This window comes from Mugil cephalus, chromosome 1 (assembly GCF_022458985.1).
Source record: "Mugil cephalus isolate CIBA_MC_2020 chromosome 1, CIBA_Mcephalus_1.1, whole genome shotgun sequence".
Classification (NCBI taxonomy): Eukaryota; Metazoa; Chordata; class Actinopteri; order Mugiliformes; family Mugilidae; genus Mugil; species Mugil cephalus.
In genome coordinates, this window is record NC_061770.1 from 7,851,836 (window position 1) to 7,973,731 (window position 121,896).

The 121,896-nt window shown below is 42.4% G+C and overlaps 5 protein-coding genes and 1 long non-coding RNA gene across 8 annotated transcripts; 2 read left to right on the plus strand and 4 right to left on the minus strand.

Annotated features, from left to right (window-relative positions):
* The first annotated feature begins 39,394 nt into the window (after positions 1-39,394).
* On the plus strand, positions 39,395-46,817 carry LOC125003759 (transmembrane and death domain protein 1-like). Its single transcript, XM_047577914.1, has 6 exons — positions 39,395-39,505; positions 42,664-43,237; positions 43,628-43,819; positions 44,437-44,556; positions 45,415-45,561; positions 46,013-46,817. The coding sequence occupies exons 2-6, from the start codon at positions 43,168-43,170 to the stop codon at positions 46,285-46,287; spliced, it is 804 nt and encodes a 267-aa protein (XP_047433870.1). The 5' UTR covers positions 39,395-39,505; positions 42,664-43,167; the 3' UTR covers positions 46,288-46,817.
* Positions 46,168-54,907, minus strand: LOC125003764. Its single transcript, XR_007112272.1, has 3 exons — positions 54,692-54,907; positions 52,753-52,871; positions 46,168-46,275 (listed from the first exon to the last, which is right to left on the minus strand). It is a non-coding gene; the product is annotated as an uncharacterized LOC125003764 (long non-coding RNA).
* Positions 54,908-58,386: 3,479 nt separating this feature from the next.
* Positions 58,387-64,020, minus strand: LOC125019392 (solute carrier family 26 member 9-like). The gene is made up of 20 exons (XM_047604140.1): positions 63,896-64,020; positions 63,546-63,685; positions 63,306-63,416; positions 62,982-63,157; positions 62,725-62,889; positions 62,486-62,638; positions 62,310-62,392; positions 61,930-62,077; positions 61,738-61,851; positions 61,533-61,610; positions 61,331-61,426; positions 61,133-61,239; positions 60,973-61,042; positions 60,795-60,887; positions 60,557-60,697; positions 60,170-60,415; positions 59,777-59,831; positions 59,294-59,430; positions 58,614-58,673; positions 58,387-58,507 (listed from the first exon to the last, which is right to left on the minus strand). Exons 1-20 carry the CDS (start codon positions 64,018-64,020, stop codon positions 58,496-58,498), a joined length of 2,310 nt encoding a protein of 769 aa, XP_047460096.1. The 3' UTR covers positions 58,387-58,495.
* A 1,281-nt stretch (positions 64,021-65,301) lies between these two features.
* On the minus strand, positions 65,302-68,613 carry slc48a1a (solute carrier family 48 member 1a). Its single transcript, XM_047611869.1, has 3 exons — positions 67,942-68,613; positions 66,765-66,932; positions 65,302-66,633 (listed from the first exon to the last, which is right to left on the minus strand). The coding sequence occupies exons 1-3, from the start codon at positions 68,069-68,071 to the stop codon at positions 66,497-66,499; spliced, it is 435 nt and encodes a 144-aa protein (XP_047467825.1). The 5' UTR covers positions 68,072-68,613; the 3' UTR covers positions 65,302-66,496.
* Positions 68,614-69,630: 1,017 nt separating this feature from the next.
* rapgef3 (Rap guanine nucleotide exchange factor (GEF) 3) lies at positions 69,631-89,648 on the plus strand. 3 transcript variants are annotated; one of them, XM_047580795.1, is made up of 28 exons: positions 69,631-69,721; positions 72,032-72,117; positions 76,956-77,000; positions 80,555-80,661; positions 80,750-80,871; positions 81,406-81,580; positions 81,695-81,779; positions 82,121-82,181; positions 82,507-82,583; positions 82,692-82,838; positions 83,394-83,500; positions 84,381-84,469; positions 84,562-84,640; positions 84,777-84,927; positions 85,057-85,139; positions 85,219-85,249; positions 85,353-85,428; positions 85,608-85,745; positions 85,933-86,030; positions 86,252-86,377; positions 86,708-86,889; positions 87,503-87,593; positions 87,702-87,752; positions 87,880-87,967; positions 88,064-88,128; positions 88,222-88,276; positions 88,428-88,499; positions 88,655-89,648. In XM_047580795.1, the coding sequence occupies exons 2-28, from the start codon at positions 72,055-72,057 to the stop codon at positions 88,771-88,773; spliced, it is 2,583 nt and encodes an 860-aa protein (XP_047436751.1). In that variant the 5' UTR covers positions 69,631-69,721; positions 72,032-72,054; the 3' UTR covers positions 88,774-89,648. The 3 variants fall into 3 exon arrangements, 2 of the variants coding, with proteins under 2 accessions (XP_047436751.1, XP_047436744.1); XM_047580788.1 differs by lacking the exons at positions 69,631-69,721; positions 72,032-72,117 and adding an exon at positions 72,545-73,333; XR_007112446.1 differs by lacking the exons at positions 69,631-69,721; positions 72,032-72,117; positions 88,064-88,128; positions 88,655-89,648 and adding an exon at positions 72,541-73,333 and having other exon boundaries at positions 88,181-88,276; positions 88,428-88,458.
* Positions 89,422-120,678, minus strand: itga5 (integrin, alpha 5 (fibronectin receptor, alpha polypeptide)). Its single transcript, XM_047580780.1, has 30 exons — positions 120,215-120,678; positions 111,896-112,026; positions 108,325-108,425; positions 107,722-107,845; positions 107,466-107,527; positions 107,326-107,371; positions 107,116-107,241; positions 106,989-107,033; positions 106,708-106,751; positions 106,429-106,485; positions 105,859-105,911; positions 105,497-105,705; positions 104,855-105,046; positions 104,733-104,778; positions 104,432-104,545; positions 103,050-103,105; positions 102,519-102,676; positions 102,248-102,385; positions 99,832-99,899; positions 98,274-98,424; positions 98,047-98,139; positions 96,895-96,974; positions 96,690-96,770; positions 96,492-96,597; positions 96,050-96,208; positions 95,342-95,449; positions 93,120-93,233; positions 92,413-92,514; positions 92,179-92,301; positions 89,422-92,080 (listed from the first exon to the last, which is right to left on the minus strand). Exons 1-30 carry the CDS (start codon positions 120,421-120,423, stop codon positions 91,997-91,999), a joined length of 3,180 nt encoding a protein of 1,059 aa, XP_047436736.1. The 5' UTR covers positions 120,424-120,678; the 3' UTR covers positions 89,422-91,996.
* Positions 120,679-121,896: the final 1,218 nt, after the last annotated feature.

The window sequence follows — 121,896 nt, forward strand, 5'->3', positions numbered from 1 at the left end:
CTCTCTCGAAGCTCCACAGCAGGGCACTTGCCGTGCCAGGCAGTGGTAAGGTCAAACTCCTCCAAAACAAGCGAGTTTATCTGTGCACTTTGCGGAGTAGGCTGCGCCCCGAAAGGCAGCAGAAGTAATTTCAGCTGCAAGTCTAATAACATTTCCGCTCCTCCAAGTCATTTTTCATCCGCCCCCCCCATTCTGATAAATATTAACAAATGAATCAGAGTTAATGCTTTAAATTAAGTGTCTGTGACCAGCCATCATTAATAAATTCTATGGGGCTCCTCTCTTGCAAGCTCATTACAGTATTGTTCATAATTTATTACTGTTGACTCCCTAATGGCTTCTTAAAGGACTATTACGCCTGCTATTTTTTATAATAGCCACAAGTCAATCTACTTAACAGGCTGGAGAGTCAAATATTAAGTATTCTAAGAAGTTCATTCATTCAGTTCCTATAAAGACGCAGGTGAAACACTTGCAAAAATCACAACAAATAACAATATGAAGCCACCATAACAGCCATACTCAGATTCATGCATCCGTAGAGAGGAAAAGAATACTAAAACTGTGGATTTATCTTTAAAATACGATAGCTTTTATGTCCTGTGGCACTGATTTTATTGTACTCTCCACATTTGCTATTGCTGCAGTGGCACTGACTTACAAGGCCTGATGCTGTAACGTGTAACACTTGAAACATTTCTTTTCCAAATTACAGACAGTCTAACTACATTTGAAGACCGAGTCCTAATTGCAGGAAAGTATGCCCGCAATCAAAAGCTGAATTTAAAGTTTAATACGCAACCAAGAAGTCGCTGAAATCAGAAGAAAGTCAGGTCCTGTAGCGCTGCTTTCTAAGAAAAAGAAGAAGAAAAAAAAAACAGACCAACCAGGATGTTTCAAAGTGGGATTATAAAGAAGTGCTGCAAAGAAAATCCAGTTTGTCCTGCTTCAGCAGTCTCAGCCAACCTAAGAGATGAACTAGATCAAGCAGAGAAACAAAGGTGAACATTTGCCCTTGCCTTCCTTGTCCGTGAAAAGGGATGCCTTAGATAATGAGAGAGGATAAATGGCTAAGCAGAGCCAAACCCAAACTGAACAAATGACTGTAGAGTTTGTTTGTTTACTGCTCTTTACATAAGCAAGTACAGCGCATCAAAACAGTCTAAAAATCCACAGACAGTCCATTGCCATACTAGTGGGAGTGTACTTGAACGTGTCTTGAGCTAACTAACCAACCTACCTAAAAGTAGGGGTGTTGAAATGAACTGTTTTTACAATGAGTCACAACGACATTAGCCATTTTCATGCTGAAGTGCTAGGGACTGCCAAAACAGCAGCAGATGCCGCTCACCCAAAAATAGATGTGATGCTCTCAACTCTGAGAATGGAATAGAACAACCCAACTTTTGGCAGCTTTCATAGCTAAGGATCTGCAGCCTTATTCTTCCGTTGAAAATCCGGGTTCTTTGCCTCTTGAAATTCACAGAATTCACTTCACAGAAAAGGTCGTACCCACTCTCTACCACGAAACCAAAAGCCAGGGAATTAGCCGAGTAGTGTGATAATCTGTGATTCCTAAACTTCAGAGGAGTCCTACATAACAGTAACAACACATTACGGTACAAGAGCCATTTATGGGTCTCACACATCTGGCAGAGCTACTATCACAGCTCGAAGAGGAACGGCAGCATCTGTTAACATTTGGTTGTCTAAGACAAGTAAAGACTATACAGGTTACAGCAAAAGTGTAATTCACTACACTGCATAAGGTGCAATAAATCTCAATGCGACCGGTGTGAGCCATTTATACTTGTGCGCTCGTCAGTCTGCCTCACTCTGCAAAAACGCCACCCAAAGTCAAGCTCATTTTTTAGCCATGCGCAATAATATAAAAGAATTGAGGATGATCAATCAAAACTTTAAAATACTTGAAGTAAAGATTCACACCTCTAACCACAGGTCACTGAGCCTAAAGTGAGTAGTATTCATTCTCTGTAAACCACAGATGACTACTAGTCCATGTGCTGTAGTGTATGTACCTCATGTATGGTCATGAACATTTTGCAATAAGAAAGAACTGAGACTATGGATATAAATGGCCACATTAGGGTTCTTCTGTGACGAGCGCAGGCATCGGGAGGGAACTCAAGACTAAAGCCTCTGCTCCTTCACATTGAAGGCAGTCAGATGCATTGGTTGGGGCATTTGAGTAGGATCCCTATTAAGCACTTTGCCTTTGAAGTTTACTGGCCAAGGCCAGCAGAGGGGAGATCTAGGTGTATATCCTGAATTCTCTGGAAGGATCAGGCCTAAAAAATTATGTATGTCCAGGAGGAATAAGCAAACTAAGCTAAGTAGAAGACTACTGGAATGATTTACAAAATCCCAACCAACGGATCACTCCACAACCACAGAATAACTTAAATAATTGTCCAACCTCATTCACCATTTAACCATTTTAATGTGTCAAAAATGCAATGTTGTCAGGTTAATACAAGGTGGTATTTCTCTTGAGAAGCTACAAAGCAGTACAAAGTTTTCCACCAACAATAAGAACATTTATATTAATATATACAAAGGTATCTTAAAGACAATGCATTGTTGTGTAGCAAGTCTGGGTTTGATAAGTTGCTTTGCTCTCCATCTATTCAGATACACACACAACCCTCAATCAGTCATCTTCATGGCTCTCTGGTCGTTGCCAAGAGGCAGGACAAATGGTCGGGGCAGAAAAAAAAAAAAATGCTGCAGTCAGCACTACCCATGAAATCCCATAACATATTATGTTAAAATACACAACAAAGCAGAGGCAGAATGGCATAGCTTATAGTCAACGCAGTTTTCATTTTTCACACAGCTGTTTGTCAAAGAACCCCCACCGCGAAGCCGCACACCGTTGTTGTACTTTCATGCATCAGAACCGGGACATGCCAATACATTATCAGACCATGCCCTAGGCGGTTGTTACTTATAATTAACCAGCTTCGCCCATATCTTTCCATGGGGTCGACTAACTGTGGGGTAAACAATGATATAAATGAAAGCAACAGTGTTGGTATGGTGCAACAGATTTAGCTACCTCTGCAACAGACAGCTACCTCTGTATCTGACAGCATAACAGATGAGCAGCAAGTCTGTGCACAGAGGCTAGTTTGTCATGAGTGACATCTTCATTTTGCCATCAATTCCTTAAAGAATGATGATATGTCCCTAACATCTGGGCACTGTTCAAGCATGCCGGTGAATAGCAGAGTCCTGTCCCTACTCTATGCTGTAAGCTTGAGGCTTAAATTAGACAATAACCCCATATGGGTTTCTCAAGGGAGGGGCAGATACATCGGTCTGTCTTTGTTTAGAGACTTCCCATCCACGTAACGACTTCACATTATTATTTTTATCTTTCTCACTGCAAGAGAGGACTGTGATTGAATCCAAATCAATCTGTCAGATGTCTGCGCTAGAAAAGCTCATTGTGTTTTAGCAACACACAGACGAGCGCCGCATTCACTTACCAGGCAAATCAGAACCTTGACGAGATTAGAAATTGGAGAGAGCAATTGAGTCTGGAGTGAGATTTCCATTCAATTCCAGTTTAATTAGATCTCTAGCCTCAAATTGACTTTCTAATTTTTCAATTAGCAATCAACATTGGATTTTTCTTTTCTTTCTTTCTTTTTTTTTTTTTTGCTGGGGCCACATCACATTTAGACTTGCTAATCTGTTTGAGTGAGAGAGGAGACAGCCTTAACTGTAATGAGTAAAAGAGGAAAACATTTGAGAATCCTTTAGAAATGTCTCAGTGAGCAAACTTTTGTTTAATTATCAGTCACTCTGACAGGACGACGTGATTTATAAGATGTACATTTTAGAGAGCAACGGGCCATGCAGCACTAGCCAACCATACATCCGTCATGAATTCACTCTGACTGCCTGAACGCATTGCTTATTGTGGTGTCAACACTGGCTCTCAATTAGTATCGCAGAAGTCATTAACACATGTTAATTAACTCATGATTATGGAGGAGAAAGATTTCAATCATGGGCTTTACTATACGCCTATAAATACAGGCAATTCTAGAGCATCTGCTGAGAACCCACTTAATTTTATAATCCGTAGAATCCAGCGATACCAGTAAGAATCTGATGGAGTTTCCAACACAGAGATAAATGGAAGAGCTGCTGGGATGAAGTCAGACCTCAACTATACAAAAGCCTCCGCCTGGGCCAGAAGAGCCTCCTCCAGTTGGACCATCTGGAGCAGGGCACCTCCTGTGGGACTGGAGGGCCAATTACACCACATAATAATTCATAGCAAGCCGGTAATGAAGTCCCCGTCCTCATCAGCTCCAATTAGAAAGAATGGATCTCTTAAAAGGGGGGAAATGAAGAGGGAGGGGCATAGTAAGGCAGGAAATGGGAGTGGATAAAGAATAAAAAGAGTACAATGATTGCGGAGAGAATTCTTCATCCCCTCTCAGGATGCTCATATGGGTTCTTTCATTAAAAAATCGTAATTGATGTTTTGTTAAAAAAACAAAAAACGCTAATTTCTTTGGGGTGGTGACAAAACACTGGTAATTTGTGTGTCTACGTCCAAGCAAAAATATTATATTATATAGTGTTTCAGAGTGGGAGAATCGTCCAGAGCGTAACGTAGGCATGGTATAATATTTCTTCTGATGGGGTATTGCTGTCTCTTTGTGGCCAACCACCCACAGTGAGTAATACATGCTTAACAACCCCCCACACTGCTGATCGGGTGGCAGTACTAGGGAAAAGGAGAGTCATTTTAATTGGATTACTGAACACTGAGGTGATTCCAGCACTGTTGACAGAAAAGACTTTACAGTTATCCTGTGCTACATTCAAGGACGTACAAATGGATTATGATCTCACTGTGGACAAAAACTATGCTAATATGGGGCAGAAGTGGAGCTGGGATGTAAGAGTCAAAAGGAGGGAAGTAGATAAAACCCTCATTAGTCTGTTTGCATTTTGTTGGCCTGTGTTTGGAGAAGGCTTTGGGGGGACTGAGGCAATGAGGAACCCATACAGGTGGTGTGAGCTCCTCAGGGAGCAGCAAATTGTAATATAATACGATTTAAATATTTGGGCTATTTTGGAACCTGGGGATACTGTGTCTGTACTCAAAACATATCATATGCATCTTAAACTAACTTAAGATGAGTGACCTTTGCGGATTGTTAATATATATGTATATACACCGATCAGGCATAACATTATGACCCCTGACAAGGGGTGAAGTGAATTACAATGATTATCTCTTCATCAGGACACTTGTTAGTGAGAGGGAATTGACAGGCAGTAAGTGAACATTTTGTTTGACGAGTGTGATGGTGATGGGGTCAGTGCATCTTCCTGGTCTGCAGTTGTTAGTATCTATCAAAAGAGGTCCAAGGAGGAACATTGGTGAATTAGCAACAGGGCCATAGGCGGCCAAGTCTCATTGATCCACGCAGGGAACGAAGGATGGCAAACGTGGTCAGATCCAACAGATGAACTGCTGTCGCTCAAATTGTTGAAGCAGTTAATGCTTGTACCACCAACCTAAGCCTTGATCCAAACGAACTACACCCTTTAATGGAAACGGTATTCCCTGATGGCAGTGGTCTCTTTGAGGAGGGATGCCGTTGGGTCCATGCCATGACAGGTCAGAACTGTTTTGGCAGAAATGGGGGACCAGCACAATATTACGGTAGTCATAATGTTATGCCTGATTGGTGTAATATAGGGACAAATTATTGTGGCTCTTCATCAAACGCTTGACTTAGGCCATGTTCACATGTAACAAAACAACCTTCTTTCTTGGCGTCGTTTTCGAGATGTGGAACATATCTCAGGCCTATGTGTGGCACAGTTTCTACTACAGAACAAACAAAGAAGAAGAGTTGGAGCATGCACATCAACCCGCTGCGCCACATACAAACATACAGTCCGGATTACTGTCCGCAATCTTTTTTAGCTCACTGTAGTGGTGAAGCAACAGTAAATACTGCCCTAGCCACCCAACAAGGGTCAATATCTGATGCAGCACCGTTACAAGCCTTTAGTCCACCACTCATGTTGTGCAGAACTATACTGAAATTTCGATACTTTCTATACCAGACCTTTATGCTCTAAAATCGAATCTCAAATCAAAATATAAATACTTCCAATACTTCAGTCAGTGGAGGTAAGGTAGGAACACAGTAGAAAGTAAGTGAAGTATTGAGTTGTGGCAACACAACAAACACTGTGAAACAACTCAGATTAAACCACAACACAGAATACGAGGCATTTATGATGAGGTGGACAGAAGAGAAGATGCAAGCTTTCATTTTATAGTAGTTAATAGTTAAACAATAATTTATTTTAATGGTCTTATTATTCTACTTCTTTCTTTTTTTAGTGTTTGAAACAGCATTTTCACACATTTTCTATGATTGTGTCTCTGTTTGTTTTTTTCTGTTTGCATTAGCTTGGCTACATAGTAAATGAGGCCACTACCTCAATATACTTCCGAGTTTAAAATAAATAAATTACTCTGATGTCTTGTATTCTTTATGAGGCTATGATTTGAAATACACTACGTTTTTTTTAGATTTACCGGACACATTAGGGCGTATTTGCACAATGTATCGGTATTGCCAATACCAGCCTGAATTTTACTGAGTATCGGATTGGAAAGAAAATCGGTGGTATCGAACATCACTAATGTCGGGGGCTAGAGGCGCTATAGGGGTGAGACGATGGCATAACTGTGTTCATATTAAGGCGTTCACACGGTTGAAAAAAAGAATCCACACAGGCTCTGTATGGTCTGTTTCACCTAGGGACCTGGATTCAGAAAAGTTTGGTTCCTGGAAAATCTGGATCTGTCATGACGGTCGGCACAAACCTGCACGATTTATGTGGTTTCACTCAATAATCTGATTTGTGTAAATGTGGCCCTAGTATCTTTTCCCTACAGCCAAGTGCAAAGTTACAGGAAAATAAATACGATGCCTCTGCTATCATTCAGAGTAATAGGTACAAATCAATAAAATGAAAAATAAAAAACAGTTTCCTAAAGTTTGAGAAATTTTGATATTAAAAGCTCAGGCATCAATGCAGCAATTATTTTTAATCACATTCGCAATCTGCTGCATCTGCTGTAGAGCACAATACCATGGTCTGGGCTGAACTATTGTTAAAGAGCAACTACACAGAGAAACTGAATTTGCAAGTAGAAACAGTATAAAACTTAGACCAGTTCATCAAATACTTTCTCAATTTTAACAACTTAGAACTCCTTCAGGGGCCAATTTAAGGTCTACTTCGTTTAGACAGAGATATTGCGCAGCATTACTCATATACAGTAATTATATTGGCGCACTATAACATGACAGTAATTTGGGGAGGAGTGATGGGGATGTGTCTCAGTCATATCATTCTCAACAAACAAATTCCCAGTTGGCCTAGTTAGATGCAGGAAAATTGCCTTGAAATTGTATACCTCATTGGAAATAACAGTAATAAGGTGGTGGAGATGAATAACTGTAGTGGCACTAAGGGTTCTAACTGTAAACAAAGCTATATATTACAGTAATGTTCCTATGTGGGATTGCTACAAAAAGCCTTGAGAATGCCCCAAGCTGAGGTTATTATAGGGTGAATGTTGCCTCTGCATCTAAAACCTTGCTGGTAGTGGGTGAACAACTAATTGCAGCATGTGGTTTACATATTGTATACTAATGGTTCGTTAAAACTGATGTGCGTTTTTAAATGAATAAATGCATTTTAATTTCTGGACCAGAGCGAAGTGGCAGGAAAAGATTTGGATAATCACATAAATCAAATTGACTTTCTGTCATAATGTCTGCTAAATGTACTATTGAGGAGTTTATGTAGTAAAGCTGAGGGAGACAACATAAACATATAACTGACTACAATGTGCAGCCTTTCCGTTCATTTCTAGGAAACACTTAGAAATGGTTACATGCGGGAGGCTATAATCCTGATACAGAGACCTGCATGGCCAATTTGCAAAATTCATGGTTTCAGTGACATTTACAGTCACTGTTACTTTAACTGCCAGATACACCTCGGGTGAAAGTGAAAGCTGAGGAAGTCCAATGAACATAACGACTTCCACAATGTCACACCTAAGTCCTTTGTCGCTGTGTGTGGCAAACTGCAAATACCAAAATCACGAAGCAGCAGTATGAAGCAGTAAACGGGAACCATTACAAGGTTGTAATGAGCATCCTCTCTTCCTCTCATGAACATAAAATTACAATTATATAAATTAATACTCATTTAGATATTACTTTAATGAGATCAGAAAAAGAGAATGTAATGTATTTTCAGGGGAAAACAAGCCAAATTAAGGATGATGAGATTTGTTGTGTAATAAGGGCATCCCTGGAATAACAGAGGGACTATATTATTGATTATAAGTTCTAAAACCAAAAATGACAGGAATTTAGACCTCAAGTTTGACAGACACATGTTTGGCCTAAGAAAAGATCTTTTTATCTCAAGCTGGCAAATTCAAGAGAGAAAGCTGCTGCTGATTGGATTGGATTGGATTTCAAGGCAGAGGTGAGGAACACAGTAAGTGCTGTGTTCGCTCAGACAATATTATGTTATGAGATTTAAATGAGCCCTAGAAAGGAGGAAATAACTGTTCTTTCCTCCAACAGAGCTGCATGATTTTTTTTAAATAATTAAATGGAGAATATACAGCCTATCTAATCATAGTTCTGCATGTTTTAATAAATATACGGTAGATAAACAAACATGTGATTTTTTAAAGTCAACTGTTATGTGGTGGAAGTCGCTAAAAACCTAATAACCAATAAAAAAAACAACACAAATAAAAACCTGCTTCTTGACCTGAATGCATATGCTGAGAACATGCTACATACTGTGTGCTGCAGATATGTATAGCCTGTATAAAAACAGGCTGCAGCTCAACACCAGGATTTATTGTCATGTGATCATTGACTGGTCGACACGATGCTTAAAGCGTCATAGCACAGCCATGAATAATCTGATTTTGCTTAAGAAGAAAAGTGCAACTTCAGCAGATTGCTGCCATCTGCTGTTTAGTTCTGGGGCTCGGTGTTGTGTTATGAACCCTAATGGAAAAATAAGGAATAGCAATTAATTTTATTTAAAAAAAATTGCAGTTAATGTGTTATATGTAATCTTCACACTTTGCAAATTCATTCAGTGGGCCAGACCGGACCATCTGGCGGGATGTTATGGCCTGTGTCCGTATGTGGGACACCCTCGATCTAGATGCTCTGGAGACCAAAATCAAAAGCAAAGCCTCTTTGTGTGTTTGTAATAGGGCTCGGAGAAACAAAAACAGAATCAAATGTTATCAAGACGAAACGGACAATTACGGTTTCATTTATTTTGACATTTTTATTCATTTATTCATTCAAGTGGTATGTCTGTAATGTCAAAAGCAGCACGACCGGTTACCTTATTAATTGTAGTCTGCGCAACATTTTTTTTTTGTCATTCATAAAAAGCTAAAATTGGGGACATTTTCAGGGACAGCTTTAGCCAGGGGACAAGTCCTCTAAAACGGGACTGTCTCAGAAATCGGGGACATCTTGTCACCCTAAAAAAAAAAAAAAAAACTACTGACACAGCCCTTTTTCTTTGGTCTTCTCTTTCTGCCGCTTCAATGTTTGGGCCGTTCTATCTTAACCACACCTTGCAGTGACGCACCATGTACATTAAGAAGCGCTATATTGAAAAGGGTCCAGTCTGAAACAGTGTCCTGCAGCACCGCGTTTCGAATACTGAATAATGAATTACCTTAGTATGCCGGGGTATTAAAAATTCATATTAAAACGTAAAAAAATACCGGTATTCAGTATGAACCGGTTTACCATTTGTGACCTTGACACACTTCTCAGCTACAGTTGAGGTAATACAGATCATCTATACATCCTTTTAATTGCTACACTTGACAAATACGAGAGGAGCTCGTCCATCAGCTAAACTGAACAACACACTGCCAAGTAGAAACGTTCACAGTTGTTGCTCGGCTGGTTTCGTCATAAAGTATTTGACATGACTGACACAACGGTCTGAAGTTTACCAGTCCAACATTCGAGGTCTAAAATGTTTCCACAGACAGTGAAAACCCCAGGTCACAACAAACCCAAGAAGGATCTGCGCAGTAAAAGGTTACAGAGAGATGCTGCAGTTTCTGCCCACAGCTTTAAATAGATCACACCTCGGCCTCTGTCACCTGACCTTTAAGTACACGGGGAAGTTTCAGGCACGCACCAGATTCCCAAATCTGCTTTGTGATTTTCAGAAAATGTATCACTATTTCCAGCGTTGTCAAAGCTCTCGTCAGTGCATGTTTCTAATTTGGATGCTGAACAGGAAACATCTGCCTGGAGTCAGGAAGATTCATCTCTCTGTCATTTTCTATCCCGCGCAGCATCCAATCTACCCTTCATCCTCACAGAATGGGAGGGAGGTGGAGAGAGAAAAAATTAAAAAACAACAAATATTAATGAGGTGTTACACTGAGAAATAACGATGTGTGCACTCCCTGATAGCATCTGTACTTCCTTAATGGCATGCGCAATTATGTGGGCTTCCATTAATATCAAGGCTGGGACTGTCACCACTAAGGGCTTCACTTCAATCACTGCTGTGCCTCTATAAGTACACAGGAAGGAAATATATGTGAAATATAGCCACGGCGCCTGGCTATTAAGCTGCATAAAGAGCTGCTGAGGGGAACCTAGCCAACAGGGGACCCAACAGATATTTGTAATGTAAAAAATAAAAATGATTTAAATATACTGTAATGTTCGGAAACATCTTGGGGCACATCTTTTATTTTCTACACAGACAAAAACAAGACATCCACAAAAATTCCAGCAGTAATGAGGACCTATGGGACCATGCAGCTTTAGGTTTTAAATATTACAATTTCATTTAAACCTTTTTCGGTATTAGAGAAATAAAAGTGGGAAAATGAAATAGAGATGATAAGTAGTTTTTGTTTTTGTTTTTAAGAAAAAATTCAAACAGGCCACATGTGACAGTGATCATAATAGCCTTTTGTGTTAATTGAAGTATGTATTTTTGTAAATTTGAAAACTCAAGCAAGCCCTGCTTTTTAGTTTTTGAAGAAAATGAGCTGTATACTATCAAGCTTACATCATCCATTCATTTCTGTTGGCATTATTTCATCACATGACGGCTTCCTACTGTCAACATTTCAACACGACACAGGCACAGGCACATGTTTGGTAGCCTTTGTGTGGTGGAACCTGGTTATAAATCAGTATGTCAAAGTTCTTCTCTTCCAGTCAGGAAGACTGCCTCCATGTGCAGACCTTTTTAAGAATATTTCCATGCTATCTATAAGGTACAAACAGTTCTGTATGGCTTTAGCCCATCTCTGATAAGATGTGCATCAGACTATGTTAACTTTCTCTATCTGTCAGAGAAAACAGTCCCGATCAAACAATATGACCGGCCTGACCAATCTTTGCCTGAACATATTCAGTATCAACACAGAGTGACTCCAGAGAAACTTTCTCCCACAAGTAAATGGAAAGTAGAGGCTGGTTTCCAGGCTAGAACCACTCCTCCTAGGTTCTGAAGCACCCAAGGTTTATTCCTCATGTTCACAGTAAATCCAATCTTGTGCAAGGTATTAGCCCCCTGGAGTGGAGCCTTACTATCAAGCAGGTTTGAACATTTTAAATTACTGCATAATCATGGTCAAAAGACTGTTCCTTTTTTTAATTACAATTTTATGTTTTGTCCTTGCCAACTTCTGTTGGTTTATTCAATTTCAATTTCAATTCAATTTTATTCATACAGTGCCAAAATCAATACAAATTGTCTCAATACGCTTTACAAAAACCGTCCTGAAAACTCCAGAGCAAGCCTGAGGGTGAAGGTGCCAGGTTAAAACTTACTGTTTATCTAAGTAAAACATGTCAATCATCTTACAGATACTTTAAACCTGCCCCAGAGTCATGCTTACGTTATTGTTGGTCATACTGACTGTACTGCACCTTTACGTGTTAAGGCAGGTGTCTTCAATGTTTATCCGGCCAAGGACCCTCAAACTGATGGAGAGATTAAGTAGAGACCCCTATATGTGTTCTATATTAAAATCAGCTAGTGATAAATATACATATTAACATCATTTTGCATCCAGTATTAAGCTATTCAGATAATACACAGGTTCAAATATGCATTTCTTTTTATTTCAAACATGTGCAACAGTCGGGTGGCAGTGCAACTACCATAAAAATAAACATACCTGCCATAAACATACCTATATACCATGCACGTAGCTTCTCTTCTGCTAACATTGCAGCATGCTTCTGGGATTTCACCTGGGGACTGAATAGGCTCTCGGCCAACTGCGGGGAACCTGACAGAGTCAGCATGTAATATGCAGCCTTGTGATTGGCTCAGCAGCGATAGGGGCGGGGCCTACTGTGCACAGGAGGCTTTGATTGACAGGTCTCAGCTAGTGTGGCGCTCTGTGCGAAACAGCGCTGAGACAGCTCCCCGCTGAGTGAAGTGCTGACTGAAAGATAACGTCTCATCCCTTTACTAAAATATGTTGGATTCATGTCAATGTCTTTAAGAAATTAAAAATTAGTGGGGGGAACTAAAATATAAAATGTCTAATCAACCAAAGATTTGGCGACTCCCCTGCAGTACCTCGACCACAGACCCCCTAGGAGTCGCCGACCCCCTGTTGAAGACCTATGTGTTAAGAGAATTAACAGGACTGATATAACAGGCTTCTCTTGATGGTGCATTCAAGTGCTTCAAGTGCTTATTATTGTGCAATCTACTCAAAAACGACAGTAACTGCTTGTTTGCTCTTTGTAATATTGCTGTTAATGCCTTTGGGAAGTATTTAAATTAAACATTAAGTGTCTTTATTAAATGGCAAAAATAGATTTATAATCTCTGCACTTAAATGACTCATTTCTAGAATGTATTTTTTTTTCTTAATTGACATTCTTCTTATCATTAAGCAGAACAAATGTTAACTGAGAAGTGAACATTAAATGTTAGCAAGCAGAAAGATTTTTCTTTCACTTCTTCAATGATTTAAAAGATTAAAAAAAACACACACACACACACAAAAGCAGTTTTCTTGCGTGTCTTGGTGAGACAAATGCTTTGGAGAGTTTATTAATTTGGTAAAAACTCACTTTAGCTGTCTAGCAATAACAGAAAAAGTAAGTTTGTCCACTCGTAGATCAGATATGACTGATTACATTGCTGTAGTGTTAATATTCACACTATACACAGATGTTATTAATTCAATTAATTTCAAATCGCCATTATCTTCAAAAAGGGAGAAAATCTTTTGATAACAGAACTGTGTGCGGCGCAGACAATCCAGGGATTGCCACTCCAGTCGAGCACAACATCTCTATGAGCAGCTAGACAGCACCGCATCCCTCGCTATGATCTTAATTAACTTCTACTCTCCTGTGAGGGCACCAACTGAATAAATCTCAAGGACAGTAGACGGGATTAATTCATTTATTTACCAAGCAAGTGCAGCTCATCACAATCTAATACGGGCACATCTCCTTCATGCAAATGGCTCTTTACCGGAACGGTAACTCACTTTACCCCCCTGCACCACGATCCCTCTTAGGCCTGATGTTTATTTAAAAGAACTAATTGACCTGGAAGTGTGTGTGGAGAGGATTTTCCCACTGTTTCAAGCCCGACATGCGCGAGCCACATTTGCAGGTGTGGTGGAAAGGTTGGTGGAGTAAACACATCTCGTGAAATCCTTTCTTTATTGAAGTTAATGCCCGGGGTACATCTTGCGCTTTCACTTAATAAAAACACAAATCTTGTCTTATATGTGAGCATCATCTGTACTATGAGGGTTACATCTTACATTTTTCTCTTTTTTTTCCCTAAAACCAGAATCATAAGCCGCAATAAAGTAACAAAGATGCCTCTATGCGCACTTCTTTTTGTGCTTCCTCATTCTTTTCTATCTTCACATGCTGTATGTGACTGTGCTGTAATCAAACCGGCTAAAAACGCCTATCAAGGACAAGCGCAAAGTTTTGTGTGAACAAATAACTCTGGATATATGAATATGCTAATAAGCCAATCCAAGGATTTGCTGTGGCTATGATTACATACCCCAGGGGTGTAAACCAAATAAAGAGTTTAAAAAATGTCAGCCTCCTCAGTAATTTAATACTCCCCCAATCTGTTCTACCCTCTCTGTAAGCCTCAGCAGAAGTAGAGTCACTGCTGCTCTGTGTGCAGGAACATCAGAGAAATGTGTTATTTTCCTCTACATAGGAAATAGACATGGGCATGATGGAAATTGCCTCCTTCACAGACCCCTGTGAAGAGCATTTTCATATTTTCATGCCTTCATCATTTCCTTTGAAAACCGCAAAGGGAGGGGGGTATGGATCCTGCATGGCACGCAGCATTCGATGCGCCCACCACCGTGTGTTAAAATGGATCAATGGAAGACAAGAAAGCTGTTGGCTGAGCTGTTCTGTACCCCGGAGTGTGATGACAGTTGGGTGGGCCAATGGGACAGGAGGTGGGTGGGGGTTAAAAGCTAGAAAGAGCTGGTGTTAGTCCCCTTTATCTACTCCCCTCTCTTCTTCTCTTTCCTCTTTGATTTTTGTTGACCAAAATTGACTTGGGGAGGTTTCCCCCATTGATGGATCTTTTTATTTCCACTTTGCGATAAAGTATAATATGAGAAGTCGCCTCACAGCTATGGATTGGCTTTGATTATGTGACAGAAGTTATCGCTGCCCACACACCTGGGGGCCGTCCCATAGTGTCCAGACTCTGTACGTGGGAAATGGAGACGCACCGCTTGGAATACTAATGTTATCAGCTCTGAAGTCACTGATTGGGAAATAAACAAAACAAAAATCACATGCTTTAAAGACCAATTTGATTGATATGCAGATATGCTGTGGATATATGCCGATCAGGCATAACTTTATGACCACCTGCCTAACATTGTGTCCCGGCTGTCATCGGGCGAAAAAGGTGGGCTGATTTCTCAACTCTTAGAATTTCACTTACACAACTAAGGTGGTACTGCCAAGGAACAAAAAAGAAATATCTCACAAACCCCTCAAATGAAACAACACTAGTTACCGGCATCAGCAAGAGGCACCGAGTGACCACGTCAGGCAGGGGGAGAGACGTACGGAGAGGGACAGCGAGCCTCGAAAGTCTCCGAGGGTGTGAATGTGATTTAGAGATGGTGTGCACTGTTTACACAGGCTGCCTGGAGGGATGCGCTTCTGCTGGCAGGAGAACATTGTTAGCATGGGAGGCACGTCGCCTCGACCCCACTTCCCCCTCTGTGTCTCACTCTGCCTCTTTTTCCAGCTGCTCAGGGGCATGCGATGGTCTAGGAAAGATTAATGCATCTTCAACGGCATGCCGTGAAATCAAATTAGTGTACTCTGATCCAGAGACGTGGAGGTCTTAGGCCAGGGCTGCAGCAGGGACAATTCTTCAATAACCTACAGCTTTTCAATCCCCTCCCCCACGAAAGCTCCAGTACGCTGATTATTCAAATAGCCGACACATATTTGTTTTGACTTTGTGTTTTTTTCCCACAATAATATCAGAGGACATTGATTTGCACATTTGTCCACATAATTATCACAACCTGTTAGTGTTTTTTCTTAAACACATTGATTTCTAACTCAGCTGTGGGTCATTAAATTATATCAGGAGAGGAATGTGGAAAACAAAGCCACTCATCGCAGTGTCACTTTGCATTATCTCAGGCACGCACGCTCACATTGCTGGTTTCCACCGAATTCGGTCAAGGATGAACACCCACCCCGACACAATATGCTGTTAGAATTGGATTTGCTGGGGAAAATAAGGGGATTATTACTACTTCACCGCCCTATTTCTGTACACAGTTGTTTTGTCTCTCTTGTATTTGATCATGTAATCAGGCAAGGAGAGATGGAGTAATTCAGAGGGCTTACAGAGTAATAACCTGAAGATGCTTCCTTTGGTTTGGCTTGTGAGCGGAGGACGTGCAGCGTGGAAGTGTGAGAAAGTCTGTCCTTGGATATGGAAATTCACAATTATCCCATGTGAGCTGCTAAAGCAAGCTAGGTCACGTCGTCCACCTTTAACCCATAAGCTCTGCGTGGAATACTTTGCATCAGTTGGCCCTCGTTGCCTCATCGGCACTGGTCATTGCCATTCCGTGTAGCTCCCGCTTACAACTGTATCCAACATTATTAGCCTTGTGATTAGCACTGTGTGACCTGTACTCTCCCACTGAGAAGCAGGTGAAACGATGCCATTATTTAGCAAATTATGTTTAGTCCCGAGCACCTCAAAAAATATATAAAAAGAAAATGAAAAAAAAAAATACCTGCAGCTCGTTAGAAGGTACGAAATGCACGGAGGAGTCACACTGATGTACGTATGTTGACATGATACAGTGAAGCTTCACATAGGATGAACGTTTCACCTGCAGAATGGGATTGGATTATGCCTAATTGATTTTACAGCTTGGAGGATAATCAAGACAAGCTAAGCGATAATGACTATTGACATCCTGATAAAGTTAACAACAAGTCAATACAGAGGTGCTTTATGTTTAAACAATGAGGGGCAGGTGGCGTATGATCCATCCAGATGTAACTAATTCATTCGATTCATATGCTTGTTAGAACTTTTAAGTTATATGACACTCTTGCTATGGAGAAACCTTGTAACTACAGGAAATTTAGTTTTGAAACTTTTCCGTTTGAGAAAACGTAAACAACATGCTAAAAACATGCTTTGATAGCTAGTTTAATTTTTCCCCATTATTTGGACAGAATGAAAGCAATAACAATGATAATTTTAATGTTTCAATAGTTTCAAAAAAATCCTAAAAGAGGTGACCGAAAATACTATTATTATTACGTTAAGTACAGATAAGTCATGTGTCAATAAAAATAATAAAAACAGTGAACGCACATCACATCCAAGTCCTTTGTTGTTAAATAAGCTGATGCGTACCAGGTAAATCTATGTGTATTTTGGGTGTACCAAAGTTTGAAATCTGCCGTCTATATCATCAGCAAGCTGAAGAGTGAGCAACCGTATGAAAGGAAACAGACCAGACTGCAGCTGGGAATATGGCCCTTGGCAGATAAACAAAAGTTATGAATGTACCTTTGGTCTTATGAAGTGCAGTCTGCAGTGATGAGGAGGAGAAAAATACAACTTCCTCATTCGAACGTCCAACAAAAAAAGTTTCTGATGTTTCAGTTAAAAGACAAATTACATTCGCTGCCTTCAAAGAATATATTACAGTCTAAAAGGGAAAGTGTGAGGAGTACCTGAGAAAATCCAGCAGTCTTGGTGGTTTTTAATGAGGTCTAACAAGTCACAAAATTCTGGGGGCAGCGAAAGAAAAACAACTGTTGTTTTGATAAAGAAGTCCGACAGTAATTGGCCTTTTTTCATTATTCTGTGAACAACCGTGATCTTGGGTTATGCTGCAGATGGCATGAGTCTTTGAACAGTAGGGCACGACAAAAAGAGCTCAGGTTGTCTGGCTGAGAAGTTTTTGGGAGTTGCTCAGCCTTCAGTTCTTCATCTAACAGGTCGCTGTGACTGACTGCTACCTCTTCTTCCATTACTCGCTGTCAAATGATCCGTTCATAAAAAAAAAAGTGAACTTTGTTTTGTGTTGTTTAAATGCTCATATTGTGGAGCTGCAGCAGCAGAAAATGCTACAGACACTCGTTCTTAACAATGGGATTATGTAAATACTGCAGTACTTTCATCAATAGCAAATACGCTCAGTCACTGTTGTGTTTCCTTCATTAAATGAAAATCTAAAAGACTGCCACTTTAAATACCTCTTCCTTTAACACACGCTATATAATGACATCTCAACAGTGCTTCAGTAATTTGGTTTAAGCATATTTTGTGAACGGAGAGACACAAGGGATAGTGTTAATGCGCCACTTGTGACAATTACAAAGCGCATAAGAACTGTTGTATTAGCTGCGACTGCACATGCCGGCGAAGACGGTGGTGATCAGTCTTAGCCGAGGCAGGTGCGATAGGACACGCAGCGGGCCTAACAAAGACAGATTGGGACCTGCAGGGCACACAGGAGCTATAACCGGCAGATCTTCTCCTACACTTCAGTTTAAAGCTCTGGAATGCGACTGTACATGGATCACTGCAGACAGGACGGAGATACCACACACATAAGACACAGGGGACACGCGGGAGCCAATGTACGTTTCCAGCACTCATATGGCAAGGTTGGAGTGGACAAAGTTGAAGACAGTAAATCTAGAGCACGGTGCACTCTAATGAATCACATAGACTGTTTATGTGAAATAAAAAGCCCAATTTAATTTTTGTTAACACTAGGTTAGGCTATCATTTTTAGTAGAGATCGACATATCAGGCCCATATTTGCATTTTTCTTTACTGGTATCAGTAGCATTAGTATCAGTATCGGGTGCATTCGCCGATACATATATATATATCGTTTTTTCTCTGGCTAGCTAAAAGTGCAGGCTGTCAATCAACCACAATAAATGTTTATGTTTTTGGTTAAACTGAGACTTATAACATTTTCAACATGTAAATGGAGCCAGAAAAAGTATCAGCTTCAAATACCGGCACGTATCGGCCATCGACCAATATTGATGTAAAAAAAAATCAGTATTGGTATCGGCCCTAAAAAAAAAAATAAAAAAACAAGCCATATCAGTCGATTGAATTTTTAGTCTGACATTCAGGTAAATGAAGCTGCACAGAACCGATAAAAAGTCTGGGTTTATTCACAAAATATGTTTCAATCCCTCATCCAATACCCTTCATCTGAGGTGAGCTCCAGTTTAGCATTCGGAGCATGTCCACTTGAACCGGCCTTTGGACAAACGCACACATCCCTCCTATGAGCGTCTCTTTACCCTATTGACTGAGGATGAGTCTGTCACTGGATCCGGATTAAAGTCTTAAGACTATCTATAAATGGGGGGGGGGGACTTGTCAAAGATTTGTTTGCTGTCAGGCCCTTGTTAGCGCCAGGAGAAGGTATGGGTGCAGAATAGCAAAAACTTCCAATTTCTCTTCTTGCTCCAAAGTCACTTCAAGATCAAACCACTCTCTTGTCACAGTAATAATGAAAATCAGGCTCTTAATTAATCATTACCATCCTGTCATTATATTACCAAGTCAGAAACCTAGGGCCACCAGAGGCTCTTCATCAAATCTATGAACCCGTGAGTTCCAATTTGGGCACCTCCCCAGATGCTCGCCAGCTTGCTCCGTGTGCCAGTCTTACTCTTATGCTACTCACAAGACGGAGTCCAGTGAACACTTGAACATTCTAACCAAATGAGACATTTATGTTGTTTGGTAAACAAGAGCAAAAACTGAGCTACACACGGTAACTGCGTATATGCATCCTACCGATAAGGCACTCACTGTTTGTCCCTTATTTAAACTCAAATATGCCTCAAACCTGTGTGGGTGCAGTTTATTCAGCAGTATGTGTGATAAATAAACCACCACCGCACATAAAATGTCTAGTCAAAAATCAGGGATGCTCAAAAGTCATGGAATCTATTTGCCAGCCATTCTCCTCTTTATTTAAGGTCTAATCTCTTCTAAAAGCAATTAGAAATTACATCTACTCTGTTTGCCTTGATAAGAGATCAAACGTTACCTGCGTCTTTGTGCAAACAAAATGCTAATGAAAGGCCACCCAGTTGGCTGCACACTGGGCAAGCACGCCTCTGGAACCCACATGCAGATTACCTGCCTGTCGACCTGTTCCTAATTATTATTCATGTTTACAAACTTTCATCTCTTGGGACGGGCCGCAGAACCAGCTGCATACGAGATGAGCAAACAGAGGCTGCAGCAGCACACAGGAGTGGACATGAATTTATTCATGGTGAAAAGAGCCCATCCGCGCGAGGGCCCCTGCGTCTCCTCTCCGGCTCCCCGGAGAGCAGACATTTATGAAGACATTCCCTCAAAATCATAATAATGGCATTACCATTCCAAGCAGCCACTACCTGCGTCACGACTGCATTTGTTGCTCTACCAACCCTGCACTCGACAACCCGGGCCCACCTCGCCGCCGCACCCTCTTCCTATATCCACTATCCTATCCGCCGATGAAGCGAGGTGAGGGAGAGTTCAGCGTCTGCATTTCCACTGGGATGTGTAGAGAGGCGCTTAGCAGCAGCACATTTTGCACCTGTTCCTCAGTCAGAGTGCCTCCATCCACCACCTACGGGGGGGTAGGTGTGGGGTGGGGTGGGATGGGGATGGTAGCGAGCTGAGTTGCAGCTAATGCACAGAAATATACTTAGAAAAAGTGTGAATTGTTGAAAAATACAGAGAGTAAAGCATACAGCCCCAGTGGGCCGCACACCTTAAGAGGTGCAAAGACAAATAATGGATGTATACAGTCTCACAGCAACACGTGCACGGACCTAGGTTGGTTATTCAACATTCAAAATGAGGCTTTCAGGTTACTTGAATGCATCGCAAACATCTCTAGCCGTCGTTTTATTCGTGCCGCTCGCTCCAGCGTGAGTTTCGTACGTCTTTTGTGCACCCATATTTAAAGACGCGTGCTTTCTAAAGCACCTCAGGTGTCTTTGAAATCAGCCCGGCCCACTGAGCGCGCAGACAATGTCCGTGGCTTCGTAACTGATGGCAGCTGTGTGCGCCTTCAGCTTTGCGTCAGTCACTTCGATCAAAACAAGAAGCTCGGTCCACAATAACAGCCGGCTGTCAGTGCTTGATGAGGCATTAAGACAACAGAACAAGTTGTCAGATTGAAGCTCACGCCGCTCGGATATTGTCTACATGACACAAAATACATGACGCCTGCCTTTGTTTCCCCCATAAATTGCCATACAGACCACACATCCTGATAAAACAATGAGAGAATGGAACATTTTGCGTGACAAATAATCAACAATGATGTTGCTCCGTATTAAATAAATGCTGCTGCTGCTGCTGGACCGTGTGATCTGGTTCATCCAAAAGTTGAACTGCACGGTCTCATCGCTGGATGGTCCAACAAACCAAGGGCGAATGATCTTTGTTTGTTGGAGCTTTTAGCTAAATGGGTGATTTAATGTCCTAATGAATCATTAGAAGAGATTATTCCGGGTTAGCGTATGCCAACTCATGAAGTAATTGAGCTAAATTAAGCCTCTCTCTGTACGGCTTGCCTTGTTTCTTGCGGTGTCTGACCACTCTCTTGCCTTCCAGCCAGGAGCCGAAGCTGCTGTCCTGTCAGGCAGGACCACGGGGCCAGGAAGCGCAAATGAAACCCCCAAGAGATTGGGGGGAAATGAAGGAAAGAAGGAGAGCCTGTGAAAATAATCCTATGCTCCCAAAACAAATTGGCTCTCGCCTCCAGTCTAAGTGCTGCAAGGAAGTACCACTGGGAAAAGAATCAATTCCACCTGACCTTCCAACTTAATCACCAATCGCTCCACTGCCACTCTGCTGAGACCTCCAGCATCGGGAGATGATGCAGAGGGCACGGTCTGTGTTGGACCAAATGTCACCGTCAGCACTTTTGATTTATTTAATAGCAATGATGTTTGATACTTTCCAGTCAGAATTACAACCACTGCTCTATAACAAAGTGAAATGCTCTCAAACAGAGGATTTCTGTGCTGCATGCAACATGGCTGATCACACCATAACGCTATTTAAAGTTGAAAACTGAGTGGGACTTTCTGGATCAGTCCACTGTAGGGATGGGCAACGATAAGATATCATTGACACTGATGCCATTATTGATTCTGCTTATCAATCCGATTCTTTATCATTTTCCCTATCAATTCGTCCTGTGAATGTTTGGTTTAGAAAAAGTAGCGTTTGGAATGGTATGGAATTTCTAAAGAAGAGATAAGAGCTAGTTAAGTAAGTAAACAAACAGGAAACTGGATTGTAACTAGCACTGCTGTGCTGAGACTTGTTGCCCGGGGATTGTTAAACAAATGGCACTCTCTGTATTTAATGCTGTGCGTCATCAACAAATTATTCAGCATGTCGGTGGTGTTGCCGCCCTTGCTTGAAATTACGGTGCTGCATAAATTGCCTGTTGTGCCGTTACAGGCCCTTCTGGTCAAGTGAAGCCACACTTTCAACCGCTTCAGTCTCTGCGCCATCGCATCTTCCGTGTCGTCACATGAGCGTCACGTGATGTTCTGTTTCTTCTTCTATTTCTTCCGTCATTTTACTGTGGTTGGCAAACAACATTTAGGTGAATTATCGCCACCTTCTGGATGGGACTTAAAGATTCTCGATGCTGATCCCTAGTCCTCTGTGATGAAGGAAGTACTCTGATTAAGTTTGGAAAATCTTGAGCCATTCTCGAGCCTCTTCTCTTCACCATCTGAATGGTTTCATTGCAAGGTTTAGCAGGACTTGGCATGTGTTAATCTTTAGTAGCTTTCACTACTTTAAGATAATAAAGCATAATACAAAGACACCATCTTTAAAATGTCAAGTTGACAAGTGAAATCAATTCTATACACTGATCCCAGAGTTGTCCCAACTAAGACTATAAAGGCATTTTACATTCCTCCAGTTACACCAACGCCCTGTGTGTGAAAGACTTGTGTTGAAATGTTACAATTGGAATATAAAGCACCGGATGGTTTAGGGCCGTACATTTCTGACCTGCTGGCATATATCCATATTTTGTTTTATTAATAACAATAACATAAAACTCTTGTCTTCAGTTGCCGTATCTTACCTCAGGAAGACGTCCATCAATCAGACCAGATTTCCAATCATTCTACAGTGTTTAAGGAAAACCGTTCACTTTAGTCTTGTTAGCCTTTAATGGACAGCTTTCATGAAGTACATGCTCGTAATAATGGTTCGTCCTTTGAATTTCATTTCAGGTAGTTGTAAAAACGTTTTACACAACAAGACTCTTGTTTGCATCCGAACAGCTCAGTGTAATATGATGATGCTCTTTAACAAGCATGTTCCGCTGTTAATTAAAACAAAGAAATCCTCAACATACTTTGACTATGTATCGAGTTTGCTGATTACGGAACTGATTTCTTTGTAATGAGTTGTAAAAATATGATAAATTATTCTGTTTCTTGATCATCCTGCATATTCATTTATTTTAATTTATTCTTTCTGTCTGTAATCTGGAAGCCGCACGGAGTTAGTCCTACTCGTACGGCAGCTTCTTCAGGTGCCCTTCATTGAAGGATACTGGAAAATAGCTTCTCACTTCCACTTGCTGATAAGCACACCCAAGCGCAGGTAGGCCTCCCGAGACCTCGCTGCTTTTCTCCACAACACGCGAGCAATAGTCCGCCCCGCGGAAGGTCACTGGGAGAGAAAGCTGCCTCTGCCTGCATGCCTGGGGACCTGGATGCTGGAGACTCCATGACCTGACACCACAGACCACTGGGCCGCACGAGTTAAAGAAGTAAATAATGTATGATCTAGTTTGCAGACAGCAAATTTATCCTTGTTTAGCTTCATACACTCGAGAGCGCGAGGCGCATAAAGAAAGGACAGTGCACTTGTTAAGTCAAACATATGGCGAAAGAAATGGAGCAATGCTGCAGATTGCCTCAGGAGTTTGTAGGCTCCACGGCTTCCCACTACATTTCACAAGTCAATATTTGCTGGACGTATTGGCTTCAGTAAATACTGCAGTCCACACACGCTGCTTATTCCAGCACATTCTGGGAGTTCTCAACCAGCTGTACAGTATGAAATTTGTTGTGTCCCAGTAATGACAAAACACGAAACCAGGCAGGTGGTAATAAAGATTCTCCTTCTGCAGAGGCGCCTCACTCTCCCTCACCCTTAATTTATTCCCGGAGGAGCTATGAGTGATTTTGTCTCTTCTTTCCCTGATATTAAACATCGCACACTATTAGCTCTCAATAATCATTTGCTGCAGCCCAGGACACAATGATTTCCCATGACACATAAAATTGCAATAACGTCAACTCAGTTTCAGAAAATAATATTGCCAACATTCTTTTTTTCGTGCGTCTCCTCCGGCTGGAGAAAATTCCTTCGCATCCCTCGCCCACTCTCAGATGGAGGAAAGAGGCCACGCAAACCGTTTGAGCATTTCAAAAGTTACAAGAAATCTGGTTTCTGCACATTTTTCCAGTAATTCTTATTTCAAGTTACAAAAGCAAAGGGAATATTTCCAGAGTGAATACAAGCCACATGCTGTTCCAGAGAGGTGACAGTAAACAGTATACAACTAAGATGCAGTTGAAGAGCAGACTTTCAGGTTCAATTCAAGGGGTTGAACAAAGATACCCTATAAAACACCATTTTTATACAAAGTCTTTTCAAAAGTCAATTACTGTCCAATCACTGCTCAAAAGTAACTGGACAAATTAAAGTTACCAGAAACAGTTACCTCAGGATGAACCAAACTGATGATTGGACCACTCCTAACATTTCCACTCTACCTCTGATGGATTTCATCTTTTTTTTTCTTTTTTTTTGTCAGCCCAGGGATGGTCTGTTATACTTTCATTGAGATGTCCTTTGACTGCCTGTTGTGGGTTCACAGCAAAAGCTTCCAAATGCAAATGCCACACCTGGAATCAACGCTTTTGAGTAAATTGTCCAATTACTTTTGGTCCCCTGAAAAAGAGGTGGCTATATATTGAAGGGCTACAATTCCTAAACCCTTCCTCCAATTTGGATGTGAATACCCTCAAGTTACAGCAGAGAGTCTGGACTTTTAGCAAATGTTGAGTATGCAAATGTATGAACATGTGTCACTGTCCAAATATATATGGACCTAACTGTGTATTGTAACTTCCAACAGAGCCTATAGAAGAAAAATATAAAAAGACATTTCTGACTATCTACTGTACAGCAGTGTGTTAAATCTGTAATATAAATCCAGCACATAATATTTCTAATTGTCATATTGACTGTGTTTTTGGCTTATTCAAGAAATTTTCCCTGAATGGAAAGACAGAAGTCTGTAAAATCCCTTTGTCCAAAAACAATGAAATAATGAGGAACCTCTGTGAAGCTCTGGTGTGAAGTCACAGGTTTGTTTCACACTGTATTCACATATTGTGTCAAGTGTGTATTGGGGTGAGTTAAAGAGCAAAATTAAATTAGATGTCAGAAAAGGAAGAAGTAGTTGGGACCTATTAAATACGGCTCTACTTAATTCACATTTCTCCAGGACCACTGTGGACCCAAGTATGAACTGTAATCAAATGGAAGTTCTAGTGAGAACTCAGACAGTGGAGGTTAGAAAGGTCCAATAGAGTTACCGACATTAAATTAGGCAGAGCAGAAAGACAAATTCCACAGAATGTCAAGTTCCAGATAAGTTGTTAATCCTGTGACCTATGAAGTTATGGAAAGTAAATTTACTCAAGCAGCCTGATCTACTTGAACTGGACTAAAGAAATGTAATTTTATACAGCATTCAAAATTCTCTGATGGAACACGCAATTATAATGTAATGAGAGTGTTTGGAAATGTCCGGAGTGCACGGTACAATTCTATATTTGTGCATCAGTGCTCTCATTCATTTAATAATTATCCCCTATTCCTCCAGCGCTACACTGACAACACTTGTGTCTACCTTTAAAAAAAAAAGAGAATTAAGGGTTTACTCTGCCTATAAGACACTCTCTGCATGTAAGGTTCTGTAAATCGCCTGAAAACACAACGTCCTATTTAATATTTAAGCTCCCATTTAAATTCTCTCTTTTTTTCAGTAGGTGGCACACAAGAGCATTTGAAGCCTTGTTTGGCCAGGAAAAACAACTGCTTGATGATCATTATGCAGGTCATCAGTGCCGCTCTGCAGTGAGATTGTTATTGCTCTTCTTCAAGTTACTTTGTTTCATTATCCCGTGGAACACGTTGTGCATCTCCAGGATGACACTTCACTAAGTATTTTTCTTGTTAAAGGACACTGTGGCCATGTTTGTCTAATTTGAGGATCTCTCCTAATCTTTATGAGCATCCAAGCAGATAATGGTCAAGCGATGCCGGCGTTACAGCTTAACTACCTCACCAAAACGAGATTTCAAATTGTGCACCATTATCAGGGAGTCGGATCCCATTACCCCCACGGAGCCGTGTTGCACTCATGCATTTTGATGGCAGCCTTACTCCCACATAATAGAGTCAAGGAACGCCAAACTGTTATCTACGCTCGAGGCAGGCGAACTGTATTACCTTTCCATTTCAAAGAAAATCTCACTACTGGATCAGGTTTCACCAGCAGGCAGGTCCAGTGACTTAACCAGAGCTGATCACAGAGGACAAGAAGCTTTACAAAGCTGCAGCTCATGTTGCCCTGTGTCAGCATCGTTCAGGAAGAAAATAAAGGCTTCCTCCATTCTGTCAAATTCCTGCAGTAACCTCAGTAGGATACTTCAGCTCGTGAGGAATGAAGGCGGAGGAGGAGGTGAAAGCAAAACATTCATTTGTGAGTCAGCCTAAAGCACATGTAGAGCTTTGTCAGTTCTTTGGTAAAACCACAGTCTATAACTCTTTTCTCTTCCCTTTTCACGGCGGCAAGGAACAAAACATGCCTGTCACTTATCTTCAAAAATCCAATCTCTTCCGCTAGAAGAGAACCACAGTAGTTTTCTTTCCTTTTTTGTACTGTACATGCACAAGCATTCACTATAAATTGTTATAAGGTTTTACTTTCAAATAAAGCATTTCTTTGTAAATCCCTAATCTTCATTGTTTGGCCTAACACCCACTACAACCTGCCAAATCTTAACTGTAACGCATTTTCACTTTGTTTTTTAGCAGACATTGGGGCACATGTTCCACAGAACTCAAACATGCTGCGTCCTGTCAGCATTCCACAGTTGTGCAGAAACGCTTCTGGAAAATTCCAACTTGAGAGATGACAGATGGGGGTGGAGGATTTTAAAGGACGGCGAGAGACAGCGCGTGCACCCACCGAAAAACACTCGACTAACTAAAATAAATCTTTCATTGCCAAATAATTCCGCACGGACTTCGTTCTGAGAGCAATCAGCGTAGACGTGCTGCAGGTCACAAAAGAATGCGAGGCCCTCCCTGAATGAGAAGAAGGCTTCGCCGCACAGAAGACATCCAAATGTCATGAATCTACAGTGCATCTCAGAGCTGATGAATTCCCATCATTTCTGGGGCTCCACAACAATTGAATAAAGAAGGCCATGGGATGAATATTTATCACAGATTGGACGGCAGTGCCTTCTATCAAATCCCAAAGCTCTATGCACATCCACATGTAAAATAGGACGTATTTATTCTGCTTAGGCGTACTTCAGCGGGATAAATGTGCGCTTGCCGAGTTATACATCTGCCCCCCTTGTTGCCCTCTCCACATTTGAAGAGCTTGGCCTATGAAGAGGAATCGGCAGTAGAGGTTGATACATAATTTTGTTTTCCAGCTGCATTATCTAACCTTTGCTACCAAATAAATATGTAAAGCCGGCCGCCTCTTATTTTCAAAAGTCAGAAATTCATTTCGCTCGCTGTGCTCTATTCAGAAAGGCCGAGGCCAGAAAATGACCAATGTCAGATTACAAACTCTCAATTTGCTCCCAATGACTTCTAGAAATAGAGCGACGCAGGAAGTGACCCTGGGCTAAATAAATATCAGCCACCCTCTGCGTTTGTTATCAGGATGCTGGTGATGTGTGGTCGGGATATTTTAATACCAGATATGTTTGAAAAGCTCCTTTATTTTACTTTCGAATAAATGTTTTTTTGTGTGTTCCTTTCAAAGTTGAATCATATTCACATTCATAATCACCACTTTGGTCAAATATGCGCAAATACTGGCGTGTAAAGGGAAATATCAGCAGGTACAGACTGCACCTGCAACGTGGGGCACTATCCTCCTCCTTTACTACACTTTGCATCCAACAGGGACCATAATTTCCCAGGAAAACAATATGAATGAAAACCTCGTGTGACACACTCACAACAATTCACGCCTCTCTCCATGGGAACCAAACATTACACCTGTTAGTCAGGCAACAAACACATTATTATCGCTGATCAGTTCTCAGAGCGTTGACATGTCATTCTGAGGGTGAGAAAACACTGAGCAAGTGAGGAATATGCAATTCAGTCTCATGTCACGGATTACAGCGCTCTAAAAATATCAAACCTGAAAAAGCGTTGGTGGAGGGAGCCCTGCTGAGAGCTCACTGACCATGAACCTGTTGTAGAGGCAACAATGGCTTGAATTCCACTTTGTGTTCTCCATTTACGACCTATCCAAATGTCTTGTCATAGTCCATTTTCAGCGTCGCATCCACTGGTAAGGATAACAGCTTTCACATCCTTCCAGTTGCTCAGAAGTCAATCTTGTGTCTACCTGACAAATGTAATCAGAATATTTGTTCCGGTTTTAGCTTTGCACTACTGCTAACTTTGTCTGTGTGCTGAAAATCACTGAAAACGTTGCTGAAGAAAACAGTAAGGGCTGTAAAATCAGTGAGCTGAAAGAGTACAATGTACATTAACAAATTCTAATTTGTGATAGGTCCAACTGGGTTTATAGTAGAGATGGACCGATATGGATTTTTTTAGGGCCGATACCGTTTTTTTTTGTTTTTGATTTTTTTTTACATCAGCATTGGCGGATGGCCGATACGAGCTGCCGATGTTTCTACCATTTACATGATAAAAATGGCACAATGATAACAAATGTCACAAGTCTCAATTTAACCAATAACACAAACATTTATTGAACTCAAAGAATAGAGGGGGAGGGGCAATGTATGGGCTGCACAGGTCCACAGCGCATCCAGCAGCACAGGGCTGCCTGCGGATGCACCTGTCTGTAAATCTTTCCGGGGAAAAAAATATATATGCAAATATCAGCCCATCGCTCTCTAATTTACAGTTCCTCGATCCATTGTTATTGTTGGTTAAAATATTTATCTTCATTACATGGTCCCTGGCATGTACAGTTTTAAATGAATTTGTGTTGTTTTGGTACTGTGTTGTATTATGCTTTCACTGTGCGGATAAATACAGACTTGGCTTTAATAAAGGTAAGAGTTTCCATCTCTGTGATAACAGCACCCTCCCACACAAACAAGCCACAGCTGCCCATATTAGACATGTAGACGTGTATAATAAAAAATAAAAAATAAAATAAAATAAATAAATCATGTTCTTTCATTTTATAGTTGTATGAAATTGCCAGTCATACAAATACATATAATATGCTAATATGTGGATATAAATAACAGTTGATGGTCTGAGTCTCCATGTCTTTTAATCGTGAAGCATAATAATCTCCTCTTAACTGGTTCACTACTAAATAAATAAATAAAACACAACCGTAAAAACTAATGCGCTCCAACTGGCTCACCTCACATAATCCTGTGACTCTTTGACTTTGAGGAAAACAACTCCATAAGGGCTGGTTTAAGCTTTGACATCCTAAAAGCTCCAGCTCCTCCAAACCCTTAAGGGATTATGAGCTTCAGAGTGACAGCAGGGATGGCTTTTTTTTTTTGTTTGTTTCGTTTATAACTGCTCCTGACCTTTACCAAACATCCTTTTGAGTTAGTCCACCTCAGTTCATATCAGTAACTATTCACTAAACTCACACAGCTCCAATCTTATCCAATCTTAATCCAGTTACCACAACTGGACATAGTGGATTTGAAAGTATGTACTTCACTACTATGTGTAAGTATGATAAAGCAAATCTGAAGAGTGTTAATTTCCACACATGTTCACACACAAAAGGAATTTGTCATGGTATTTGGGGCAACTAACATAAGTCTGAGTGAGAAATAGCATAAAATATTTTGCATATAAATTGCATGGATATGTTTATTTTATTTAGCTTTTACTACCTGTAACCAAAGGAGGCAGGGCTGATCTGAACTAACGTGTGTTAGTGCAAAACTATGACATTTCTTTCAAAAATCAACACGCAACTACAATTTAGTTATACGTGAATATTGTGATTTTTTTTTGGAGTACTACAGCATTCACTGTCATTTTCATTTTCACACATATGCATAATAACCCATGAAAACAACTGCTCACGTATCTTCTTGCTCTCTTTGCTTCACGAGGAAGCTTTAAATAGCTTCAGGTGAGACGGTACAGAACAGTCTGTCACTGTGTTTTTGCCAGGCCGAATATGAAATACAGAGTTGATGCGCAAATGTTGTTTTGTACGGTTTCACAATCACACCTCCTCCGTACTTTACAGAAACGTTTTTGTGTTGATTTCATTAAGATACTGGTAGCTACGACGCTATCTATCACTTGTGGTTATTTCTATTTAACACAGAGGAATATTGTAGTCTCTGTAGCTAGCATTCCACGCATCAAAATCTGCCAACATGATCACAGCAAGGTGATTGCCAGTTATGGTGGCAGAGTTTCACCACTGGCTCACAATCCATGATCAGTTTACAATCTCTTTATCCTTTAAAAAAATATATTAGTGATGCGGCATGGAGCATGATGATAAGGTACTGTATTTTTTTAAGAGCTACAAGTAGTGTTAAAACAGAAGTTCAATGGAAATATGTTTAAACGCTTTCTTCCCTAGAGCTATGGGGTAAAATATAATCAGATTCAGCAAGTTGCAGCAATGACAGGGAAAAAACCTTGGTGACGCAAAGTGGGCAGAAACCAAGCTGAAGTCATCTCAAGTTAGAAGCAGCAGCGAGTGGGAGTGAATAAGTTTCCCAAACATTTGGAAACCCGATCCACAGCTTTGGTTCCTACCGGCAAATTCATCATGCTGCTAGCAGGCTTAGAGTGATCCCAGGGAGAGCACCGTCATTGTTGGTGACATTTTCTGAGCAAACACAAACGGGTGACGGCAAGAACAGCTAGGTCTTGGAGAGCTGTGATGCATACCTTACAAGTAAAAAACTACACAGGCCGAGAGCTTAGAACAAAAAAAATAAAGGGTTACAAGCAAATCACATTACATGTCTCATGTCAGTATGATAAATACAAGTCTACAGCAGCTGGTTAGCACAGTTTAGAAAATGTAATGTAAACCAGTGAGCTTTATATGTGTTGACTTTGTTACCTTTGTTACTGCCATGTATATAATGATAAAAAAAACTGGTATTCAACTCTTGCCAAGAAAGCAAAAGGGCATTTTTCCAAAATGTCCAAGTATGTCTTTGCATCGTTTCAGTTTAGCCACTTCTCAGAGTAAAAAAAAAAAAAGCAGGAACAAACCACTGATAGTTCTTAGTGCAATTGTTACCTGTTCCTCGAGAACATGACCAAGTAACCTTTACAGAGAGAAAATGGGTGCAGTGTGCACCCAGTCACACCTTGTTCGCTTTTTCCTCTGCATCTTTTGTCTCTGGATTAACTTTTCACTTTAGAGGCCGAGGGATCCAAATTGGCTCGCAGTGACCCCTTTCCGTTCCTTTAGACAGAATATTGACTTTCTGCATCAAGGCACCCAAACCCTCTGCCCCGAGGTGAGCAGGAAAAGAAAACCAAATCGATCTATTGGTGAATCTGTGCATTTGAAAACAAGCATTTGAGAAGTACACAGAGTAGTACACAGAGAAGTACACAGAGAATAACCTTTGCTTTATTATACAAGTTGGGAGTTGAACTGAAGTGAAGCAAACCAACATTACAAAATGTGAAACAGTTTTACGAAGCTTGAGACAAATTGAGACAACGCGCAGAGGGCCTCTCAAAAGCCAGATAATGTTAAACACCATTAAGTGCAGCATAGCGCCGCTATCTGAAGTATGTCAATGAACGTGAATAGTGCTATTGGCTACTGGTCCATTATGACTTCCACCACTACAGTTGGTACGTTCTCTTGGTTGATGGTGACATTTGTAAATTTGTTTCGGGACTTGTAAATTTGTTCCACCATTATGGCAATGTAATTTTGTTTTATGATATGTAAAAATATTTTCTAAAATGTAAACTCGTTTGGTTTGCACCTCCCAGCCACCATACTCTTCAGCTCCACTTCAATTCAACTCCCAATTTGTATAATAAAGCAAAGGTCATCAGAGAGACGCTGTGCATGAATGTTATTTACCGCACTGGCTCAGATGTTCATATAGTACGTGATCATGTGCGTGACACTAACACAGCCGTGCACGCTCACAAACAGAAAGCAGCATCAGACCCTTTTTGCAAGACAAAATTCCAGCAGTGTGATATTTGACCCTGGTGCTCCATGTCTCTTCTGTTGTGTGAAGTGAACTAATGGAAGAGGTAATCAAGGGGTGTTGGTCATGTCTGTCCCACCTTTGTCAATTGATGAGTCTTGACCTCTTAACTATGCCTGCCCTCAATCCCCTCCCACAACACAGACACAGAAGCTCCACAGACACTCGTTCAAAACAAAGAAGCACTAATCGGCACCTCCATCCAGCTGGAATGTCCCCAGTTTCTATAGACGTAGAGGCTTTGTGAAAAACCAGACAGGTATTCTGAACAGAAAACAAGTCCAGACTCATACGCTGACAGGGCTGCAGTGCGCCCTTATAAAAAGTGGGAGTGCTTGGGAAGCTTTCGTGTTTGTGATCTCACTGAAAGGAGAGACATTTAGCAGAAAGAAATGCTGCAATGTGTGGCCGCGCGAAATGAAAAAAATGTCTCTTATTACAACCTAATGGTAACTGAGGTGATGAGTTTTCCAGAAAAAAAAACAAAAAAAAGAAAGAAAAAGAAGAAAGTGGCGATCCGGCGTCTGCGGTGCTGTGCTCATGTGCTGCCGTAATGGCAACTACTGGCCATTCACGCTCCAGTAATATTCGGATAAGGCGCGATGTTGCAGCAAAAGAGAGGCATTTTCAGTGATTCCCGCTGAGATGCAATCCCTCCACTGTTATTATGGCTCGTTCCATGTCAATGAGAGAAGTGCATAAACACAGGGTAGTGACAGACCCCCTGTCTCACCCATGAATGGGAGAATTATCCAGCTCCCTCCTGCCCCTACGCCTTCATTTTGGGCCGCAAGTTTTTGCATGTCGCACACAGTGCTTCGTCTAAGAATTATTTTCCAGGAATCTCAGATGTTTACTACATGGTAGTCACTCAGCAGTGGGTACTAGACCACTTCCTTAATTTGTGTTTAGGGCATTAAAAGGGTTTATTCCATTTCTGCAAACTCAATATTCCTGATATTCTTAACATTCTTGGCAAAATGTTTAGACGTTTTGTCACTATGGCAGAGAACCATTGAAATATCCCTTATGTCCACCTCACAGTCTTAGCCCAGTCCTCCAATGACAGTGGTTACTGTGCTAGTTTTTGTCTAGCTAACAGAATACAATAGTGTATGAAGCTGAAAAAATAGGATTTTATGTTAGGAGTAGCCTCCAAGGTTTGACATCACATATGCCACTCATACTGCCAAGAAAACTGTAACTATTTTCAGTCACACACATAAAGTACCTTCCATACATCAGAGTAAAAAGAAAATTCAGAATTAACAAGGAAAAACATATGTAGCCTACAATGCTGTAAATAAAGCAAAGGACGCAACTAACTAACACTAACTGGGCACTGGCCGTCCACTCGCTGCTGCCCGTCCGGCCACAGATTCCCGGCCACATCACAGCGTATATTCTCCCTCGAGATGCAACGAGGGAAGAAAGGGCGTGCATGTCACAACGACACCCCACACTGATCTCCTGTAATATCATTACATGCAGCGTCCATTGCATGGAGCAGGGACTCTGAATTCATTGGTCAAGGTCTAGTTTAACCTGACTGTCAATTAGACTTAGACAGACTTTAATGATCTACAAGGGGAATTTATTGATCATAGTAGCTTAATTGTCAGAAAAAGATGAGCTGGTATACAGCTGGACAGAATATGGAATAAAATAAGTACTGTAGCGTAACGACTCCAATCTCCTACTGGTTGCATGTCCTGCCTCTTGGATCAATTTGTTGATCCTACTGATGTCTTTTTTGCTGGTCCTACTCCCCCAACAAGGCACAGCAAAGAACAGGGCGCTCGCTACAACAGACTGGTAGAAAGACTCTAGTAATTCACTGCGCACACTGAAAGACCTGAGCATCCTGAGAAAGTAGAGTCTACTCAGGTCCTTCTAATCCACAGCGTCACTGTTGTCCCTCCAGTCCAGCCTGTGGTTCATGTGGACTCCCAGGTACTTGTAGCAGTCCAGTACTTCCACCTCAATGCCCTGGATGGCTATGGGCTCCACTGGAGTCCTCTTCCTCCTGAAGTCAAGTGCCAGCTCCTTGGTCCTGTCCACGTAATGGACAATGTTCCAAGAGATTCATATTGGCATTCATGGTATTATGTTTGACAATTGAACAGACTATTGTGCATGTGATGACTTATATAGATCATCAAGATCAACTGACTTGGAAATTGTGCTAACGGTAGGCTGCCTGTTCTTAATCATTTGCAAAGATGTAACCAAGACATTTGCAATTTGATGAAACAAATGAGAAGTTAAATTCTGTTGTGAACAATTGCCAAGTGGTTTGGAGGTTTGTCTATGTTATTTAGAGAATTCTGTTTGAAGAAATGAGCCAAACCAATGAAGGAAAACTGTAAGTCACATAAAATGAAAACACTCCAGCAAAGTAAGAGTCCATCAAAATGGTGCTTCATTCAGTACAATGAATGAATTTATTCATTTTTGCTCAGTAACATGGATGGCATCTATCTAGTTGAAATTCATTCACATTATAAGTATTTGCTTTGAAACACTGTAACCCGGGAACGTCTCAAAATTGCAATTACATGGCTACCCAGACAGGAATAAAAGACTTCAGCCCTTCACATGTGATTAGTTTTAGCTGGGGACGTCACATGATTTATTTTCCTAGGTCTGTGTTTCCTGTGACGCATTTGCGTGGGACAAGCAAACTCTGTTGCACTCAAATTTACAATCCGTGGTTATGATGTCACTTTTTGGCAGCTTCAGTTACTTTGCAAATTCAGATTACAAATAAAAACTAAGAATTTTTAAAAACAAAACATTTTTAAAAACATCACATGTGATGTGACTACGGATCCTGGGGGAGAATCCACGCCAATCAGCTCAACCTTGATGAACAATGAACATGTCAATCATCATTAAATAAAATCCTATACATCTAGATTTGCTGCCACTCGTGTTGTCGAACTCATAATCCTCTGCGACTTCATTCAACTGATGGCCTTCTGTGGAAGGATTGGCAACATCTCGACTTCGCACCGTGACAGCAGTCCAAACTTTGATTACACATCCTTTCTTTAGGATTCTAAAATGAGATGAGGTGGAAGAAAAGCCACAAATCGAACAAAACTCTGGAAAAAAAAAAAAAAAACACACACTAACTCACAGGGATGTGCGATTTGCACTGGATCGCTTTTATCACAGGGCCGCTGTGAGACGAGAAACATAGGAGGTAATTTGCGGTGTTACTTTTACTTTGCAAATTACAGACATGGTCGATTCGCGCAGGATTAAGATCACAGACGATCCAAATAGAGGTCCCCAGGTAAAACTAATCCAACGCAAATAGGGCTTTAGAGCTGCCTTATAGGGGGTGGAGGACTTCTGTGACTTTATGTGAGACTTCTTTCTTTCCATGTCTCCTCACTATTGTGTTGAATGAATAGAGAAAATAAATTAAGCATTTTTTAATTGCTAGATTGCTGCAAATTCAGACCAACAGCTGAATAGTTCTGAAGCTTAATTATGTTCTGACGTCCTTCATTTATATAGATGTTTCACAGCGACAGTGACTCTCAGTAAGACCTAGTAACGCCACACCGTATTTGTCTAGAGCTCACACAAATCATATTCGCACAGAGCCTTCGTTCCTCCCAGCCCCTTTCAGACAGCCCATTTGTATTCTGGGCGTGACATGCCGAATCTGCATCCAAATGGGGAATGAAATATTTATGCTGCGAAATGATGGCACTCCTCATTGTCAATTTGCTTGAACATAAAAGTGCATTAAAAGGTAGCGCATTCCTGCCCAGGCAAATCAGGGCAGAATCAGCCAATGAGGCGTCGTCAGGAAAGAAGGAGAGGGGCAGAGAGAGAGAGAGAGGGAGTATCAAGGCAGAGAGTCAAACTCTGGCCGGCCTCCAGCTACAGAGCCCCCAGTCACGGCCAACACCCATGACTCTTGCACAAACAGACGTTCAAATAGCTTTAAATGTCAGAGCACGGGAAGCAAATAGCATCGTTTAAAAATGGTTCAAACATCATGTACATTAGTTCTGAGGGGTGTCTTATTTTGCTGTATCAGCGACAGGCCATACAATTATGTAGTTGCAGAATACAGCATGTTTCATCATATATAACAATAAGCATCTATAGCTGTTGCCAAATGTGTATATCACCATGTCATGCTTGAATTAATGTTGTACCCCAATCACTGAAAAGAATCTAACGGTCACACCCTGCCGTGTGAAGCAACGCATGGGTTAGATGCACAGAAATTATTTCTCTGCAAGCTAAAACAGCCCCTTCAGACTGGTCTTGACAGAACTTTCTGGAAAAATCCCGTAACGCAAACACTGATCAGGCAAAACCTTCTTAATCACCTCCCTAATACTGTGTAGTTCTTCCTTGCTTCTCCGAAACAGTTGTGACTCATCAGAGAATGGACATGTGTCTTCTGGGGGGTGTCCTGGAGGCCAGGTCAGCACCTTGTCGTTGTTCATGAGGTGTTTTTTTGAGCGTGTGCCTGTGTCGGGCCGCATCCTGTCAGCACATTTAATCTGTGCTGCATCTACTGTACTGTGCAAGTAAATGGTCCGTCACTGTGGTGACATTAAAAATTCACAAGCTATGTGCAGCAGGAGAAAACAAGAACATTATTTTTTTTTTATCTCTAACAAATTCAGTCAGGTATTAAATTAGCTATTAACATTACGCAACATCACGTTTTATACCAGATGTATAAGACGAGTTAGCTCGCTGTTGTCATTTCCTAATGGCATTCTAGCTAACCTGCAGACTAGTTGTGTTTAAGCATATTTGGTCACACAACCCAAACTACTTTCATCCATCCACACTATGTGGTAGATGTGCATGTTGTGGTCCAACATAGAGACATTTCACTGTATATGCAGCACTCTGACATTTATTTTCTTGTTCTGATTTAATTTAATTGTCTCATTTGTTAAACACACATATTTTATCAATCCATCTGGACGGGACGAATACGAAACAGTGGAGATTAGCAAGAAAACCCACAGAGAGAACATCCATAATCCTAAACCAAAATAACCACGTGGGACCAGTTGTCTGACAAACTAAAGAACTGAGTTTTCTTTTGCACCTGGACAATAAATCATTGTTACTGCGAAAATCGTTTAATATCACAGTCTTCTGCGGAGGATCGCAGTCAAGACATTCATCACCAGCGTGCGCATGTGGCGTCCCAGAGGTGCTGCTGCAAATCTGAATGCCGCGTTGAAGCCCACATTCCTCACAGTGACGTGTTCCAACGCGGCCGCCGCTGCCTGCGCGCTGCCTTCAGGGAGTGCAGCGCTGAAATACAGCACCTCTTCATTCAGCAAATCCCTCCGTCTAAAGGGTCAGCGCTCATCCTCAAACTCTCTGAACGACTGCGTTTGGTAACCTTCCTCGTTCGGTGGAGATGCTGGCTTTCAGAGGCCTCGAGACTGAATGCACCGTTGACCAACCTGCCAACTTTGAGTTTTGCCTCCCACTGGGACAAAAATACAAGTTTAAGGCCAAGAGAAGAGCGTTTGGAAGTTGTGTTGTTTGGAAGAATACACTGTACCCTTTGGGATATAGGCTAAAGACACTGACACAGTGAGAAAACTGAGAGATAATGCGAGAGATCTGGAAACACTGATGGAAAAAATAAAACGTGGTAATGGTTTTTGTTATGGATAGGAGCTGCTGTTAAAACTGTGGATCTAAGACAGCGCTCACTTTTGCTAGAGACGTCATGCTCAGTTCATTTTAAGCACATTGATGCAAACATTGACGGTAAAATCTGGCTTTTAAAAAAGACTAAATTAGATTTTCCTATCTATTTGAAAATCTAAACGTTTTATGCGAACCCTGCAATTACTCCAGACAGTCCACGTCCAACCAAAAGAGCTTAAAAAAAAAAAAGTCTTTCGCAGCGTGGTTATTAAGGCAGACACAGGGCTGCCTTCAAGCGCTATGTTTTTAGAGGCTCGTTTTTCAGCTGTCACCTTCCAGTGGTCCAAAAGATTACCCCAAACAAGTCACAGCGTCCAGGGCTATCTGCCCCACACCGAACACAGAGGTAAAGCACAACCTGCCTCTAGAGAACAACAGCTCATAACTCAAAGATATTGGTGTCCTTGTCAATAAAATCACGCATAAAGAAGATTGGGCTCAAATGAATGTGCTCTCGAGAGGAATATCTCGTCAGGTGAGGCTCGGTGCAGCTCAGGAATGTGTCTGCGCTCTTCTTCTTCTTCTTCTTCACCCATCCCCCACTCCACCTCCTCCTCCCCAGAACCCTGCTATTGTGAGGGGAAGGAATTCTTTTCAAAAAGTCGCTCCTTTCACGGTGAGGGATGTCGGGTGTTGCCCCATTTTTCATTCAAGGCTGAATGTAGGATATACACTTGAATAGCTGCTGTATATTTCTTCAAAAGAAGCAAGGGTTTTAATAAAAAATAAATAAATAAATAAAAACGCACTCTATTTTGCACATGACCCCACTTATCTGTTATTAGCGAGCCTGACAGTGAAGGATGCTCACAGTCAGATGTAGAGATTCACATGTTTAACTAGCTGCAATAAGTCAATTTTCTTGTCACACGTTATATATCGAATACTTTAATGAGATCTTGTTTTAGGGGTTTCTGAAACGCTTCAGAGATGCCCTGGCCTAATGAAGAATGCGTTTTTACTCTAGGGGGCGAGATGAAAACGAGCAAATTACAGCAGAGACTCATCAAATAATGAACACAAGGCCCTTATTAGATGAATATTACATGAAACTGCTTTATTTCATTTGTAAGTTTTTGCTTCCCTTGGAGTCCTCCTCCGAAGCCTTTGAAGTAGATAAGATGTTACGTCTGCTATGTTAATAAGAGTTCTAAATTTTGATGATTTAACTAATATTGTTGAACTGTTGATCACAGTGGTTCGGGGAATATAATTTTTATATATATATATATATGTACACCAGTTTCTGTGGTAATAGTCCGTGTTCTTTTCTCTAAATCTTTGGTAATGAAGCAGTGCCACATGGCAGGGTGTGGCAAGTTTTACGACCGGGTGTAATGGGTGGTCCTACTCAGGTGCTTGCACGTCATTGGTCACTGCACCCCTCTAAAAACATCAATACCTGAAGCAGGTAGAGAAAAACGTCAGAGGGAAGCCTGACAGCGACGTGTCAGCCGGACCTTCAGCCCCTTGTGAAGACAGTTTCCAGCGTCTCTGCTGTTTGACTGCATTCTCTGAGTCGCTGAGGAAATAAAGGAGCAAATGAGGTGAGTGATGCATTTTAAGCAGGGAAGGTAAGGTATTCTTATAATCACACAAAAAAAAATAGATCTGTCTGAAGCTGTATCGTAAATAAAAGTTAGCTGAAAAGAAGAGAATTTATTAAAATGACTAGACCACTTGGAGAAATTGTAGTGCTGGTAAATAAAATGCCTATTAAGATTCAGCAGATTCAACAAAAGGTGTGGGAGGGTTCGCAGTTGTTTACAAGAAGGGTGCATGAAAGTATATCTGAAAGCTTCAGGTGTAGGAAGTGAGCAAAGTGCCGTGTCTCCCCAAGAGTGGGGCTCTGAGAGGGACAGATAGCAAGGCTGCCCACCATGTCTGGTAGCAGTGGAGTGGGCTGGAGGAGGGCTGTGGTGGGGTTGCATCACCGACGACTAAACAGTCATTCAGCTCAGGCCTGTGATAACGTGCCAGAGCGCAGGATTTCATCAGGAGCCTGAAAGCCTGGAGCCACAGAGCAGGGGCAGGCCTGGTCTCGCTCGGGCTCAGGCTCAAACTTAAAACTCAAGAAAAGGGAGAGGCCGACATCCAATTCCTGCTGCACCCATCGCCACCCCCTCAACCTCCGAGGCTTTCTCATGAACCGCGCAGCCCCAACTGCCTCTGCTCTTCACCAGGTTTCCGAAGCTTAACGTCGAATGTGAGGCTCAGGGCTTTCCTTAATGTAACCCAATCAGCGCATTCCTGCAAAAACACGCTGATTGCGCTGTGTTACTTCAGGGACATGAATCAGAGACGGAGTGAAAATCTGAGATTGGAGCTGAGGACGTCTGCTCCTTTAGTTTTGACACTGTTCTACACTTGTGCCTTTAATTTCAGACATTGCAAGAATATTCCATGTGTTCTATCCTTCATTCCACCGGAGTCTGTATCTGAGTTTAACCAGATTTCAGTGGTGTGAAGTGTACGAGACATGGGGATACGACTTCACGAGATAACGGGAGGCGGTCAAGCTGGGAGTCAAAGAAGTAGGCCAGTTCGTTCCTGTTCTGTACTTTCAACTCCATCTTGAATGTTTGGAAGTTTTCCTCAAGATGCTACAGTTTATGCTGTATTGTACCATCTGTATGTGTTTTCTGTGTTCGTGTGCACATGTTCCACGTGTATTTTCATCAATACAGACTCCAAATGAAAAACCGAGTTATATGAATAAATTTCCTGACCCCGTGCCCCGTGTCTTTATTTTTTTAATTTTTTTTTCAAAAAGTGCAACATCTCAAATCATTACAGAGCCATTATACCACCCACACCAGAGCTTCTGTGGCTCCGAGCCCCTGAGCGTGATTTTTTATTTTATTTTTTTATTTATTTTTCCATTAGCCAACACAGAGAATTTAAGGCTCAGCCCACACAAACAACCTTTACTGTTTGGCAAATGAAGCTTATTAACAATTTAAAACATGCCCTCAGTGTAGCCCACACAATAACGCCATTAAACATGTTTCTCGCTGCCAGAGAATGATGCATCTCTCCTTCTACCAGCACACTTCTCTCCAGCAGGGCACATCAAAGGCACAGACACACACAATAGTCTGCTGCTTTACTTTCCCATACTGCGAAGTCGCCGCCGTTTTTGGCATTGGTATAAAACCTGTAATACAGATTCCATATGTAGGTTTGGCTTTGTACTTTTTAATTCTACACCTGCGGGGTTTTTTTTCAACCAGAACTGGTCCTGACAGAGCTTTTCAGTTCAACAGAATTTTAAATAAAACACTGCCATGTGATCACGCTCCTTCACTGCCGGGGCCTGTTTGGTTCCTTACGATCAATCGCCTTCCGAGACTTTTTTTTTTTTTTTTTTTTTAAATGTGAAACAAAAATAACAATGCAACACAACAAAGCAACACATTTGTGGCCCCCGGTTATCCATCCAGCAACACTCATATGAATATAAATGCACCCTCTTGTTCTCAATGGCTTCAAAATGATTCTCCACAATGGCCTCCAAAAGTATTTTAGCCACTTAACACCGTCAGGCTTTTAAGTGCATTATTGCCACAAGCAACGCGAGTTAATGTTAATGTCAAGCCCAGATAAAATCCACTATATGATTTGTGGTCTAGTTAATCTGCAGCAAATGTGTTTGCTGCACCTGCATTAACCCGAGATAACCGTCGGAGACAACGCTACAACAAGTCTGAGCAGAACACATCAACTGCTATTTACACGGCAGATGTTTGAAAGGGCCGTGCGCAGGAGCAGCGAAGTGGTGACCCGAGACCATGGAAGGTTAATGAAATTCAGCAGGTTGCAGCGATAAAGAGCAATAACCAATGGCGGCCACTCATAAGGTTGAGTGACGTGCTGAGCAAACACGTTCCACAAATGTCCCATGACCAAATTCCCCCATGCTAGCAAGCGGGCAAACCCAGAGGGAGCGGTAGCATTTGGGGTATTTTCTTTTCAAACTGAGCAGTGGCGACAAGATAGATAGATCTGTCCATTCAATAGCATCAGCTTTTTTATATTCTGCTTGTTTTGCCTGAAGGAACAGGTTGAAATAAAATTCAAAAGTGTTACCTTGAGTCCGTAAAACCCCACTGACAGCCGGGTGATGGGTGATGACTGAATTTACACGCTACTAGGACAGGGTTTGAGAATGATTAGATCACCACAGGGCTGGGCGGTAGTATTTGTTTCCATTATCATATGAATTTTTAATATACCTACATACCGGTGCATTTCATTACACAGCGTTCGGAACGTTGCACCACGGAAAACTGTTTCAGACCGAACCACTTTCAATGCAGCGCTTCTAAACACGCACGGTGCAACTGGGTCACGAGTGGTGAAGATGGAAATGAAGCGGCAGAACAAGAAGACTTGTGCCAAAAAAAAAAAGGCGCTATGTCGGGTTTTTTTTAGGGTGACCAGACGTCCCCGACCTCTGGGGACAGCCCCACATTTGGATGACCTGTCCCTCGGCTAAATCTGTCCCCAATTGTTCCTTTTTATGAATGAGATTTTTTTTTTTTTTTTAAAAGTACAATTTTCAAGGTAGCCAGTCATGCTTCTATTGACATTACAGACATAGCAGTTTAAATATGAATAAATATGTAAAACTAAATGAAACTGTAATTGTCCTTGTTTCTTCATTCTTGGTAACATTTAATTCTTTTTTTTTTCTTTAACCTAGATTTCCACATCAGCAAGCAGTGCTAACACGGGACCACGCAAACCTATTTTACTACTGGTGTGGGATTATTCTACCATATTTACTCATCATCACAGCAAAATAGTCCATCCTTAGTCAATCTACTGCATTAATTCCTCTCTCAAGCAGTAGAAAATACACACAAAAAAAAAATACAGTGATACCGTCAGAATTTTGAAAAATACCGTCATATACATCTTTGGATCTTTGGTCATACCGCCTAGCCCTAGATCAGCACATTATTTGTAAGATCGTAATGTGATGCTTGGCCACTTCTGACATCTGGAAAATTAAACCAAAAACAGTCCAAAACAATGTTGATTAATGAAAAACAAAACTGTTTCCTACCTCCCCTATCAAACCCACTGGGGAAACAACATTATAACGCATCCATGGCGACGGTCCAAAAACAGATGCGTTTAAAGAAATTCTAGATTTGCAGATTTTAAAAATAAACTGACAAAATTCTGAGTCTGGACCGCTGACATGAAGACCTGGAAACTCTGCGTCTTCTCGGTCTGTCTGCTGCTGAGTTCAACACTTGGAGAGGACACAGGTGAGAGCAAATGTTCCTACACCAGGTGCAGGTTCATCAGCTTCCAGCAACAACAGGGAAAAAAAAAACTGACTAACAGTGATTCTAATTTGCTGATTGCCTTGTTCTCTGTTGTGAAATTTGGATTACTCAGTTTCTATTCCGTGCAGCTGAGGAAGGTAATGTGACAGTTTCACGCCACGCAGCCGGCACTTGGTAATTGAAAGCACAAACATGCAAAATGTTTTGTTGTGTCGGCACCACGCTTCATTAAGTGGAATTTACTGTGCACTGTACGGCTTCATGTAACAGCGGAGCGTCAGCTAAGGTTCTCCTGCCCATTTGCCAGGCTGACGTTCTCTCCTGAGAGGCGTGCACTGTGTTTATTAGCTCTCATCCTGACACGTTTAGTGGCAGAGGACATCGGCGACCATCAGCTGGAGCGTTTAGTGGAGCTGCTGACGTCCAAGGAGTGCGAGGACCTCCTGTTTGCCCTGTCTCACCCGGAGGAGAACATCTTTCGGCACCTCGAGCGGCTCTCGCCGGAAAAAAATCAACTAGACGTGAAGGCTCGAGCCAAGAGAGACGCCTCGTCCGCTGAGGGTTAGCGATTTCCCCTCACCTGAGAGCCGCGGCTCTTAAAAGCACATAAATCACAGATGTCATAGGTTACTTTTTCACACTTTTCTGCAAACATAACAGTCCCTCAAAAGGAAATATTTAGATCTAAACTCACTCTTTGTGTGACAATCCTTCACAGCACCTCAGAAAGAAAAAATGTGTCTCGACAAAAGGGCCAAATTTTAATAAAAAAAAGACTCATTTTGGAAGAAAATTTGATTTCCAACTCCTCAGAGTGCTGATTGCTCACTTTGCACATATTGGAAAGCATTTTTCACAGGAGGACTGGAGATTTTGTCCCAACCGTCAAGAGTGGAAGCGCTTAAACCAGAAGGAAAGATTCCATTCGACGCACATATAGACATCTGTGCATTGTTTTAAGACAGATGTGGGAAAATATGAACCCGAACTTTAAGAGTGACAAGCCAGACAACGTTAAAAAAAAAAAAAAAAAAACATAATAGGGAAGAAATGAAGAAAAGGCCCACCCTGGGACCTGTCTTTTTCTCACGCGTCCAGCTCAGCTCGGAGAGTTCCTGGCAGCGAGCTGACTGTCAGAGACCTGTCTTTCTGAGAGCCATATGTTTTGTGTTTACTAGATAGCGAGGCTCAGTGCCGAGCGGCCCTGACAGACTGGCTGCTGAGGTACGGCGAGGAGACCTACTACGACAGGCTTTCTCGTGCCTTGCAGCACATCGGAAGAACAGACATCGCCATCGGTGAGAAGGAAATGGAGCCAGAAAGAACACAAGCCTCCTGTAGCAGCACTGAATAATTTCCCTTTCAATACAATGCATTTGTGTGATTGTTTTCAAATCAAAATAGCTCAGTTTTTTTTTTTTTTTTTTATGTACAGTGTTTCTGATAGAAGCAATTCCCTGAGAGCAGACATCACAGCATGTCCCTTGACAAAAAGAAAATTGGAACAAAGTCTCATTTGGGTACATGGCAGTGTATTTTCAAAATTGGTTTATTTCGGTCAAGAGGGCCTCCTCGAGACTTTTAACAACAGTGCATAATTGCTTCATTACTTTGAGATTCGTTTTAATTGGAACTTCAAAAGTGGCATATTTTGCACACTGCCAGTCTCTGGCATGTGTTGCAGTCCAGTGTGCACACAACTCCGCAGCCGAGTGGCTTTGGATAGAAGGAGGTGTAAATGATCTGACAGAGGACTCAGTGGAGCTGACACCAGCCACAGAACAAACCATCTGCTCCCTTCATCAGCAGCGTGGGAGTCAAAAAAAAAAAAGAAAAAAGAAAAAAGACAAGGAAAGGATGGGAAGAGACGCGTTGTAAGACAAGAGGGAGGTTGCAGAACGCAGCAATTATCGTACACTTCATTGCGGTTCTGAAGAGATCTACGTGTGCGTTCGGAAACTTGATAGGTTCGCTTTGTTCTACTCCAAACTGAGAGACAGTAGTTGCTCTTCTGCTAGAATTAATTATGTTCAAGGCAAGAAAACAAATGTTAAACTCAAACGTACAACCTTTTATCAGGTGGAACAAAGACGCATTTGGCACTTTAGGTAACAAGGCATTAAAGTGAGATTTAATCTGTGCTTTTGTTTTCGCAGAGGTGGGGAAGAACATCAACCAGGATAAATCCTTGAGCCTGAAACGCTACGTTGAAGGCTACCACAAATATGTCAAGTCTTTAAACGCCGCGCCGGTGGAATCGGACGCAAAGGAGCACGCCCACCAGAGGGTCAGAAAAAGACAGGGTACGATCATCGATACTAAAGCTTGGCAAACCACAGATTAGAAACAGCGACGGAGAACTGAGGCTTGGCGTGTGGGTCCACGTACGAGCCCAAATATCAATTGATGTCAAGAGGAGATTCTCGGGTAATACCTCTGGAGACTGTCTGGATGACAAATGATAGAATGTTTCGCTGAACCCTGAATCTATTAAGTGTTTAGATGAGATGCTGGATTAGATTTGGTGGCCGTGGGCATGCTTCCAACTCATTACTCCTCAACATCAACACTCTCACTATACGGGGGAATATTTCCCAGGACAGTTGGAAATTCAAAAATGTAATTATCACCTGTCCATTTTTTCTCGTCTCCTGGGTGCTTTATTCAAGTTAAAACTTGAAAAATGCCCCCCAAGTCTTTTGAGATGATAAGTGTGTCTGTCCTGTCTGGCGTGTTTGTGTGTGTGTGTGTTAGTGAAGGATCTGACGTGGCGTGACCTGGATCTGATTGTAGAGCGGGCTCCCGTGCCTCTGTACCAGAAGGGGCCGCTGGACGTGGTCCTTCCGCTCTTGTACGGCATGCTGCTGGGCTTCGGAGGCACCTTGCTCGCGGGCTTGTCTTTGCTCCTTGTCGTTGTCCACATCTCGCGTGGAGGCCCGCGGAGCCGTCGCCCGGAGTGTCCAGCGGTCCCCGCAGCGAGGTCGCGGGCGGAGGCGGGACGATCCGAGATGCGGCCTCTGCAAGATTAGCAGTTTAAATGAAGGAGGACGCCATTAAAAATAAAGCAGGCACCCCGAAACAGAAAGTCCTCGTTTTTTGTCCACGACGACCACTTAAACCTCCACACCGCCGCTAATCATGACAAATGCGACGAGTATAACGGCGTTTCTGATAAAATAATTATCCACGCTGCGTACTGCTCGACCGGTAGCCATTCTTGCCAGGCCAGTGGGTAGATGACTAGTTGTGTGACAGATGCGTTGGAACCCAGCCCTCGCACCAAAGGTTGTTCCGGTGTTACTGTGATAGTGATGCCACTTTCCATTTCCCCTCCAAGTGACGGCAATGTGCCCGTCTGGCATCGAAGAACAACTAATTATCCAGCCTGGCGCCCGCTTCCCCCGGAGCCTGCCGATACCTCCACAGGCAATCCAAAAGACTAATAACAATGACAATGCTTGCAGACAATGGAGCACTCGTGGTTGTGATGGCAGCTTCTGGTGGGCGACACAAGCCAAACAGAAAACACGCAGCTCTGTTGTTGGTGAAAAGTCGACAAAGACTCTTAGCAACTGAAAACGACTCGAAGTACGAGGCCCAAGAACTGGCACGGCTCGGAAACCAACGAAGGCGCACGTGACGGAAATTTCTGATCGACTCTGCTGACGAGTGCAAGCTTTAATTAAGAAAACCATTTCGGCGCATCCTCTGCTGAGACGGGCGGTTTGAAAGTATAAAGGGAGAACGCACGCTGGAGGACTTCGGAGCTCCTCGTTCCCCGTTTCTTAAACCGACCCCACTTTCTCCGTCATAATTGAACTAATTACTTCATTACACAAATCTGGCCTAATGTGCTTCAGGAGGCAGGCAGCTTGGATTAACAGTGGCACTAAGCAGCAATTAGCGACTATTAGTTCATAAATCAACATTTAAACAAATTATAGCGCCAACCAGAAACGTATGAGCAAAGCTGCACGAGACCAAAATGTCTTGGATCTGGTTTTGACTCATCACCGAAGCAATGAGCTAAATAATCAAACAGCAATGAGAGTTTTCCCTTCTTTATTACCTTTATTAACAATTTTCTCAATGATTAATTGCACGACCCCATCCGCACTACTCTTTGACATTGCTTGCGTGTTAAATAAATACAGCAATGACATTATGCGACGGCTCGTCTCGCTCGCCATGTGTCTTTAGACAACTCTGCTGTTTCACCTTTAAGCTTCCCAGGTGGCACAACACAACTCCTCACGACTAAACTTCCTCTGTCCTTCAGTTTTCCCCTGCTGGCTGTTAGGATCCTGCAGGTGCTGACTATGACAGGTTCACCTGCTGTGGGCTCAACTGTATTTCTGTAACCAGTCGAGAGGAAAGCCAAGAGTTCTGTATGCCTGAATGACTCACAGAAACAACATGCCACATGGGGGCCGCATCATGGTTGTGACACTCCTTAGCATAACCAAGGTCCCTCCAAGAAGCTTCTCTCGGCAGATAAAGAAAAGTGCAGAAGCGCCTCGAGCTTGTTGAGGCGTGGCTATAGAAATGCACAGGCCCGGCGCCGCGACTTTATATCACGCGAAGCGGAGTCTGATCATGCAATCGTCTTCGGCCTCGTCCTTTAAGATTCCTTCCATTGACTGCAATCTGGAGAATAGGCCACCGTTCATTTCAAGCCATTCTCATGCAAAGGGATGAAGCAATCACAGACGGCATGGATGAATAGAGAGAGAATCTGACATGAAATTGACATTTACAACCAAGGCGAAGCCAATGTGTGAGGGTACGGTTTCCAGGCATATCTATTCTTATGTAAAATTGAGTTTTCCCCCTTTTTTTTTTTTTATCCCTGTGGTTTCTTTGGATTATTTAATAGTATGTGGAGCAGCGGCTTATCAAAGTGGATTCTCTGAGGAGGACACATCTGTCTCTTGTTATTGGCTCAGCTCGGCATAAGGAGTCAAGTGTTTGTCTGGTGCAAAATGTAGATGGCCTGGATGTAATGCGTGCCAAGGGGGCGCTCAGACGGAGGGGCCGCGTCCTTGATGTGCTGAGGCTGAGCGTTCTGCACCAGGGCCCCTGGGGTGTGCTTAGTGTCACTGAAGGCTTTAACTTCCCCCCCTCCTTCCATTTGCATCTACATTCATCTGCAGGGCCACTGAGGTGCAGCAGTCCCCACTCAACCATCACTCTCCCTTTGCTCAATATATATGGATCACCGACAACAAGATCACAACACCAGCTCTTTTAAAGTCATACTTTCTTTCTTTTTTTTTTTTTTTTTTAAATCACCTCGGCTCCAGATTTCACAACTTTGTCTTCATGGTTTCCTTGGGGAAATCTGAGACTTCTTCAAAGTTTTGACTGCTGATCGGAAACGCGACGTGGGTTATAAGATAAAACCACAGTGCCATCCTGTGGCCATGAAGGGCCATTACAGCAAACAATGTGATTAATTACATTTTGGTGAAGAATGTTTGGATTTTACTCTATTTGACTCTACTTATAAGTTATTTTAAATCTAGGTAATACATTTATTTTATTCAATTGCACAATGCAACATACCAATAAAACCACAAATATCCAAAAGAGGCAGATTGTGTAGGTGAGATCAGAAAACCCATTAGGGTTTATAGAAATATTCTCACCTACTTATTCTGCATCATATAATAATAAAATAATAATAATAATAATTAAAATAATAATAACAAACTACATAACCAGCAGCCCTTAAATAGTTTCCAACATACATTTTTTTTAATTTCCAGAAAAATATGCAAAATACATATGTAAAAAAAAAAAATAAAAATCTAAAGTTATTTTTGGTGATACTGTACATGGTGTGTTAGCTTTAAAGGCAACTGTGAAGAAGATAAGAATAGGAATAGACTTTGTCATTGTACATCTCAGCATACAATGAAATTGGAGAGAGCTTCCCCTCCAGTGCAAGAATAAAGTAGAAATAAAAAGACTAAATAAATAAATAACAGTACTGGTATTGCAAAAATGGGCAAATGCTGTAAATGGCCAAAAATGTGACGCCCTGGGTAAGAAAACAAAGATGAAAAATTTCAACTCTTAATTTTATAAAATATTAATAATAACCCACTCACATATAAGGAGATAAGACTTCAAGTCAATAAGTCAATAAATGTTCAAATAGTTTTGACGCTTTCGAAACAGAAGCCAAACATTAAAGACTGACCAACGCCGTGTTTTATATCCGTTGTGTTTTCTGCCACTCGTCCCGAACAGAACAGGTGAATTCAACTTTTAAAAGTCTATGCTGCAATTAATGAGGTGTGAGGTTGCTCATAACAGAGAAGAAAGCAAAATAAGAACAGGGCTGCACGGCTAGATGAAAGCAGGAGAATTCTCCTCTGAGCATCACACAGGTGTGTTTCCTCCACACCAGAGACTGGCAAATTTACCCGTGGGACATCAGACGAGGCAGCGCGAAAAGCAAACTCATCTCCATTCTTCTCCCTTATTGTCAGCTGTGTTTGTGGAGAGCTGCGAGGAGCGCTCTCCTGGAGAACTCGCTGGAATGCTAATATGCAAATGTTTGCGTTAATGATTCTGATGTTTTATGCAGCTGGAGCTGTGGGGGCAATTTCGCCGGCGCTCATGTGGTTAATGGCCGCGGCCTGCTCTCGTGTGGCAGACTTTTGAAGACACTCAGACACGGACGGTCTTTGTCTCAAGTGTCGGCTGAGCCGCATTCGTGACAGATTTAGTTCTTTCGCTGTGACGTTAATACACTGTGCCAGTGTGTAATTAGGCAACTAAATGGTAGCTAATGGCTATTCTAGACTTTTCAAGTAGCTCTTTACTCTCACTGTTAATTAGCTAACCAAACATCCAAGAAAAAAAAAACAAAAACAAAAAAAAAACATGCTCAATTAAAGGGTTGCTATGGTTTTCATATTATATTCACAGCCGCAATCACAGCTTGTCAAAGTAGATAGAGATCTTGACAGTTGGCTTGTGAGTTTATCATGCAGTCTTTAAAATGAATGAAGTAATTGTGCACAAGCTATCAAATTATGATTGTGTAATAACACTGCGAACACCCCCGATGACATGTTGCAAAGCATCACGCGGCTTCTTCCCATGCCGCAGCGTTCTAATGAGTTCCCCTAGCATTGCACCACACTGCGTTGTTTTGCATTGTCTCGTCTAATTTCCCCGCTGATACTGAACGGCTCAGTGAGGAGCTACTATCTAAAGTCATCACTCCGCGTTTCCCATCTAATCAGAAGGCAGGAGCGCAAACAGCACCTGCCGCTCCGTTTAATGAGCTGATGGGATGATAAAACACGTCACTTGTGCATCGTGTCCGACGCAATCGCTGCGAAATCTGTCTTCGTCTTGGCGGCGTGTTCAGAAGGACGCTCAGATGTGTTCATCTCTTTAAAGCTTCATCCATTACAGAATTCACCAGCAAATATGATTAAAAACGCGAACACAGCAACATCTCTGCGGTCCTCTGTTTGTTTCACTCCCTAAAGGTTAATGTCTTTTGAAATAATGAACGCTGATTAATTTGAACGCGGTAATGCTCGCGTCTAATGAATGAATTCATTACATATACCAGTTGCTAAGAAGAAAAACAAAAATGGCAAGCAGGCCGAGCAGAATTTTCCATCAGACATGGGGTTGTGGCTTAATTCAGCTACAAATAATTAACCATCCTCCAGTCAGGGACGCAGACTCAATAATTTTATGCCTTAATTAATCATGAGAGAATGTTCCATTGTTAGTCCTTTTAATTGCTGCTGAACTACTGGAATGAGACAATGTGCGGCATTAATTAACGCTGGCTATCGGTGGTCAGATTTGCTCTCAGCAAACTCGGCAAACAAACCCTGTCTGAGGACAATTTGCTGACGTTTCGCATTCAAGATTTATGATTCCCTGGCCGAAAACCGGTTTGGTAATGGAGCAGAACGGATCCCCGAACATTCTGTAAATATGCAAAGCGTCAACTGCTACCACTTGATCAATGTCAAACGGCCATTATTTAAATTTCCAGAGGTGGTTAAGTTACTGCGCTGTCATCGTTGCTCCCCTGGATGAGCCTCACAACCCCCCCAGCCCATCGGAGAAAAAGTATATTAATAAAATTTGGCTTACAGGCTCTTTATTAAAGCGATTTTAAAGCTTGTTCCTCAAAGGTCAGAGCTAAATGTTTTCTCAGGGAAGTGTCTTCATAAAAGCAGGCGAGCGCTAAATGACAAGGTCCCATGACTCGAGGAGGAGATACCCTCCGACACCGTGCAATTAGTCTCAATAGTATGAAACCACCGAGCGTGTAAACAAATTTAATACATAAATCTCTCCGTCTCAAATTTCTAAAAGGGACCCTGTTAATTAAAACATTGTGGTCAATGAATGTGCAAGGGGTGTAAAATTAATTTTTATGTGAACTTGCAATTACAGGATTGAGAAGCGAACTCATTATACGAGTGTCTCGTTTGAAAGGGGATTTAGCTGGAAGTATTTCACGAGTCAATGTAATCATCGTTTGACCTCCGGAGAGGTTAGGTGTTTCTTTTTACCTACAGCTTAAGTGATAAATGTAATTATTCAGCCCAATATCAAAGGGGTCATATCAAAAAACGGCTAAGGCCCGTAGTGAGTTTAAATAGTTTTAAAGTACAATACACCGTTGAAATGTATTCTCGGTTTAAATATAATAAAGGTAAGGCAAGGTAAAAACTCCAAGAAGCAATAAAGTGGTGGTTGTGTCCTGCATGTGACTGCAGCCAGGAAGGTGTTGAATCTGTGTTAAATCCCTAAATGTCTGAAAACTGGCAAAGATTAAAGCTAAAAAAAAAAACTTTCAGGTGATTTGTTTTAAGGCAAAGTAACCCCTTACATACACATGTGCCATGTTGCCTTCAGGGTTCTCATAGTGACATAAGGCTGGTTATCGTGGACGGGAATCACAACCAAGACAACAGCTCTCCTCCCCCAGGCCGTCTCATCCCGGGCTCACTAGCCTTATCGTTTAATTGATACTACGCTCGGCTCTACCTCCACCAGCTGCAAGCAAATGTTGGACTATACATTGAACTTACTTTTAAAAATCGTTTTTACAAGTCACATGGTCCCATCGGAACCGCTTTATGGAGCGGTTGGCATGGCAACTGGTGGTCACCATGATGTCACATCCTGTTTCTGCAGCGTCACATATCTAACTAAACTTATACAAAAAATGACAGTTGAACACGCATCAAAATTATATTAACTACCTGAAATGATGGAAACCATCCTTGAAACTATTTTTTTTTCAAACCAGATGTTTGTGCCATGATTTTTAGGTCATGGTGATTCACATTTATTTAAACCCTTAGGAAATGACTCCAAGCATAATATTAACTGGCTAAACTTTACAAGCACTAGCTAGAAAAGACACTTACTATTAATACAGTATAGTATAGTTTACTATAAATTAGATTTATTGACTGATACTTTATGATCTTACATACCATAGACTTCTCCTTCAAGCAGCTGTGCCAACATGCTTTAAAGCTACATCCATCGTGCCAGTGCCACAACGCTGTGTTGACCTCTTATCTTTACTTCCTCTTCACCCACAGCTGAAGACCTGTGCATGGATCAAACACCATCAAGTTCAGAGATGACACCACATCAGCAACAACGATGAGACAGCATACAGCGACAAGATACAGCACCTGGCCACATGGGGGACTGAAAAAAACCTGCTCCTTAACCAGCAAAACCAACAAGCTCATTGTGGACTTCAGGAAGGAGAGATGAAGCATGCATGACACCATTCACATCAATGGGATGGTCGTCGAGCTTCAAGTTCTTGGGGAGGCACATCTCAGAAGATCTGTCCTGGAGCACCAACACCTCAGTTTTTTCCCTCCAGAGCTTTGGCCTTACTGAACCTTGCCCTCCGTTGACCCCTCCACTCCTCATTCCATCACTGACCAAAGACTGCTATACCACCATCACAGCTGCACTAATGGACACTTTAAACTACCTGTTTGCACAGCACTATGTACCGAATGTTGCACTAGCTTAGCAACTTTAGCTAGCTACTGCTTATTATTTATGCACTGTTTAATGCTCACTTAATCTGTATTTGTATCGCCTAATATATCACCTGCCTATTTCCTTTATTGTAAATTATGCTATATTTCATGTTTATAGTCTACCTACACTTAACGCACAACTCATCTGTATAATATATTCATAGCCCCTCAAATCAATCATTGTGTATATCTTGCTCACTCAACTGTGTCATATATTCTCACCTGTACGTAGGTTTCCATCCGTAAATACGCCCATACGCTATAAAAACAATTACTTATTACTTCTGGTTAGATGCTAAACTGTATTTCGTTGCTCTTTACCTGTACATGTGATGGCAATAAAGTTCAATCTAAAAATCTAAAGATACATTTGCCCGTTGAATGCCACGCGTCAATAGCATTTTGATTAGTATTCATGTACATGAACTGCACAGACTGCAGCTATTTGTCACCATTTGAAGGCTAAAAGATACAAAACTCATAATAATTGTATTCTATGTGATATATAGTAGGAAAACCCTACCAGCAAAAGAAATTTGAAAAAAAAGTGCTGTTTTAAAGACAAAGGCTGATTCACAACCTTCTTGCTTTACTTCTCTAGGCTAAACAACATTAGAGGACAACAAGAACAGATGGACCCCCCTTTTTAAAATAAATAAATAACAAATCATGACTCGTTATGAATATCATTTTATAACTAACAACAGTTGAACACGTAAATGATAATTCTAACAAGGCTAGAGGGACAGCTTCAGATTTGATTTGATTCATGGTGAAGATTTCACCTCTTGTCAAAAGTAGACTTGTTTATCAAGTAGGCTACACTTCTCAGAATCACAATCTGATTTACTGCCACGTATGCTCACACATCCAATGAATTTGTCATGGTGTTTGGTGCATAAATCTGAAGTGTTTGTTCCATCTGTGAAAGTAGGTCATTTCCACTTATTTTCCGTTTTGTTCATCCACGCATCATCAGACCGGGTCTGGATGAAAAACCAAACCAAAAAAAAAAAGAAACTCTAAGTAAACTATTTAAACCTGTATGATCAGAGAGAACTTACAATGTAAATGTGGACCAATATCTTGATTTAAAATAAAAATCTGACCCTCAGTGTTCTCCTTCAGAAATTCCAGTTGTTAATTTCCATGCATAGTTAGAGATTAAATTTCTTACTTAGATTTATACATAATACCACACAAGTCACATTCACTGACTCCAACTGTGATGAACGCGATAAATGTTAGCTAGCTAGCCGACTTAACTTCATCACGTTTTTGTTTATTGAGCTAATCGCATCGCTGACTGGTGGAAACCGCTAATAATAAATTAATGTCAGCATCTGAGAGATAGCAGATTACTTACAGTTCTTGGCTGTCCGGCAACATTTGGTGATTTTATCCGAGGTATTGCTTTATTCAGAGGGAACGCTGTATTCACGGCCTTGGCTTGAATCATGGTGCATTCAAAGGCCACAGGTGAGTGTGGCGTTCAGAGGATCGGCCATTTACCTAACTTCAAACAACAAATCTTCCTTGAACGTAACACCCCGGGTCACCTGGTAACGCAATTCCCATAATATAGTCCAATCAGCGTAAAGGTGTGATCGTGAAGCAGTGCTGCTGGCCCGCCATTTGGGTTTCATTCATTCTGGCCTGGTCTGTGTGGTATTAGGACGTTTTTTCGAATTGCAGATGCAGTTTGATCCGAAGTGTTCAGGGAGGTCTTGCATGCATATGATTATGATTATGATTATGATTAATACCGACCCCTACAGGGTTTATAAACAATGGGGCGGGGCTTAATTGGATGCAACATATCTCAAACATTACAGCCTGTAAATGGTGGTTAGCATATTTCAGACAGACTGTTGAATGGACTAGGAAAACACATACTTTAGAGAATGCACTGATACACTCACTACCCGAGACCGTGTAAAAGCACAGGGACGAAGTCTGTTCTATCTTTATCAAGTGAAGCCTCTCCAACAAAGATATTACAAGAAGTAACTGGAAACACCGTGGAGGGTAATGTAGTAAATGCAACTTCTGCTTGGGCACGCCTGAAACATACAGCTAATGTTGTGTTATGTAGCAGTTAGCATTAGCATTGACATGTAACAAACTCCCCTAAATAAGGATCATTTTCGCATAATTTCAGTCACGTTTTAGTCTAACCCATAACGTTTTCCAGGTTGAAACTGATGATGCATTACATATTAGTCTGACCTGGTATGAAGTTGCCCATTGTTGATTGTTTGACTCCAATCCGTTTTTTTAATTGCCAAAGCCAAATCAAAGTTGTCTACGTCTGGCAGTGGCTGGTATGTGATAAAAAAAATAACATAATAATAAAAATTAAAAAAAGTTAGTGTTTTTGATTTTTCAGTTTTAGCAGCCAAAAATACAGCAAGATGACTTTTTCATGGTTGAAAGTGACAGTGCCTCAAGCTTCCTTCTGTTCTGCCTCCAGCTTACGTGACATCACAATGACGCAGACGCACATAAGCAAGTCTGTGGGATGTAGCTGTCCACAAATACTGCGTAGTTCGTCATTTAAGGGGAATTCTTTGGGTTATGATGTCATCTAGTGGTAACTGATGATATTGCTACCTGAGTTGATCAGCAAAAATTAGCTATTTAAACCTCACTGTTATCTCACCCACTGAATCACTCACCTCTGCCTTTATTGCTACAGTTGCACCACCATGAGAGATTTGTCTGCAAACACCACTGTAAAGTACCAATAACTTATGTAAGCACAAGATGTTAAGTTAGGGAATAAATCTTAGAACCTAAAATTAAGTTATCTTAACAAAGTGAACCTCTTTGAACTTTTGTTTATCCTAAAACATAAATGCAGTCTTTAGTTTTAAGGAACAAATGCAGTTTGCTTACTGCCATTTTAGAGAAGCAACTTTGGGCTCATAATGTCTCACTATGTCTATGGCTGGGCGTGGATGTACTCCATGTGTGTACAAATGGATGGGCCAAATACAGAGATCAAATTCCTCGTATATGTACACATATGTAGATGTAGCAAATTAATTTATTTTTGCTATAATCTGTACTCATCCACTGTTGGTAAGTAATACATGATCATTTTGAAATAACTCACATCTCGTTCAAAATATGCTACACAACTTTATAATATGTAATTTTCACCAGAAATCCATCTTCGTTGCCCAGTAGTGATCATATATTCTCATACATTTATTTACCAGTTCATTAAGTACTCTAGGGAAAACTAATAATTGTAATGTTGCTTCAAATAAATGAGAGATGTTGTTTCCACTGTGTTTTCATTTAGGATGCTGTAGTACTATTGAATTTTAATGTATTGTGCCAAAACATTTCTATTATTAGTGAGTGGACTGAGCTAGATAGCAGAAACATGTTCAGGTTTAATCAATCCAATTTAACAGTACCACCAACTACCTCATACAGCTGAATTACCACCTTTCTTACGCTGTAGCAACATAAACTGAACATTAGAACATTGTTTTGACTAATGTACCAAATGAATGTATGTTAGGACAAATAATGTACCGCAGTGAAGGTAACTGTCCATTGTGGAGTTTTAGTGTGCATTTGCTAATATAGTATACAATGAAGATGGAAAATGTAAAAAGCACAGTGAAATTGTTTTTTCTTTGACTCTGAAACATCCTAAGACAACACAGATCGGAAAGACTGCCATAATAATTAGTAACCAAATGCCAAACTGTGGTCACTCTAATTCTTTCAATCAGAATGTATCTCTAATTCAAATTAAACAAATTCAAGCCGGAACAATGAGGCAGAGAAGAAAAGGAAGGATAAGCTGCAGGTGGTGAAATTAAACACAAACACACAGAGACACTCACACGCATTAAGCGATGAGAGACTTTCCCAGGGCTCCAAATTAAAGCTGATGGCCATAGAAACCTTGTAATCACTTGTGGTGCCAATTTGCTGCAGAGACGAGGGGGAGCAACGGAGCAGATGTGTGCCGGAATACCTTAGGATGATTTCTTAATAGCTTCATAAATCCATTCATGCATCTCAGGCATACCAACACAACACCACTGATAGCCTGCTGCTAGGCTAGGCGCCACAGGGCCTTTAAGCACCTGCTACACAAACAAAAGCAAGTAGGTCCACATATTTCTTCTTCTTACAGCTTCTACTGGTGCAAGTGGCAACAATTAGGTGTGTTATTTTAGTAGCTGCAGCTTTATTCTACCTTACGGAAAATTATGGAGGCTGTGGTCCTTTATAGAGTTTGCAAGGAAAAAAAGCCACAAAACTGCTGATGCATTGTAATCCTCTTTTCATTTATGTTTAGCCTTTCGCAGTGTCTTGCCTCCACGGGGACTCGGCCAGACTCCTCAGCTGGTTGTACCTCACAGCTGTGGCCATACAAACTCTCAGTTAATTACAGGAGCATTTCTGTATGGCTGCGCAGTCAGCAGGTTCGCCGCACAGTTCTAGTGAAAGGTAGGCAAACTGAGACTCAGAGCTTCCCTCATTATCTGCTCAGCACTTTCTTGTTGTTCAGGGTCTCTCGAGCTGCCCTGTACCACCCTCTGTCAGTGGAGTGGAGTACTGTGCCAACCACAAACTAAAAGGTATCTCTTAGATCACAGGTCTTCAACAGGGGGTCCACGACCCCTAGGGGGTACGTAGAGGTACTGCAGGGAGTTCGCAAAATCTTTGGTTTTTCACACAAATTTCCAGCAAAAATCCAACATTGTTTAGTGTGTTAGTATTTAGCTAAAGAAAATAAAGAAAAGAAGATAAAGAAAATAATCAACAGATTGACAGTTTTAACTTTAAAAATGAGGCTTCGACTGAAATTTTAAAAAAAATTATATTTGTATTGTATTATGTTGAATAGCTTGTATTATTTGAATAGCTTACTACTGAATGCAAAATGATGATAATAATGTATATTTATAAATAGCACTAGTTTAATATAGAACACTTATAGTAGGTAGGGGGTCCCTATTTAATCAGTTTGGGGTCCTTTGCCTGAAAAACGTTGAAGATCCCGGACTTAGATCATTATTAAACAACAAAAAAGATGTAAGAATATATTATGCCAGTAGACTTTCGTAAATTACAGCAAACTTCAGGATCAATGTCATTATGTTCAGTGTCTTTCATCCGCTCCTTTTCACTGCAGCAATCAAAACATTTCCTGTAAAATTAAAATGAGACTGGGTTTCAATTTTCATCATGAAAAAAAAAGTTAAATAGGTGAAGCTAACATCTTGCATCTGCTTGTAGAGAAAACTCATGCATACCTGTTCCAGATCCTTCTCCTCATTAATGTTAAAGGCAAGTCCCTGTTTTGCTCCTTCTGCCTGCAGCCAAACAAAGTCATTTCACATATTTAAGGTCAAACCAGCGTGTACACAATGTGATGCTATTAGTGCTGACACAACATGCAGCAAAGACAGCGGCAGAAGGAAGCCACAAGTCCTGGGTACTTTACTTGTGCTTTAATGATATTTGCCAACCATGCTGAGAAACATAAAACCTAGCCTGTTTTCCTGAATATTATAAAATAAAGATGAACAATTTTGCCCAAATTAACTGCCAAATCCTCCTGAAGGCGCTGCCTTGCCTGTCAGATGCTGGAAAAGGAAGCCCATGCTCATGAGGCAGCAAAAGACGGAATAAAAGAGACTAAATCAGACGCACGGCGTGACCTTGCTGTAACTTACAACTTCGTTTGTTGTGGCACTTACTGTGTCACAAAACCCAGTGTGCTATTTCTGTTTACCCTTGTTGAACCAGATAGTATGACAAAAGCTGAGAAAAAAAGGAGGAATTTTTTCACTTGGAAAATAAATCTGGTCTTTCTCCTCGTCTTAATCTCCCCCCGTATCCCTGGCCCCGGAGAGTTTAAACAGCACGTGTCTGTGTGTGATGTTATGAAAAGGATTTGTATGATAAGGTTATTTCGTGCAGCAGGGCCTACCTTTGAGGAGCCTCGCCTCTCTCCAGAGGTCTGCAGAGCAAACAGAATGGCGTCGTGGACAGAAAGGAAGAGATTACCACGGGAAATATTGCCGTCATCAAACGCTCCTCCAGCCTCCAGTTCGTCACATACCTGGGCTGCAGGCGGCAAGACAACAAATATTACACAAGGCCTTGCACACAGTCAGTCACTCTGTGATTTTGCCAAACAGTCATGTAGTAGTACAATGATGATACAGTATAGCGACAGAAAAATTGAGGCTTTAATGTGCTCAGGTACAATAAATTACACTTATTGATGATCAGTCTTTTTGTCTCAGTGGAAAATAGAGGACATATGTCTAACTTACAGTTGTAGTCCAGATAGTGTCCTTCACTGACCTAATGGACTCAGTGTTGTATGAATGACTAGGTCTGCGTTGCCATGCCAACTGCTCAGTAGGGCCAGCAAGTGTGAATGCACCTGAACCATTTAAGAATTTACCTTGAACATTAGCCAGGTAGAGTTTAATGCCCAGCATCGTGTAGCTCGCATTCATCTGTGACAGGGAATTAAAAGAAAGAGGGCGGTTCATGGACACGTCGGATCGACAGGATAAATAAATGCTATTGATGCTCAAAATGAAAAGGCTCGGTAAGAAATGCCAGGGTTCAATTCCCACATCAAAGAAAATGTAGTAGCACTGTGAAGCGTGGTTTATACCTCTGTGGACATACACAGTGTGAGCTACACACGTGGGTGCAAGTCATTTATACTATTACACTCTGTAAAAACGTCAGTAACCATTAGAAAACCTTCACTAGCTAACATTAACATGTCAACTTCCATCTACTGTCAAATAAAATAAACACTACTTTTTTTTTTTTTTTAACAAACCTTAATCAATACTTTTATGCCCACTAGGTCTATGAAGCAGACCCCCGCCAAGTCGAGGATGAGGGTGTGGAAGGGCATGGGCTGAGTCTCCAGTGTGACAGCAGAGGGACTGGCTGGCTCTTGTTCAGGCGACTGCCCGCCCTGCTCAGCGTCGCTGCAGTGGAAGTTCACATAACTCGTGGGAGGTTCAGCTGAGCCGGCGCTGTTCATATCAAAGTCGTTTTGCAGCTCAAGCCGAGATATGGTCTGGGTTTGGAGGAAACACTTTCAGAACGGTGTTCAGAAAAGGTCACAGGTTCTTATTTCCAGTAAATCACATGTAACTCAACAAGAAATATTGACAGTGGAATGACCCGTGAATGACTTGTTTCATGTCCTTGATCTGACCTGGGTCTTCATGTTAACCAAGGAGCAGGGTGTCCTCCTCCTCACTTCCTTGTCCTTCTTCTCCTCTTTCGCCTTTTCCCTCTGCTCTTTTTCTAAGAACTTCTGTCTGGCCAGGAGAAGCTTCCCCGGGTCCAGCTCAGTCTAGATACAAACATACCTGTGTAAACACTCTTAGGACACACAACACCTGGCTATTTATGCCGGGAAGCAAAAGCAATCTTTTTTTTTTTCAGTTTACCTTTTTGATGACTCTCAGGCGAAATATTTCAGCGTTTGCGAAATAGATTGGAGAGCAATAGTTCACTATTTTCACACCTGTTATTGACTTGCCCTGTGGAGAAAAAAAAAATTATATGCAATTTCTTCTTAAATTATCAGTCATGACAAAAATGGGCCAAGACATGTAGTTTTAGTACCTTACTGTATATCTTTGGGTTTTTGTAGATATCTGTATCTATGATCTGAACCATTGCTGAACCATTCCGACTGCAAGGAGTACATTATTAGCACAATACATCACAGTCCTTTTTTGGTTCCGGTCAAACGATAGTAGATATCGTATGGGCTGATACTCACAATTGCGTTTTAAATATCACCACCAGGATAGAAAATCCCACTCCGATAGCAACTCCATAAGGCAAGCTAAGAAAGAATGTGGCCAAGAATGACACAACCCACACGCACTAGAAGAGAAGCAACAATAATATATAGTGATGAGAAAAAATATGTTCACATTGTATGTGCTTCACTACTGCGTCCAAGACTTTGACCTACACAGTCCAGTTTGCTCTTCTTCCATAAGTAATAGGGATCAGAGAGCTGCAGGAGTGTGTTCTTCAGGTTGACTGCAATCAGCGCTCCGAGCACTGACTTGGAAGACAAGGAATACAAGGGTTACTAAACAGACCTTTTCCTCTGATTAAATCTTTTGTATCATTTTTCAAGACCCTAGCATCGCGCCATTATCCCCACTTACTTTTGGAAGTGGTTCCAGGAAGGCTCCCAAAGCGAGCATGGTGACCATTACAACCAACATCACACACAGGCTGGCAAACTGCAAGAGGTCAGCGAGAGAGGTGGAGAGGTTTGATGGACTGCTTTCATCCTATCTAATGTTATTTTTTTGTCATGAAATTTCAAGAAAGACTTGACATTAGTCGTTAGGGCTTTAAAGCCATCACCTGTGATGTTCCTCCAGCACTGTCTACAGCCAGGGTTACAGACAGAGCACAGCAGATCACATGGATCTTAAAGAAGCCCCCGAGGAAATTGCTGCAGCCGAGGGCCAACATTTCCTAGACAGGAGCATTCGTTCAGTGTCGGGTGAGGAAAAAAACACGTATTTGAGTTTAGAAAGAGACACAGTTTACTACCTGGTTGGGATCCACGTCATAACCATGCTTGGCTGCGAGTGTCCTGCCCATAGCCAAGTTGATGACATACCCCACTATTGCCAGGGAGAAAGCTGTGCTCAACATCTCTTCCCACTGGCTCACGGTTGGAATGATTGGTGCTGGGAATCTGGATAAGAGAGGCAAAAAAACAAAAACAAAAAAATAAAAAAACAAATGTAAATTAACTCTTTGGCTTCCACACTAAGAAATATGATTAATCATGATTAAATATTATTATTTTCTAATCTATATTAATAGTGTGTTCTGCATTTATTATTGAGTATTTTGACACATCGTCATTAAAAATGCATGTTTTTAATGACTATTGTACTCATTGTGAGTAAACGTGTGTATTTTACCCCAGAGGGATTTCTCCCACTATGTCCATGTGATAGAGCTCAGGGAGATGCAGAGGCCCCGAGATGGCTGTGGCCACAACCACCTTTGTGAAACAGGAATAGAAATGAAACGCTATCAGGAAAGAGCACACTTTTTTTTTTTTTTCATTTTGTTCAGGGAGAGATGAAGTACTTACGATGATGATCTCCATGGGAATGGGGAAGGGAAGCTTGTGACGGTAGCGGGCACTCAGCTCCTTCACAACTATCAAAACTACGCTGCTGACCAGAGCAAACACTAACGAGGCAACGTTGGTCTCAGGTAAGCCGCGCATAATATCTACGAGAGTCTGCGTCAAAAGAGTGAGATTACGAACAATTTTACAAAAGAATATTGCTGTTTTTATCTTAATCACTATATGACGGATGTACTTACGTATATAACAGCCAGTGGACCGCTATAAGGCGGCACTTTGATGCCAAAGATGTACTTGAGCACAGAGATGAGGATCTGCAGCCCTGCGGCCGTCATGAAGCCTCTGACGAAGGATTCTGACAAATAGATGGCTACAAACCCAAACTGCATGAAGCCGAGACCAATCTGTACGGACATGAAATTGTCACTTTTAAACTTCACCTTAAATCGGTTTCAGATTTCACCTTAAAAGACTGAGCTGTTAGTGGTCCAGATACCTGTATGACTGCAGTGAGACAGGCCAGAGTTCCAGATATCACCAGTCGAGCCTCATTCATCCTGTCCGTGTCCACTACTGTAGCGTTAACAGTGGCATTGAAGTGACTGAAGTCCGACTCCGGGGCCAGCCTGAGACACTCGATTCCCACCATAATGCTGAGGACAGCAAAAGTGCCTGGATACAGAAAGTAGGGTGTCACATCTATTTTCCTCACCGCGCTGCAAAGTGCGGGCAAAGTCAGACGAAGTGCAGCGCTGTGCAGCTCCAGTAACTTATCACTGTCATCAGACAAAACGGCTGAGGATAAATCACTCTGATTTACCTGGGACCATCTGGTGAGCAGTGCCCATGAAGAAATATGGGATGAGGGGGAAGAAAGAGGAATATAGACCGTTGACTGGGGGGAGATTAGCCAGGAGGGCGAAAGCCATGCCTGAAAAGGAGGGAAACTGTCAAATAAATCAAGGAAAGGTAATCCAAAAACTATGCTGTACTCTGCAGCAACTAGCGTCTGTCAGAGGATATTATACAGAGACATTTGGAGAGGAGAAAATTGACTGACCCTGGGGAACCTGAATGGTGCCAGCGCTGACCCCACTGACGACATCGCACAGCAGATTTTCTTTCACTTTGTACTTGGGAAGCCAGCTCAGCACAGGCAGATGTCTGAATAACAAGCCCCTTAGTCTTGGCACGGAGCATCTGACAGGAACAAACAAGAGAATATCTGTGAAGAACTCTGGTTCTTTTGTTCAAGTCCACAGCGCTTGTCTAAGCTTTCTGTTGAGTCGTAGCTCTGGCGCTGCAAACTTGATCTTTGATCAAGTTTGATCAGAACACAAAGGTTGTTGGAGGTAGAACTCGGGTGGTGAATGTGCATGTTGACTGCGCAGAAAGATAGCGACGCTGTACCTGAAGAGCTTCTTGACTTTTTCTCCAACAGGGAACTGTCGACTCTTCTTTTCAAATTGTCTGTCGAAGTCTGGGAGGTTGTACGCCGGCCTGTCGATCACATAACGTGGGCGTTCTGGGTGCATGGCTACAACGTATTGAAACATGTTAAGGACATAATAAATTCTCCCTGTGTTCTCAGTGTGCAACGTAAGGATTTATATAAACTGTCTTCACATATTAATCTGTATTAAACCTCACCAACAAGCAGCCACGCACGCTTAGATTTTTACATTAACAACATACTTCAAACATCATTGCACATTTGAATTTTCGGCTTTCAACAAAACCGAGATTTAACCTGACCTGAACTTATTTGAACATTATGTTTATACAGTCATGGAAACCAGAGGATCTCACACTTGTGATGTTTGGCATTCAAGTGGCAAACTAATCTAACCTTGAAGGAAGAGGGATCAGCCAACAAGTCCATGGAGTGCCAGAATATTTGATCAACACCAGGTGAATAAAAAGCACCTGCACAAATTCACTCTCTCCTCTGTAACCTTATCCTGCACCGCATCACCTTGGACACCGTTTTGCCAACTACTTTTGTACATTTGTTCATAATGCTAATTCTGTAAAAAATAAAACAAATTGATTACAGTTTATTTTACTAAGTAATAGTTATTTTTATTTTAATCAAATTTTATCTTTCGTGTGGTTTTTAAGAGTGTGTACTTTATTTGCAAAGAAGCTACTGTGACCAAGAATATATATCAGCGCTTAAACATACGACTATTTTATAGTTTGGAGTGAACAGATGGTTAAAGAACTGTCACATTGCTGCCATTACCATTTTATCAACTCTTATCAAACCCGTGTAGGGCATGGGGGTTATTAGGGGTAAAGCACAAGAAGAAAATGGAAATAAAGGCAGATATAAAAGAGATTTAACTATTTAACAAAAGAGCACCTTTTGATAGTACACTGCTTATATAAAGAGGAAGGCTTTTTTAATAAGTTTAGATAAAGCGCATCCGAAAAAAAGCACCTATTTCACATGATCAGACAATTAAAAACTATAGTAATTCCTATGACATGTTTCTTATAATTAATGACATTAACTCAAATTAATAATGAATTAATAATTAGACACAACAACCATCCTGTTAAAAGAATACCAGAGAAGTTTGTGAAGAAAGTACTGTACCTTACTGTGTAAGTGCAACGTCTGCAGGCATTAGGCTCAGGTGTGTGTGTTACCCACTTGTTTGATTCCTTATCAAGCTATGCTAAAGACGCTCTACACCAACTGGGTGGAGCTTAAGATGTCAAAACCTTGGTACACTTGCAAGGAAATAGTTCAGTAGGTCACGTAGGTCAGCTGTATCTGTGTATCTGCAGTAAGGACACGACATGCTGCATTTAACAATGAATGCATCTTTAATGGGTTCAGTTTTTTATATACATGTAGCATCCGCACGTTCATTCTCTCGTCAACAAAACTTTGACATTACATGTTTCATAGTAAAAGGTGGACATATGCTACTGCTAAACCAATAATGAAGCCTAGTTTAAACTGACTTACACAATTCAGCTAACTGTAAATAAAAGAAACATTTACATAGTGTATTTTTACATTAAAAGGGAAGAGATGGAAACGGCATAACATCATTTTGCTCCACTGTGTCGGAATATCTGTGCAAAACAATGACATGAATATCATAAAGTGCAATTATTTATTAAATCCATTTTTTTTTCTCTTCGAGAGGAATGTGAGAATATTCAAATGGACAGAACAAGCATGTCTCCCCCTGGTGGACCAAAGACGAAAAGCACAAACTCCACATCAATGGTTTTCTTATTAAAAGTGTAAAGGATCTTATCCAAATACATTAACACCTTTTTTTAAAAGAAAGCTTTAAATCAGAGTGCAACTATTCCTATCTGTGAATTAACTTCAAAAAACATTTTTTTAAAATTGCTCAATTGATGATAATGATAATGATGGTGGATGCTAAAAAGCAGTGCCTATATGGAGATATTTTGTAGTTTGGGGTTTCAATAATTAAAACAATCATTTTGATGCAAGCAGTCAAGCACTCCAACAAACACCGTTGACCTAGTATTAGAGTAGTTCCAGGTAGAAGGTTTTAGTTTTGGTTCTGAGGATGTTACCGTTGAATGTATTTTCTCTTTCACTTAAAGCAACTAACAGCTAGATTCAAAGCCTGATATGATGGGGATTTCCGTTTACGTATTAATTGTTTAAAGAAAAACAATCTCAAGATAAAAATCTCTCTGAAAAACCACCTGCATCTCTCTCCAAAAATGACTTCAGCAATCCGTTCATTCACAGTTCCAGTCTTCAGAGGTTTAGACTTATGACTAACTACAGGACTGTAACATGTGAGTCATTAAATGCAGGAGAACAGGTTACAATACAAATACAGAGCTCGTTAAGCTTTTACTTCAACTCCATATGGTAAAAGTCAGGTGACTTTTTAATCTACCCACATCTGCTTTTCGTCTTCTTTGTTTCAAAAGCACATTGACCAGCTCGTGCTGGCAGACCAAAAACCCCTCAAAGTTCAATGTAGTCTATAAAATCAGTACTGACTAGAAATCACTGAGGATGCTGATGTCCGCAAACTCCTGGCGGTATCTGTACGAGTACAAGGCCAAGAGGAAAGACCATTTGAGGGTCAGAAAGCTCCACACACAGGAGAGGTAGAGGCTCCTCGGGTCAGTGACAGCTGCGGGATGGAAAGAACAAGTCTGTTAGTACATGTAGCAGGGGAATGTGCTCCTCTCTGAGTACTGGAGTTGTTACTAACTGTGTATTACACCGCTCATAATAAAGTAAATACAATGGGGACTGGATTACATTGCTTCTGTGTAATAGCCAGGGTTAGGAAGGTGATGAAGGCAGCCACAGCCAGAGTAGAGAAGAAAACACCAACAGCAATGAAGAACTTCAGGCCCTTTAGCCAGGTGCGCCAGAAGTCCTGAAGGTACATGATGTGTGTGACGAGAGCCCAGAGCGCCAAAACTCCTGTCAGAAGAGAAACACACACACACATATTTATGTATGTTTAAATCTGAGACAATGTCCACATAACCTCAGCAATCCTTTTGAAAGATTGAGCACTGGCATCGAACAACTAGTGAAAAAACACCTTAAGTTTCACATAAACTGCTCTATAAAACCTAAATCATTTTATGGCACCTGACTGGCACCTGACTGGCACCTGCTCCAAGTGTACCCACTACTCTCTGTGTGTTGATTTAACTCAAAGTTTATTAAACACTGATCAGTCATAACATTATGACCACTGTCCTAATATTGTGTAGGTCTCCCTTGTGTTTCTAAAACAGTTGTGATTCATCAAAGCATGGACATGAACCTTCTGAGGGCGTCCTGTGGTGTCTGGAAACACACCCTTGTTAGTGGGGGCCTAAGGGTTGAGGGGAGGGGTGCCCGTGGGTCACCCCACTGATACTTGATCAGTTTGGGAGGCCAGGTCAACACCTTGTCCTGTTGTTCATGTTTTTTTTAGTTGCTCCTCAACTGATTTCATGTGTGTGTGTACGTATCAGCCTGCATCCTGTTGCTGCTGCCATCAAGGAGTGTCATTGCTATGGGGTGGGGGTGCCTGGTCTGGTCTATGTGGGTGCTACATGTAGCTCATGTCAAGTAACATTTCCCAGTTCAACATCGTATTATCACAAAATGATCAGTGTTACTTACTATTCATGTCAGTGGTCATATACTAACACTGTCACTCTTTAAGTGAGGTTAAGACGAAAGATTAACGCTCAAGAAAGTACAAATTGGCTCATACAAGTGTTACTACTGCTAACACAGGACAAGAAACAAACACATAAATGGCCGATGTCTGAGAATAAACAAGAAATCAAGTGACACATTCAGCACTCTTGGGCCGGATGTTTAGTGCTTGACAAACGGGGTCTGTATCAGGAGTAGGAAGTGTAACATAGATGTCCCAATGTCATGTGAGAACGACTAATAATATTTCCAGTAAACATATGTGTTAACGTACCTGACAGGCCTCCCATGGCCGCCGTCCATGGCTGCTTATAAGCGATATTCCACACCAGGAAAGCCGAGAGTCCGACCAGAGTCCCAAATGTAGCATATCCTATGCTAATGTAGACCCTGTTGATACCCATTATGACGCTGGACCACTGTTACTCAAACGTTAAGAACCGTGCTACGAGGTAAAGGCGTCTTTTCCCAAAACAGACTAATGTTAAGCTACATCAACAGCTTACCGACACATTATGTAATATCCTAAACAACCAGATAAAATCCCCCTCGGCTGTACAGCAAAGAGGAGAACGACTCCTATCACTGTGAACAAAGCTAGCTTTGTAAATTAGTTGCTTCTTGTGCTCTGCATACCACAAACTGCGCGGACACAGTTTAGGATTCGCAGCTAACAAGTAGCAGCAAAACAGCGGCGGTTTAACCGACAGCCACCACAAAGATAACACGCTGCGGTGGAGAGAACGACGTCAAATCGGATTACGGTCTTCATCCGCTGCGTAACCATTTCCTTTAGAATTCAGTTTCTTCATTTTAACGTTCTGTGTATGTCGAGTTACTGGGTTATCTGCAACGCCTGTCACACAAAGAGGGGGCGTTGCTGTCCTTAAGAAATACAAATTTCGTTTGTGTTCGTAAAACTATTTTTTTGTAGTTATCTATCTCTGGTTCTTCAAACATCTTTGTACAGAGGAAACCCCCGACTCGTCCGATGCTTCCCCAAGTGGAGAAAAGAGAAACTGCAGTTTAGTGGGGCTGTTCAAAATAAGACACTCAGCAGTAGTAAAATGTGATGCAGAACAGAAACTAATTCTTCAATAACTTAACCACCCGAATAAACAGAAATAAATATGATTACATCAAAGCAATATTTGGTGAGAGATCCGGTTCACCAGGGGACATATTCAAGGGGGTTGTCAGACAGGTTGTTTCACTCATCTTTGAGATACTTTTTATGGGAATTTATTCCGTCTCATGATCCCAGACTGATTCAGTGATGTTGTGATCAGGGCTGTAATTGGTTCTTGCTATTCTTTTGAATAAAGATAGTTCTTTATTGTTGGAAGTTTGAGATCATTGCTGCAGAATGTGTTCTGGACTGATCAGGTGCATAATAGAATATCTGCTAAAAAACACAGCACATTGTGAAAGTACATGTTCTTTCTTTCTATACAACACAGATATACAAGCTGATATTCTATATTCCCATGTGGTCACAAGGTCAGGCAATGACCTAGGAATGAATAAAGACATTGTTGTTCAACAAAGAAAAACTTTACATTAAAAGCCCTTCACTGATGGGTACAGGCACCAAGTGTCTTCCTGTTTGATTTGTTGACTACAAATGGTAGTACTGCACAATGTAGAGCACTGAAATCTGTGTCCCAAAGCAGAATATCAAAGCTCACTTGTGGTTACTTGCAGACACGCTGCAGTCAAGGTTGTCACAGCAGAAAACCACAAAATGTATTCATACCTAAAAAGTCAACGTAGTAAACCACCAGAACTGTGCATCTTCTTATGTTCTGATGCCATATGCCCCCACTCACATACGCTGCTGTTTGTCCGTGCTGTACTCAGCCCATGCCCTCGGGTGCTCTGTTCATAACCAATCAGAAAGATACAGGAAGCTGGGTCCAGTAACACTCCCCGCTACTCACACAGACTCCCCTGACAGACAAATTATCATCGGACATGTAATACACGCAAAGGCTGGCAAGGGAAAGCAGAAAACCTGAAAACAGTGAGCTGAAGAATTCGAGAGTACGTCAGTGGTAAGTTCCTCATCAATTTTCAGGATAATTCTTCAGGACTTGATTTATTGTACTATTTTATATCTCAGGATGAAAATTTGATTTTATTCACATAGAGTTTTCCATGCCAACAACTCGTTGTATATGTTTAACAGGACATGCAAAGCAGACTGTTTTTTTTTTTTTTTTTCTCAAAAATAAAAACATTTAAATCTACCTCTAGATAATGTGATCGAGCTATATGTTATTTTTTAGTGTCTATAACTGAATTAATTTGGCATCTACGGACATATGACTGCGGAGCAGGGGGTAGATGTGAAAGAACCTGACTCGCAAACTGAAAGTGTAGTGAGGCGTTGAATTCTTTCCTCCACCTGTTTATATACGGTTTGCTCCTGTCTTCTTCATGTTCTGCTTCAGTCCTCATTTGACCATGGGGTCAAACAGATAAAATATGTCTTTCCCTGTCAACACTAACTGGCCAGGGGAAAGGAAGGAAAAGGTTCATCTGTGTGTGTGTGTGTGTGTGTGTGTGTGTGTGTGTGTGTGTGTGTGTGTGTGTGTGTGTGTGTGTGTGTGTGTGTGCCACCAGACAGGCACAACAAAGACAGTTGGCAAAGTACATTCCATGGGCGTAGATGTGTTGCAGGAAATCCCACTCCCATTCCCGAAGGATCTAAATAGAAACACACATATAAATAAATGAAGAAAGATAGAGACAGAGATGGAGATAGACACAGCAGACAAACCAAAACCACTGAGGTTATAAATTTAAGTACATAAATATCCAGTGTTAAAACCTAAACAATTTTGTCATTGCCACAGGCTAATTTAGTACTTCCTCTACAAGAATGTCCGTCATGCACAGGAGTTCCATGTAAATTCGATGCCAGACAGAATTATCCTCTTCACTCTTCACACACTGCGGGACACCTGAGTTTTCAGTAGAGGGCAGCATTTATTTTCCTGCTGCAGTGAAGGCGTATTATCTAATGCAGTGACCTGGACCTTGTGTTACTGAAGAGTTCAGGGTGTCAGCAGTCTAATTTCTGCCTCTCATGTGACTTGGAACTTTTTTTCTTTTTTTTTACATAATTGTGTGATATTCTCAAAACAAGGTCGCCACAAACTTGCAGCGGAGTTAATGAGCTTGGATTTCAACCCCAGGGCCACAGAGCAATTACCATCCGTGTGGTTTTCATGAATCAATCCTGAGATTATCTCCATCCAGTGTAGATTAGCCTTCTAGAAAACCATTTGCTGCTTTAGTGTGCCGCCCTGCGCTGTTAATATTTGATACAATGCAGACATAAATCCCTTAAAACGCTGTTTTTTTTTCACTCAGTGATGTGCCACTGTGCACTGAAGAAAATCAAGATAGTCACTTTGTAAGATACCATCAAACACACTGTTGCAATATGCCCCTTTTCTTATCAGCTAAACATTTGTGTTTACATTCCCTCAGAAGAAGAAAAACTAGATTCTTTCAGCATGAGCATTCTTCATATGGCACCACAGAGCTACTGTGAGGCACTTGGAAAACACAGGGGCGCACACAGTTTAGTCAGGGTGCAAAAAACTGTTTGGTTTAATGATCACTTTCCGCATGGTTTTGGGACAGCTGTGACCGAAGCATCCTCATGATTTGAAGGTCCAAGCGTGGTAAGCAGTGGCTGATTTGTTCTAAACAGTGTCAGTAGATATGCCTCGGGGTTGCTTTCATAGTACAGAGAGTGTTGAGATGCGCAGAGAGGAAAAGATGTTGATATTCAAAGGGTCTAGACATCCATCATTCACCCGCCGCTTGCTAACAGACTCAAAAACAAAAAAAAGGGGGCAATGACTAAAGCCGAGGTAAGCAACAGGTGCTGGGATTTATGAATAACGTATTCACAAGAGGGAGTCTCAACATACGGCTCTCCTACTATTTCCCAGCTGGCGGAAAAGCCAAACCTAAGCATGGAAAGCAGGCAGGAATGGATGTTATTTTCAGAGTGTGTCTTGTGGAAAACCTTGGCAAACTGACTCAGACACTGAGGTCAGTACAGGAAGGGCAGCCCCACACTGGAACAATAGCTGGGATTTAAACAATTCTTACATAACGCTTCCAGGCTGCAGAACACAGTCAGCCATGATGCAGTTATAACTAGCGGTGCATGGGAAATTAAGTCAAATAAAGGGCTCCCTTGTCCTTGTTCAGTAGTCTGTAGATTTACATCTGTTTGTTTTTCTTTAATTAACTAAGTAATGATGGGGGAGGGGGGGATGCATGCTGGTGCATTACCATTTTTCTCCCTTGCCAGTAGAAGTAAATTGTTATGTTTCACACAGGTTCTATTCACGCCATCATCTCCATGGAGAACTTGGTCAAATCAATCTGTTCTCCACCGAGGCGGTGCACACCAGAGCTGGGGGAAGTAAGTCCACTTCATCTATAATTCAGCACGAGTTAAGATAAAACTTTGAACCACCTGCACTAGATCTGCACAAGAGTCGTGAAGAATGATGAGACTTCAGAAACACAGCAACACCTGTTGTGGCTTTTATGATTCCATAAACCAATAATGTGTATGTGACAGTGTAACACGTGTGCAAAGGACAAATACCTCGTGAACCAGCTGAGAACTAAAACTGGACCAAAAACAGCCCATGTGAGACATCAAGCAGCGTTCCTCAACCTAAATTTCTTTCTGCCCTTGAATCAGTTTATCTTTGCCTATACAGACCCACCAAGCCAGACAGCTGGACAACCTGATAAGTGTGTGTGTGCGGAGTTCTGCAGCGTCTGTGGGCTTTTCTGAACAAACTAGACCATGCAGTGCCTTGCTGGAACATTGTGCCTCCTTTGATACCCTTGAGCCAGTCTTTTGAACCGAGAGGCCGAGGTGAACATGTAGTCAGCCTGTTGAGTGTGTTTGTGTGAATTCATTCAGATTTTTATCATCTCCTCAGGAACAAATCCCCCCAAAACAAATCCATATTTCTGTTAGTCACGCAGTATTTAAGTATTTTGTTTTGTCTCCTCTGGAGAACCCATCTGAATGATCCTGACAAAACAGGCTTTTGTTTTTAAAGTAAATTTAAGGACAAAATATTGAGGCGGAACCCGCCCATATACACAGGGAGTACTTCGGAGTCAGGGAAAATAAATCAAGCGCGGTTTAACTAGGTGGTTAAAATGCCAGAGGAGCCAGTTTCTCTGATGTAGTTCTCTGCCAAAGCCGCAGCGCGCACACGCACGCAACTCAGCAACAAAGTGCGCCTGTGCTGCGAGGGATGGTTGAGCACTACACAGCCCGTCCTCACTGAGGCACACACTTTTTGTCGAGCTCCGAGTTTGGATGACTGCCACAGGATCCCGCCTGGGTCTTGAGGACAAAATGCGGAGTCCCGAACCGAACCCGTCGCCTCGTTTGGTCGTCTTTGTGCAGTAATGGGCGGCTGAAGCGTGGATCCACTGCGCTGCGCATGATGTCTGGAGGTGCCGAGTCCGTGTGCAGATCTTATGACTGGGAAACTTGCTCGTCGTTTGTTTTGATGTGAGACAAGATGCATCTGTTTCGGAGTCACCATTACCAAGTCTTCCCAGACCGCTTCTCGGTGGAAACGCCGATGATTCGGGGCATCAGCTGGGTATGCCACTTTAACGTTTACATGTATTCATTATTAGAGATAACTGCGGAGTAGTTCGTGGAATTGGTCCACCGTATGGTGCCACACAGAGATGATGAGGACGATTAAAAAAAAAAAAAAAAAAAAAAAAGGAGATGAAAATGACGATAATGGGCCATACTAGTTTCGAAGATCGTAAACTGCTTCTCACTTCTATTGTCTTCTTCTTTTCTTCGCATGAGAATATAAGTCGTTTCATAAAGTGCTAATCTTAGACACAACACATTACCTCTGAGATGTCATCTATATTCAGTAAGTGAATTGACTTCCAGAAAAGATGTTCAGCACTAAACGATTATAATCATTTCCCTGCGCAAATTGGTGTAGTACATGTGTGACACACGGTAGCTTAATAGCTCTAAACACTGGCAAGTACACAGCATGCAAGGAAATAGCGTCTAATTGTTTTTTAGCAGTTTCCGGAGATGGAGAAAGTAATGAAAATGTTGAGAAAGGCTCACTTCAATCACTTCAATTTGTACACGTTTGAGTTACTTGAGCATGATTGTGTTTTTATTTTTGATTTGCAATTTATACTCCTATTTTTTTATTTTTTATTTTGCCTTTATTTTACCAGGCAGATTGCTTCAAAATATCAAAATATGTCTTTTACAAGCAAGGCCTAGCCAAGAAGGCAGCATTGAAGGACAAAATATAATAAGACACACACAGGAAATAAATGTGTATCAGATAGGTTGCGCTTTATCCTTTATCAACTATTTACACATTTATTTTACAGATGGACTTAGATGTTACTTCACACTACCAAGACGTATGCATAGGAAACACAGAGACTTGCTTTATTTGTAGCAGGTGTATCCACACCACAGTTCATACAGGGAGAGCTGAACTGAAACCAGTTGAGGAGTATAAATATATATATATAATAGCGGTGTTTGCAAAAATAACACATGATTCATAACTGCAGCTTCTTGAATGCAACCTAGCCTCTTAATTATTTGCATTGTTTGAATAGGGTGTCTGTAGCTTTGAAGTCTAGACTGTTGGTTTAAGAAACACCGGGATCATGTCTCGTCAGACTGACAAGTTGAACCACTGTCAGACTGTATCACTCTATTAATCGGAAAAAAAAAAATGTTGATCATCATGAAACCATGACTGCATCAGCAATGCTAATCTATGACAGTCTAAATTCATGGTATGTTGTAAATTAATCATTTTAATTCCTGGCCTCTTCTTGGAATGGAATATTGCAGTCTGCCATCTGTACTTTTACTTTACTATAGCGTAAATCTGAATACTTCCCCTGCCTCTCAGTTCCACTTTGACACATTTCAGGTCCCCCAAAACACCGGTGTGCTCATAGTTCAAAAGTGCTTCCAAGTGGAGTGAAGCACATTTCTCTATTGTGTTAGTAGCTTGGGTGTGGGGATCCAGGAAGGTAACAAAGTAACAGTTTTTATTGTATTTTATTAAACTGAGGTTATAAATAGTTTATTGTTTATTGTTCACCTTCCCTGCAACACCCCTGCTCAGTTTACAGAACAGTTTGTAGAAGAATGTGCAAAGGATTGGAAGGGGAGGGGTTGGGGGGGACTTCTTTTCCCAGGTCACAGGAAGACACAGAACAGTGTTGAAACTCAGGTTCTAAATTTACTCGACTTTTAAGTATCAGTGGGCCAGAGACAACTGTAAATCTCCAGGGACTGTATCCTGAGCTTCCTTCTATTATCAGTCAAATATTAGTGCCGTACTTTAAATAGATAAATATCCGTAAACAGACCGTAATTGGATGTGATGTTTGAGTTCCCAATTTGACACCTGAGGAGCATTTAATGTAAAATGCTGCAACGTGTCATGAGGACAGGTGTTTTTGAGCTGGGTGAGATTGTGTTTATTCAGATTTTCTTACCCAAGACAACTTTAACATAGCAGCGTAAATAATAAGACTAACACAACAGTTAAAAACAAGCTAAAACTGTATGTTTTTGTCCATTATAATACTTTGATTGATTACATCTTCTGTTGTACTACACTGACACAAAAGTGGAGGGATCAGCCTCAGTAACGTGACTCATTTGGTAACTGTGCACTATATATCTTGCTTAGTATTTCTCCACTTCTCCTAAAGTAGTGTCTCCTCTCCCTCCTCATTGCTGTGCGTTATCAAAATTAAGCCCAATTAAGGCATGAGCTCATTCCTTTTATGAGCTCAAGACACATTACTTCTTCTAACAGGGGCAAAACATCTTGCTCTCATCATTAGGGGATGCCACCGGAGCATCCCGCCTCCTCTCCTCGCTCTTGCATACCAGCGCTGTGACACAGAGACAAAGCAGAACGAAATACCTCACATGCAGAACAAAAAGGTTCCTGACCGTGTCTGTGAGGCCACTGGTTTCTCCACATTTTTGTGTTTTGTTTACCTGTGAGACACATTTGTCTGATAAAACCATTCCATGCATATGGTTTCCTTCCTCTTCCGTCCCTGCGGGCTTTTTTTTTTTTTTTTTTTTTTTTTTTGTAAGTTAAAGCGATTGGCAATCTGCCATTCAGGCTATAATCATGTGACGTAGCTGGCTCCACAGCCGGCCAGACAAAACATGCCACAGAGTCTGTCTGCTCTGAAAGAGTGGAGACACAGATGTTTATCGCTGATGCGGAGGCTTAATAAAAACTGACATGATGCAGTCAGCTATCGTGTGCGTGATATGCCATCTGATCTACCTACTTTTATACAGTTACTTACATATAGGTGTTGTTTTGTTGTGTAAGTTTTGTCCCAGCTGTCCATGCAATGCGTGAACACAGCATAAAGAGAGAATATCAGCGTCTAACGTGGCACTGCATACATTTAATAAATATTTTTTGCTTGCAACATGAGAAATGCGGCAGAATTAAAAATAGATCTTTCTTAATTTAGTCAGGATCCAGAAGAAGCACTAATACGCCCACTCAGTCAGATCTGGAGAGAAATACTTGATCATGACAGCTGCCTTGAAATGGCCCTTTATTGGTCTGTGACATAAATTCCCTGAAAGCAATTGCTTTGGGAGCACAGGTGCACAATATTGGCTACAAGGCGGTCATAAAAACATAAAAATTGTGGAACAAAGAGGAAGTCCAACTTAGGCCAAAGTTTGGACATGGGAATATTTTCATACCTGGCAGCCACTTTAGGTTAGGGGAAAAAACATGATCATTTTTGTGGCAGATGCTGCAGCACATTTAACAGTAAATTGACAAAGTAAGGGATAGTTTGTAGCTTAAAGCAGCGGTTTAAACTGCAAGGCAACAGTCTGTGTACTTCCCCTTGCTGTTGTACTTTTTCCACCCACTTCGTGGCAAACCCTTGACACCCACCCACACCGAGAAGACAATGGTGCCACATCACAGATTGTGATAATGTATTTGTTTTGACCTCCATCCAAATGGAAAGAAAATAATTGTTCTGTCTATCTGGGTAGTCCAGCTTAGTTACATCTGTTTATGTGGTGCTGCCACGGCAAGATTATCATCAGTGACCAGTCCTGCTAGTTTCTGAGGAATGAACTTCCTATTTAGTTTTAGATATGATGACATGACTCAGTGGGAATGAAGTCTCTTGTTCTGCTTCTCCTAGACTCCGCTGCCAGAGGCCCTGAATTCAAAGGACACCATGAAGCAGGTGTGTATATCGGAAATATGTTGTTACACCACAATCTCATGGTGCTGTAATCTGCTAAAACATTATTTTAAAAAATGACAATTTCAGTATTGCTTTGTAGTTGATGTTAATTATTAGCTGATATATTATGTGTCATCCTTTGTATTTTTTATTTAAAAAATAGCCAGGAATATATCAGGCTTCTTAACACGTCTGTCTGTCATTACACAAGTTTTCTTTTGAAACTTCCTTATTGTCCTGGTGGCACTAAGCTTTGCTGACCTCTGGTACCAACCAGAGTTGCAGCGCTTGCATCCTCTCAAACAGCTGAACTTGTACTTTTGTTGTATTGTATAATATCCTGCATTACTACTCAAGCGAGCCTTAAAAACACATTCCAAGCAGGGGCAAGTAGCCATAAGGAGTCTAAAGGGCACTCCAAGGCCCACAGTTAATCGACCCTCCCCACCCTCCTGAGCCCTACCTCACCCAGCCCAGGCCCCTCGTGCCGCCCTATCTCAGCTTCTTCAACAGCCTACCAAGGAGAGGACCTGATAAGACTCAGTGACTCCTGCTCCTAGATTCGGAGGTCTCCCCGTGAGAAAACAAAGAGGTAGAGAGGAGAAGGCAGTGAGAACATCTTTCACCTCCCAAAAAAAGAAATTCTTTTTTTTTTTTTGTGTGTGTGTGAGTCAGAAAGAGACAAATGAGGCGACGGAGAGCCTGAGTCTGCAGGAGGCAGGTGTTCCTAACCTCCGGGAGTTTTGTTTGGTTGCTTAGCAAGTGTTGGCTCCCATTCCTATAAGTCGCGATAGAGTATCATACATAATGATAACACTGGACTAGATATTGTTTGTAATAAACCGACTGTGTTCCAACTTTTAGAAGCAAAAAGGTCTTCCTGTTTAGACGTGAGCATGTCATCACAGGAAAGTGGAATTCCCTTGACTCCTAAATAAGGCCCATATATTAACCTTTATGATGCCTGCTGATGTGTTGTAGTTACAGCAGGTTTGTGTTCCTCAGGCAACTTTTGGATAAACATCACTCCTGTGTACGCAAAGCCCTGCTCTGATACACGTTGGAAAACTGATTCCAAACGACCTCGTCACCAGCCTTGAAATACACTAGCCTATTGAAGGATGAATGTGTCACCTTCTGAAGTGTGGCTTTGTATATTTTCCCACAAAGACAGAGAGAAGAAGTCAGTCCAAAGAGCTGCATTGCGCCGCCTGTCATCTCACACAGTGTTCCTCTCTAGCTGCCTCTCACACAACACAGCCCACTTAGGTCACAGAGGGAGTAAGATACCGAGAAATGTCTCGCCTACGAAGGTGACATGCAACTATACTCATCATTCCACCCAGCGAAAAGACAAAGGCATGAAATTACACCGTGCACAGAAGCCGGGATCAGATTGAAGTTAAAGAGAATAAGACGGAGAGAAGGTCATGTCACTGTGCTGCGATAAAGACAATTACAACCGTAGTGAAGGCGAGTGTCTGTACGTTGCCTCTGCCTTGCTAAAGAGTATTTGAGCAAACTGTACCCGCTGGACAGCTGTTCCCTTGCCAGCCCGGCAAGTGTATAGTCATTTAAGACCAAAGATAAAGATTATATATGTTTCATAATTAGAGTGTAAACCAATATGAAGTTGAATATTAATCTTTGTGCCTTAAGTCATGAGGCACTTTTTAGATACAGGCTCTTGGCTATAAAATGACCTCAGCATCTGAATGGATCCCAGTCATAAAATGGGTTATGACCACTTGTCCAAACCTTACAGGTAGCTCATACATCAGTGTTGGTGGCTGCACACTGGCTGAGCGTGTGTTGTGCTTTGTGTCACTGACTGGCACACCTGTGGGAAACATGTTTGCTCTGTAATTTGACTCACCTGAAACAATTTCTCGTGGGTTATAATTTCTAGATAACGTGATTAGGCGGCGTAGACGGAGATGACACACAGCACACAGATAGCTACAAATTTAAGGAATTGCAGAAATAGGAAATACTCACATAGAGATAAATTGTTACATTTTCACATGACTGTCAGGTTTAGCAGCGAGGGGCGGGCCCCCTGGTGAAATATAGCTCTTGATATTGTTTTTCTAAGGACTAGGTTAGGTAATGGAAAATGGCCTCATCAAGAAAATGGGTTGACATGCCTGAGAATGTGAGTATGGGAGTCTTGGGAGAAAATGGGCCCCTGGGAATATTGGTGACCTCAAGCGGCATAGCTCCAGTAGGGCACAGCAGACGCCTCAGGGTACATTTACTCTGTTGATGTCAGGTCTGGGAAGAGGCCTGTGTGGGGGGCGATAGGTTGAAGCATGCTCTGTACGGTGTTACCCACAGTAGTCAGTTATAGTTGTGTAGTATAATTAGCTGCCCCGTGTGAACCTGAATCTGGCAGACATGTGCCGTGACCTCTAACCAGGAGACAGAGCAATGGTTGTGCTCGCGTCATCCAGGCACGAGGTCAGGAGACATGTCAAAGGTGGTGAGGCGTTTAGACATCCTCGCGGAGTGTTCGGGTAGTTTACGACACTTGTTTCCTTAAACGCCGCCCGAGAAGACGCAATGCAGGAAATGCTCTTTTGTGCTCATCTCAAGACCACCACCTTGGGCAAACAACAGTGTCTTGAGGAAAACCCCAAGCACAAACAACCCAACTGTCTGAGTCACTTGTGTAATCACAAGACACAGAGGAGGCGTCTGAGGGGGAGTCAAACAGGGAGCAGGAAAGATGAAAGTTTCTGCTGCAGTCAATCATTAGTGTAGTAAATATTGCCAGCTGTCAGTTTTAATCCAAATTGCTTTTAAAGCACAAGCGGAGCGTTAAGCGTGAAAATGTCTGAAATAGGCGCATTAGAACCACGGACAAAACACAGTCTTGTTACATAACCTTTTTCACTTTCTGCATCAGCAGCTGACAGGTTTCGCACCAACCTCTGTTTATTGGTGAGGCATTTATTTTAAGGGTGAAAATCCAGTCATCATAACTCTAATCAATGCATTTAAATGTGGGCACTCAGGAAAAGGCTGGGTTCAGGTTAAAAGTTGTGGAAGGGGTTAAGATTAAGCAAGAAGTAGTTCAGAATGAGGGAGGTGAAGAATCGAGAGGGGTTCAAAAGGAAACACGTTGAGGGTGGTCAGAAAGTGAAGGTTGCTGTGCCAAACAGAGACGCTGGGAACTCAGAGAGAGGTGTGGGAGAGTTTATAACGCACCCGTTTTTAACACATTCTCACCTCCCCACAACCCACACACACTACAGTACACTCCGACGCCTTCAGAAATCTCCACGCTGGTGGCTGACGTACCGTACACCACGCACGATCTGCACGCTGAGGGGGAAATGCAGTAAAACAGGCCTCACTCATTTTCACTTTCACACAAGAATTTATTTCTTTGGCTAACTTCTGTTTGTCGCCATCACAGAATGTTTCAGTAAACAAGAGCGTCTGTGACAATATCCTCCTACTCCGTGTGCACTCTCTTTTCACTCGCTTTCATTTGCTTCATGAAGGGCAGACACAGAGCAGCTTAACCTCCTTTGTTCGTGTTTGTTAAGTTTCTTTCAGATCGTGTCGTAAAGGCGGCCAGATCAGTAATAAGCGTTATGATAGAGAGGAACCCTGGTCTGATCCGAGACCGGAAGCATCACCTGAAAACATACAGGTACCAACATTGATGCTTTGATGCCTTTCATCCTTTCAAGTATCACGTGTCCACAAATGCCATGCAGACTGTTAAACTTCTCTTGCAGACAATGCTGCTCCGGCAAAGAACTTGTTGATTGGCTGCTAAAACAAAACGAATGCCTCCAATCGAGGAGTCAAGCGGTTGGAATGTGGCAGGTCTTGGTGGATGAAGGGATCCTTATCCATGGTAAGAAGTGAAATGAGCTGGACTTTGAGGGATCTTTTGGCCGGCAGCCACAATAAGGGACAAATTACCATTATATTTGTCACGCGTCAGACAAGCTCATGCATAAAGTGGGTGGAATAGCTCCTTCAGTAAATCATTAAATATTTCCTGATGAGTGATAGCTCTCAAGAATTTCCCACAAGTGCCTAAACAGCTTGAAATCTGGAGACAGAGTCCAGCCATCTATGTTTTCAATGTGTTCCCACTCAGACAAGCGTTTGCTAACCACTTGTGTTTTTTGGACGAGGCACTGTCTCCCTGGAAGAGTGCACTCCAATCATCACAGAAACGCTCCCTCATCAAGCGAAAAGGAACCAAGCATTCGCGCTCATTTCCATTTCATTTCATTTTTACAAAACTCCCGCAGGGCCAAAATGTGCTCATTTGCTGTCTTTCCGTTCTTTAATCACTCAGCTTTCTGTAACCCCCATATCATCACATTCTCACGTTCAATTCAGCGTCTTTCTTCTTCTTTTGTGTTCCGCCTCAATCAAGTGAAACATGAGCTGAATTTCCTCGACAAGGACACCCAGTTCTATCGCTTCCAGGAGTCCGACTTTTCCCCGAACCACGCAAATGAGAAGGAGTCGGAGGACGAGCTCCAGGAGGGCCTGTCTCTGCTGTCTCAGCTGGGCCCCGATGCTCTGCTCACCATGATTCTGCGCAAGTGGTCAGCACATTTGCATGTTTCATAAGGATTACTCATGAAACCTGTTGAGTGTGGAGCACTGAGCACTTCTTTCATTTGTCACTGCTGATTCTCTCAACTTCTCCTTGTGTTCAGCCCCAGTCAGAGGAGTGCTGAGGACCTGGAGGTCATCTATGAGGAGCTGCTACATGTCAAAGCTGCAGCCCATCTCTCCGCCACAGTAAGTCACTATTACTGTACTCATTACTAAAGCCTCTACAAAGATAGTTTGATAATTGAATGTTTTAAATTACTAATATATTAGCTACTAATGATAGACCACCACTTTACTTGCATGCATATAACTGATAAGGAAATCTGTGACATTTTATGCTGATTTAAAAAAACTATGCCCTACGCCTGAAACATGATAATGTAATCTTATCATTCTTGCATAATGATTTGCCAAGAATGACAGAAAGACAGTCAGCAAAAGCATGTATTCATTTGTTGCTCTTGAATTCCTTTGAAAGCAAGCAACCACTGCCCTGTTCTTCTTCTGTTGCCCTGTTGTGCCTGTAGGTGCGTAAGGAGCTTGCAGCAGTGCTGGTCTTCGAGTCACATGCCAAGGCCGGAACAGTCTGTGAGTCCGACAGCTTTGTTGACGTTTGACCTTGGCAGAGAGTCTTGCCAAACACACGTTAAAGACACGCGCAGTTTTATTGTGTAGCTGAACACCATCTGCAGCAGGCCGTCCGTAACGTAATCATGATTTGTGTCTTTACTGGAGGCGGCCGCAGCAGGCGATCCGTATTTCCTTTACATTTCTGCCACATAATATGTGGTATATAAGCCCATATCATAGGACGATGCCCTGTGAACATGATTGTTGCGATTTTTTGCTCGGAGACACACGTGTAACTGGCTAATGTTGACGGTGACTGTCTTTTTTTGGTGTGCGTGTGCAGTGTTCAGTCAGGGGGATAAAGGCACCTCCTGGTACATCATCTGGAAAGGCTCTGTAAATGTCATTACACACGGGAAGGTAAATCCAGCCTCTGCTTCCAAATAAGTAAATATATCCCCCGCTGTTGTTATTAAAAAGCCTCTGCAGCTGACTGGAGGTATAATGTGCACTGCCTTGTGCATACAGGGCCTGGTGACTACACTCCACGAGGGTGAGGACTTTGGGCAGCTCGCTCTGCTGAACGACGCACCCCGCGCCGCCACCATCATCTTGAGAGAAGACAACTGCCATTTCCTACGGGTGGACAAACAGGACTTCATACGGATCCTCAAGGTTTGTCTGATTGCGGTGCTATGACTTCTGAGTCAAACATACATGCTCACTCGTCAGTCTATTAGGTACACTAGTGAAAATGAATGCATTCTAATAAAACAGTCCTGCACTGAATATAAGGATACTGTATTCAGCATTTGTTTAAAGTAACTGAAAGAGCTGGTGATTGAACCGTCTTTTCCTTTTGGTGTTTTTAGAGCTATTGAATTGTATTGTGCGTCACATGTTTCCATTATACTGACAGCCACATTCTAGTCAATGGACTAGGCTAAATAACCAAATCAATTTTGTGTTTGATACAGTCCAGTTTCACAGCACCGCACACTACATCCCTGAAATGATCAAATGATCAGTTCAGTTGCCAACTTTCCTGCCCTGTGTCAACATAAACTGAATATAGTAAAATGAGGATTTAGTACAGGACTGTTATATTAGAGTATGTTTGCATTTCTGTACTGCAGTTATTCCGGGGCCTAATTCTTTGTAAAGTGAGACCCATAAATATCCTCAAATAACATCACTTTAAGTGGATCCCCATGCATGCCTGTCCTTCAGGATGTGGAGGCTAATACAGTGCGACTGGAGGAGCATGGGAAGACTGTGCTGGTGCTGGAGAAGAGCGCAGACCCCTGCGGGCAAGGAGGAGCGGCAAACAACAGCAAGTGAGACATTTTGATGCATCTCTGAGAAAGTACTGCCTCACGAGCAGGCTCGCCATCAGAAAGACACTTTGCCTGGGTGTAGGCCGATGTCATGATACAGAAGGACAAGCTTTTGTACTGGAGGTCTTATTAATGGAGCGTTATCTGACATTGAGAAAAGAAATGGACTTTAACCCTGCCTTGTTGAATGACTTGTTATCGGGCTTGAAGCATTTTAGCAAACATTAAGGTGAATTAAAGTTTGCCTCTCATTTAGGTCATCTTTCACTGTTTACTTTCACATCTACATAGAACACAGCAATCTCCACTTGATCTCTCCACCCCACAAAAGAAGCAAGGTTTTTTTTTTGTCTCAAGAGCCCAGTCAGTACATGATGCCATAAAGTAACAATACGTTAAGTGTAGTTTTGAATGAGTTATGACACAGATACCGTGTGTGCAAGGCATTTTCAATGCGAACAAAAAACTGTTCAACTGAAACAGACCGAGCACCACTGTCCGCTCGGCTGTGATATACTGCAGCCAGTGTGCCAAGTGTTGTAAACAGAGCTAGACAAACTATGCAACAGTTACGTCAGAGTTCTTTTTGCGCTTCTTCTTTTTGGGATGGCTATCTGTTAACATTTACGCAAACTGATAACACAAGTGTATTTAATAAGACAGAACCCATCATTTATTTATTGATTTATTTTACCAAGACAGCTCTGTGTGCTTAGCACAGATGGTTTAGCAGTACGGTACTTTCTGAAGACTCACTTTTGTTTAAATATATAAGCATGCAGACTGCAATTATGAGGGCAAACAAAGTAGCATGATGCATGCAATGCAAAGAAAAAAAAAAGGAAAAAAAAAACATGCTTTTCTGACTTGCTCTGTGCAGGTACACAGTTATGTCGGGAACACCTGAGAAAATCCTGGAGCACCTACTGGAAACGATAAAGCTGGATTCTAATGGAAATGACGCCATAGGTGGAGCATCCTCATTTTCTTTGACTGTTTGTGCATGACTCGTGACATCGAGACCAAGTCAACAGCGTTTCATTTCATTTGTCTCCCTGCAGATCCCTGTGTGAGCGACTTTCTGCTTACCCACAAAGTCTTCATGCCCTCAAGCCAGCTGTGTCCTGCCCTACAGCACCAATATCCTGCCATGGTCACTGATAACATTATTATTATGAGGATTGTGACTGTTAATGTAACTGTAATGCTTTTTTAGACTCACCATACGTATTTGTTTGTAAAGTTTATTTTGTTATGTCCTTAACCGTCACTGCACTTACCAGGCGGAGCTCTCCGATGGTTCAGATCAGGAGAAGGCTGCCTACATTCTCAACACCAAGCAGAAGGTAGTGAAGCTGATCGGCCAGTGGGTGGCACTGTTCGGACTTCTCCTCAAAGAAGACCCCATTGCTTTTGAGTTTTTGGAGGTAAGGCATTTTGGAGGCTCAGATGGAGTAAAATCGTGCTTATTTCAATAAATTTCAAGAAAATTGGCCATGGCCAACAGGAATTTATTTTATTAATTTATTTAATTTCTATTTTTGGGGCGGAAATAGAAGTTTAAAAAGGAGGTGGCAGCTGATTACCGTTTGTCCAGCATGCTGAAGGAACAATTTAGGGACAGGAGGAGAACAAAGGTGTAAGTGTTATCTGATAATTTCCACAATTCTCGAGTCATAAACATTGTTTCATACTAAAAGTGTTTAATGCCTTGACAGGTTGGAGAATGGATATCACTCAGTGAGCAGGGTAAGCGTCACTTAGAGTGAGAGAGATACATTAGAAAACAGTTTGCCATTCTGTAATATGCCAAGTTTAATGTCTTGCTGACTCACTCTGATGCTATCGACAGAGCCAGCAATTCGACTGGTTTGCCAACAGTGAGGAGCCAATGGGAAGGTTACAGCCAATCAGAGCACAGGATAAAGGTGAGTAAGATGTTTAAACGCAGCAATCTGATCAAGCGCTCAATCAAATCGTCAAAGATATGTCAAAACAAAGAGCAATTACCTCAGTCTTGTTTATGTGATATTTGCGATAAAGGCATACTACCACACATTCTTACTCACAAACATCTTACCTTGGCCTCTGTCCCCTCTGGGTGCAGTGCTGTATGAGATCTACAGGCCAGACAACAAACCTCTCACAGTCATGCTGCCAGTGGACACGTCTGTACAGGACGTGATGTCAGCGATCGTCAAACCTGGAGGAGACCACATCCTGGTCAAAATGAACTCCACAGGAGGTGAGATTTTCAGATGTGCTCAGCAGATATTTTCCTTTTTTAAATGTCCTGTTGCTTAAACATCATTAAAATAAAGCAATCCGATCCGAGAATGAATTGAAAGTCCTCTCTAGCCTGAGTCAAGTTCATAGATTTTCTTTTATGCTGAAAAAGAGATTTTGATATATTCCTGTAAACACACACACAGAAAGAGCCCAGTTAAAGCTGGATGCTACTGCAGTCTACACCGCCCTGGGACTCAACGAGAAACTGTTCATCTGCACAAGCAGCCAAGTGGAACAACTGGTGAGGAGCAGGTGTCCTCTGTGTCTTTTGGAAATTTATATGTGGGGGGAAATAAGCTCTCCAGATACATTCTTCTTACATATATTATCTATAATGGTGAGGTTGAAATGATGGTTTGATTCAACCCAGCTTTCCTGCCTGTAAGGCAGCAATAAAATGCAAGGTATCCTCCAGCATCCTCTCCCTGCTGATTTTCCTCTTCTCCCTCCCTCTTCTATCAGATGCCACTGAAGGAGCAGCAGGGTCCAGAGCAAGGAACAACTGACATCCTTGAGCAGATGGGCTCCAAAGACATTGCCAGTGAACTCACCAATTACGACTGGGAACTATTCACTGCCATGCACGGGGTAATTCGAGCAGATTTGACATCTGAGCACAGCGTACAAATGACATCTTTACACTTAAAAATAACCTCGATAGAGCTAAGTCCATCATCACTGGCATTCAGACAGTGAGTAACTGGCTGTCTCGCTGATGTATCTGAGTCACACACTGTGGTACCTGTGTCCGGCAGCACCATCACATCATCTGGTTCACCGCTAGCATGCTTCACACGTTTCCACAACACATCCTCCCGCTGAGCTGCCTCGACAAACTCCCCTGTCTCCGATTTCCAGATTCCGCAGTATGAGCATTTCACATCAGTGGTTGTGACTCACTGTCCCCCGTCTCTCCAGGTGGAGCTTGTCTACTACATATTTGGCCGTAACAAATTTCCAGGCGCCACCACAGCTAACCTGGAGCGGTTCGTGCGTCGCTTCAACGAGGTGCAGTACTGGGTGGTGACCGAGCTGTGCCTCTGCGAAGACCTGGTGAAGCGAGCCATCCTGCTCAAGAAGTTCATCAAGATTGCTGCTGTGTAAGAGCGTCTTACACCCGACACCTTCATTTGATCGGGACAAGCCTGTGTCCCAGATAACATTTGGGTTAGAGTTAAATAAGATGCCCCTGTCCGACCTACACTGTTCTTGCGCTTTTGTTTATCTTCTCAACACGTTACCTCATTTTCTCTTTTACACACAAGGCACAAGGCAATCATCAGTCAGTCCACCTCTTTGGTCCTGATAGAAATATCACAGAAACATATCTCTATCTGTTGCAATGGAATTATGCCAGTATCTTACTGATCCCTTGGCTTTTCTTCCAGCATCACCAGCAGCTCATAATTTCCTCTTATTTAATAAAACGCCTCGGATGGATTGGAGCGAAGCTTCGGTCCGACGTTTATAAATCCTAATGACTTTAGTGGTCCCCCAGCTTATTCTCTAGCGTCACCCTGAGGTTGACATTTGTGTTCGATGAGAGTAATGTCTCAAAAATAACTGTATTAAAGAAATTTAATACAGGCATTAATGTTCCTCACATGAGTCACTGTAATAATATAAAGAAGCTCCCAATTTTTCCTCCTCTATTGCCGGCACTAGGTGTTTTTAAAATAAGTTGTTGACAGCTCTCTGTCCTCTGTGATACAGCCTGAAGGAGCAGAAGAATCTCAATTCATTTTTTGCCGTGATGTTTGGCTTAAGCAACAGTGCCGTGCAGAGGCTTTACAAGACCTGGGAGGTGAGAAGCCTCTGACTGCAGAAATCATGATGATAAACAATATTACTGCACATATACCAATGAGTACTCTGGTAACGACTTGTGTGACCTTTCGCTAATCTGTTACAGAGAATTCCCAGCAAGACAAAAAGAATTTACTGCGCTTATGAGAGACTGATGGTAAGTTATACTGTGTTCTGCACAATATCAAATTTTCAGTTTGACACTGAAAGGCAGCTTATCTCCTCTTAACTGTGTGTGCTGCCATAAACACTTCCCATGGTGCTATGTTTTCTGGTTCTGTTAGGATCCTTCACGCAACCACAGAGCCTACAGACTGGCTGTGGCCAAACTCGGTCCTCCTTACATCCCCTTCATGCCTCTTCTGCTGAAAGGTAACGAATGACGAGCCGTAACCCAGCCCACAGATCTACAGACACGCTTAGCTAAATTAGCAGGATACTAATTGTTGTGTTTCCGTCTGTACATAGACATGACATTCATCCATGAGGGAAACCCGAACTACGTAGAAAAACGGGTCAATTTCGAGAAGATGGTATGACAGATTTTCTCTTTATTTTTTTTATGTGTATCTGTCTTATCCCAAGAGGCTGACTTGGAGCACTGTCTTTTCCTCCCGTTATCATAGCGAATGCTGGCCAAAACAGTGAAGATTGTACGAGAATGCAGAAGCCAGCCTTATGGTGAGTGATCCAATCGAGCGTGTTGTATGACGCGGACACATGTTCATTCATACATTTGCACATGTATGTTGGAGCAAATGGATGACGGCATTTTATTTTTGCCTTTGTCTAATGCATGTCAGGTATCTATAATTCTCTGTCTCCTCTGCAGTGCCTTCATCGCCACAGAGGGGCCTGGCTGATCGGATGTTTCTGGAAGGACCTTCTACTCGCATATCTACATGTAAGCCATACCTGCTAGCTCGTTACCTATATCCAGCTGTAGTCCCTCGGGACAGTTTTTCTTTCTACTCAGTGCTAGGTTTAATTTGACCTTTATTAATGAACCTTTAAATGCACGAAACGATAATTCAGATATGATTTCTTCCATGATTTCAGGCTCAGAACACGGCGTCCCTCTGCGAAGTCCCAGCAACATCAGACATTACATTCAAAACCTGAAGGTGATTGACAACCAGCGCAAGCTAACGCAGCTATCGAGAACACTCGAATGCTAGGACATCAATCAGCAAAAAGACAAGAAAAAAAGACTGTAGCAAAATCTTAACCAGAGAACGGAGCTGGATGTACAAAACTTCTACACTTGCCAGATCGGGAAGCGTACCTGGATGTGCCATGGATATTTTCTTCAATTTCAGGAGCTTGGACATTCGCAGCGACACTTTTTGCACGACATGGCAATCGGAGTGAAAATGTGCCGTTTGCACAGTAATGATCTCCAATGCTGAACCAGAGAAAATGACTCTGTCCACAGGAATTGTGGGACACATTTACTCCAACATGCCTTACTTCGCAGCAGCGTGTAAACATTCGTAGTGATCCTTGCAGAAAAGGCAACATTACAACATGTACAGCTAAGTATTCCTCTTCTTGGTGTCAAAATTCATTTTATGTGACATTTCATAGCTGCCGTCTGTGGAAGAATTACACAGATGACTCCAAAAGGGCCATAGGAACACAATCTGTACCGCAACTAATCACTTTAGGTCAGTTTGTCGTGCACTTGTGTTTTCACATTAAACTTATATACATACCAATATGTAGTGGCCCCAGGACCACAAAGTGACATGCATATAATTTAATACAGTGCTGTTTTCTAAATAAATTATTTTCCCAGTTATGCGTATTCAATGAAAGCACAAGCATTTGTAAAAAGGGAAAGTTTTATTTAAAGTACAAACCATATCAGGCAAAAATTGACTTTCTACAGAGCACCCCGCTTCCATCGGACACAAAAGGTTTCCCCAATATGGGGTGAGAAACAGTTATCACTTGAATTCAAATCACTTTCCTTATCATAAATATGTACAACATCATTTTGAAAGTCCCAGAGAATGAAAACGGGCTGAGACATGTTTAAAAAAATTAAAAACAAAAAAAAAAAAGTAGGAAAAACCAGTGCCTTCTCCTGATGTAACCATGGAGGAAGTAGTAAAAATTATCCCCCGTCATTATAAATAATGGGCTGCCATGTTCAGGTAAGAATTTTCAGACAGTGTGATAAAAGATTTCAGTCAATTACGAAATTGGGATTTTGTGGACCGTCTGACATATTGTAAATCCATCCCCAGTGAGAGGAGGAGTACAAAAAGTGTGTAATGCAGAAAAAAATGGGTAACAGATGGTTGGTAAAATGGTGCTGTTTAGACAGGTGCAACAGCAGTGCACATAAACTATGTCAGCATAGCCGAGTTCAACTCAGTTATGCTGGTTGCTACGGTGGTTGTGTTCCTGTGTCAGTCTGTGCTACAAATACCACTAAGATAAGGAAGATAGTTCCTGCAGTGAAGTGGGAAAATTCCTTTAAAAACACTTGAAGTATGCTCGTGAGAAAGCAGGTGAAAAAAAAAATCACATGAACACAAAGTTTTGGTTTATCACAACACCATCACAAATAAAACCAAAGAAAGCACGGTGATATTAAAGAGAGTTAATATAAATATTGCACTTCCAAACAAAATTTACTTCCCAGTGCCTAGTTGCTATCCCTTTGTTGGAGGTATTTATGCTATCGTGTTTAATTGTAACGCAGAATTGCTCAACCTCAAACATCTCAAGCTACAAATGTGATAAACGAGACTAGGCAGTGGGAAGAGTAATAACCATACATGAAACAAACATTCATAAATATACCATTCACACAAGTGCATGTACACATGGAGTCACATGTGTATGCATGCGCGCGCACACAACCCTATTTCTAATCAACAGACAACACGTATTTACATTTAAGGCACATGAAATTAAAAAAAAAAAACTTATGTACATGACAAAAGTAACCAACACAAGGCATTTTAATGTTTAGTCCCTGTAGCCGTTTGGTTGTGGGATGACTTCAGCCTCTTCTTATTCTAAACATGGGCATTTTTTTCTCAAAAAGACAATCAAACATACAGTATTTCACAGTGACACACACTGTAAGCTGAAAAAAAAAGGATCTTTCGGTCTTCAGACTTCTGTCAAGGCTACAACATCGCTGATTGTCATGTATTTAGCTAAACACGTCATTTTATCATGGCCACTAACTTCAGGGCCACTTCCCCCAAGCGTCACTTGCTCGCTCGTGGTCTGAGCTCAACCCAAACCGAGCAGGAGTAAAGACGGCAAAATATCCTTGAGGTGAACACTACTTGTTGACAGAAGCACCACGCTGCTTCAAGCCTTGCATGAGGTTTCACAGGTCTGTGGTGGTTCCAGTCCCATCCCAGTCCACTAAACTACAACGACGATGCCAGCATTGGTAACTTTGAACACAAACATATAGGATTCAAACAAAGTGATCAGTAGGAGTCAAATATCAAACTCAAAGGAAGGTCAGTCAGTCTCCGGTGTCTTTGGAATAATATCAGTAGATTTCCTTTGAGTGCAAAAAGAACTTAACCAAGCACAATCCACCAACCTGAGGCAGAGAGAGATCATTTTCAAGAACAGTTGAGAAACATCCATCTATGCATTTTCAGTACCCGCTTGTCCTGTTCGGGGTTGCGGGGTGGTGGAAACTATCCCAGCATGCACTTGGCAAACAGGGAAACACCTCGGACAGGTCGAGGCTTAAAAATAATAATAATAATAATAATGATGGAAGCTGAGCTACTACAGATATGGCTATTAAATATCTGAATATCTATGCATGTATTGTCGCCTTTGCTAAAGCAAGGTTAAAGCCAGGGTTTCACCTGAAAACAAGTGATCAAGGCAAATCAGAAGAATACTCTCAGGCCTCAGCAGGCAGCGTACTTCACAGCTCCTGGATGCCACAGGCAATATGTGGCCAGATCCTGTCAGAGGCAGCAAACGCAGATCATTAGCACCAATATAAAGCAGTTAGCGGGGTGTTAGCCAACTCTCCTTCAAAAGAACACACAAAAAAAGTAAACGAAACACGTATTTGGCTCGCGCTTCTTTTGCCTTCACCCTTTTTTTTTTTTTGGTTGTAGAGTCGAATATTAGCCTTAAGGCATTCAGAAAAGTTCTATTTCACAACAATCCCAACCTGCCGACAAACAAGACATAAATTAAAAATGAAAGAAAAAACAAACATTCATTTGGCTTTGAGCTCTTTGGATTTTTGTCTTCTTCTAGTGCAGCACAGTGGAGTTCCAGTAGTCTCTTTTTTGTGTAACTCTTCAACTGTTAACTGATCCACTCTACATGTTCCATTTGTTTCTCCATTGCAATCATACGGCCAGGTACTGTGGTTCTTGTAGCTCTGGGTGTGGTTTAGGCCTCGGAGGCGGCCTGTGGTTTGAGCTGCGCTTTCTCCATGGCGGTGCCGTAAGGCAGGGAGCGCTTGAAGAAGCCAAACTGTGGGTATAAATGGAAAAAGCAGGAATCAGAAATGAGCACAGACTTTATTTGTTTACCTGCAATATCGTTCACAGGCCAAAATAATAGCTACTGACCCTGTATAGGACGTAGATGAGAAGAGCCAGAAGCAGTAAACCTGCCAGAATAGCCAAGATGATGATCCAGAGCGGAACTGAGTTCTCGATATCGGGCTTGTTCCAAACCACTGGGGTCACCACCTGAGGAAGACGGAACAGTTCGTCTTGATCTCAGTTTTTTTTTATAAAGAACAAGATAATATCTGTATGAGAAGTGGTCCATGATGACGTACAAGCACACATGTCCCATACCTTTTTATGTCCACTGGGATAAAGTTTGGGTGGGATTGCATATGGCATCTTGTTCACACGGTATCTGGCCAGACACTCCAGCACATATTGCTTGTAAGCTCTCTGAAAAGAGAAACATCAGAAGTCACCAAAAAATAAAATTCACCATGCAACGACAGTATACTGATGATACACTAGGTGGTGACAGAGACCACGTGCAGCACAAAAGAAAGTCATTTCAACATTCCTGTCCTATGACAAACCCTAACTACAGCACAATGGATTTTCGATATATCATACTTATGCCTTGTGTAAATAATCCGTGTGTAGCAGAGACATGACAGGAAGAGATTGGTTGAAGCTGCAGCCTGTGCAGCAGCCTGGAGTGATAGCAACTGTTGTTCCATTTGTTGAGGCAAATATGTGAAACCATGCATAGTGGCAACTGCTTCAGTAATATTGCTGATGCCTAGTGAACACAAACAAATGTGTGACTGACCACTGCAGCTATTTGCCTTTCGTAACTGCACATTTGAGGTTTTAACTCGTACTGTTTTCTTTTTTGACGCTTTAAAGAAAATGACTTCGTAGTTCCTGCCAAAGCCTGACATGAGAAAATACACAGGCACCGGTGGGAAGAGGCTGATCTATACTGCGCAGTCTTGTTCATGTAAACTACGCGCACGGTACACAGAGTTTTGAATGGCAAAGGTTTTCCTCCCACAAACCTCAGTGAAGGTCTCGGCCCAGACGCGGGAGCGCATTTTGAGGATGGCAGTAGTTCCCTTATCCAGAAGACCCACGGTGCACTGGAGCGTCCAGCACTCCACATTAGAGCAGGACTACGGAAACGGAGAAAATGCATTAAGATGTTGCTGACGTTTGCACGTAGGTAGTATCTAAAAACAAGAAGTCATGAAGGCAAAACCCAAAAACCGATATGGAAAGGCTAAGTAACAGCTGTGTTAATACTGCAGGTCAAATAAATATAACAAAGAGCCCAATGTTGTGATCCCTATTCCACGCCTGCTTCAAATTAGATTGAAGGAATGTCATGAGACTGTAAAAATGCAGCATGCACCACTCTCCACATTATTGCCCAACCACTAAAACCAGCCCATTTTTCTCAAGACAAGGCTGTATACCGTAATATGCAGTCTTAATTAGGTCCTCATAATGCAGCTTGGTACATTTAACGTTTTAAAGCATGCACACGCTGTGTTTCAGCGCTGATGCTATAACCCGACCACCCCCAGACTGAGAGGTTTCAGCTGGTTTCCTGCGGGAGCACATCAGCTCACTCATTACACCGAGAAGGGCAAACACAGGAGGAGAAGAAGAGAGTGCCCGTCTAGTTCCTTTAGGCTTAGTCTTAGACAGACTTAATGAGTATTGAGACAGACAGGGAGCGTATCAGTCCACTTCCTCCTGGTAGACCTGCTTGATGCTCAGGGGCAACGGGGCTGCGAAGGTATGGGAAAATGACGAGAACGTGGTCCAGCGCCAAAGATGCCTCAGATCCAAGTCCCACATATCCTCCCTGGTGGGATTATGTGGTCAAGATCTGGATCGTGGGGGCGTATAAGCCGTTCCCACAACTTTAGAAAGGAGCAGTCTGGCCTGACTGCACAGCTGCTGCATTCAACAGGCCTGTCTAGGCCGATTACTGTGAAAATGATCAACTTCTTGTAGTTCTTGTAATACTATTTTACTGCAATGTAAAGTATAATTACGGGTAATTACAGGATTTCATAAGGAAACCTTTTTCCTTTGTATTTGGCAATACTGAAGGGTTTATTAATATAATTATTAATTAATCACTGATCAATTCTTTCTAATAAACCATCAAATCTGCGAGTACACACATGAATAAATTGATGAAAAAGAGCACGGTCTAGAACACGTGCAGACATTTTCAAAATGGGTCCATTACGATGTCATCAACGCAAATTAAAAAGCCAATATCTCAAGATAAACACCTGCCACATAAAAGCATCACAATCTGGCAATCTCTGGTTAGTTTGTAATTGCTTGCAGTTTTTCTATAAAGCACAAGTACATTATTCATTAATGCTACCAAATGTTTCATGAGCTGGTACAACAATCCCCATTGCAATGCAGCTAAAGACAAATGCTTTTTGATGATTCGTTTCGATTAGAGCCAGCCCTTTGTTCTCAAATCACTGATCAACTCCTCCAAGACGCATGTCATTTTAAATTCACACACTGTGACACTGACTGCCGGCTCTATCCAAGAATTGCTGAACAGTGACACCACTTTGATCAAGAATCCCTTTGAATGGAGATCTGTCCTCTCAAACACTAAAAACAAAAGTGCAGACATAAGGGGAAACGGAAGAAAGGCCTCCTTCATGCTAACGTGTCATTGGACGTGCATGATAAATGAGCACAGTTCGGGGAGACAGGCGCGCACACAAAGACCTCTTTGGTGGAGGCAGGTATCTACAATCACGGAGCAGCTACCTGCTGCCGGGCGGATCAATAGATGCAGTGTGTGGTGGACAGGGGCAAACACCCAGGGCACAAAAAAAAAAAATTAGAGAGCAGTCTGTGAAGTAAGCAGTACATCACTGGCAAACTGCCTCCCATGTCTCATGTCTTCTCAAACTCTTCACCACTACTAAAGGCTCTTTAATGTTAATCACCACAACGGGACAAGCCTGTGCCTTCTGACCCCTCCCTTTTAACGACATCATAACCTAATTACCCAGTCCCCTGAGCTTCATGTAAGGGAAGGGCCAGTGTCGCCAAAATAGATCCAGATTTGCACACTTAAGGCAAGTAAATATATTTTTGTTGTTTTCATTCAGGACTCTTATGTAAATGAGAGCGGTTGAAGTTAAACCCACACTGGTTTTATCTACATAGTCTTATTTAATACAACGCGTTGTATTTAAAATATGTGACGGTTCCTCTCTTAGAATCTTACCAGGTTAGTCAAATCAGCAAGTGGGTTCTTGTGGACGTCCCTCCTCTCCAGCCGGTGCTCATGAGCCTTCAGTGCCAGAACCGGAGATTCTGTGGATGAGCTCTGGAGCTACAGGAGGACACAAACACACACCACCCATTAGAACAACACAGACACCAAGCTCACCAGGCAGAAGAGCACACCGCCCTCTCTGTCAATAGTAGCCCTAATGTTAGCGTGACCCTGAGGCTTTTTGTCATTAATCAGAACCATGTGAGCTCCACTCTCCTCGTGGATTCCCGTGGAAATACGCCGTACTTAGCAACCCACCGGGGGGAAAAAAAGACATTAGATCACAGCTAAGACAGATGACCACTCACAGCCCTGCTCAACATCTGCCGAGCTCCGAATGTAAACACAAACAACTGGAATGATTTTGCCCACAAGATCCCAGGCCTATAACTTGGTAAAAGGAGGGTGTCGCTGGATGGAGAAGATGAGTGACTGTGTTGTTGGGTGAGGTGGCTCGTCAAGCTGTGCTGAGCGTAGGGAAGATCTGGAACTTCAAAGCAGTGGTGGGTAAGTGTCTTGGGTGGGGCTGAGAAGATGGGAGGAGGAGGTGGGTGTGGGCCAACCATGAATCCAACTGGGAAACGATGGGAGAGCTTGGCTGTCTAATTTGACTTCATTTGACCCCGAGAGGTGTGCATCCGCGAGTGGATTACTCACTTTGAGATTCCGGTGATTCATGTTTCTGTCCGAGGTACAGTTGATGGGGCCTTCGGTGGAGAACTCCAGAGGGTAAAGGAAAGTATGACCCTGGTGTTTGAAGGGGCAGCGCAGCTCAAGGAGTGTGTGGCTGATTCGACTGGGGCCATTGTTCACCAGCTGGGAAAAGTGAAAATGAGAAATTTTAGCATGTTAAGTTCCCAGCTTCCATATCAGTCTTCTGTTCAGGATTGCAGCTGGTTTCTTTCCTTTGCTTCATATCTGACATATTGCTTTAATCTAAAAATTCTAGATCTGCACATTGTGTGATATGGAGTACATTTTCTTTGGTTTTCCTTGCTCTAGGAAGTCAATTTATTATGAACAGTTGGACTGGCCTGACAACTTAATCTGCTCAACCTCAGTGAGTCTGCACAATGTCACTAAGAGCATGACCGATTACCTCATAGATGTGTTCCAATGCAGGCCCAACGTCCTGCTCCACCCCATACTTGCTGGGCACCTTCCAGTTGACCGGCGGAAACAAGACCTTATCTGGTCGAGACACACTTTTAAAAGAGAGGAAAGGCTGTGAGAACATGCGTAGAGACTATACAATGTTCAGGAATTTCAAATGAGTGAATCCTGACACTCAACTCACCCCTGTAGGATGACATCAGCCTGAACAACCACCTCCAGCTTGTAGGGCACAACCTCACTGTTGGAGTTATTCTCATTTTTACTGTAAAAACAGAAGAAAGAAGATTCTCAATAGCTGATGTCAGCTGAGTTTTGTGGAAATAGCTGCTGCTTAACCAGTATCAGGACATAGTCTGTGAACTGCGTGTGTTCAGATCAAGTCGTACCTGCGAATCTGCAGCTCGAACTGAACGGTTTTGTGCGTGTCCTTAAGCCGTGGCACTTTGAAGCGTAGACCTGCCCAAAGCTGCAAAGAGAAAGGTCAAATATCGGATTTGTTTTTTTAATCTCTAAGGCAGGGGTCATACACAGTCCCACATTAGTAAGATGTCTGAGCCTGATGAGAAGCACACAACTTATCTAACCTTGGATGAATGTGAGGGTGGTAATGGGATCGCGCTGAACTCTTAGCTTCTCTGCTGCTAATATTGCAAATATATATAAAAAAAGGCCTAATCAACCAAAGATTTTGCGACCCTCCCTTTAGTACCTCCGCAGAACCCCTTTTGAAGACCTATGTTCTAACACTATTTAAAATACATTTCACAGAATAAATATGTATACAATAGTCTTAGCCTTAAATAAAACATGTCTGCTTGAGGACGCATGCTCTATTTTTAGTGCCATGTCACATAATAATACCCTTTTTTACACAGTTAGGTCCATTTATTTTTAGACAGTGACACAATTTGTGTTATTATGCTATGCACAACAAAATATTCAAGTTACAGCTAAATAATGAATGAGTCCCCTATTTTCAGTCGCTCAGATGTAATTGGACAAATTAACATGGTCATAAATAAAATGCTTCTCTTTTACACTTTGTTGAGAACCCTCTGCAGTCTACTATATAAAAAATAATCTAACTACATCATTTAGATCAATTTGCTTCCCACACAAAGTGCCACATTGAATCCCATTCTCTACTACCTTCCCTCAAGCTAAATCTCATTCACATGAGATCTATAATTCTGCTTTTTGAGAGTGAATGAGCAGATAGTACGACAGCCTGACAAAACAGAGAACTATTTTAGTCTCTCATTTAACATGAACATGACAGTCTTCATCAGCAGACCCATTAAAACATGCCAGCTTTTGACTTTAAGCCATTTAAAAAAAAAAGAGAGAGAGAGAGAGACCTTTTCCAGCAGGAGAATTTACTTCCTGTCACAACATTTCCTGACACGGACTGAATCTTCCTGTGAATTTTCCTGTACATGACATTCGACTTTTTCCAACAAATCCATAACTTCCATAACAACAGCTTGTAAACTCATAATGACAAGAGGTAGAAATGAGCCAAACGGCAGTTTTCTTACGTTGGTACCAGACTTCATTGGGTTGCCCAAGTCACAGCTGAGGTATCGGGTCTGGTTCTCCGTTTCATAGCTGCAGGTCAGCTGGGTTAGGCTCTGGGAATCAGGAGGTCAAACCACAGCAAAGGACAATCATCAGGAAAAATGCTAAAATATGAGTCCCGAGGGGCAAATTAGTCCCCGAAATGTGTATGCATTTTTCTCCGTGTTTTTGAGGTGTTTCTTCTCACCTCGTTATTGCGGGCAATGCCGCTGTAGTCTGCTTCAGGGGGCAGCACCACATACAGCTCTGCCTCGTAGGCCCCCCCCTCACCCTCATTCTTGGCATTGAAAGTCAGGGTCAGGGAGTTGTCATCACCTAGGTAGACTTCCTTCCTGTCGCTGAGGAGCCAACCAAACACAGAGCTGATTAATTGCTTCAACGGTAAAAATCCCCTCCACAAATAAATATAGATGAAGTTGTGTTATGAGTAAACAATGACATTATTTGCTTGTGTTCGCTGGCAGCAGAATGTGTGATGAATTGCCATCGCTGTAATGAAACTAATAAATTTGCAGACTGTTTGCTCAGCATATCTATTTATTTTCGAGCCTGGTTGCAAAAGAAACATCAATTAGATTCATCTCAGAAAGCTCCCCCACATTATATGAGCGTTTTTTCCCAATGTGGCAATAAAGTCATACATGCTGTACAACACAGCGTTAGGACTGTAAAACACCTCCCCCCCCTTCCTCGCTTTCTCTCGCTCTCTCCACCTTTCTCTCTGGCTGAGAACAATGAGAAATTCCATATGCAAGGCCACACAGACGCTTTTAATTAGAGCCTGTTCTCATAAAGCAAGGCAGGGGAGCACGGCGAGGGAGAAGATTTCTGAGGCTGATCCTCTGCTGGCCCAAGACTCTGCCATAGCCTGATTCTAACTGGCATCACGCTTTTTAAACCAAACAATGGCTCAAAATTAGAAAATACCACAAAACCGTAAAACTTCCCTGAGGGACCTTTGGCCTAACAGGTTATGTGACTTGGCAGCAGAACAGAAGAAACCACAGTGTAGGAATGGTGGATTCTTTTTTTCATGAAATTCCACTAAATCGCGGCCATCACCTGTCAACCCATCCAGCCACTATTAGGCCTCCCTAATTTACTACAGAGCAGACAAAAGCAACAAGGTATTATTTTAATTGCACTAATGTGGCTTTCTCAACTCCCTCGCGGCAGGTTGTTCCATATGTGATGGATCAGCCATACATCGAAAGAAATGGGGGCAGATGGTAGATAAATATAGGAATGTGAAATCAAAATGACAGAGCAGAGAAGGGATCATCGGGGAGGCTGTTATTTTTGAGAAAAATGCTAACAGATTTCTTGAATCAAAGTGTGGAAGGCAGGGTGCTTCAGAATCAGACGAGGTTAGGACTCTGGCAAACAGCGCTCCACAAAGACCCCTTTCATCTTTCCTGCCTTAACTGTTTGTCACAACACCTGCGGACCAGAGCCGCTTCCTGTTGTTAGACAATGGTGTGCCCCTACTGTAATGCAACATTGCGGCTATTAACACACACTCTCTGGTATGTTAAACCAAACAAAGCACTGGAACAACAAAAACAGCTGTATTTATGCTCGAATCCAAGGCCCCATTTACAGCGCGGAGGTGAAAAGTTCAGAGTCAGTGATCCTGCTCAGGGTTCACTGTGTATTAGTCACTGAATTTTAATCTTTTTTTTTTTTTGAAAATCCATATGCCCTGGGACTTTAAGAAAGAGGCGCAAGGAAGTGAACAGACTCACCCATGGACTGCCAGCTTCAAGTCAGGAACGCAGATGTTGTCCTCTCCGCAGTCCAACAGAATCTGAGCCTAAAAGATGCACATCGGGATGATAAAAGTTTTAATGTGGGGACTCAGACTATCACGATCACACACTGAGCTCTGACACGAAACACGTGAAGAGAATTAGGTTCACAAAATAAATCACATATCTGTTTATGGGAGACAACAGGATGAGTAAAGCAAGATGCGACACGCAGTATGACTAATACATTCCACCCCGTCTTCCGACCACCACACAACGCACACCTGGACTACAGTCCCTCTTATTTACAAGACGTCACCACTTCACATCAGACAGTCAAAGACGATGTTGTGGCTCGGCAGGACATGAACGGACGCGGTGATGTCATGACTCGCATGAACTCAGGCCCATGAACCAGCTGTTTTGGCACACACGCACGCTTTCTGTTTGCAGTGCAAAAAAAAAAAAAGGCAAATGATGAACAGGGACCGGCTCAGAGCCCGTGCCTGAGGGGATAATCCTGCAGAGTGGAGCACAAAGCTGCCAGCTCCCAGCTCTCACCAGCGTCCCACATCACAGCGCTGTGTGGCGAACCGCCACTTTCACCACACAATACGCCACCCATCCAAACCACAGCTGTATATGATCATATGGAGAGGGAGGAGCCAACGGCCTATAGGAACCCACTGAGACACCGGATATCTCTGTTGACCTGAAATCGGAGTTGAGGGCTCGGAGATTACAGGCAAGAAAGGAGCAGGAACACTGCTGGATAAGTGGATGACCGCTGAGCGTGTGGCAGGCCAGCGGCAGGGAAAACCCTGTGGACTGCTAAATTGCATCCCGCTGCGACTGTGACAGTGTGATGATGCTCATGATGAGGAGGATAATAAATAGAAATGAAGGAGGAGATTAGAGAGAGCCAAGTGCCCCCCTTGTCATTACACCGTTTTGGGGCTCTAATTATGGACACTATGGTAACCACCATGCTAACTTGGCCACATGTGCAGCCTGTACGGCCTGTTTGTCTGAGCAGGGCAGGAAAACAGTGTCTGTGGCACCATCGCCATACTTAACAAACAACACTGACATCAGCATGTGACATAATGGGGGTAAGCATCATGCAGTGAAATCAAAACTTGGCAATCAGTGAAATCCATTAATTAAAGTCACACTGATAAAGTCTGATGATGTTATCTTAAGGACAATGAGGGCACAGATCACACATTCAGTCATTTCCCAGCTCTAACAGGATGTCAACAGCCACAGTTTTTACTGGATCCTTCTGCACAAGAGAATAGTGGTAATTAATAAATCCATCCGAATGCCACAACTCTCCACAGATACATGTGGAATATGTTAAGATGAGAGAGGGAGAGTTCGGATCAGCCAACTCCTTCTCACTCCAGCTTAAAGAGAATAAGAACTTGGCGCAGTCCAATGAATGAAATGTTACATCGGCTGCCACACATTCTCACAGCATATGTGGAAATCAATAGGGCACCATGTGTCTGATCTGGGCCAAGGCTGTGGCATAGCACTCGCTCTTCACTGTTTATACACCGCTACGCTCACACACAGTATAAGGAAAAATTAATGAAACATGTAACCAGTCTGACACGCTTCCCACTCACATTTTCACACACACATAAACACAGATCAGGTTTGCCCTCTGGGGGTGTTTGGCACAAAAGGGCTCTTTTTCAGGTTTAAGGTTGATATTTTAGCCCCGGCTTGTCTCAAGGTCTTGAGCAAGGTTCAGCAACAGACCACATCTGTTGGAGGCCCAATTGCTTTGATACCTAGGAAAGACATCAATGACAGGGTCCAAGAGTGGAAAAAAAAGATAGAAACACACCAGGATTGAGAAAGAAACTGAGAAGTGAGATCAAACTACCCCGGTTGCCATTCCCTAGCCTGGTTGCAGTTGCTGAACTCAGATACGGCGCTGAAAAGAAGCACACCAGTTTAGACGGCCCTCTGCTGGCTAAATGCCGAGAGATTTCAACCGGAGGAGCAAATAGCCTGGCTGCGCCCCTCTCGGAAATATCGACCATCCTTCTGTGCCAGCAGCTCTGGAAACAGTCACCTCTGCATCGTTACAAACTATTACTGCCGGGACAAGTAAACACTCCACTCTGTTTATGCCTCACATTTTCATTTTGAAAACAGCTTCCAGGCAATCAGGATCGGCGTCCAGCAGAGTCATTTAGATTATGCAATAAATAGGGCAGATTTACTCTTTCATCTGGGACAGAGGAGAAAGCAAGGAATGACTGCCATGGCAGATATGGCAGAGAGTGAACCCACATGTACACTGATAGCAAACTTTCCATCATATACTAATTTTAGCAGCAAGCAGTTCACTGCTGGGTTAGTAAAATCTTCAGCCGAGAGTAACGGATGTCAGTACCTTTTGCTCAATGACATTGGTAGCCTGATAGTTGAGGATGGGCCGCAGGCCGTGGGAGTCAGCTGGAGCTTTGGGATCCAAGGTGAAGTTCAAGGCCACAAAAATAGCAGAGAGTTTATCCCTGAAGTCCTTCTCATCCTGCAGAAAAAGAAACACAAAACAGGATTGTAACTACTTATTATTTTACAAAAGAAAAAATTCTACCCTTCATGGAAAACTGGATTGTCCCCCTCAACACGTGAATGTTTCATTAGTGAAAGAGAGGACGTACTCTCAGGTAGATCTTTGTGTGGTTGCAGATGCGCTCCCCGTGGCGCACCCTCACGCTCCTCTTGAGCAGCGGCTGCTGGGTGTCCAAGAACAGAGCCCTCTTCACTGCCCCTTTCTGCTTGTGCTTGTGACTGTCGAGCTGCACCTCCACCTGGAAATCTGGAACACGTAACACGCACACAAGTGAGCATTCATGGCGTGATGAATGTTCCCGGGTCGCAGAATGACAGGTTTGAAAGAGATCTCAATAAATCCCGCGAAGCTCACACAATGCAGTCAATGTAACGTATAGGCAGTGACAGAGAGGACACTTGTAAAGAGAGGAAGGAGTAATTAGAGATAATAATCAAGGATTGATAGGGACAACTGAGTTACAGGAGATATTTGACATGCTGTGCAGAATCCAAAAATCCACATTAAATGCCAAAACCCTTTAACCTGCAAACCCTGTATTGGTTGAAAGCATTACTATTGGTGGCTAGCCGACAGTTTCCTTAATGTAATAAAATGCAGATGTGGAAAATTGGCTCACCTAGATTTCTTGGTAGGTGCTTCCCATCTGCAGATATGCAGAAACTCAGGTTGACACTATTTTGGACAGAAAGGACAGGGACATGATGAGAGAAGCATATTCATTTATGGCAGAGGCTCAGAATAAATACACTGTACGCACAAGACACCTCACTTGCTCTCTCCCTTTCTGTCATGGCCCACTTTCCTTGTGTCAGCTCCTTACATGGTTCACATTACAAGGAACGAGGCGTAATGGGAATACAATGAATAATATGAATAAAATACTTAGTGTTTGGAGACTGGCTGGTATCCGACTACTTTTGCCAGCCATTTTGATCAGCGTGTCTCCATTCCCCCCTCCCCACACGCACGCACACACACAAAAAAAACACAAATGCATAGCAGAGTTAAGAGGGGTGAAATTGAGCAACGACTCAGGTTTCAGTGCTGACCAGTCAGTGGCTCCCTATATAAGCCCGTAGCTCTCTCCCATGACATCAGCCGCACAACATGCTGCTGCTGTCCAAGTCTGCAACTCCAAAACCCCCAACCCTTTCACTAGTAAACCCACTCAGGAGACGCAGAGCACAAACTGGAAGGAGAAAGGAAAATCGGGAAAGCTTGTTGAAAAAAAACAACAACAGGGGGAATGGGAGAGAGGTGAAAAACGAGGGGAAAAGACAGAGAAAACACGAGACTTCTTTTGAGGAGCAGCACTAACTTCATATACATGCTTGTTTCTGCGCAACTGTGTGCACATGCTCACGGGAGTCTACGTGTCCTGATGTTTCCCAGCTGTGTTCCACCACCAAACAATATCTCATTCAAAGCAACTGCAAAAACCTTCCAGCCCCTCCCCTTCCAGCCTCCCTCCCATTATCCTTTCTGCTCTCCTTTCACCCGCGCCCCAAAAAAAAAAAATCCCCATCACCAGGCAACGTAGCATAATCAAGACACATGTGTATACAAGAGTTTCCTTTATGGATCAGGATATGGAGGGGGTGTTGGAGGGGGAGGCAGACACACAAGAACAGTGTCAACTATGTCGAGCAGCGAGCAGTCGTCGTCTGTTTCCTCTCCCCATTTTTCTGGAGCTGAACACCACACGTTTGGAGGAGGCCAGAATTACTAACAATGCTGCTATTCAGCATGTTTTGCCTTTGCTCCTCAACAGAAAGTGTGTGATGTGAAAACATTTTGGGAAAAGGTCAGATAAGGGAAGTAAAAACTGTGACTGCTGGTGCAAAGGGTATTCCTTATCAGAACTTCCTGCAAAGATAGAAGTGTTTCTGTGTAGGGAAAAATGGGGAAGCCCATCTTTTTACAGTCGGGCCAAATAAATACCAACGGTGCAGAGTCACAGGAAGCTGAGCGCTGGGACCGGAGGATCTGAGCACTCACCAGGAAACAGGAGTGGTGGTGTTTCCATCAGTGATAATGCAGTTCTTCTCTTCAGGGTTGATCATGGTGGGGTAAACTGTCAGAGAGGCACTGGTGCTGACTATAGGACGGGACCTGTGGGTAAAAATACAAACAGATTGAAAAATGACTTGTTAAATATTACCTTTGTGCTTTCAGTGTCTTAAAATCTAGTTGGACATCTTGGGAAATGTTTTTAAATCTGTTGGTGAAGCAGGTGGCATGTTTAGCAGAGCAGAAGGATAGAGCCAGCTAGATCCAGGTATGATCCAAAACAACATACCTATAAAGAACTGCCTTGTTAACGCCGAAGGCTCCAACGATGAGATCTGAGGGAAAATAAATCAATCAGAAAAAGTGACAAAAGAAATAAAAATGTTCACTATATATTTTCTTCTTGCTTACCAGGATATCCGTTCATGTCTAAGTCCTTAGCACCTCTGAGGGCATATCCGAAGCTGGCAGGAATAGCTCCAGCAGCCCACTGTCCTGTGATCACCTGAGACGGCTTTTCCCTGAGTCCTTCCGAGTATCCATTATAGATATAAACCAATCCCTGCCGATCCTCCCCTCCAAACGGGCAGCTGATAGCCACATCTAGAGCAAAATATCAGAGAAAATGTTAGATCAAATTACCCCGTAAATCTAATAAAAGAAATAATCTTTTTGCAGTAAAACTAAACTAAATACTAACATCTGTTAATTAGCGGTGGACATAGAATACAGAGTTATTATTATTAGTTTCATTGGTATTTAGTCATGAACCAAACTTATAAATATAATGGGCTACATTAAAAATTATAGGATCACCAAAGCTAGTTGGCTTCATTCATTAGGGGTCGTAAGTGGTTCAGCTAACCAACAATACTATCCCTAAGCCCACATAAAGGATAAAAATGTATTTTTCAAGCCAAACCTCCAACAGTAAAAAGAATCATTCAGTTAATGTTGCAGTTTAATTTTTAACAGTTCCTTTCTTCCCTTTGTTTGCTAATTTGTTAGTTAACTTAGCACAAGGAGATGAAACCTCAGACCGTCCATTCTCACCGTTGAAACCATCCTGGTTCAGATCTCCCAACGGTGCAATGGTGCTGCCAAATCTCCCAAACACCTGGGTGCCTGTGACGTGAGGTTGACTCAGTTCCAGGTTCAGGGGGCCACGCTGTAAATAGACATAGACGCGACCCATCTCTTCGAGGCGGCCATCGAAGCCTCTGACCATGAGCATGGGAGCTCCCACCAGCAGGTCAACCATCCTGCAAACGAGAGACATCACCTTCATTTGAACGTAGGCACACTGACAGTCGGAAGGCAGAGCTGTGATAGGCTGGGATTCAATCTAGATTCGGCTGTGATAATAAACTGCAAGAGAGAAAGAGTCAGGAGGAAGACGTGAGACCAATACTCACCCATCACTGTTGATATCAGTCGTTGCCACTGCATAGCCGTAATATGCTCCCATCTATGAACAAAGGTGTTTGCAAGATTTTAGCCAGAAAATCCAAAATACTCATAGAACTGCAAACTCAGACCTGCTTTCTTCAACAGATACAGAAAAAAAAAACAATGGCTTGACAGGTTTTACAGTTTGGGTCCAGTGTAGGGCTTTCTGTTCTGTTTTCTGACTGGCAAGTCACAATCTTCTGGCTGAAAAGCGCAGGCGTTGTGGAAGTGGTCCAGATCGCCAGAGAGTATGCAAATTCACTGGTGATTTTATTTATTCAGCTGAGTCAATCATTACTCTTTAAATGAGCTCTGGGATTTTCTTTTCCCAGAACCATTTTGCACAAATTGCCACTGCACTTTCCCCTCAATGGCTGAACTTTGCAGCAAACCACGAAAGAGACCATAATCCAGTAAACAGAACACTGTAAAGGAAATTATTTCTGCTTACACTGACCCAACAAATTAAGAGCTCTCACAAGGACTAGCAATGAAAACAAAGAGGAAGCAGAGCGTGAAGAAGCTTTCAGACTCACCTGCTCACCAGTGTAATTAATCATGGGCGTCAGATCTGAACCGTTCAGAATGGACACCTGCAACGCACATATGGTGGACATCTTTTTATAGGGTCTAATATAAGCAAAGTTTCTAGTAAGGAATTTGCTGTACAAATAATTCCCGCTGTGACAATATCGCCACGACTGTTTTCTTTCTTTTAACTTTCCTGCATCGGGCCCAAGCCTAAAGCCCAGGCCTCCCATTCTAAAGGCACTTAAATTAAAACCAAAATGAGAGTGATGATTAGGCTTACTTACTGAACCATAAAGCATGAGTACTTTAGGAACGCCAGCCACAAAATCTGAGGAGTGAACAGAGAGATGAAGCAAAGATTGAGCAGGGAAAAACATACATATTCAACCCAGCAGGGGGATAACGGGAGTCCAGTATTGATGACATTTCCAGCTCAATAATCATGTAAAATATTGCAGCTAATTTCCGCTCATGTTATTCCAGCTGAATATATATACTGTATATTTGCATTGCTGTATAAATGTCTATCACTGGAGCATGTGTGTAGCCCGTTTTATTGACTTACCTTCAACCTGATCACCACTGAATTCCCCAACAGCCACAGAGTAACCTGTAGAAAACACCAGAGGACATCAGGTTTCATGTATGCATGGATGTGCATTTATCATGAGGTTTTTGTCAGCTTCTCTTACCTTGGTAGCTGTCGTCGTGTTTAACCGGAACCTGTTTGGTCTGGATCTGTCCCTTCACTGCCTGCATGAAGTAGCCTGGATAGTAAGCTCTGATAATGTCTTCCTTGGCTGCAGAGATCACTTGACCTAAAGCAAAAGAAAGACATTAAGGAAATAAACTCAAAGGCATATTTTGAGGGCATTTTATATATATAGATGTTTCTTACATACCTTGCCAGTAGTAGCTGCCTGGGCCTCCCAATACCACTTTGCCATCCTAAAAAGATAACACCTTTGAATTACTACAATGGCAAAAGAAAAGATTAGAACACAAAGGTGAGGTGGTGCACAAACTGGGGCATATTTATTACCTTTGTGAAGTCTGCACTGAATCCTCCCTGACAGTAACCTTGTCCCCCAGGATCACTGAATTCTGGACAAAGAAAATAGTAAACTGGTGCGTCATGAATGACTTAAAGACAAGATTATTCAATATTTGAAACCAACTGGATTCTAGTCATCAACAAATATAATTATATCGTAACAACATTTCTCTTGTTTCCCAGTAGACAGATGCAATATTAACATAGTGTGTTCACGCTAATGGCAGATCTGAAGAGAAGTTACCTGTACGACAGGGAGCATACTCCACAAATTTGGTGAAGTTGTGGGCTGAGAGGTAGCAGGTTCCTGTGGCATCAGAATGTGGAGTATCTTTTTCAGTCCGCCAGGAGTAAAGAGGGGCACAAGCCTGGGGTGCAGTGGAAGTGGAGAGAAATGGGGATTGGTAGGGAGGGGAAAAAAAGGGAGGGAGGAGATGTGTTGATGAACAGGGTGAGCCTTAAGGTGGGAGATGTTTTTCCAGTTGCAACAACACCCTCATGAACTCAGGAGGGGTCTCAAGCGGAGGTCAGCACTACATCTGGAGCAGAGTAACTATGTAACTCAACCCAGGTCACAACCCTGTTCAATCAGACCAAACAACAGGCGGCTAAACTTTGATGTCACAAAACATTGCTTTATGGTATGCTGAGACTGGAGGTGAAAGCTGGACTGGAGTGACAACAATTTAATGGACAGTAGTCTGGAAGACAAATTTTAAACAAAGAGCACGCACATGTTCAGAAACCCTTATCATATCAGTTAAGAACAATGGTGGTGTGCTGTAAAGATTAATCTCTAGTTCTTATGTCCCCAACCCCATATGCATCTCTGGGAGGGTCACCTTACCAGAATCGTGTCACCGTGAGAACGCACAGTGGCTCCAAACCACTGGTGGGACTTGAAGTCAGCCTTGTGTTGTGTGTTATTGAGCAAGACGAAGCGATCTCCTGGAAAAATAAAACACACTGAGTTATAGCAGCACGATAAAACATGCATTCCTTCAGCTGGACCTCAAATATCCTAACTCTGCCTTCCCTCTCTCCCATGCTTTTAGAAACATATGCACAGCTAGCCTCAGGAGTCCAGTTGCATTATTCTTTACATGACTTAACCCCGATGACCCTTTGCTCTGTTTGACCACCTGGCCTGACCTCCCACTTCAACTCTTTTGACAGCAGCAGGTGACATGACAGATGGTCTGAGGAGTCAGGTTTAAACACAGCTTTATTGGAAGGCAGATGTTACATCTGTGCTGCAATAAAGAATGAAATGCAAACAAATTGATTAGGCGAGGAAGTCCCATCAGCGTATCGGGGTACTGGCTGGCATCTGAAAGGGACACGCAGTTCAAGATCAGCCAGGAGATAACCCTTCCTGCAGTAATCGGATACATTCCTGCAAACTTTATTAAACCACAGGCGTGTTGCAAAAGAGCAGAGCAGCGCGGACTGACAGATCCCGCAAGAGATCATGACCTCTGTGGACGTGAGGAAAGAAGGCTGTATGTCAGGCCTTTCTATCCATGCCTGTCCTCCTCTACTCTTTCTTTCCAGTCAGCGAGGGAGCCCGGGGCTGATGGTGAAGGCCTGCTCCGTGTCTTTGTGGAAACAGCGAAGGGGCTGGGGTCCAAGGAAAACATACACACTCTAGCTTGGCGTCCTAGCAGCAACTTCCCAGTCATCTCTTTTAAGGCACACACTTCACTCTCCCTTTCTCCGTTTTCATTTTCAACACTATCTCTATTCATCTTTCTCACCTAAGTCTCCCTGTCTATACGGCCCATTTCTCCTTTTCTTCCAGGAAGTGCTGTCTCCTCTCATCCAGGACGGTAAGCAGAGAGATAATAGCTTTTTTTTAAATAAACCAACAGTATTTCTGCTTAATCTCCATCTCCATCTCCTTTCCTGCTATTTTTCAATGTGGGTCGACAGGAGTCGGCCCTGCCCTACGTGTTCAGAAGGGTGAAAAGAAATGCTTCAGCCACACGGGCAGTAACATGACCGGCACATTAAACAGCTCCTTCTCAGCTTGTTACTTTAGCTAACTTGCTAAGCTGCGTTTTGTTTTTTCTTAAAATTTTCATGACAGGGTAAGGGATTTGTTTGGTTAAGGCAAATGCAAATCCATCAAAAGGAGCAGGGCAGCCACTGTGGTGGTTTGAGTTATGTTACCAAGGCAACCAGGAGTAGCAGCGGAAAAGCCCTGTTGTAATTCATGCAGCACACACAGTATCTATTATCACTTGACTTGTAATATACAAGAGAGCATGCGTCATCGCCCAAGAAGCTCAGCAGAGCTCTCACATGGCAACACTAGTTTTGTGTTATTATAATGGCCGTTTGTTGTCCTCGAGACGACTGAAGGCAGTTGGAATCACATGGAGCACTTTAAAATAGAGATTCACAGGGGAGATAAAGGGAAACCCGGAGACAGGCCACAACAAGATGCCATGTGACCAAAGTCCCCCTGGAATGCCGCTAAGCGGAGTGTGCTGATGGGACATGGTGCCGGGCCCAGTCTCTCCTGGGACCAGCGGAGGAGTGAAGGGGGTGGTCTGGAGTGCGTCCGTGGACTCGTTCACTTTGAACTGTGGGTGAGCTGATAGCCATTAGTGGGGTTAGAGCCTCTCATTGCAAGTCTGCGTGTATTTGTGTGTGTGTCAGTGGGGTAGAAGACAAATGGCCAAATTCACTCATCACATCAGCTTCCCCCTGTGGGAGTACCGACAGCAGGGGAGGAGAGGGGGACAGAGCCTAGAAACAGGGCTCTGGTTTCTAACCCTTTTCCTCCTCCGCCTCCTCCACCCTTCCTCCCATCCTTCCTTCCACCGCTGCCCCTCGGTCCCCTCTTCTCCTCTCAAATCCATAGACGGGCTCTTATCTCCGCAGAAGAGGAAGTGGATGGGAGGGGGTCTCCGGCCACTTTGACCCAATTAGTTAGGCTAATTAAGAGGGTCTGTGGCCTGTGGGTCAGAGCTCAAACGCACCGAGAAAAAGAGAGACCTCTGACACCACTTTGTTTTAAGAATATACTGGGTACGCTGCAGCCTTTTTTTATTGAGCATTCAGCAGGAAAATCCAGGAATGTCTTCCTTTTATTTTGCTCGAGCCTTTACCATCAGGACTGGCAAAGACAGACGGGGATACAGTAAGTGGTTCGCAGCCGTAAATGTCATCCATGTAACAGCTGTTCGTCATAGTCAGATTTGCATGCAGATGTCCGTGCACCGAGTACTACTCCACTGTGCAGCAGTTCTACCATGATCCAGATGTCAGAGCTGGCTCTGGCCTTCAAATCTTCTCTTTCAAAGCCATTTCAAAGTATGAAGGACACTCTCTGACAGCAAAGGGGACTAACCTTTACTGCGAGGCTTCGTTACTTGTGCATGACATCACTCCCTGTGGCCTTTAGCCAGCACCCATGGATGCACAACACATTTTCTGTTGCAAGAAAAACAGTGAAAAAAAAATAGTAGAGCCCAGGGTACCAAGCAACATGTGTCCAATAAAAAAAAAATAAAGGCTTGTGAAACACTCCATTTCTCCATGTTGAGCCAGAGAGCAAAGTTGAGCTTAGATTTTTAGGAGGAAATAAGCCAAGAGATACAGTAACTGTCGATCTAAAATGAGTGGCTTGTACCTGTTGTGTGTGTTTAGCCTAAAAGCTAGTTGTTCTCAGAGTGTTTTCCGCACTTTGCCAAGGCTCCATTGTGCAAAGCAGCCCGATGGGTACTCTGTCAACACACTGAAACTTGAATCCATTCATTCGACAACCTTGCAGACTTCCTCATTTTCTCTTAAAGCACTTTACTTAATTTTGACTAAACTGGAGCCTTTTTGTTGAGAATGGCAGTATGTGAAGTATGTGTTTCATCTGTCATGCAAACAGGATATCTCTTTGTCTGCCCTATTTGTTTATTGGTTGCTTATCTCGCTATGCCTCCTGAGGCAAGGCAACGCAAACACGACCTGAAGGGAGGAAGGAAGGAGAATCCTTCAAAAACCTCCTCAACACCCCATTATTCTTTTCATCCCCAAAGAAAAGACACAAACAGGAAAAAAAGGATCATCCTACGTCCAGGAACCAGCGTATCCAACAACAGTTCAGTGGAGTGGAACAGGGACGCCTGATCCAGAAAGGAAATGCCCCCATGGCTTCAGAAGTGCACAGAGAAGCAACGCGAAGTTCTTTAGAGAGGTCAAAAACACCCTTCAGTTTTGCAGCTTCTCAAAACAACCACATAATAAGACAAGGGGAAGTATTAGTCAGACTGCGACATGAAAACATGCATAGAAACTAATTTGTCTAGCGTTGTTTCCTTAAAATCTGTGAAGTAAGCAATCCGTCAAAAGGTCCCAGGTCTTAGGCCTCCCAATTTATGAGCTCTCTTTGTCTTTGTGGGAATCATAAGACTTACCTTCAGTATCAAATTCGATGCTGTGACAGTCTGATTGGCTGAGGCTCCATGGACAGTAGAACACAGACCCTCCCTCTTTAACGTTGACCTGTCTTGTGTTGGCCTTTGGGGCTCCTATCACCACACTCGCACTGCAAGGGAGAGCAAAAAACTTTGTCAAACTATTGTTCAACAGCTTCTAGCCTGGCCTAGAAAATTAGCCTGCAACCCGAGAGCTTTAAACAAGATGCAGTACCACTTATCCTGTTGTATTCCGACTCAGCAAAACATTTTAACAGGTTGCAGCGCTGTTATTCATAATCCCATGCAATCACTGGAAACTGCTGCTATGACATGTGCGATGTTCACGTTCCCATTCACCAGCACGCACTTAGACGCACGAGGAGAAACACTTGCACACATGGTCCCCTGTGGGCCCGATTCAGCAGGAAAACAAGAGAGTAGACAGGCTAAGTGGAGTCAAACTCTTGTTTCTACAGCTGTGATGCGAAACATCGGTGTCCTTGGAGATGCACTGTACAACTACAGGGAGGGCAGCAGACCGCTTTAACCAAGACAGGAAGAATAGTGAGGTCATAGGTGAGCTCACGGGGTAACGACATGTAGGACAGTGTTTAGAGATTAAGAAAAAGCAGAGAGTAACGATGTAAACAGAGACGGGCAATATTTGGGCAAGGATAAGTTAGGAAGAAATGCACAGTAGATAATGTTCCTTAAGTGGATGGTTTAAGCATTACCTCATTCTGGACCCACTTGACCCAACAAGCATCACAGAGATAGTTGCAGTCATTGATGTGGGTAAAGGAGGCATGGGACCATTGAGAGCAGATGGTCTCTAGGGGGCTTAAAAACAGGAAGAATACACCCTTTCCTGCTTCATATCGTCCAATAGTGCATGAAGGTTTACATCTTGGTTAAACTTAGCAACCTGCCCCAAGGGCAACTACACAGCAGGGTCCAAAGGAAGACGGAAGAGCCAGCATGAGTCAAACGGCAGTTAAACCGTGCAATCTTCCAAGGTCTTGTAATCCGCCATAATTAATCCCACTGAACCTATCTATTACCTCAGATGACAAATTGCAGAAAGTTGTGGGATGGCTTGTGGAAAAAAAAAAAAGCTGGTGTGTTGGTGGTCAGTACAAAGCTTTGAAATATTTTCAGCATCTATGGTTTTGAAAACTGGGAGAGAACAAAGAGAAAGTCACAGAGTTTAATATTACACAGTCTCAGTACCTCAGAAGAGACACGGTACAATGCCAGTTCCAAATGCGGAGCAGAAACTCCTGGTTTGTGTTGAAAGAGGAGAAATGAAACAAACCAGTTCGTCTTGGAAAGGAAGAAACAGTGTCCCCCTTTTATTCCTGACCTCAGATGCAGGAATATCCCAGTGGAGCAACTGAGCTGCACCTGTACACTAATCTAAATCACAGAGAGCGGTTGCTGGCTTGGGAATTTGCACAATGAGACACCTGAAGAGCTCACTCTCGCTTTTGTTAAACTCTCACACCCAAATACAATCTACCTGGGGAAAATATGTTTTAAAAACTGTAAGTATGATTAATTCTAATTCAGGCTGAAACATTTCTGAGCACAAAGCCTCTTAACATATGTAGGCAATAAATGACACCATTGAAGGAACATGTACAATGAGGCCAAGGAAACTGAAAGCCACGGCATCTTTTGTTGAATCAGATTTGAACGCAGTCCAGCAATAGTTGGCCGTGGCAGCTTTTCAAAGGGGAAAAACTACAGGAAATAACAAAACAAGCAGATCATGCTTTAATCAGCAAGTTGGCAGTTGAAGCTAGCTTCACTACCTTACACTGCACATGCAGATGTGCAAACACAGATCCACGCACAAACACAGATTGATTGTAATCGGAACGTTTTGTAAATGAGGAAGAATTAGCATTTAATGGGTCTTATATCTGGGGGAGGATCTCTGTCTAGCTCTAGACGGCGGTTTCCCCACCCTTTCACTTTATCTACTGGCCGTGCGCTGAAAAGGTGCAGCTTTGGTTTCATTAGCATTTAACGAAGCTCTAACTGCAGTCGGCTGAGTGTTACATTACAAATTCCTTTGTAAAAGCCGGACTCTTAGAATTGGTATGTAAAAATATGTAATTGGTCGGAGACGAGGACAGACATGCTTACGAGGTGTGTCCTTGCTACAAAGGCTAAAGTAAGGTCAGACAAAAGACTTGTAGGGTAGTGAAAGCAGAACCATCATAGACGTAGCTCAGTATGCATCTGAATAGCAACGAAAAATCGCTTCTGATCCTCTCAAACCGATTACTCTGCTCAATGAAAAACTCTGGCTACTGGACAATTAAATTATGATGTTTGCTCACTTCTCAGTTTCATGTTGCTATAGATAAACAGCCAGCCTATTTCACAAGAGAGGGATTTGAGCAATGTCCTAGTGGTGGAAGTAAGGGCTGATTAAAAGCATTAGCGGCTTCACCATGTCCCACCAGCTGCCACACAGCAGCCACTAATGATCTCAACCACCCAGCCGACAATTAAGCATTAATTAAACTACTGTAAATGATTTGGGCTGCAAGTGAGGAATGTGTAAACAACAGCCCCACTGTAACCGAGCACTTGGTTTGTCTCATTTGAAGGTCAAGCAATCAGACGGGGGGAAAAAAGTCTCACCACACCATAATTGCTCGACTGCAACCACTATTTTATGTGGGACTGAGAAATGAAGGGTGCTTCAGAGTGCTGGAACTTGCTGATGTGACACTGTTGCGCATGGTCCTGGCTAATACGCTTCATGATGAGGTTACAGAAAGGAGGCAAATTCCTTTGTTACCCCCTTCTGTTCGGTCCGCCATTTTCCCCCATTGCACATTTTTAATTGTCTTCCACCCAGCTGCAAGGCTGATGTCACTTCAACACTATTATAACAGCTTTAAGCTAGAAAGAGGGAAAAATTACAATCACATTCGTCAGCCCTGCAAGTGCTGGCTGCAGCCACCATCTGCTGTCATAAACATGGCTCAGCGAGTGCAAAGGGAAAGGCTGAGGGGGAAAAAAGTGAGACTATCTCAGCAACACCCATGAAAAACATGTATGTAGTTTACACGTCGCTATCAACACGTACTTAAACACTGGAGTGGTTCCATATCAGTAAATTCAGACGCCATGACCTGATCTGAGCCAGAGGCAGCTCTTGACCTTCACCGCTTCAGTGGAGTAATGGTACGTGACAAAATACAACAAACATCTCCCTCCCTGGCTCTTTGAAGAATCCTTTCAGCAACACATTGAAACGATGCCGATTAAACATCACCAGGGATACGGAGCTGGACCGTCAGTTTGCATGTTCAACAAATGAATAACTGCATGACATCATGCTACGGCAATATTGATTTTTTTTGCAAAGCACTAGTGGCCCTTAAGAGTGAGATCAGCTGAATGACTAAAATTAAAAAGCACAAGCAGTATCACTAAATTAAGTGATGACTTAATCTAGACCACATGGAGCCATATGAGTAGTCTCGCGTCTCCTCAGATCCCAAGGCCAGACAGAAGCTGTTTGAGTCCTTACGGCGGCCATATGGACGATCGTCTTTCCACACACGCACCACATACACACGTGTTGTCGGTGCTGCTATCCAGGAGTATGAAGATGATGAGAGTAGCAGTGCCTGCTGGGACGGCATACGCTGACTACAGAGCGTCTACTGTGCTGAGCCGACGGCACTTTTTTTTTTTTTTTTGTTAACAGTCATATGGTACTGGTAAATCACTGCACCAGAAACAAAAGCTCTACAAACGTTAGGCAAGTTATGTGGTTTCTAACATTTTATAGATGTTTCTACATCCCGAGATCCATTTGAAAAGAAGCCACTGAGATCTGAACCTGCGTCAGCCAGTGTTGATAAGATAAACAGTCCAGTCTGTCAAGGATCTGATCCCGTATCCCCGCAGTAACTGCTTCCTCTGTATCCTCTAAAGGATAACAGTGCTGGGCAACAGGTGGCCTGGAAATTAGAAAATCCGCTTTGCTAAGACAGTCAAATAATGCAGTTTATTGTCACACAGGAAAAATGTGTGGACACCCAGACACAATTTGAAATAATACTTTAGGATTTTATGATTTTACGCTACTCTGCAGCTGGGTAGGAGCTACTAGCCTGTTAAGCAGATCAGCAAATTGACACCGATTTGATTAAGCCACCGCTGTTTTTTCTTCCCTTTTCAACAAGCAGCAATTATCTCATATTCTGCCATCCTCACGAGTGCCTTCAGAGCTAATGTGGGAAAACCAGCAGCTGTTTTGTTAAAACCACCAACCTGCCAAGTTATTCCACAAGTGGCAAGTGAGAAATTTGAAACATCCAGCTATCACGGCACAACATCAAAATGACTCGTGGTCTCGTCCATGCATTCTCTCGCAGCAAACTGTCGCCCACCCCCGACCACAATTACAGACCCTCGGTCCCCAGTCACAGCCCCACTGCCCTAAAGTCCTCCTGCAGGGAGTTTAACTGCTGGTGGTTCACACCTCTCCACAAAGGCCACATCAGGGGGTCTGGGGCTCTCACCTCAGGATAGAGAGGCCGTTGTATTAAACGTGGTGACGAGGATGGGGGGTTGCAGCTGTTGGAGCACTTTGCCACCACACACCCCAACCCCTGCTGCACCCACACATACATATACACAAACACACATTCATAGAAAAGAATGGCCATTGGTTACATACTATTTCCATCTCAGACATTAGAACAGATTTGAATGTGGGAGCCAACAGAATTTATTATTATGCACGTGCCGACAATGCTTACACTTACTGCCATATAAAGGATAGCCTTTATCAAATTACCATAGATGGGACTCATTGTGTGACCTGGGGTTAAAACAAACCAGGACTGCTGGCAGTCGAAGATTAAATCTAGCAAAGTATGAGTCAGGACGACCCTGACCGGTGGCCAAACCCATTCCAACGGAGACATGACGTCCTCGAGAAATTCCCCAGCTAATACAGCAAAGGTGACAGGAGACCCTTTTAAATCATCATTACCATCCACACTGACATTTTTTTCCAGCGAAACACACACAAGCTCATTATAAAAAGCATCTTTTAGCAACAGACCAGTAAAGTCTAGAAAGGCACTTTGTTTGAGACAGACTATAGTGTAACCATGCTAAGTATATCCTGACTGACCTTTACAGAAACAGACACCAAGGCCCCAACCCACTAAGTTTACAATCATAGGTGCATATAGCGTCTGACAACGGGAGCATTAAAGCAACTTTTCAGAAGCCCCAATAAATGACGAAAGAATTGAGTCACAGTAAGAGCTCCCACAATTGAAAACAGTAAACAGTTTCTGCCATTAGACAAAGGGCCCCTTTGTCTGCACGCAACAATGAGAACCTGGTAGAGGAAAAGCTTGGCAACTTAAATATACAAGCTGTGCTCCTGCAGTGCAAACACTTACTGGCTTGATTTAGAAACTGGACGATGGAAAGGGACACCAGCGAAAACAATAACAGCAATGAGACTGATCTTACAAGGAGAGAGACCTCGGCGTAGACACAAAGAAAACATTGCAGCTTTACTAGTCAAAAGAGACCCCAGTCCAATGTCAATATTAGTTTGACTGTAACCCTGTTTCACAAGTTAAATTTCTGGACAGTCCCCTAAACCGCCTGGCTAACCTCGGTATGTACTCGTCATGGCCACACCATCTGTAGGCTAATGCACATCAACAGTATATCACCGAAACACATGAACCTGTCTTGTCTGTTCATACACCCCAGGCCAAGTCTGCTATTATTTACAGTCCCTGACCTTTGACCATGTCTATCTGAGAAGGATCCACTCCCTTGTCCCTGCCTGGCACCAGAGAAAGTCAAAGAGGAGTCAGTTGCTGATGTTTCATTTTTAAGTGTTTGACAAGAGAGTCAGCCGTCAGAAGTGCTTGTAGCCTGAGTGGGAGTGCGTGGTGACTAACTTACACGGGCTGCAAAAAGGCTTTGAAAAGTCCATTGTCACTCAACATGGGAAAACATACATACACAACAGGGAACCATATATCCTCTTGCACTTCCTGTGTGCATTTGACAAGAGTTGTCACACACGGTTCACAGACTACATCCTCGGGCAGTCTTCCATGGTGGGCCGCCCACCAGTGTCCACATTTAATTTTATTAAATCAGGCCGAAGGGCACAACAGACCCACATATATAAACCCAATGTCATGGATCAGCTTCAAAGGAGGAGAAAGTAAGCCTTTGTATTTGTCTGCCTGGCAGGGATATGTATGAATGGGAGGAGTATCTTTATCCCTTGTCTCTACATCTACCATTTGTCTTGATTTGCAAATGCTCTACCATAGTCTGAGCAGTGACGAACACATGTTTTTCTAAAAGCAATAGTAATTATTACCGACAAAGCTGGAGCCAGGCTCACGGCAGCTCATCCTGACAAGAAGAATCTTTTCACAGTCCCTACACTGACCTCACAGGGGTGGCAGCTACTCCCCCACTCCTCACATCTCCGAAGAGTGGGAGATGATGATGTGATGGTAAAACAAGCGATAACAGAAACTCATTTAATGTCTCAACTGATGTGCGAACTTCTAAGAATCTGTGGCAGAAAAGTGACAGATGCATGTGGTTTGCAGATAAAGCGATGAGTCAAGACCTTGAATCTGCTCTCGCATACTTTGTTTTGTTTGACATTTGACTCCTGAATACATATCATCAGGAGGAAAATTACAAGGCACTGAGCTGTAGGAAACTGTGCTTTGCACACACAAACAATTGTCTCATCCCAGCCTCCATAAGCAAGGCTGTCTCAGCTGTAGAAAAGTTCAGATTAAGTCATCAGTAAAATGACGTCCGCCGTGTCTTATTCTTAATAAGACGAGGAGAGATGATGAGGAGCGGGGCTAGACAGTGGGGGAAGGTCTAGGCGAAGGATGAATTAAAAACCTCTGCAGAATGACATCAGCATAGGAAGAAGAAAGGCGGGGGATGTGGGAGAGAGAAGACGGGTATATGAACACAAGCTTCACGTCCTAAATCATACCAATCTCCTGAAGCCCCCGCTTCCCAGGCAGAGAAATTGAGACCAATAGCAGAAGGCTTTTAAAGAGACAGCAAGGGCCAGAAAAGAGGGGGGAAATCTTCTCATGTCTGAGTGTCTGCCGCCCAGGGAAGTGGGGAGGAGAAACAGGGAAACTAAAGCTGCTGCTGGCGGCTTACTCGGCACAAAGCCCTTTCTCAAATCCCAGCATGCTGGCTGGTTGAACAGTGGTCTGAGACACTGCTGGTACTCAGCAGACACAGACTCAGCCAGGAAGCCTGATTATGTCTGAGTGAAACCTTGACTGCGGCTACATAACATTTTGTTAATTACTATTAGGATTACAGGGTTGGGAACATGGGTAACAACACAAATGCACATCTGTCAGCAACTAAATTAACCCATGCAGCTACTTTCCTGAATCTGTGCTAATGCAGATACTATATGTTCATAGGACACTCAGAAACCTCCCCACTCCCATTATATTCTCTACAGGCTACTGTGGCATTAGACCTGACCACAGGCACGAATGCATTAGTTTAATATGACTGATGCCAAAAGTTTCTCGGGAAGAATGTGGAGACGGTCGCTGAATGCAGAGTGTCACAGGGATCACATCTCCACTGAGTCAGGAAGCTTCACAACCAGCCGCAGCATTTCAAAGATTTGATTGTTAAAGGCTCAAGCGAGGAGCCCTGGCCAGGCGCAGATTAAAAGGTCATAAAGGAATATGATTTTGTGGCACAATGAGATTATGATGTATGGGGAATGTTTCCAATCTTTGTTTGGGTTCATCACCTTTCATGATGAAAAAAGATACTCTTTTATATTAGAGTTTTGGGATTTGTACTGTGATCCATTTAGAAGACAAATGTTATTTCTTAGATATATTCAGTTAGAGTGAGCCGAGGGCGTATGCGCCGTGCGTAAAGGATGTGCCCAGGGAAGACAGCATATACACAAAACCTCGGCATAATAATATCAGAGACAAAACAACACCCCAGAATCGAAGTGTGTTTGAAATGAGTCTCCTATCGGAAACTTGCGCTGTAACTTTAACGGAGGGGCTGTAGATGTTTGGCCAAAACCTCCAAAACAGTCCAGTGGAAAGTTTGCATGATGCGCGCAATGCATTTGAATACGACTGGCTGTCTGGAAGTGTCGAGATTGCACACAAATGTTCATCACTTTGTTCTGAAGCACAGCCCTTTTTCCATTTGTTAATCAAATAACATTTCGGAAAAGTACATTACTCGCGTAATAAATAAACTCACCTGGCAGAATCAGACAAATAAAAGTCAACAGCGTATCCGAAGTAGCTCCCGTTAGGTCCACTGTAAACAGCTGGGTTCTCCACGTCCAAGTTGAACGCCTCGCAGACAGGCAGGGAAGCCGTGAATAATAGCCCGACAATACAAAGGAATGAGCGGCTGAGAAAGGCAACAGTCCCCAGCGTCTTTGCGCGAAATCGTTCCAAGCCCATTTTTTTTTTTATGAATAAATTAATCCACTAAAGTTTGTTTCGGAAGACGAAAGTTTCCAGTTCTTTTTGGCGTTTTTAGTCCTCAGATGAAGCCTGAAAACAGTGGCTCAATGTGACTAAAACTGCATCCCTGTAAGTCTAACTGGCCAGTATCTCATTAATGCTCCGTCAGCTCCTCTCAACGTCCTCTCCTTCTCTGGGCTTCTCTCTCTGTCCCTCTCTCCAGACCCACGCCTCCTCGGCTCACCTAATCATGACACACGGAGCAGGGAGTTCCCACAACCGTAATAGAGTTTGGAAGAGGAGGAGCCTCCAGTGATTCCCTAAAAAAAAAAAAAATCTGAAGAAGGAACCTCTCCTCCATTAATCTATATATTTACCAGTGTGGTAAAATGTGGTCATCTTTATCACTATCACCAAGATCATTAGCCAAAAGAACAATGGATCGAAAATCCTCCTTTTGACTTTATCTCTTACTTATCCTGACCTTTTGAAGCCAAAGTTGTGACAGCCTGCCGGGTGATGGAAAGGTCAGAGAAACTTCACACTTTTTATTTCTTTTCCTCCTCTTTAGTGTTTTTTTCTTCTTCCACAATCAAGTTTTCAGATGTAAATTTTCACTATAAAGCAGTGATTTTCAGTGTCAAACTAATTATACCTTTATCAGCCACGCCAGCAGCTCAGTGTGTGATCCATATGTATTTCTACCTAATTACAGTGCTGATCTGATTTCGGCATATGATGTCCTCTTGTGAGCTTTCAAGGGGGGTGTGTGGGAAGATTTTATATTCCTGCCTCTGAGTCACACGAGACCGAGGAAAGTGGTTAGGCTGCGAAAAGCAACTACTCACTGCAACGAGACCTTTAATAAACCAATCCAGGCTGACTGGAATTAGTGACTGTTGGTTTAGCTGATTCACTCGAAGCCTCGAGGATTGAACACAGGGGCCAAATTTGGCTGTGTGGCAGTAGCAACATGAACTCTCTGTCAAGTGCTGCTCGTATTTATAACTCTGTCTAAGAGCCCCAACACGCCGGGTAAAATCTAACGGTAGACTGATGGGAGTAATCCAGAGTGTCTGGAGGGGCCAGTTCACAGCTGTCGGGGGCACTTGATGGTTCAAAGCCCTAATCCCGGTGGGGTCTCATTCTGTTTTTAGGTCCTCAAGACGAGACTGGAGATGAATCAGGGGTCAAGGCGTGGTTGATAGAAAGACAGATTACACGTACCCATCAAAATGATTTGCTGTTGAAATTCTCCAGATGAAGTCATGACTTGGTTTTAGGCAATCCCATCGGCTGCCACAAATATACCGTGTGAACTGAAAGGACAGATTTGACACATACAGACAGACTGAAGCCATGACCTCACGAGTTTAGTCAGAGGGGGTAATCAAATACTTTGGAAAAAGATAATACCGGTATCAGCGTTTAGTCACAGTCCTCTGCTTGATTAAACGCCACAGCTCTCAT

Excerpts from the sequence above, each read along its gene's own strand:
- LOC125019392 (XM_047604140.1), bottom strand. The coding sequence starts at position 64,020 with ATGCACCCAGAACGCCCACGTTATGTGATCGACAGGCCGGCGTACAAC. Across the intron at positions 63,158-63,305 it reads TGCTCACCAGATGGTCCCAG|GCACTTTTGCTGTCCTCAGC; the intron begins GTAAATCAGAGT and ends TTCTGTATCCAG. Across the intron at positions 60,698-60,794 it reads GCCTGAGAGTCATCAAAAAG|ACTGAGCTGGACCCGGGGAA; the intron begins GTAAACTGAAAA and ends GTTTGTATCTAG.
- LOC125003759 (XM_047577914.1), top strand. The coding sequence starts at position 43,168 with ATGAAGACCTGGAAACTCTGCGTCTTCTCGGTCTGTCTGCTGCTGAGT. Across the intron at positions 44,557-45,414 it reads AAGAACAGACATCGCCATCG|AGGTGGGGAAGAACATCAAC; the intron begins GTGAGAAGGAAA and ends TTGTTTTCGCAG. Across the intron at positions 45,562-46,012 it reads GAGGGTCAGAAAAAGACAGG|TGAAGGATCTGACGTGGCGT; the intron begins GTACGATCATCG and ends TGTGTGTGTTAG.
- itga5 (XM_047580780.1), bottom strand. The coding sequence starts at position 120,423 with ATGGGCTTGGAACGATTTCGCGCAAAGACGCTGGGGACTGTTGCCTTT. Across the intron at positions 107,242-107,325 it reads AGGCAGCTACTACTGGCAAG|GTCAAGTGATCTCTGCAGCC; the intron begins GTATGTAAGAAA and ends CTTTTGCTTTAG. Across the intron at positions 106,486-106,707 it reads TACTCATGCTTTATGGTTCA|GTGTCCATTCTGAACGGTTC; the intron begins GTAAGTAAGCCT and ends TGTGCGTTGCAG.
- rapgef3 (XM_047580788.1), top strand. The coding sequence starts at position 73,250 with ATGCATCTGTTTCGGAGTCACCATTACCAAGTCTTCCCAGACCGCTTC. Across the intron at positions 85,429-85,607 it reads AATCAGAGCACAGGATAAAG|TGCTGTATGAGATCTACAGG; the intron begins GTGAGTAAGATG and ends CTCTGGGTGCAG. Across the intron at positions 88,500-88,654 it reads TTCTACTCGCATATCTACAT|GCTCAGAACACGGCGTCCCT; the intron begins GTAAGCCATACC and ends CCATGATTTCAG.
- slc48a1a (XM_047611869.1), bottom strand. The coding sequence starts at position 68,071 with ATGGGTATCAACAGGGTCTACATTAGCATAGGATATGCTACATTTGGG. Across the intron at positions 66,933-67,941 it reads GGCCATGGGAGGCCTGTCAG|GAGTTTTGGCGCTCTGGGCT; the intron begins GTACGTTAACAC and ends CTCTTCTGACAG. Across the intron at positions 66,634-66,764 it reads GGCTATTACACAGAAGCAAT|CTGTCACTGACCCGAGGAGC; the intron begins GTAATCCAGTCC and ends TCCATCCCGCAG.